At 44.6% G+C, this 144,179-nt stretch overlaps 2 long non-coding RNA genes across 2 annotated transcripts; one reads left to right on the top strand and one right to left on the bottom strand.

Annotated features, from left to right (window-relative positions):
• Positions 1 to 72,099: 72,099 nt before the first annotated feature.
• LOC138750194 (uncharacterized) lies at positions 72,100 to 84,360 on the bottom strand. Its single transcript, XR_011349144.1, has 3 exons — positions 82,526 to 84,360; positions 81,940 to 82,240; positions 72,100 to 72,217 (listed from the first exon to the last, which is right to left on the bottom strand). It is a non-coding gene; the product is annotated as an uncharacterized lncRNA (long non-coding RNA).
• Positions 84,078 to 137,255, top strand: LOC138750195 (uncharacterized). The gene is made up of 3 exons (XR_011349145.1): positions 84,078 to 84,348; positions 111,030 to 111,150; positions 136,876 to 137,255. It is a non-coding gene; the product is annotated as an uncharacterized lncRNA (long non-coding RNA).
• Positions 137,256 to 144,179: the final 6,924 nt, after the last annotated feature.

Below are 144,179 nucleotides of genomic sequence, written 5' to 3'. Positions count from 1 at the left end.
CTTTTATACCAAGTATCACATAAATGTCATAATACTGGCACATTATTATAATGCAAAAGACGAGGAGTCCATCTAAATATACATTGATGTATAATAGAATGAGAAATCTGTGCTAATAACACTTTAGCGCAGTGTGGAGGTTGATTAACATCAAACATCATATTAATAAATTTTAACTGATAATTAACTAATAATTTAATGAATAATTCTGAAAATTAGGCCATTGTTGTCCCTAATGCATATTGCCATGTTAAGTTTTGCAACAATACTCTAGCCAATGAACCTTTCTATAAAAATATTCTGATTGCTCCATAACTCTTTAAAAAAATATGTTTTGACTCAAACATGGAATTGATTGAAAAGATATTAAATTCAAGAAAAAATATTCATTTTTAATACAATTCACATGTGCCATTCTTGTCAAAGGAAGATCTTTCCATTTAATTAAATCAGCTTGAATTTTATCAATAGAGATATATAGTTCAACTTACATAAATGTTGATAATCTGCATCAACCATTACCCCTAAATATTTAATTTTCTTAGTCCATCTAAGCTGTGTAATCTGTTTACAAGCAGGATAATCTTCCTCTGTAATTGGTAATATGTTCCTCTTATCCCGATTATAACCAGACATTTCTCCATATTGTACCAAACAGGTTTGTAGATGTCATAACGATTACTGAGGATTTGTTAAATATATTGGTACAAAGGAACCTTATATTCTCTTCCTTTATTTTAATCCCACTAATTTTATCATTTGTCTTATAGCTTGGGCTAGCGGTTCTATCACCAATGGTGACAAAGGACAACCTTGCCTTGTGGAGCATGTTAAATTAAACGTATCTGAAATTTGTCCATTTGTCACCATCCTCACCAAAGGATTTTTATACAAGGCTTTAACTCAACCAGGTAAAAAAGGTCCAAGCTTAAATCTTCAAGTATTTTAAATAAAAAGTTCCTTTCAACTCGATCAAAGGCTTTTTCCGCATCTAATGCCACTATCACTGATTGATTCAAACAATGTCTTGACACATTAATTAACGTCAACAGTCTAACAATATTTTCAGAAGAAAATCTATTCTTAATGAAACCTGCTTGATCAACATGTATTAAACGTGATAAATACTTTGCAAGTCTATTGGCCAATACCTTAGCTACTATCTTATAATCTACATTTTATAAAGCTATTGGTCGATATGAGGCAACTTTCAATGGGGCTCTTTCTTTTTTGCAATAACTATGTCGAGCTCTAGAAAAGAATTCTGGAAATTATTTTGCTCTTCTGTAGCTTGTTTAAGAACATCCATCAAAACAGGAGACAAGACTTGAATAAATTCTTTATAAAACCCTCCTGTACACCCATCTTCTCCACGTGATATTCAATATCGCTTCTTCAATTTCTAAATCACTGAAAGGAACTTCCAATTCTGTCCTATCGTTATCGTCCAAAACCGATAACTCCAAACTACCTAAAAAAGACTCAACACGTTCCTCATCCTGACTTACTTCAAAAGAATATAAATTCTGGTAAAATGAGTGAAATTCATCATTCATTTCCTGAGGTTCAAAAGTGAGTCCTGTATTATTTCTTATCACATTTATTGTCCTTGATGCCTGTTCAGTCTTTAATTGCTGAGCGAAAACCTTATGCGCTCTTTCTCCTTACTCATAGTAACGCTATTTGGATCATTATATTAATTTTTCATATTAATATGTTTGCATTATATTATAACAGTTTCAACTGAATCAAAAAAGTATTTTTATCCACATTTGAATTTCGTTGGAATTCCTTTTCTAACATTGTTATATCCTTCTCCAAATGTTGGCTCTCTGCCAAATGCTATATCTTAATTCTTGCAGAATAATTGATTATCAGACCTTTTAAATAAGCTTTTAAAGCATCCCACAAAACAAATTTACTTTGTACTAAATATGTATTAATTTGAAAATGAGACTGAATATGGTCTTTGATATAACTTAGAAAGTTTAGTTACTTCAATAACATCCCATTAAATCTTCACCGATAAGAGTCTCAACATTATGCAAACCAGAACATGTGCACAATCCTTTATCCAGAACCCTTTTGGGGGGAGGGGGGGTCACTGTGTTCTGAATTTCAGATTTTTCTTGATTTTGGAAAGCCAGACTTAAGCCCACCCGAATCGTGCTGCTGTATCCACCCACACCCCCTTCCAGTCATGCTGCCGTTTTTCCTCCACCTTTGCCGTCTCTCTCCCCACTTGCTGGTGTTTGGAGCTTTCTGGATTTTAGATGTCCGGATAAAGGATTGTGTACTTCTACTTAACAATGAAGAATGATCAGACAATTCCTACTCTTATACTCTGCATGTATAAATCTACCCTGTAATTGTGCTGATGTTAAGCAAAAGTCGATTCTCAAAAAAGGATCATGTCTGGGTGAATAAAAAGAAAATTCTTTTTCTGTCAAAATTAACTTCCTCCAGATTTCCACCAAATTCAAATCTTTCATTGAGTCTAACATACATTTTGCTATTTTGGTTCTTTGTACAGTTTTTGGAAATTTATCCAACACTCAATTAAAATCCCCACCAACCAAAATATTTTCATGAGCTTGACCCAGATTCAAAGAAGTTTCAGAAATAACATCTTCATCATCTTCATTGGGTGGATAAACATTCATCAAAGTCCATGCTTCAGCAAAAATTTTACAATTCACCAACAGCTCTCGACCCGATGTGGCAGAGAATGATTCCAACTGTAACGGTAACTTCTGATGAACCAAAGTAGCAACTCACCTCGAGCTTTCGAATTAAATGAAGATGCAAAAACATGTCCGACCCAATCTCTTTTCAATTTCATATGTTCTTTCTCAGACAAACGAGTTTCTTGCAAAAAGGCAACATCAACCGAAATTTTCTTTATATATGCCAATATTCCCTTCCTTTTCATCACATTATTAAGTCATTTAACATTAAAGGTCACAAAGTTTAAATGAGCCATAACTTAATTTCCTCCTGAGATTGGCACTTCACACAGCAATTACAATTAGATATAAATTAAAAAAAACCCAACCCCCCCCTTTCAAACAATAAGAAACCCCTGTAAAAAATGTAAAAACCTAAGAGCCCAAGAGTCAGACCCCCCTCTGTGGACCAGGTGCAGTCAATTCCACGAGTGGCAGATGGCTTTAGAAGTAGCAGAGTCAACCATCACCCCTCCAACCGAACATTAAAATCCATCAGTCATCCCATTGATAACAGCCACATTGAGCTTGAGCTTCATCTTCAACATCACTCACCGATTCTGATTCCAACTTCTTTTTCCCATTCCCTTCCCAATCTTATCCTCAGGCATTTTCCCCATCGATTCCTTCAAATCTGGGAAGGAATTTGCAAAAGATAATGCACCATATGGACTCACAAAACATTGAGACTGATCTCGCCCATAAATCACCTTAAATATCATCAGATACCAAAAAGTAAATTTATACCCTTTCTTCCACAGCACTGCTTTGACCAGATTAAACTCTTTCCATCACTTAATGATCTCCTGACTTAAATCAGCTTAAAATAAAACCCTATTGCCTTGATACATCGTAGGGCTTTGATCAAGGCAACTTTCTGAACTGCAAGCCACAATATAATTTCTCTATCCTGATATCACAAAATCTTAAAAGAACCGCTCTTGACATTTGACCCAGTAAAGGTTTTCTCCTTCACGACCTATGAGCCCGATCTCAAAAGACTCGACTCCCAACATCTCTGGAACCCATTTCCAAAAATAATTTTACAGGATCTGAACCTTCAATATCTTCCGGCAGACCTCGCACCCCTCCTGGCCCGCCGCCAGGCCAAAGAACTTGACATCTTGCGTCTGTGGAAGCGCAGAGGATGTGGATGTTTCTTCCAGCTTCTCCCGAGTTCCACATTGAGGATTCGGATCCATGTCTAACTTGTCCTGAGGTTCCTTCTGGAAGGTCGGCCTTGCTTCTTCTGCACTTTTAACAGGTTGAAAACCTAGATTTTTTCTAAGTTGCTGGTAATAAAATGGTATTGTATGTACTTACCAGTACAGGCATGGGATGGCCCACCCTCCTGATGACATCCTCTCCTAGACTCCTCCCTGAACTCCTCCCCTTTGACCCGGCCATAAAGGTCGAGACATCTCTTCCATCCCTTCACTTCCCTCACTTGGACCCGGGCCTGCAGTCTTGTGTGTAATAAAGCCTATCGTTCCCCTCATTCTTTGTCTCTGTGATTATTGGGGCAACTGGCAGTGCCCAACACTGCTTTTTTCCTTTCTTCATTTCCAGAATCCTACTGTAGTAAATTACTGTTCAAAACATTGATAAAAATCAAAAAAGTCACTACAGTTCGAGTATTGAACAGTTCAGTCAGGGAGAGGTGTCTTCTCACGTCATTTTCCGATGCCATTCTTCCACGACAATCCCCGCTCCCCTCAGCTGACTCCTTGAACACCATCAAATCCGTGGACTCTAGGCAGCCCTGCTGCTGTCTTCCCTCCCGTGACCACCTTCTGGTTGTCCTGATCTAGTAATTTTAGGCCCCATTTCTAAGAGAGGATGTGATGCCCAGAGGTTGTTTGCAAAAATGATCCTGGGTATGAGAGGAATAATGTTTGATGAGCATTTGATGGTTCTGGGCCTGTACTCACCTGAGTTTAGAAGGATGAGTCAGGACCTCATTGAAATCTGATGACTAGTGAAAGGGCTGGAGAGAGAGAGGATTTTGCCAGTCGTGCGAGAGTTTAGGACCAGTGGGCAAAACCACAGAATAAAAGGATGTCTGCTTAAAACAGAGATGGAGAAACATTTTCATCTCGAGCAGTGATTTTCAAACTCCTCCTCTACACCCCCACCCCCTTGATCATATTCCACTTAATCCTTGTGCCAGAAGAGCTCTGTTAGTAAGGGATTACTTAAGGTGGAATGTGATTGGAAATAAAAAGTTTGAAAACCACTGTTTTAATCGTACGTCATTGACTTGTTCTGTGCGTGGTTTCATAACTCCAGAGGAAATGGGCCAATTACAATTTTTTTCAAGTAACATTTTTCCTTCACAATTGGGTCGACTGCAGTCTTTCTCAGCCTTTTTTCCCATTCATATTCCACTTTAAGCAAGCTCTTACTCATTTTTCGAGACTCCAAGGAATAAAATCCCAGCCTGTTCAACCTTTCCCTGTAGCTCAACTCCTGGTAAATCTTCTCTGCACTCTTTCAATCTTACTAATACCCTTCCTGTAGCTAGGCGACCAGAACTGCACACAATACTCCAAATTTGGCCTCACCAACATCTTATCAAACCTCACCATAACTTCCCAACTCCTATTTTCAATCCGTTAATTAATGAAGACCAAGATGACAAAAGCTGTCTTTAGAACCCTTTCGTCCTGTGACACCACTTTCATGGAATTATGTAACTGTGTTTTATCTCTTGCTGCCGATTTGTATAACTTGGCTGTTCAATTTCATAATGTTGGCTTCTAGACTATTTTATTGTGCCCCTTGATCTAGACAGTTCTGGCAGAGCAAATCAATTTTGTTTTCTTTTGTGAGCTCAAAATTTGTCACATTGATCCAAAAACAAGTATTTTCACCATTCCTTCATTTCAGATTCTCTGCAGCTGTCGTATTGAACCTCACAGTGACAGCATCATGTTTGTCTTGTTTATCCTTTACCCCTCCATCCAGACGGATGTGCTGATCAACGAGTCGACTCCACTCATCCAGCACCACTGCCATTTCTGCTGCTCGGGCTTTTCATCCCACGTATTCAATTTGTTATTTCCCCTCTTCTTTTTCTCAGCAAAGAGAATCAGGTTTATTTGATCATCTTTCTGAATCCCAGTGAAAGGTTATCGACCTGAAGGTTTTAACTCCGATTATTTTTTCCAGTAGATGATCTGCTGAGTATTCCCAGCATTGAGTTTTTATTTTACTGCCTTGGTGTATTACTGAGTGCTTTGAATGGGAGAAGAAATATGGGTTGGGTTAAGTGGATATGTCAAGATCATGGAATGGGTTTAGAAAAATAGACGTAAAAGGGGAGGGCTCATGGAAATAGTTAATTCATCTTTTCGATTTTTGGAGTCTCCTGCCGGGAAGCTTGGGATACTCACGGGACTTAATTCAAATCCACTGGCAGCAAACTCTTAATGATGTCCCACCTTGTCCCGTGGAGCCCAGCACATATAACCATATGACAGTTTACAGCACGTAAACAGGCCATATCGGCCCTTCAAGTATATGCCAGTTCACATGAACAACTGCACTAGTTTTCCCCTCCAATACTCTGGCCATATCCCTCCAACCCCCTCATATCCATGTACACATCCAACCTCTTAAATGACAGAAAAGACCCTGCCGCAATTATCTCTTCTGGAAGATCATTCCATTCTGCCACCACTCTCTGAGTGAAGAAGCATCCTCTCACATTCCTCCTAAAATTTGCCCCTTACTTTGAAATCAGGCCCTCTTGTTCCAACCACCACTGCCCTCAGGGGAAAGAGTCTACTCACATCCAGTCTATCTATTCCTTTCATAATTTTGAATACCTCTATCATAACCCCCTTCATCCGTCTACGTTCCAATGAATAAAGTCGCTGTCTCCTTAATCTTTCTCTGTACTCTAGATGTTGTAAGCCACGTAACATTTTTGTAAATCTTTTCTGCACCCTCTCCACCTTATCTATTTCATTCCTATATTTGAAGAACAGAACTGAAAACAATTCTCCAAACCTGGCCTCACCAATGCCTTAAACAGTTGCAGCATCACTTTCCAGCTATACTCTAGTCTATGCTATGATTTATGAAGGCCAACAGACCATATCTCAGGTTAAGACCCACTGTCTTAACGTCCCTCATATGCAAGATTTTGCCTCCCATCTGCACAATTTCTGGGCTTTCTCCAAGGTTGATCTTGTCATGAGAAACCATCAGATCCCATCCATAAGGAAGATATTCCTAAAATGGTGATTATTATCCCTTCTGGGCTTTTTGAATGTCTTTGGATGCCTCTTGAGTTGCAGAATGCTGTTCAAACTTGCCAGCGGGTTATAGACATTTTGGGCAGAGATTTAGAGTTCCCTTACATCTACTTGGATAACATCTGGTAAAAACAATGGCATCACGAATATTCTGTCCAGACCGACTGTATATCATATTCAGTGTTACATTGATATTCCTGAATTAGCCTGTGTCCAGGCAATGGACCCCGATATTCAGGCAAACAGTACGGCCATTACTAACCTGGACATACAGCAGGGGGCAGCACAACTGGGTGGCCAACCTTACTTTGTGACATGTTTTTGGGCTACATTAGACCAATGTTTCCTGCATTTTGGAGGAAACACCTCATTGACCAGATACTCAGCTTATCTCATCTGTCTATCAGAACATCTGTCATGCACATGTCAAATAAATATGTATAGCATGGACTGAGAAAAGGCATCATGCAATGGATTTGTACGACTATCTCCTGCCTCACTGCCAAAATTCAGTGCCACACTAAGGCACCTCTTCAACATTTACAGACAGTATGCAGGCAGTTGGAACATGTGCATGTGGACCTGCTTGGACCATTGCCAGAATCTCACAACATGAGATACATTCTAACAGTTGTAGAACATTTCACGTGCTGGCCAGAGGCCGTCCCGTTGCCATCCAGTGACACTGACAAAAGGGCCAGAGCAATCATCGTCATCTGGATGGCCAGATTTGGTTTTCCCACGTTAACTCAGTCCATGGAACACAATTCACCCACGTTCCCACCGGCAACTGAAGTCCACTTTTAAGGCCCGACTCACTGGTCCCAATTAGGTTGATGAGTTGCCATGCATTCTTTTGGGAATGCGCACAGCTTCAAAGCAAGATATATCTGCATTGTCCGCAGAGATGGTTTATGGTCTGGTCCTTACAGTTTCATGGGACATTCATTTTTCAACCAACTCTGATCTGAACATCCTTCAGCAGCTCGACATGGTATCGTGATCAGCAAAGCTCTTCCTACCAATTGGCTTGGATCCCCTTAACAGAATGTGCCCCACCACTCCTGGACGCTGATTTTATATTTGTGCGCAGACAGGACCCAGAGGTGCTGTTACAATGACTGTATGAGGGCTTTTTCTGCGTGGTGAAGAAGGATAGGTTTGAGTATACTTTGGACATTAGGGAACATTCACAGCTGTTTAGTTTGGACAGACACAACCCTGCCCATGTGGATCCCGCTTCACCCATTCAGTGCCACCAGCCCAGACAATGAGGGTGTCCACCTAAGGTGCATGCAGCTGGTGTTTTACTTTCTGGCGACGGTTCTGGGGGGGTGTAGCAGCTGTGTAGCGGGCTGAGAGGGCAAGGTTCTTTGGCGGGCACATGAAATCATAAGGCAGACAGCTGGGAACTCATCCATTTAATTGACCGCATGCACGTGGTGCTGCGTGCCGAGAAAGGGCACGTTGATCTGTGATTTCCCCTGCCGCAAGGTACGGGACACTCACAGGACTTAATTTAAACCTGTGGTCCCGTGGATCTGCAGCAAACTCTTAAATGATGTCGCACCTTGACCCATGGAGCCCGGGACACGCTGTAAATAGAAGAAACCTGTAAAGAATTAATAAAGCAGTCTTGTGTTGACTAACCTGGTATGTGTGTGTGTGTGTGTGTGTGTGTGTGTGTGTGTGTGTGTGTTGCTTTAGTAGCTCTATTGAAGTAGCTGCTACATATATAAATATTTGGGAGATTCTCGCACTTACAGGATACTTTTCAACCATCTCACAGCCTGTGGGAAGAAGCTATACCCCAGCTTATAAGTCCTGATTTTGATGATTGACGTGGTTAAAGATGCTGTTCACTAGTTCAAAATGATCTTTGCACTATTCCTTGAGTCCGATTTGAACAACACTCCTAGTGAATGTCATCTACAGAAAAAGGGAGACCCCAGTGATCCTCACCACTCTGCATTATTGCTGTCTGATGCTTTACAGCAACTAGATCATCCAATGGTGCAGCCAGACAGGAGACTCAACAGCGCTCCTGTAAAATCTCAGGATGAGAGCCATTGGCCTTGACCTCCTCAGCCTCCTTGGGAAGTGTAGACACTTCCTGACCGATAAGGAGGTGTGATTGTTTTGTGTATTAATACATGTGCTGTATCGATGGGAATTTTATGTGATTGTATTGTCTATTCTTGCTCTTTAACAATATTTACTGGATAGAAGTAGTCATTGTACTTTAGGATGTACAATCATGTACAGATTGTCCTTAAATAGCCATTTGGCCCAGATGTCTATTCAGTCCAAGAATACTTTCGATCTCTGGAATATTTTGAACAATAACACCATTCATTCTTAAACAAACATTGTTTTTAATTTTCTTTAAACAAAAAAAAACAGGATCAAACTTTAACTTATCACTATTAACAGCCTTCCATTACCGCCTTCTAATTTTAAGCGCAGGTGCATTTAATGTGCATAAAATTCTTTGACACAACTCCAAGTTCACCAGTGTCTATCAATTCTTATACTGTGCACAGAATTCAACATTTATGAATTTTTACCAAGCTCTGGTGCTTAAAAGTAAATATTTACCCTCCAGGAAGGTTCTTCTTGGTTTCAGAGAGGGATTTCCTGCTCATTGGACACACATAAACTGATTCCCTCTGATCAGCCACTTTGGTGTCTTGCCAAAGAAACTTGACCAATCAGGATATTCCAAATGATAACCTCTTCTGCAGGGCACCATTGATCTCCTTTTGTTTCCCTTATTTCAGGTAAAACATAATTTCTCGCCAGCCATTTCCTCTTGTATGGACAACAAAGTTTTTCAACAGGCTGAACTGAGAACTCACAACCCATCTTCAAAACAAGATGCCAGCTTGCCATCTCTATCTCTCTCTCTCTTTCTCTCTCTCTCATTCTTTTTAGAAAAAGCCTATTTGGTCTCTCCTCTCTGCTTGCAAAACCTTCTTAGAACAGCAAACTGGTACCAGCCAGATGACTGCACTGGACCCAAACTTCTGAGTCCATTCATCTGTTGCTTTAAAAACAATAATCCATTTACACCTGCTTTTGAAATTCTTTAGTAAAACAGTCTCCTTGTTTTGTCTTTGCAAAGGCTCTTGGTGCCAGAATGACTCACTCTCAGCAAAGCTCTTGCATTTTAAATAAGAGCTGTTTTGTGCAGTGTATGTGTTTGCTTGTGACCTAAACGACTCCTCCAATCCATCTCTTTCAAAAACATCTCTATATACAATGTAAAATATATAATCTGTCACAGGAGAGATGCAGCAGAGGAGTTGTGATAAAATCAATGGTGTCCTTCCAAAAAAAAAGTGGGAAGATGTATAATCTGGTGAGTGGAGTTTGTAATAGTTTGAAACTTGAACCTCTATCTCTATTTCAGGAGACAATTTACTGTCATGTAATTAAAAAGTGCCAGAAAAGTGAAAATTGCTTTTTTCCTGCTATAAGGCAGACAGACTCACCTCTGGCAGAAATTGCCTGAAAAGCCTCTTGCAGTCAGAGAAAGACTGAGTGCTTTTCCCCCCCCCCACCACCTCAAACCCTGGGCCAAGTCACTGAGGGTCTGTGGATTCTCTTTCAATGCTCACAGACCATCCAAGTCATTGGCAATGTGAGCTCCAGTTTTGAACCTCTGACATAATTAGGAACCATTTAGCACTCACTCGTATCCCAGGACTGATACCTGACACCCTTTTAGCCAGTTTAGACCCAGTCTCTAGCATTCCACAGCCTGGTGTGAATTCCTTGACTGCTATGTCCAGAAGCCCGCAGCCTGCGTGGGTTCCTCTCTTGAAGTCACCAACAGGAGACTTCTTAGTTACAAATTAACTAAGAGGAGAATCTCACATGTCTAGAGGGATGGAAAGGGCATTATTACAAATTGAAGCCTTATATTTGAATATTCAGGTGCCAAATTTGCAAATGCATAGAATATATATTTCTCAAGCTATTTGTAATCTTTTTCCAAAGGAATACAACCTTGAATATTTGCATGTCATCTTGGAATCCCTAAAAATATATGTATATCTTATTTCCAAGTAAGTGCAATACATGTCCTCATCACCGCTAACGTTAATTTAACAAATTTCAATTGATATATTAATAGATTTAATTTGGGCCTTGTTCCTTCAATATTTCCTAATAAAAATAAGGTCAGATTCTGCGGAAAAACATCTCCTATAACTTGTTCCATTAATATTGTAATTCTCCCCAAAATGATCTTGCATTAGGACAAAAATAAGTTTAATGCAAGAAAGTTGCGACATCTTCTCCACACCTAAAACATTGATCTGATAATTCTGATTTTATTCTATTCAATTTCACTGGTGAAAGAAGTAACTGAAGAAGAAAAACTAGTCGTGAATTCCTTCCTCACTGCTGCAGTGTGGAACTCTGGTCAATAGATCCAAAATGCTGTGTTGAAGTGAATTAATACAATTCCCCTGGATCACGTGATCTCTATTGCCAAATCAGCTTCCTGAGGAGCTTTTCAAATCCAACAGCCTGAGTCACCTGACTCCAGGTGCAGCTTTCAGATAAATTCCTTGCTGACAACTGCTACATGACTGATGTAAAAACAATTATACTGAACTTATTTATATCTTGCATTGAGATCCTTATATGGATATATATATTTGCCAATCAATTACAATATTCAGATCCATTTCCCACCTTTGTCTCAACTTATGAACTTCTCATTTAAAAGTTCCTACTTGTAATAAAGAGGACATCATCAAATAATTTTTTTTTAACACTTCCTCTTATAAGGAGTTCTATTTCAGTACAACATGGTTGGTCCTAACTTATCCTTCAAATATGCTCTTAGTTGGAAATAGCAAAAGAAATTGCGATAAGTTATATGATATTTATTTCTCAGTTGGTCAAATGACATTAATTGACCTCTTTCATAACAATCTTCAACATCTATAATCCCCTTACAAAACCAACTATCCAGAAATTGATGATCCTTTGAAAAAGATACGAGGAATTTGAATCAAAGCAATTCTGGGTGATATACATCCACTTGTCCGTGAACTACTCTTTGCAGATGATGCCGCTTTAATTGCCCATTCAGAGCCAGCTCTTCAGCACTTGACGTCCTGTTTTGTGGAAACTGCCAAAATGTTTGGCCTGGAAGTCAGCCTGAAGAAAACTGAGGTCCTCCATCAGCCAGCACCCCACCATGACTACCAGCCCCACCCCCACATCTCCATCGGGCACACAAAACTCAAAACGGTCAACCAGTTTACCTATCTCGGCTGCACCATTTCATCGAATGCAAGGATCAACAACGAGATAGACAACAGACTCACCAAGGCAAATAGCGCCTTTAGAAGACTACACAAAAGAGTCTGGAAAAACAACCAACTGAAAAACTTCACAAAGATTAGCGTATACAGAGCCGTTGTCATACCCACACTCCTGTTCGGCTCCGAATCATGGGTCCTCTAGCGGCATCACCTATGGCTCCTAGAACGCTTCTACCAGCGTTGTCTCCGCTCCATCCTTAACATTCATTGGAGCGACTTCATCCCTAACATCGAGGAACTCGAGATGGCAGAGGCCGACAGCATCGAATCCACGCTGTTGATGATCCAACTGCGCTGGGTAGGTCACGTCTCCAGAATGGAGGACCATCGCCTTCCAAAGATCGTGTTATATGGCGAGCTCTCCACTGGCCACCATGACAGAGGTGCACCAAAGAAGAGGTACAAGGACTGCCTAAAGAAATCTCTTGGTGCCTGCCACATTGACCACTGCCAGTGGGCTGATATCGCCGCAAAATGTGCATCTTGGCGCCTCACAGTTTGGCGGGCAGCAACCTCCTTTGAAGAAGACCGCAGAGCCCACCTTACTGACAAAACACAAAGGAGGAAAAACCCAACACCCAACCCCAACGAACCAATTTTCCCCTGCAACCGCTGCAACCATGTCTGCCTGTCCCGCATCGGACTTGTCAGCCACAAACGAGCCTGCAGCTGACGTGGACATTTACCCCTCCATAAATCTTTGTCCGCGAAGCCAAGCCAAAGAAAGAAAGACATCCACTTACACCAATTTCATAATTTATTTTATTCCATATATTAATCAAATGTTTCAAAAATTGTGTATCTTTATCACCAACCATTAATTTTGATTCCCACTTGTACATAAATTCTTCTGCTTTTCCCTCTCCTATTTTATTTGATTCTATTTTAACCCTTTCAAAAAAAGAAGCAAGAAATCTCATTTGAGCTGCTCCATAACAATTTTTAAAATGAGGAAGCTGCAGTCCTCTCAATGCGGAATTTGCATTGGGTTATTTGTAACATGGAATTCAATCGGAAATGGGTTCACGTGACATAAAACCACGATGCAGAATGTTTTCTAAGAATGGAATACAAGAGGAGGGTTCACTAGGTCTCCAGCAGGATATAGATCACAAGATATAGGAGCAGAAGTAGGCCTGTTGAGTCTGTTCCACCATTCTTCCACTCACCCCCACTGCCCAGCACTCTCCCCGTTACCCTTAATTCCTTGATGTATCAAATATCTGTTAATCTCTGGGTTTCACGACCCACTGACAAAATCAATTTTTCCACATTTGTTTTAAATTGACACCCTTTTATCCTGAAATTATGCTCTCCTGTCCTAGAATCCCCAACCATGGGAAACATCTTTGCCATATGTACTCTGTCCAAGCCTTCCAGCATTTGAAATGCCTCTGAGGTCCCCCTTACCTTTCTGTACTCCAACTAGTAGTCAAAGAGTCGACAATTCACTAACCCTTTCATTCCTGATATCATTCCAGTAAATCATCTCTGACCTTCTCCAACACCAGCACATCTTTTCTCAAATATGGCACCCAAAACTCTAATTCTGATTGAATGGAAAGGGAATTCTCCAATGACACAAACACAACGGTTACATGATATTATGTCTTGTTGATATTTACCACTCGGGAAGGTTCTTGTTGGTTTTCAGATAGAGGTGTGTTGTTCAGGGAAGCATTAGTGTTTTGGTGACTCAACGTACCAGCATCTGAAGTCTGTTATCTCTTCAGAAAAGCTTGATAGCTTACCCCACTTCTAATTCTAAGTGCACGTGTGTGTAATGTGTGTGTAAGTTCAGAAAGGTTTTTTGGTTCACAGTCCAATCTCACTTCTCATTCCTCCAAGTTCACTAGTTGCAGGCCATTCTTATACTGTGCACAGAATTCAACATATATAAAGTTCACCAGATTTGGTGCTAGAAAGGTAAATAATTACTGTTCAGGATGGTTCTTGTTGGTTTTCAGAGAGTGGTGTATTGTTCATGGAAGTATTAGGGTGTGTTTGACTCGACATACCAGCATCTGAAGTCTGTTATCTCTTCAGGAAAGCTCTGATAGCTTTAGCATGGAGCAGAGCTGAGCCACAACTTTGCAGGTATTTAAGGGAGTGTGTGGGCAGGGTTTGTTCTGGACCAACAATCTCACAAAATTACTCTGCTTGAAATCAAGATTCAAACCATATTGAGGAATACAACAGGAATTGTTCAACAAGAGCCTTGTGTTCCCTGAGGAGTTTTCTTTCAATAGTGGAAATTATTTTTTTTTAAAGGCCCATTAATCTTCCTGATACAGATCTTTGTATTTAACTTTCAGGTTGCTATCTGTTGTTAACTTGGAGGCCTTTAATGGGGTGTCTGGGTGGAATCTGCTTTAACCAAGCAGTTCGCTGGCAATTTTCCAGCTGTAGAATGCAGTGCAGTTGCTTGAAAGTTTAGCAAGTGGGATTATGATGTGAAACTGCAAGTCACAGCGTCATTTTTGTTTTTGAAAATGCCAATGTGTAAATTTTAACTGGTCTCCTTGGTTTGTTTAAATTTACAGAGGAGACGTTGGGTCAAGCTGAGAAGACAGAGTTGGATGCCCATTTGGCAAATCGGCTGGGCAAAGGAAAAAGCACAAAATGAGGTACTTAAAAAATAATGAAGGAGACTGAAGTGCCGTTGAACCAAACCCAGGTAAAGAATTTAATTTTGTGCAGCGTACTTAAGAGGCTAAACAATTTGGGCTTTTAGTGGTGACCTATTTAAATGAACAAATCTGATTAGAATTGAAGTTTATGGAATGTTTGGAAGTTGCCACAAAAAAATGGAGCATATAAATTAGATGTTGTAATTAAGATAAATGAACAATACAATGAGCCTGGTGTCACAGTATCTGCCTCGCTCTACCGTACATCACCGTTAAACCTTCTCCCCAATATGAACCTTATGTCAAAATATCTGACTCTGTTAATCGTACATCAATGTTAAACCTTCTCACGAATGTGAATCCTGTCTCAAAGTTTCTGCCTCAGTCTATCGTACATCAACGTTAAACCTTCTCCCCACTGTGAACCTGGTGTCACGGTATATATCTCAATTTACACTATATCACCGTTAAACCTTTTCCCCAACGTGAACCTGGTGTCACAGTATCTGCCTCAGTATACCGTACATCACCGTTAAACCTTCTCACTACTGTGAACTTGGTGTCACAGTATTGGTCTCAGTCTACAGTACATCACTGATAAACCTCCTACCCACTGTGCACCCGGTGTCACGGTATCCATCTCAATTTACCGTACATCACTGTTAAACGTTCTCCCCAATGTGAACATGGTGTCACAGTATCTAACACAGTTTATAGTAAATCACTGTTAAACCTTCTTACTACTGTGGAATCCATCTCACATTTTCTGCCTCAGTCTACCGTTCATAAACATTAAACCTTTTCCTCCTGTGAACCTAGTTAAAGTATCTGCCTCAGTTTAACGCACATCACCATTAAGCCTTCTTACTGCCCTGAACTCAGTGTCACAGAATATGCCAAAGTCTACTGTACTTTACCGTTAAAACATCTCCCCACTCTGAACCTGGTGTCGCAGTATATCACACAGTTTATCGTACATGACTGTTAAACCTTGTTAATGTTGTGAACCCATTGTCTCAGTATCTCTTATCAGTCGACCATACATTATCGTTAAATCTTTACACATCTGTGAATGGGTGTCACTGTATCTGACACAGTTTATCGGACATTACTTTTCAATTTTCTCATTGCTGTGAACCCAGTGTCACAGTAACTGTCTCAGTCTACCGTACATCATCGTTGATCATTCTCCAACTGTAAACCTGGTGGCACAGTATCTGCCTCAGTCTTCCGTATATCACCATTAAACCTCCTCCCCACTGTGAACCTGGTGTCACTGTATCTGCCTCAGTCTACCATACATCCCCGTTAAACATTATCCACATTGTGCACCTGGTATCACTTTATCTACCTCAACATACCGTACATCATCATTAAACCTTATTCTCATGTGAGCCTGGTGTCACAGTATCTGCCGCAGTCTACAGTACATCACCGTTAAACATGATCCCCACTTTATTCCTGGTGTTAAATTATCTACCTCAACATACCGTACATCACTGTTAAACCTTCTCCCTCTGTGATCCTGGTGCCACAGTATCTTACACAGTTCATAGTATATCACTGTTAAAACTTCTCACAAATGTGAATCCTACTATAAAATAATACTCCCCTTCTAAGTCTCGCTGTATTCGCATCCCACCTATTTTAAAAATTCCAATAAAAAGAGAAAAATCAATCCCAAAACAAACTAATCAAAAGTAGTAGCCCCCTAAATATCTGGGTGTGGTAAAGTCCACAAGTGGCAGGTGACTAAAGGACTCAGTGTCACCCACCCCCAGTCAGACTTTCACAAAGTACTGAAACAAACACATTCAACCCAATGATTCCAGTCCCACTGATTGTTCCAGATCTTCAATATCGAGAAGACTTTGCGTCAATTCAACTTTTTTCCCATTCTTTGCATATTTTTCAATCTTTCCATTTCCATTCCCATTGACCCTTCCCTTCGGTGACAATGGTGACGATCGCCCATTTCCTCGTACATCTGGCAATGAATTAGCAAATATTAAAGCATCTTGGTCATTTTCAAAAAACTGAGATTGAAAATTCCTGTAAAAATCTTTCAATACTGCCGCATAACGAAAAGCAAATTTATATCCTTTTCGCCACAATACTTCTTAGGCTGAATTAAATTCTCGGTCTCTTCTGATAATTTCTTGACTCAGATCTGCATTAAAAAAACCCTATTATTTTGAACCATCAGTGGATCCTGATTTTGCCGTGTTTTCTGCACCACCAATCGGAGGATCATCTCTCTGTCTTGATATTTAAAACAGCGAATCAAAACTGCTCGTGGTAATTGGCCTGGAAACGGTTTCTTCCTTAAAGCTCTGTTCACTCGATCTAATTCCAGTCCATCTGGAACGAATTACCTGCCCTAAACTTCTGGGATCCATTTCTTCAAAACCTTCACCGGATCCAAACCTTCCATATCTTCCGGAAGACCTACTATCTTAACATTATTTCTACGACTTTGGTTTTCTAATGAGTCAAACTTCTTCAATAATTCCTTCTTCTGAATCCCCCAATCTACAAAAGGATCTTCCACTATTTCCATTTTATCTCTATTATGCTCCACTTGACTCTTGCATTCAAGAAAGCCTCCTCAATCTTTTTAAAATGATCTTGCACAGTATCCACTGATCGTGTCCATCTCATAACATCACTCTTAACTACATTAATATCTTGCTTCATAAAAGTTATTTCTTCACACACAGTGTTCATTTTAGTTTTCATTTCTGAAAATCCTTGAGTCATATGATGAGTCATCTGCATTGATATATTTGCCATATCTTCCATGAGCTGAGCAATCCCTTCCAGAATTGGAAACACAGAATCCAGTCCAGGATCCATCACCTCCCGTTGAAGCCGACCGTCTTTTGCCTCAGTCCCCAGTTCTTCAAACTCAAATGAAGTTGAGCTCTCTTCTTACTCCAAAGCAGTAGGTCCTCTTCCAGTGCGGCTGCGGGTCTGGACACCCGACAACAGTATGCCTACCTCGTCAGCTGGCCATCACTCGGGCTCCCCCATAGCCCACACCTTCTCCAAAGGTTCGTGGACCCTCGGCGCATGGCGCATGCCTGGTAGGGCCACCCACCGCACAGGTGCGTCTTCCGACGCTACACTGCACACCCCCGGACCACCAGGCAATGCTGCAGGTACGCAGCTGGCCCGCCCTCGCGCCCGAGTTAACAAGCGTATGAGTTGAAACCGGCCGAACACATCGCTGAGCCTGCACCATCTTGTGATTGCACAAGATGGTGCCGGTGTAATACTAAGCCGGGCAGGAGTCTTCTGAGGCTTGGGGACTCCAGTCAATGACTCCGTTGCTTCACCTTGAACTTGGCCTCGATTCTTCAACACTTTTGTAAGGTAATTTCTTCTGTAACTGAGTTTTCGATTTTTTCATATTTGCAGCCATTTCGATCCTCCACTATTCCAAAGTCTATAATCACTTTTACAACTTTTAAAATTGAGCATTTAATAGTCTAACTGGGGAAGGGTGGAACCACACGTCTACCCTCTGTGCCATCTGACACAGTTTATAGTAAATCACTGTTAAACCTTCACATTACTCTGAATCCCGTCTCTTAGTTTCTGCCTCAGTCTACCTTTAATCAACATTAAATATTCTCCCCCTGTTAACTTGGTGTTAAAGTATCAGCCTAAGTTTACCACACATCACCATTAAACCTTCCCCCCAGTGTGAGACTGTTTTTACAGTATCTGCCATAGTTTATCGTAAATCACTATTATACCTTCTCACTACTGTGAACTTGGTGTTACAGAGTCTGCCAAAGACTACCAGACATCATCAGTAAACTTTCTCCCCAATGTGAGCCTGGTGTTATTGTATCTGCCACAATTGATTGTACATCACCGTTAAACATTCTCCCCCATGTGAACCTGGTGTCACTATGTTCACCAAAGGTTATCGTACATCTCTGTTAAACATTTTCCCCGCTATGAACCCAGTGTCACAGTAACTGCCTCAGTTTCCCATACATCACCAATAAAGCTTTTTTTTCCTACTCTGAGCCCAGTATCAACATATCTACGTAGTCTCCCGTACATCACCATTAACCTCCTCCCCATTGTGTACCAGATTTCACAGTATCTGCCACAGTTTATTGTACATCATTTTAAAACCTTCTCACTACTGTAAACCAGGAGTCATATAATCTGCCTTATTCTACCGCACATCTCTGTTAACCCTTCTCAATACTATGAACACGGTGTCACAGTATCTGCCAAAGTCGACTATACATCACCGTTAAACATTCTCCCCACGTTGACCCATTTTTCACTGTTTTTCTCACCATTTATCGTACATCACAGTTCAACTTTCTCCCCACTGTAAACTTGGAGTCACAGTATATTCCTTCTCTGATATACCTTCTCCTCATTGTGAAAGCGGTGTCACCGTATCTGCGTCAGTCTTCCGTACATCACCATAAACTTCTCCCCAATGTGAACTTGGTGTCACTTTATCTGACACAGTTAATATGACATCACCATAAAACCTTGTTCCAACTGTGTACCTGGTATCACGGTATCTACCACAGCTTATCATGCATTACTGTTAAACCTTCTCACTACTGTGAACTTGATGTCACAGTATCTGCCAAACTCTACCGTATATCACTGTTAAATAATCTCCCCATTGTGAACCTCGTGTCACAGTATCTGACACAGTTTATTGTACATTACTGTTAAACCTGCCGGATAAGCTCCAGATAGTGAAAGAGGAGTTCTCGCATCTGCAGGAACTGGGGCCTCGCCGCTCCATCTGGTCCACAGCCTCCGGTGGCTGGCGCCCCTGCAGAGATTAGCGATGGCTTAATGACACGACAGTATCTGACCGTTACCCCATTCCTCTCATTTAGGATTTTACAGCCAATCTGCATGGCGCAAGGTTATTCTCCAAGGTTAATCTGGTGTGCGTGTGTCATCAAATCCCATTGTAGCCTGAGGACATCCCCAAAACGGCTATCATCATCCCCTTCGGCTTGTTCGAATTTCTACGCATGCCTTTCGAGCTCAAAAACATCACCCAGACTTTCCAGCACCTCATGAATATGGTGCGCAGGGATTTGAATTTCATGTTCATTTATCTGGATGACATTCTTGTCGCTAGCAGAGACTGGGCACAAATCAAGTCTCACCTGCACTGGCCGAATTTGGCCTAACAATCAACCTGGCCAAATGCCAGTTCCGGAAAGAGTCCATGCAGTTTCTGGCCCACATCATCATGGCCGAAGGAGCTACACCAGCTGCTATAAAGGTCACTGCAATCAGAGATTTTCCATGCCCGGACAACCTCAAGGGGCTACAAGAGTTCGCAGGTATGGTCAACTTCTATAACCGATTCATTCCAGGAGCTGCACACATCATGCAGCCACTCTTCGCCAAGGACAAGATACTCGCCTGGACTCCAGGGCATTCAAAGCCACGAAGGTTGCCCTCGTGAAGGCTACCCTGCTCCTCCACCCACGTACCGACCTTCCTATGGTGCTCTCCATCGATGCCTCTGCCATTGCCATTGGTGCTGTCTTGGAGCAGCAGGTTAATGGACAGTGGAAACCACTGGAATTCTTTAGCCAACTTCTTCATCTGCCAGACCGCAAGTATAATGCTTTCAACTGTGAGTTGCTGGGCATGTACCTTGCTGTGCCTCATTTTCGCTATTTCTTGGAGGGGAGGCCTTTCACAATTTATACTGACCACAAACCCCTCACTCAGGCTCTCGCTATAGCTGGAGATCCCTGGTCGGCCCACTTACACCGTCACCTGTCCTTTGTATCGGAGTTCACCATCCACATTCAGCACAAGGCAGGGAAAGACAATGTGGTCACTGAAGCATTCTCCCAACCGGCCATTTGCTCGCTGATACCCAGCCTAGACTACGACCAGCTTGGCCCGGATCAGAAGTCCGATGAGGAGATGCAGGCCTTCAGGACAGCCATCATGGGCCTACAGTTCCAGATCCTCCCGAATCCTCTCAGTGATGAGCACCCTGCGACCACTGGTTCCACAGCAGTGGCGCAGGCAAGTCTTCACCAGATCCATGACATTTTCCACCCTTCCATCAGGTCCAAGGTTAATATGGTGGCAGAACACTTCGTCTTGCACGGGCTTCGAAAGCAGATTGTGGATTGGGCCAGAACCTGCACCCTTTGCCAGATTTCCAAGATACACAGCCACACCAGAATGCCCATGCAGGATTTTGAACACGTCCGAGAATGTTTCAGCCACATACATGTGGACATTGCCAGCCCCTTACCCGTTTCCTAAAGTAACTGCTACCTTTTCACAGTAGTAGACTGCACCACTCATTGGCCTGAGGTGATCCCAATGCCAGATGCCTCCACGGACTCCTGCTCCCAAGCACTTTTGACCGGTTGGGTTACCTGGTTCGGTGTCCCGGCCCACCTCACCAGCGAATATGGCACGCAGTTCACCTCTGCACTCTGGGCACAGCTCATCAATAGACTGGGAAATGAACTGCATCACACAACGGCCTATCACCAACTTGCGAATGGACTGGTCGAACGATTGCATTGCCACCTTAAGTCGGCACTTATGGCCTGCCTCACCGGCCGCAACTCGGTGGATGAGCTGCCTTGGGTACTCCTGGGAATCCGCTTGACACCCAAAGAAGACCTGAAGATATCATCTGCTGATCTGGTCTACGGTAAACCACTAGCCCTCCCTGGTGAGTTATCAATGCATCTCACAACCTGCAACGGTCACCTCACGGTTTACTTCTCTGCCTCCAGGCCCAGTTGGACTCCTTCACACTCCCACCACTGCCCAGACATGGCACACAAGCCTTTACATCCTCATTGAGCTGTATTTCGCAGAGTATGTTTTTATCAGATGAGGCCCTTCCACAGCACTCCTTCAAAGACCATATGAAGGGCCGTACAGAGTCATCCAGCATTCGGGATCAACCTTCACACCAGACGTCAGTGGTAAGAGGGAACTGTTTACTGTGGACAGATTAAACACAGCACACCTCGACCCCAACGAGCCAGTGGTCGCGGCTCAACCCAAGAAGCGATGCCGCCCGGCAAAAAAGGCCATTGGTGCCGGTTCTGGGGGGGCTGTGTGGCGGCAAGCCAAGAGGCAGGCGATCCAGCCCCTCATGTCACGCACGTGGCGGGGCAGCCAGCCAAAATGGCGCTGTCGGGGTTTTCTCCCTGACCTCGGCATCAGACTCAGAAGCCCGCAACCTGCGTCCTAAGTGACCCCCCAGCGACGTCAGGGCCCCCGGTGTGCTTCTCAGCCAGGTCCGGGCTGGGAGCATAAGACCAGCCAGGCAGACCTGAATAAAGGAGTTTTTGCTCACTGAACTCAACCCGTCTGGTTGTGAGGTCATTCAGTAACAGAGTAGCCGCCGCTACAGTAGTATCTTAGTTTATTTTCCTTTCTTTTCTTTTTTATATGTTATCAACATATATTTGTAAACACTGTAACATTGTGATTTGATATTAATTGTTATAATATTTGATTAAAAGGAGGCTGGTCCAAAAAAGGCATAAAAAAGATTTTAATATGGAGACAGGAATAAAAGAAAAACAGAGGGTACTGGTGTGAGGGAGGGAAGGGTAATATTGTCCTGGGGTAGGTTCAGATGGGTCAGCTGAAGGGACTCGACCAATCGATCCATAATTTGTCCAGCATCTTGCTGCCATGTAGTGCTGAACCAGGGTGTTGCCTGATGGGGACACGGTGCTCTGAGCTCTGCACAGATAGATTGTGCTTTTCTCAAAAACACACTTCCTCAGGTAAAGCAGAGGAAGTGGAAAAGCCCTAGTGTGAAGGGGTAGGGAGGGGGGTGATGGGAAGAGTTGGGACCCTCCAAAATCATTATGATCAGGCCTCGGAGACAGCATCTCTATCACTCGTATTTCTCTTCCCAGGAGAAGGAGCGATCTCAGAGACAAGACACGAGTCCAGAAGAACCTCGCATCCCAGCTGAACAGAGGACGGACAACATCATGATGGCTTGAATCTCTCCCCTTCTTCTCCCTCTGGCCCTGCCAACCCCATTCCCTGCATCTTCCATGTCTCTTCACCCACTTGCCCCCCTTCTCCCCTACCCCTCCTCCATCCCAACCCCCTCCTGCTTACCTTCCCCTTCCCTCACACCTATGCCCTAACCCCAGCCCTCCTCCCTTCACCTCCCCTTCCCCCTCCCCCTTTCCCCTTCCTACCCTAACCTAGGGGAAGGAGTGGTAGGGGAAGGGGGTAGGAGAAAGGGGGTAATGGAAGTGGGTTGAGTAAGGGGTAGGCTTGGGGGTGTGGGTATGAGATAGAGGTAAGGGGTATGGTTTGGGGAAGGAGATAGGTGTAGGGGATAGGGGTAGGGTTTAGGCTTGGGTTGGGTGAGAGTCAGGGTTAGGGCCGGGATAGAGGTAACATCATGGTTAGGGTTAGGAGACATGGGCTAGGATTAGGTCTCGGTTTAGGGTTAGGTTTAGAGTTCGGGGAAGTGGGTTTGTATTAGGTTTAGGGGAAGGGGGTAGGAGTAGGAGGTAGAGGAGGGGTGAGGGTTTGGGTTAGAGGAAGGTGGGTAGTATTAGGGTTGGGGTTAGGGGATGGGGTAGGGGTAGAGTTAGGGGATGTGGAGTAGTGATGGGGGTATCGGTAGTGTTAAGGTTAGGGTTTGTTAGGGGTTAGAGTTAGGAGTAGGGGTATGGGAAGGGGGAGGGGAACCGGGAGGCGAGCGGGGGAAGGAAATGGGGAGGGGAATGGGCAGGGGAATGGGGAGGGGAATGTAATGGAAGATTTAAACTGTGTTTTTTTTACTTTTGCAACCTTTGCTTCTGCAAGGCTGATAACCTGCTTGTGTTTTAGAATCAGCAGACTTAAGCTAAATTCCACCAAGGGGCCAGAGATGCAGTTATCTGACAAAAGGACATCTGTGTACCAAGAACATTTAATCTTCCTCCTTGTTTTGGAACAGACTGTCAGAGGCCTAGCCTTGATGCAAAATAACCATTGTATTCAAAGTGATAAGCTGAAAATTATGTTATTTGTTAGAAGCCTAACATGCTAGCTTGCTCGCTTATCTTTCTTACTGCGCTGGGAATAGATGCTTGGGTAAGCAGTTTTTGGGTAATATAAGCCATGGTCCCGCTGCTGAAGTTTGAGACTCTCCGAGAGGTGGCAACATCTTTCAGCAAGAAGAACTTCTAGGGTCCAGCTAACGTCCCAGTCGAGGGAGGTCGAGAAGCTGCTACCGGCGCCCGACAACCTAAGTGTGCAGTCATTGCCTTGCTTCGGCAGTTGGGACCAGTCCAGGCGTTGATAAGTATAATTGGGAAGGGCTTGCATAATTTAGTTTGAAATCAGCTTTTGAATTTGTAATAAACATTTGTTTAAACTGAACTACTCTCGGTGTGGGTGTCTATTTTCTTTTGGTAGCTCGAACACTGTGACCAATCTAAAATGAACAAAGTGAGAGGTACAAGTTTACCCAGGACAGGGAACAGGGTGGAGGAAAGGGGAGGTGAATGGAAGAAGGTATCTCTACCCCCTCCCTTCCTCACCCCTTCCCCTACATTATCCCTGCTTCTCCTCTCCTCCTTCTAGCAGAAGTGGGGCCTCATTCCGGCCAGAACCTCCCTGTAGTTTCAGAGCCTCGGTTTCAGGAAGTGCCTTCGATGCTCGCTGCTGGACAGACATCTTGTCTCTTGATTCATTCTGTACCATTATTATTAAATTAAAAAATGGTTGGGTTTTTGTAAGCTTGAACTCAAAAGGTGGTCCAGATAGACAACACAGAAACAAGCCCTTCAGCCCCTCTCTCCTGCTGGCTGAGCTGTTGTAATCAGTCCATATTCCTCTCCCCCTTTTCATTCTTTGCTCCCAGCCAGCTCATGTTGCCTTGTCAATCTCATGGCCTGTGGGAAGAAGCTGCCTGGCTGTCCTGCTTTTATTCCTCCATATCTCCTTCCTGATGGCAGGGGGACAAAGAGGCTATGTGCTCGATATCTATTTACAAATCCCATCCCTGCAAACAATCAGGGGTCCCTTGCCTTGAGGTGGCACCCATGTTGCCTCTCCCTCAGCACTCTCTCCTCAGAACATGACTGCACCCTCCTTCCCCTCCTCTGCCAAGTCTCAGTATCCCGCTGACAATTCCAGTCAGCTGCCATGTCTATACCCTGCCCCACCTAAACCGATGGATCGATCAGCACCTTCTCCCCTCAAGAGTTCGAGGAATCCACTCTCTCGCAATGTCCTGCTAATGAATGTCCTGCATTCTCCTTCCCCCTTGGTTTCCTCCTGTTATCAGGCACCTGGATGGACCCCACCCTGTTGAAACTACCCGTGTTCTCACTGATTTCTCTGCACCTCTGCCCTCCATCCAAAGGTCTTGGTTGTCTTGTGGGGCTGGTGGAGAACAAAGCACCAACTCAAGGAGATGGGGAGCAGTACAGAGACCCCCAGCTCCAGGAGATAGGGAGAACCACAGAGATGCCCAACTCTGTCAATTGAATAAATTCTGATCATCAGTTGCAAGGTGCAAGGAACTCTCGGTACTGCTGCACGTGGGGCAGGTGTGGCCCATCCCCATACCACCACCCTGGCAATTCCTAAAACAGATTTCCTATTCATGTGGGGGTCCAAAATGGATAGAGTCTAGAGAAGGACCATGTACATGTTCAATCAATGGGGGCAAGGGTATAACTAGCTTGGCCATCATTGTGTGTGGCTGTGTGTGGAACCAAAGTGCAAGGGCACCAAATGGCGCTATGTGCTGAGGTTCAGGTATTGCAAAAGAGTGGTCTGGCCCTGGTGCCGTTCAATGACCAGGTCAGCAGGACTTTTCCCCATCACCTTCCTAGGAATGTTTTCATAAACAAACACTTTTGACCACAAGGCTATCAGCCAGTGGTCAGCAGAGAATTGCTGACACAGAGACTCCAGGACTTGATGGGATACTGCGGGGTGGTCCACGGAGCAGAGCATCCAGAGACAGACATCCAGAACTGCTGGAAGACCAGAAACTCAGTAAAAGATGCTCTTCGGTCTGCCTGAAACCCAGATGAGAGTAGCAAACACTAGAAGGCATCTGGCAAAAGCAAACGGAGGAAGGATTAGGGCAATATCAGAGGTATTTCTTTTTACACAGAGTTGTGGGTGCCAGGAATGCCTTGCCAGGAGTGAAGGCCAAAACTTTAGGGGCATTTAAGGGGCTCTTATTCACATTGAGGGGCTGAGACCAAGGAATATATTCTCCAACAGCAGAGGGTGGCAGTAACCACAAGATATCAAGGTGGTGGCAAGGAAGCTAAACAGAGACCACCTAAGGCAACTGTTGGCCCGGCTGCAGGACTTTGGACTTACTATAAACCTTACTTAGTGCCAGTTCAGGCTGGATACGTTTGATTTCCTGGGGCATCAAATCAACAGGCACGGAACTAAGCCCCTGCTTGAAAAGGTAGAGGCTGTTCAGTGCTTACCCAAACACACCATAATGAAGGGGCTGCAAGAATTCACCAGTACAATTAATTTTATAACCAATTCATACCAGTAGTGGCCCACATCATGCGGAGAAAGTTAAAGACATTACCTGGGACAATGAGGATTTGGAGGTGTTCCAGAGGGCCAAGGATGCACTGGCCAACACAACCCTTGTGGTACACACCAGGCCAGAGGCACCCACCACACTCACAGTAGATGCTTCCAGCACAGCAGTAGGGACAGCACTGGAACAATTCATTGAAGGGCAATGGCAGCCCCTGGCCTTCTTGAGCAGACACCTCTGGCCACCCGAACTCAACTACAGCACCTTTGGCTGAGATCAATCGGTGCTGTACCTGGCAGACTGAGGCAGGTAACCTGACCACAGCTTCACAGTGGGGAGAATGTTTCACGGAGATGTACGAAAAACTGTCACAAACACTGTGACACTGGGTTAACAGCAGTGAGAAGGTTTAACACTAATGTACGATAAACTGTGTAAGATATTGTGAAACCAGGTCCACAGTCGGGAGAAGGTTTAATGATAATGAGATAGATACTGAGACAATGGGTTCACAGCAGTGAAAAGGTTTAACAGTGATGTATCGTTGACTGAGATAGATACTGTGAAACTGGGTAAACAGTGGGGAAGGATTTAGCGGTGATATATGGTAGACTGAGGTAAATATTGTGACACCGGGTTCACAGTTGGGAGAAGGTTTATCAGTGATGTAAGATAAACTGGGGCAGATACTGTGACACCAGGTTCACATTGGGGAGAATGTTCAACAGTAATGTACGATAAACTGTGTCAGATACTGTGACACCAGGTTCACATTGAGGAGAATGTTTAACAGTAATGTACGATAAACTGTGTCAGATATTGTGACACCAGGTTCACATTGAGGAGAATGTTTAACAGTAATGTACGATAAACTGTGTCAGATATTGTGACACCAGGTTCACATTGAGGAGAATGTTTAACAGTAATGTACGATAAACTGTGTCAGATACTGTGACACCAGGTTCACATTGAGGAGAATGTTTAACAGTAATGTTCGATAAACTGTGTCATATACTGTGACACCAGGTTCACATTGGGGAGAATGTTCAACAGTAATGTTCGATAAACTGTATCAGATACTGTGACACCAGGTTCACAATGGGAATAAGGTTTAACGGTGATGTAAAATAAAATGTGGCAGATACTGTGACACCAGGATCACAGTGGGGAGAATGTTTAACAGTAATGTACGATAAACTGTGTCAGATACTGTGACACCAGGTTCACAATTTGAATAAGATTTAACAGTAATGTAAAATAAACTGTGGCAGATACTGTGACACCAGGTTCACAGTGGGGAGAATGTTTAACAGTAATGTTCGATAAACTGTGTCATATACTGTGACACCAGGTACACATTGGGGAGAATGTTCAACAGTAATGTTCGATAAACTGTAGCAGATACTGTGACACCAGGTTCACAATTTGAATAAGATTTAACGGTGATGTAAAATAAACTGTGGCAGATACTGTGACACCAGGTTCACAATGGGAATAAGGTTTATCGCTGATATAAAATAAAATGTGGCAGGCAAAGTGACACCAGATTCACAGTGGAGAGAGGTTTAATACTGATGTATGGACGACTGAGATCCTTACTGTGACATTGGCTTCACAGCAGTGAGAAGGTTTAACAGTAATGTACGATAAACTGTGTCAGGTACTGTGACACCAGGTTCACAGTGGGGAGAATGTTTAATGAGATGTACGATAAAGGGAGGCAGATACTGTGACACCAGGCTCATTGTATTGTTCATTTATCTAATTTATATGCTCCATTTTTTTGTGGCAACTTCCAAACATTCCATAAACTTCTATTCTAATCAGATTTTGTTCATTTAAATAGGTCACCATTAAAAGCCCAAATCATTTGGTCTCTTAAGTACACTGCACAAAATTAAATTTTTTACCTGGGTTTGGTTCAACGTCACTTCAGTCTGCTTCATTATTTTTTCAGCCCCTCGTTTTGTGCTTTCTGCTTTGCCCAGCCGATTCCCCTAATGAGCATCCAACTCTGTCTTCTCAGCTTGACCCAACGACTCCTCTGTAAACTTAAGCAAACCAAGGAGACCAAAGTTAAAATTTTCACATCTGCATTTTCAAAAACAAAAATGACGCTGTGACTTGCAGTTTCACATCATAATCCCACTTGCTAAACTTGCAAGCAACTGCAACACATCCTACAGCTGGAAAATTGCAAGTCAACTGCTTGGTTAAAGCAGGTTCCACCCAGTCACCCCATTAAAGGCCTCCAAGCTAACAACAGATAGCAACCTGAAAGTTAAATACAAAGATCTGTATCAGGAATATTATCGGGCTTTTTTAAAAAAAAATCATTTCCACTATTGAAAGAAAACACCTCAGGGAACACCAGGCTCTTGTTGAACAATTCCTGTTGTATTCCTCAAAATGGTTTGAATCTTGATTTCAAGCAGAGTCATTTGGTGAGATTGTGGGTCCAGAACAAACTCTGCCCACACACTCCCTTAACTACCTGCAAAGTCCTGGTTCAGGTCTGCTCCATGCTAAAGCTATCAGAACTTTTTTGAAGAGATAATGGAATTCAGATGCTGGTGCATTGAGTCAAAAACACCGTAATACTTCCCTGAACAACACACCTCTCTCCGAAAACCAAGAAGAACCTTCCTGAGTGGTAATCATTTACCTTTCGAGCACCAAAGCCTGGTGAACTTAATATACGTTCAATTCTGTGCACAGTATAAAATGGCCTGCAACAAGTGGACTTGGAGGAATGAGAAGTGAGATTGGACTGTGAACCAAAGAACTTTTCTGAACTTAAACACACGTGCACTTAGAATTAGAAGTGGGGTAAGTTAAGTAAATTAAGTTAAGTAGTAAAACAATGATAAGTTAAAATGTAAATCCGTGTTCATGTTTAAAAATAATTAAAATCAATTTTTGTTTCAGTAATCATTTGTTTTGGTGAATATCTATTGCTGGTTAGTTTTGGGATCCTCTGGTCTCGTAACACAGCACCAAGCTTCCGGTTATGATAATAGTCCAAAAAAGGGACCCGGCATCTTTTGCAAATTATTAATTGACTCTTCAATAATTTTTTGTAAATATCAACAAAACATAATATCATTTAACTGTTGTGTTTCTGTCGTTGGAGAATTCCCTTTCCATTCAATCAGAATTAGAATTTTGGCTGCCGTATTTGAGAAAAGATGTGTTGGTGTTGGAGAAGGTCAGAGATGATTTACTGGAATGATATCAGGAATGAAAGGGTTAGTGTATGAGGAGCAATTGTCGACTCTTCGACTGTACTAGTTGGAGTACAGAAGGATAAGGGGGACCTCAGAGGCATTTCAAATGCTGGAAGGCCTGGACAATTAAAAACAACATTTGTTAAAGTATCGCTTTGTCTTGGTGATTTCCTATTGCTGCTAGGTTTTGGGGTCCTCTGGGCCTGTAAAAGTCCCAAGATGAGGTCTTCTACTCCAGGACACCCAAAATGTCTTATTTCTTCAATAAATGCAGTTTCCCCCATACTGACTTTGATAAAATCTGCACCCGTATCTCCAATTCTCTTTCTGCCCTTACCCCACCTCCTCTCCAGCCGAACAAGGACAGAATCCCTCAGGTTTCTCACTTACCACCCATCAGCTGCCACATCTGACACGTTAACCTTGAACACTTCCAACTTCAGCACCATCCTCTAACCTGCTCCACTCAGATCCTCTTTTCACAGGGGCACATCTTTCTGTGACTCCCTCGACGGCACTTTCCTCTCCACCCACCACCACCTGATGCACTTCCCATTGAAACCGCAGAAATTGCCAAACTTGTCCCTTCCTATCCTCTCACCTCCATCCAAGGCCACAATCAGACCTTCCAGTTGAGGCAGTGTTTCACATGCACCCCATCCAACTTAATCTCCTACATTTGGTTGACTCAGTTGACCTCGATATCAGCAAGACCAAATACAGACTGGGTGGCCATTTTGCTGAACACATGCACTCTGTGGATCTAAACTTGAGCCTCATGTGACCTACCATATCAATTCTCGAACCCTTCCAGCAACATGTCTGTTGGCCCCATCCTTCGCCAGGGTGAGGGTAAAATATCGTAAAGAAAACACATTATATTCCTCCTGGGCAGCCTTAAACTCTATAGCATGAACACGAAAGTTTCTAATTTTAAGCAGCGACTCACCTCTGACTGATTTCACTGTTTCCATCTCTTGATCCACTGCCCATTTGAATATAATCACTCCTTTAAGGTAGAAGAGTCGACATGGTGTTTTCCTCATATAGCTTGCCATTGAACAACTGGCAAAATTAAGCGGCAGTTATTGCAGAATGAATGGGGTTATTGATTAAAATCTGCCTGTGATTGAAAGTATTCTTGGACTGAATAGACATCTGGGACAAATGGCTATTTAAAGATAATCTGTACATGATTGTACATCCTAAAGTACAATGACTACTTCTATCCACTAAAGATTGTTAAAGAGCAAGAATAGACAATACAATCACGTAAAATTCCCATCCATACAGCACACATATTAATACACAAAACAATCACACCTCCTTATTTGTCAGGAAGTGCCTACACTTCCCAAGGAGACTGAGGAAGTCTAGGCCAACAGCTCTCATCTTGAGATTTTACAGGAGCACAGTTGAGTCTCCTGTCTGGCTGCATCATTGGATGGTCCAGTAGCTGTAAAGCATCAGACAGGAATGATGCAAAGTGTTCTGAGGATTACTGGGGTATCCTTTTCTTCTAACGATGACATTAGTGGGAGTGTTGTTCAAATAGGGCTCACGGAATTGTGCAAAGACCATGACCATGCAGTGCACAGCATCTTTAACCATGTCCATCATCAAAATCAGGACTGCCAGGCTGGGGAATAGCTTATTCCCACAGGGTGTGAGACGGATGAGAAGTATCTTGTAAGTGGGATAATCATCCAAAATATTTATATATGTAGCAGCTACTTTGATAGAGCTACTAAAGGAACACACATACACCAGATTAGTCAACACAAGACTGCTTTATACAGACTTTACAGGCTTGTTTTATTTACAGCTTGTCCTGGGCTCCATGGGTCAAGGTGGGACATCATTATGAGTTTGCTGCCGATCCACGGGACCCTGTGAATGTTCTGCGCCTTCCGGCAGGAGAATCCACAGATCAGCATTCCATTCTTTGGCACGCAGCACCACGCGAGGTTTGTCAATTAAATGGATGTGTACCCAGCTCTCTGCCTTATGATTTCACGCACCCGCCAAAGAACCTTGCCCACTCGGCCCACTAGTAGACAGCTGCTACACCAACCCCCCATCCCCACCCAGAACCGTCGCCAGAAACTAAACCACCAGCTGCATGCACCTTAGGTGGACCCCCTCGCCGTCTGGGCTGGGGGCACTGAAGAGGTGAAGCAGGCTTGAGTCTGTCAACACTAAACAGCTGTGGATGCCCACCAATGTCCAAAGTATAAAGAACCCATCTATCTTCACCACGTGGAAAGGGCCCTCATACGGTCATTGTAACGGGACTCCTGGGATAAAAACAAAATCAGTATCCAGGAGTGGTGGGGGAAACATTCTGTTTAGGGGATCCAAGCCAGTGGTTAGGAAAAGGTTTGCTGATCGCGACACCATGTCGAAGCTACTGAAGGATGTTTGTGAAAGTCCAATGAAACTGTAAGGACCGTTCCATAAACCATCTCTTCGGACAATGCAGACCTATCTTCCTTTTGGAGCCATGCGCACTCCCAATAGAACCCAGGGCAACTCATCAACCTAATTGAGACCGGTGAGTTCGGCCTTAAGTGCGGACTTCAGTTGCCGGTGGAAACATTCCACAAAGCCGTTGGACCGTGGGTGAATTGTGTTCCGCGGTCTGAAGAAATGTGGGTCGGGAAACCAAATCTAGCCATCCAATTGACGATGAATGCTCTGGCCTTTGTCTCAGTGTCACTGGATGTCAAAGGGACGGCCACTGGCCAGCGTGCGAAACGTTCTACGACTGTTAGAATGTTTCTCATGTTGTGAGATACTGGCAATGGTCCAAGCAGGTGCACATGCACGTGTTCCAACCGCCTGCGTACCGCCGGGAAAGGTTGAAGAGGTGCCTTAGTGTGCCGCTGAATTTTGGCAGTCTGGCAGGAGATACATGTGCAGACCCATTGTGTGACACCTTTTTTCAGACCGTGCCATACATATTTATTTGACATGAGCTTGAAAGATGTTCTGATGGATGGATGAGACAAGCTGTGTATCTGGTCAAAAAGACGTTGACTCAAAGATGGTGGAATCACTGGTCGAGTGTAGCCCAAAGACATGTCACAAAGTAAGGTTGGCCACCCAGCTGTGTCGCCCCCTGCTGTATGTCCAGGTTAGTAATGGCCGTACTGTATTCCTGAACATCGGGGTCCATTGCCTGGACACTGGCTAATTCCAGAATATCAATGTCACCCTGAATATGATATACAGTCAATCTGGACAGAATATTCGGGATCCCATTGTTTTTACCAGAAATATAGAGCACATCCGTGGTAAATTCTGAAATATATGATAGTGACCCTGCTGTTTTGCCGACCATGGATCCATTATTTTGCTGAAGGCAAAAACGAGTGTCTGGTGGTCTGTGAACAGAGTGAAATGCCGACGCTCCAAAACTAATCAGAAGTGCCATGTGGCTTGATATAATGCACGATATTTCATCTCCAATGGCCAAAGATGTCAGGAAAAGAACACGAGGAGTTGGCAATGGCCATCGACGTACTACTCAAGAACCACACCCAGGGCCGTACTCGAGGCATCAGGACTAAATGTCAATGAAGTGTTGGAGTTAGGATGGGGGAAGCATTGCTGCATTGACTAAAGCATCTTTGGCATTGCAAACTCAACCTCTGCCTCTGTTGTCCAGGGATCATCCCTGTGCTTTGTAGTGAGGATTGGAAACCATGGTCGAAGAATGTCAGCAGCTGCTGGAATGAATCGGTGACAGAAGTTTTTCATGCCCAAGAATTTCTGCAGGCCCTGAACCGTGGTAGGTGTTGGAAAAGCACAGACTGCCTCTACCTTGATGGTTAAGGGAAAGACACCATTGACCATGATCTTGTGTCCCAGGAAGTCGATGGTGGACTTGCCAAATTGACATTTGCTATGGTTGATTGGAATTCCTGCAGCCATTGGAACAGACAGCCTAAATGCAGTTGGTTATATTCTGTTCAGTTTGACTGGATTTGAGGACGTCATCCAAGTAGATGGAAGTGAACTCTGCCCAAAGCATCTATAAGATGTTGGAAAGTTTGAGCGGCATTCTTCAGCCCAAATGGTATCTTTAAGAAATTCAAAAAGCCTGAAAGGGGTAACAATGTCATCCTTATAGACCAGGATCTGACGGTATCCCTTGACAAGATCAACTTTGGAGAAAACATGGAAAATGTGCAGATGGGCAGCGAAATCTTGCATATGAGGGAGAGGGTAATGGGACACACCCTGGCCTGTTTTGGAGGTGTTGAAATTAGGAGATAATGATGGGAAATTCATTGAGCAGGACAGCATACGCATCTTTGTGCGGGGTATGCATCCCGAGGTAGGAAATTCTCCCTTTGCTGCATACCAGTGGGTATGGTTTCAAAGTGGTGGAACGACCAATTTCCTCCACTTCACGTCTACTGGCAAATCATAGGACCTTCAAAAATTTGCACCCAAAATGACCTGTGCAACGGAAGACAATACGCAATTCCAACGGAATGTCACACCTCCTTTCCAAATCGTGACCTGTCCTTTGCTAAAGCAGGGAATTGTAGCCCCATTTGCTGCTTGAAGAGCCAGGTGTTGTTATTTATGTTTTTTTTTCAAAATAGGTTGGTTGGATATTTGCACTTACTAGCGTCGTCTTGAAGATACAATAGGCCAGTCAGTACTTGTGCCAGATGCTGAGGCCCCGACTGGCAGCCGGCCTTTTCATTTCCTGCCTTTTTTCTCTAATAGGTAAATGGCTTTTTATGGGCTTTTTTCCCCATTGGAGATGGTAAAAACACCATTCTTGGTGCCCATCAGTAGGTTGATCCTTCTTTGACGGAATTGCAGATATAGGAGGCTTGTAGGACACAGTAGATGGATCTACTGATCAAAGAGGCTGTTTGTGAGCAGACACTTGCGTTGGAGAATGATCGAGCCTGTCAGCCTCCCATGCTACATCATGGGGATGGCAGAAATCCATGTTAACGATTGGTATTGCGACACGACCTGGGAGTTTGGACAGGAATAGAGTCTCAAAAAGTAAACAATCAGAATGACCATCTGCTAATACGAGCATCTCATTCATTAGATCAGATGGATCCCTGTCACTCAGGCCCTCCATATTTAAAAGCTCATGTCTAGTCAATTCCAGGAGAAATAGGCAGAACCTGGTTTAACTGCAGCCGTGGTGGCGGCATCTGCTGTCGTTGTGTCCATGATCACTGGAGATTCAAGCTTCGGCTGAATCTTGCATTCGGGGGGTCACCATTTCTGGCGGCAACTTTGGTACAGCTACTAAAGTCATATACATACCCACGTTAGTCAACACAAGACTGCTTTATTCAAACTTTACAGACTTCTTTTATATACCGCATTACTTGTCAGGGAAGATATTACAGCGGTGCTCAGGGAAGAGACTGGAGGTCTCATCGAGGGAGGCAGTGTGGGTAAAACTAAAAAATAAGAAGGGTGAAGTTACTATTATAGGGGTATATTATGGGCCGCCAAATGGGAAGGGAGAACTTGAAGAGCAAATGTGCAAGGAATTAGCTGGAATGTGCAGTAGGAATAGGGTGGTGTTGGTTGGGGATTTCAATTCTCATAACATCAATTGGGAAACACAGTCAGTGGGAGGGCAGGATGGCTTAGAGTTCATACAAAGTGTTCAGGACTGCTTTTTGCAGCAGTATGTGGAGATGCCCATAAGAGGGGGGGCAATGTTCGATCTGTGGTTGGGGAATGAAATGGGGCAGGTGGCTGAGTGAGTGTTGGGGAGAACTTCAGATCTTGTGATCATGGGTCCATTAGCTTTTGTTTAATTATAGAAGGGGATAGGTCAGGTTCAAAGTCGAAGGTCTTCGAGTGGGGGAAGGCCGTATTTGAAGAAATGAGATGAGATTTGCAGAGAATTGTGTGGGCTGATTTTTTTGCCAGAAAGGATGTAGAGGAAAATTGGAGGGTATTAAAAGGTGAGATTTTGAGAGTACAGGATCATTATGTTCCAGTCTGGCCGAAAGGCAAGACCAAAAGTTCAAGGGTTTTCTTCGAGATAGTATGTACAAATATCTGGATAGTCAGGGATTGATCAGTAGCACCCAGCATGGGTTTGTGAAAGGAAATTCACGTTTGACAAACCTTGAGTTTTTTGAAGAGGTGACAAGAAAAATGGATAAAGGTAGGGCGGTTGACGTGATCTCTTTGGATCTTAGTTAGGCTTTTGATAAAGTTCCGCACGCAAGGTTAGTTAGAAAGGTTCAGTCACTAGGGATTAATACAGAGATAGTGAGATGGGTTGAGAGGTGGCTGTAAGATACACAGCAGAGAGTCAGGATGGAAGCCTGTGATGAGAGGTGTGCCTCAGGGATCGGTGCTGGGTCTCGTTGTTTATCATTTATATTCATGATTTGGATGAGGGGATGGTTAATTGGGTAAGCAAATATGCAGATGATACAAAAATAGGGGGAAAAATGGATAGTGAGGAAGGTTTTCTTGGATTACAGGATTTGGTTTGTTTGGAAAAGTGGACTGAAAGATGGCAGATGAAATTTAATGTTGACAAGTGTGAGCTGCTGCATTCCGGAAAAAAATAACCAAAATAAGACATATGCAGTTTAGGGGAGGGCGTTGAGGAATGCAGAGGAACAGAGGGATCTTGGAGTTATGGTACAGAGTTCATTGAAGGTGGATTCCCAGGTAGACAGGGTGGTTAAGAAGGCATATGGCAAACTGGCCTTCATCCATGTGTACATGGATATGAGAGGGTTGGAGGGATATGGATGGAGAGTGGTGGGGGGGAACTAGTGAGTTGTTCAAGTGAACCAGCGCGAACTCAAAGGGCCGATATGGCCTGTTTCCATGCTGTAAACTGTTAAATGGTTAAATGTGCCTGGTTCCATGAGACATGGTGAGACATCATTAAGAGTTTGCTATCGATCCATGGGACCAGCAGGTTTAAATTAAGCCCTGTGAATGTCCTGTACCTACCTGCAGGCAACTCCACAGATCAACATGCCATTCCTCGGCATGCAGCACCATGTGCATGTGATCCATTAAGTGGGTGAGTACCCAGCTGTCTGTTTTATGGTTTTGCACGACGTCGGAGAACCGTGTCAGCGACGGTTCACAATGTGGGCTGTGCGCCCTCTTGGCCCACTACATTTATTTATTTAGATTATTCATGTGGTCATTACGTGCTGCATATTGTGTGTTTTTGTGCAGACACCATGGTAGTTTTGTCGGGTTGCAGATGTACGACCAAGTGCATCACTCCATAGATTCACAGAACATTACAGCACCGATACAGGCCCTTTAGCTTTTCTAGTCTGTGCCAAACTCTTATTCTGCCTCGTCCCACTGACAAGCATCCAGTTCATCGCCCTCCATCCCCCTTGTATCCCAAATTCTTCAATGCTAACATTGAGCTCACATTTCCTGATGAAGCTGGCAGCTTGTTCCACTCTCCCACCACCTTGCGTAGAGAAGTTCCCACTCCTGTTTCCCCTAAACTTTTCCCCATTCATCCTTTGCCCATGTATTAACGATTTCTCCAAGAGGTGGAGTCTCAAGAAAACAACCTCTACCCTCAAGGACCCTCACCACCCAGGCCAGGCATTCTTCACCCTGCTATCACTAGGGAAACAGGTCCAGGAGCCTCAAGATGAACGCCCAATTGTACAAACGCAGCTTCTCTCCTTCTGCCATCAGATTTCTGAATGGACAAGGAACCACAGATACTCCCTCACTTACTCTTCATTTTGCACAAATGGATTTCTTTTTTTAAAATGTAATTTAGAACAATATTTGCCCCTATATTGCTGCCACAAAACTACAAATATTGTGACATATTCATCACAATAAATTTTTAATTCTGAACACTGCGCGTACATCAGATAACAATCATAGCTCAAAAAACAATTTCAAAAGATGAATTAACTATTTCCATGCACCCTTCCCTTTTATGTCTATTTTTCTCAACCCACTCCATGATCGAGACATCTCCACTTAACCCAACCCACATTTCTTCTCCTATTCAAAGCACTCAGTAATACACCAAGGCAATAAAATAAAAACTCGATGCTGAGAATACTCAGCAGATCATCTACTGGAAAAAATAATCGGAGTTAAAACCTTCAGGTCGATAACCTTTCACTGGGATTCAGAAAGATGTTCAAATAAACCTGATTCTCTTTGCTGAGAAAAAGAAGAGGGGAAATAACAAATTGAATACGTGGGATGAAAAGCCCGAGCAGCAGAAATGGCAGTGGTGCTGGATGAGTGGAGTCGACTCGTTGATCAGCACATCTGTCTGGATGGAGGGGTAAAGGATAAACAAGACAAACATGATGTCGTCACTGTGAGGTTCAATACGACAGCTGCAGAGAATCTGAAATGAAGGAATGGTGAAAATACTTGTTTTTGGATCAATGTGACAAAATTTGACCTGACAAAAGAAAACAAAATTGTTTTGTTCTGCCAGAATTCTCTAGATCAAGGGGCACAATAAAATAGTTCAGAAGCCAACATTACGAAATTGAACAGTGAAGTTAAAGAAATCGGCAGCAAGGGATAAAGCAGAGTTACATAATTCCCTGAAAATGGTAATAAATATGAAGGAAAGTTTGATAATAAATAGTCTCCTTTGCAGTTGGGGTACAATGTGTTTCTTGAGATCAGAGGAATCCTGGAGCCAGGACCAAGAGATCTTATGAAACCCAAGGATTTGATTGAGTTGTTGGGCTAGTTGGATGTGGAAGGGCTGAAGGGTCTCCTGATCCTTCCACTGCCTCTGTTTTCTGTATTGCGATGCTGATTGGGTGCGCCTGTGTGTTTGCTCGCTCGCTGATTGGTTGCTTCAGTTGCGCAAGCCAATGGGTTGATTCGGTGTGTCCGCTATTGGATTGGACGCTGAAGTCAGGTTGGATTGATGGGCGGATTCATGGGCTGATTGGCTCTTGCTGTGAGGAGGCGGGATGTTGGCGGCGGCGTCGTCTGCTCGGAAGGAAGACAGGGTTCTAAAGACATCTTTTGTCATCTTGGCCTTTATTAATTAACATACTGAAAATAGGAGTTGGGAAGTTATGGTGAGGTTGTATAAGATGTTGGTGAGGCCACATTTGGAGTATTGTGTGCGGTTCTGGTCGCCTAGCTACAGGAAGGGTATTAGTAAGATTGAAAGAGTGCAGAGAAGATTTACTAAGACGCTGCCAGATCTTCAGGAGTTGAGCTACAGGGAAAGGTTGAACAGGTTGGGACTTTATTCCTTGGGGTGTCAAAAAATGAGTAAGAAATTGCTTAAAGTGGAATATGAATGGGAAAAAGGCTGAGAAAGACTGCAGTGGACACAATTGTGAAGGAAATATTTTGCTTGAGAAAAATTGTCATTGGCCCATTTCCTCGGGAGTTATGAAACCATGCACAGAACAAGTCAATGAGGTACGATTAAAAAAGTGGTTTTCAAACTTTCTTTCCACTCACATCCCACTTTAAGTAATCCTCTACTAACAGAGCACTTCTGGCATAGGGATTAAGTAAAATATGAGCTGGGGAGGGTGGGGGGGGAGTTTGAAAATCACTTCTCTCGATGAAAAGGTTTCTCCATCTCCGTATTAAGCAGACATCCTTTTATTATGAGGTTGTGCCCACTGGTCCTAAACTCTCCCACTCCTGGCAAAATCCTCTCTATCCAGCCCTTTCACTATTCATAAGATTTCAATGAGGTCCTGCCTCATCCTTCCAAACTCAGGCAAGTCCAGGCCCAGAGCCATCAAATGCTCCTCAAACATTATTCCTCTAATCCACAGGATCCTTCTTGTAAACCACCTCTGGGCCATCACATCCTCTCTTAGAAATGGGGCCTAAAATTGCTAACAACACTTACAAGATCAGGACAACCAGAAGGTGGTCACGGGAGGGGAAGCCAGCTGCAGGACTGCCTAGAGTCCCTGGATTGGATCGTGTTCAAGAACTCACCTGAGAAACTGAATCACTGTACCAGGACCATAGCGAAATTTATCAAAACAGCTGTGGACGAGGGTGTCCCCACCAAATTGTTCAGGGGATTTTCTCAACCAGAAATCCTGGATGAACAACAATATCCAGAAATTGCTGAGAGCCAAATCACAGTTTGGAGATACAGATACACAAGGAGCCAATACGAACCATGGAAACCCATCTCGCAGATGGTGGAGATTCACACGAGAATGGAAACAACAAAGGATACCCGTCAGCTGTGACAGGGGCCTAAATGACATAAAGTGCTGCATAAACAAATCTGGTGCAGTGGGAGGCGGCAAAGCCTCACTCCACATGAACTCAATGCCTTCTACACCTGATATGACCACTAGTACAGGGAAGAACAACTGCACACCCCCCCCCCCCCACCTACATCTCTTGATGATCCGCTGCTATCAGTAACCAAAGATGACAACATGGGCTGCCTTCAGGAGAGTGAATCAAAGGAAAGGATCAAGCCTGGATGGAGAACCCAGACGAGGAATGATAACGTGTGTTAACCAACTGGCCATGGATATCTTCAACATCTCACTCAGACAGGGTGTGGCACCCACCTGTTTCAAATAGGCATCAAACATACCAGTTCCAAAGAATGGGGTAACCTGCCTAAATGATGATTGACGAGTGACACTCACATCCAGTGATGAGGTGGATTGAGGGGCTGGTGTTGAAGTACATCAGCTCCTGTCCAAGGGGCGACATGGATCGATTCCAATTTGGTTAATGCAGTACCAGACCTATGGCAGATGCCATCTTCACTGGCTCTGCCAAAACCCTGAAACACCCAGACGACAAAGGTGCATCCATCAGAATGCTCTTTATTGACTAGAGTCTGGCATTCCAAACCATCCTCCCATCAAAGATGATGAGCAAATTCCAAAGTCCTGGGACTCCATAACATACTGTGCAATTGGATCCAGAATTTCTTCATCTCCAGGCCCCAATTAGTGTGGATTGGCAAGAACAACTCTTCCAAAATCTCCATTAGCTCCCAAACACCAGAGGGTTGCATATTTCACCCCTGCTCGACTCGCTTTACATCTACAGCTCCATGGCTTGGTATGACGACACCATCTACAAATTCACTGACGATAGCACAGTCATGAGCTGCATGAGGAGGGCAACGAGTCAGCATTCAGGAGGGAGATTGAAAGCAGGGTTCAATCATGGACCAACAACAACTTCGCACTCAATGCCACCAAAACCAAGGAGATGATTGTCGACTGTAGGAAGAAAAAAAGATGGACACTGCCTGAATTGGAATGGTTTTGGTTTTGATACACACACACACACACACACACACACACACACACACACACACACACACACACACACATATATATATATTTGTGCAGAGTGGAGTTAGAGTGAAGTAAAAAGTGTTGTTATTAATCTTTACCAATTAAAATTATTGTTTGAAGATGCCATTGTCCTGTGAATTATCATGGACCATTTTGTGCGAATATTAATCTTTAAAGTTACAATAGTTTATATATATTATCAAGTTATTTTGTGGGTTGGATTCAGGGTCACACACACAATCCTTTGAGATGCCAGAAGGCAAGCCATGTACGCAGATGAAACGTCTGCTCATTCAGCATCTGAAACCGAAAGAGGAAAACCTTCATGATGGTCCTTGAGATACTGGAGTGTTTGCTTTATTAAAAACGGAAGAATTTGTGTCATCAGGAAAGACTGCTGATCAAATCGAGAGACCATCTGTTGATTATCTGTGTTCTTAAAATTGAAACTAAGTCAATAGAGTGCTGAGAGATGGCAACTGTTCGAATAAGCGAGTTCTTGATTCAAGGCTGGAGTCCATTGGCTCATGATTCATACTTTTGAAGAGGCTGAATGGACTTCAAAGGCAGAAATGACGGCACGTGTCATGGGATGAGCCATTCTGGAGAAACATTACAAATGAGAGGCAGAAGATGTTGTCCATGCTGTGGGGAAGAGAGGATTGAAGGTACAGTCATCAGAGAAGGTACAGATACATCGTCTTCTCCTTTCACCAGGAGTAACAAGTGGATTTTGAAGGAGGAAGACCATTTCTAACCATCTCTTTCAGATCAAGAGAGCAGCCTCGTTGAGACCGTGGAAATGGTCACTTTTGATGAATTAAGCCAAAGTAATCTTGCATTTGCAACATAACCATTTTTAAATGGAGACTTAGTTCAGCCCTTGACTGAGTTGATGAAATCTTGGTGGAAGAAAATAGCCACTCCACTGTCTCTTTGAAAAGACAACAGATTCATCATGTGGAACAGATTCTGAAACCTCCCTGCAAGAGAGGAAAATAAACTCTCGCAGAGTAAGTTTCAGAGCAATGATTTTTCATCCAAGAAATTCAGACGAGTTTGAAAGAGGACCGATGACGAGGTTTTGAAATCCTTCAGTTGCTTTTGCCACAATTTAAAGAAATCGACATGGTGTCAAACGACTCAAATCCAGATACAACCCTTCACAAATTGAGCTCTTCCAGCTCCATTGGGTTCAACCAGCGAAAGATGAGGGGGTAAAGCCACAGGGTTAGAGAGAGTCAGCAGGTCAAACAGACATAGAGCAAAGAGAAAGAGACATCAAACACATTATGGGTTTCTCCCTTCATCAAGGAAAGATGAGGAAGAGAAGGTCAGAAATGGGACCATTAAATTGTGGGGGTGGAGGGCAGGTGGAAGCCAACACACACAGAGAGGGGACTTGGGTACCTGGGGAAAACAGGCGGTTCCCTCCCCCTGCCCTTCTCCCCCCGCCCTTCTCCCCCCGCCCTTCTCCCCCCGCCCTTCTCCCCCCGCCCTTCTCCCCCCGCCCTTCTCCCCCCGCCCTTCTCCCCCCGCCCTTCTCCCCTCGCCCTTTTTCCCCAGCCCTTCTCCCCCCGCCCTTCTCCCCCCGCCCTTCTCCCCCGCCCTTCTCCCCCCGCCCTTCTCCCCCCGCCCTTCTCCCCCCGCCCTTCTCCCCCCGCCCTTCTCCCCGCCCTTCTCCCCCGCCCTTCTCCCCCTGCCCTTCTCCCCCTGCCCTCCCCCTCCTTGCCCAGCCTCCCCCTCGCCCTCCAACACCCACTTCACCCTCCCCCTTACCCCTGCCTGGCCCCGCCCCTCCCCTCCTTGACCTGCCCCGCCCCCTCCGCTCCCGCCCCTCCCATCCCCCTCCCTCTCCCTCATCCCCCTCCCCTACCCGACCCCTGCACCGACGCCTCAGCTCCACCCAAACACCCCGCCGGTACCGGCCACTCCCGGGTGGGGCCCGGCAGGCTGCGGGTCGCCCGCTTTCCCTGGACCGTGTGGCTGAGGAAGGTCCAGGCGCCGCCGCCAACTTCATCCCATTCGCGCCCGCGGCGACGCGACGGACCCCGATCAGACGCCGCCGCCGCCAACGTCCCGCCTCCTCACAGCAAGAGCCAATCAGCCCGCGAACCCGCCCATCAATCCAACCTGACTTCAGCGTCCAATCCAATAGCGGCCTCACCGAATCAACCCATTGGCTCGCGCAACTGAAGCAACCAATCAGCAAGCGAGCGAACACACAGGAGAACCCAATCAGCATCGCAAGACAGAAAACAAAGGCAGTGGAAGGAGCAGGAGACCTTTCGGCCCTTCCACTTACAACTACCCCAACAACTCAATCAAATCCTTGGGAAACACAGGATCACTTTGTCTTGGCTCCAGGATTCCTCTGATCTCAAGAAATACATTGTACCCCAACTGCAAGGGAGACTATTTATTATCAAACTTTCCTTTATATTTATTACCGCTTCCAATTTAATGGAGGACACAAGTGGTAGTGTCAGCCAGCTGGACTGCCTCGGGGAACCTCATGGAGCAGGCAATCATGGTGAGACGGTAACTCATCCCGTGGGAGGCCGGTAGTGACCCTACAATGTCATTGTAGATATGGCTGAACCTATGTGGTGCTGGCTCGAATGTCTGGCATGGTGCCTTCACGTATGTCTGTATTTTGGTCATCTGGCAGAGTGTGCAGGCCTTGGCCCACTGACAACCTGTTTCTGGAGGCTCAGCAAGACCAACCGATTGACCACCATTTTGACAGTACTGATGGCCGGGTGCGTCAGATTGTGCACCTCATCATAAAACTGCCATCTCAATGCTGTCGGCACGATGAGGTGGGGTTTGCCATTGGAATGTCGCAGAGGAGCGTCTACTTACCAGGATCGATGTTAACATCCTCCAGCCTGAGCCTGGACATTGCAGTCTTGCTTGCAAGGATCTCAGGGTCATCCTGCTGTCCCCTGCCGAGGGCTAAGTAGTCTATTCACTGGGACAGGGCCTGGATAGACTTGATTGCGGGGATGGGGCAGTGCGTCACCCACGATGTGTTGAATGTCTGTAGTGAACTCAGACTCATATGAGAGGAGTCGCTGCTGCTTGGCCGACCACAGGTCTAACACTTTATGGAAGGCAAATATTAATGGCTTCTGGTCAATGAAGACACTGAATTGTCTACCTTCCAAAATTACCTTAAGTGCCTGACTGCCAGGTACAGCACCAATTGTTCTCAGTCAAAGACGCTGTATTTGAGTTCAGGTGGCCAGAGGTGTCTGCTAAAGAAGGACAGGGGCTGCCATTCCCCTTTGATGAATTGCTCCAGTGCACCCCCTACTGCTGTGCTGGAAGCATCTACTGTGAGAGTGGTGGGTGTCTCTGGCCTGGTGTGTACCACAAGGGTTGTGTTGGCCAGTGCGTCCTTGGCCTTCTGGACGCCTCCAAATCCTATTGTCCCAGGTAATGTCTTCACCTTTCTCCGCATGATGAGGGCCACGGGGGGCGTGGCAAGATGGCGTAAGGATCAGACGTGCCTTCCAGTCCTCTCCTGACTCTATCTTAATGTTTTGTCTAGAAATGCCCGTTAAAATTCTTTAAAAGTTTAGATAACTTCAGTGCTGTTAATTTAACTTATGATGGTAAAATTGGTGGAAAAGAGCAAAAAAAAACGACAACAGATTATCAAAAAACTACATTTTCCAAAAGTTCAAGTTTTGGAGCCTACCTACAGGAAAGACATCGAGACTCAGCCTGAAATGGATCCCAGGAGAAAGGTACAGCTTTCGGATGTAGAGTTCAATATTACATCGGTAGAGCCCCCTAAAGAGGGCGCCAAACAGCCTTTAGAACAAAGAGTTACTCAGGTTCGCACATGTGCAGTTATATCTGACGGCAATGTTATGAATGAACCACTTGTAGTAACATCAGTTGAAGTACCGGCTGGGGAAAGGCATTTGTCAACTGTAGCGGTGGCACTGCAAACTGCACCTTTTGAGATAAAAGAACCTATACAACTTGATGGATGGGGAAAACCCCGGCCAGCGTCCTCCAGTCATTGCTGGAGAGGCTGTGGCTGGGGTTCCACACGCAGCTATACTACAAGGAAGGCAACCAGAATGAAGGAAGCAAAAGAAGACCCTTTGGTTATGCAGAAGAAGCAGGAATCTGTTGAACCAGAATCTCTTCCAATTGAAAAGATTCTTGTGAATCTTGAATCTAAATTATCTTATACAATGCAGGGATTATCCAAGATTATGACTGAACTTGGTACTAGGTTTAATACTCTGTGGTGAAAATACATTCTCAACAGATGGCTGAGTTTGGAGCTTTTAAGCTTGAAGTGAGAGATAAATTTAATTCGTGTGAAGAAGATATATACGAAATACGAGATCATGTTTCAGATGTGACCAAAATGGTCAAAGACTTACAAACTCAAAATAAAGATTTGGTGAAAAAGATTGATTATTTGGAAAACCAATCCAGACGGAACAATATAAAGATTATTGGTTTGCCGGAAGGAATGGAGGGACCAGACCCAAGAAAATTTTTTACTGAATGGATTCCGCAGGTGCTGGGTCAAGAACATTTCCCGGAAGATATAATACTGGAATGTGCTCACAGAGCCTTGCGTAGAAGACCTATTTCAGGTCAAAGTCCAAGACCTGTTTTGGTTCGTTGGTTGAATTATTACGACAGAGAAATAATTTTACGAGTGGCTATTAGAAATGCACAACAGAGAAAATCACCCTTGATGATTCAAAATAATCGAGTTTTCTTCTATGCAGATTTGAGTCAAAAAGTTATGTTCCAATGACGGGAATTCAATTCTGCTAAAGAGTTGTTGTGGAAGAAAGGTTATAAGGCAACCTTTAGATATCCAGCTGTTTTGAACGTTTTTCAAGGTGGTTGCCAACCAAAGTTCTTTGATTCTCCAAAGGAAGCTATAGCATTTGCTCAAGTGCTGCCAATTACTCGGTTTCAACAGAGACGTAGTCGCCGCGATCTCTAAGGAGACAAGAGATGGAAGAAAAGAGTCGTGCTCCAAGAAGGAATGGTTGTAATGGTGACTCGGCAGTTGGAGCTGATTAAAAGAAGAGTTGTTCTTTTTTTTTATTTTTTTTAAAAAAATGAATATTAAATAATGATGATGTTAGTTTAAGATGAAGTGAGAGTTGGGGGAGAGAACTGGATGGGCACTATTTCCTGAAAGTCATCTGCTACGTGTGAGTTATCTCACACCCATTTTTTTTGGGAGTTACCGCATTGCGTGGTTTAGACGGGAGGGGGTATTTTTAACCTCCTACCTGTTTTTTTTTTCTTTTTTTGTATTATTAGATTAAAGAGTTAAGGGTTTTCTTTTGTGTTGAAAAAAAAAGCATAAGAAAGTATTTGATTGTTTAAAAAACTAAAAATTCATGTGGTTTTTTTTGTAAAGTTTATTCAGTAGATCAGGAATTTTTGAAATTTAAATGTGAATGGGATGGATAAATTTTTTTTAAATATTTTTTCTTTAACTTTAAGGTGAAAGGAGTGGTAATTCCGGTGTATATTATTTTGCTATTTTAGTTATAGAACGAAGGGAATAATGGTGAAAGTTATAAATTGAATTGTACAATTCTTAATGAGGCTTGAATTTTGTTTGTGGCTTATGCTCTATTTGTTGAAGATATAGATTTCGTTGTAGATGTATTTTTATTATTTGGATATCTGAATTTTAACGTAATGATTGGGGATATTTAAATGTGGTATTGGAGCTTTTATTGGGTAATTATTCAAGGTTAAAAGGGAAAAATGGTGGAAGAGTACCAAATTTGAATTCTACAATGTTTAATGAGTTTGGAATTTTGTTTTAAGATGGCAGTTTATGTGACTAATATGATGTTAGATGTGAAGTTAGTTGATATTTGGTGAAGGTTTATCTCTATAGAGAAAGTTTTATTTTTCATCTTTTTTTTTCTCATGCTACAATTTTTTTTAAAGAATTGATTATTGTTTAAGAATTTTTGATAGACAATGTTACTAATTTTACTAATTTTTTATATTAAGTTTGTTAATTATATGTTTCATCTTAACTCTGTTAAATATATGCATTTAAGTTTGATTTAAATATGTTTTTTAAGTCTGATATCTTAGTATTAATTACTTTTCTTTTTGTTAGTATTTTAATCGGTTATGTTTTTGTTTTTTTTTGTAAGTGGGTTTTTTTCTCACATATATTATTAACTTTATTAATTCTTCACTCTCTATATTGGGGGGAAGGGGGGGTTGGAATTATTGGGGAGGGTATACTTTATTTAGATTACTGATACTGTATTGTAATTTTATTATTTTGTTCTTAATTTTTTAAATGTAATTCTATATGTTATTCATGTTATAAATACTTAAATAAAGTTTAAAAACAAAAAAATGATGTCGGCCACTACCGGTATGAATCGGTGATAAAAATTAATCGTACCAGTGAATTCTTGCAGCCCCTTCATTATGTGGGGTTTGAGGAAGCACTTAACAAACTCTACCTTTTCAAGCAGGGTTTAGTTCCGTGCCTGTTGATTTGACCCCCAAGGAAGTCGAACGTTTCCAACCTGAACTAGCACTTAGCAAGGTTTATATAGTAAGTCCAAATTCCCGCAGCCAGGCGCACAGTCACATTAGACGGTCTCTGTTTAGCTTCATTGCCACCACTTTGACATCTTGTGGTTACTGCCACCCTCTGCTGTTGGAGAATATCCTCCTTGGTCTCAGCCCCTCAATGTAACTAAGAACCCCTAAAATGCCCCTAATGTTTTGGCCTTCATCACTACTCCTGGCAAGGCATTCTTGACACCCACAACTCTGGGTAAAAGAAAATACCCCTGATATCTCCCCTAAATCTTCCTCCATTTGCTTCAGACAGATGTCTTCTAGTGTTTGCTACTCCCATCTGGGTTTCAGGCAAACTGAAGGGCATCTTTCACCGAGTTTCTGGTTTTCCAGCAGTTCTGGATGTCTGTCTCTGGATGCTCTGCTCCGTGGACCACCCCGCAGTATCCCATCAAGTCCTAGAGTCTCTGTGTCAGACATTCTCTGCTGACCACTGCCTGATGGCTTTGTGGTCAAATGTGTTTGTCTATGAAACCGTTCCCAGGAAGGTAAAGGGGCAAAGTCTTGCTGACTGGAACATTGTGCAGCACCAGGGCCAGGCCAATCTTTCGCAACACCTGAGCCAGGTAGAACCTCAGCACATAGCAGCATTTGGTGCCCTTGCACTTTGGTTGCAAGCACAGCCACACACAATTATGGCCATGCTGGTTACACCCTTGTCCCCATTGATAGACGATGTACACGGTCCTTCTCCAGACTCTATCCATTTTGGACCCCCACATGAATAGGAAATTTGTTTTGGGAATTGACAGGGTGGTGGTGTGGGGATGGGCCACACCTGGCCCACGTGCAGCAGGACCGAAAGTTCCTTGCACATTGCACTTGATAATCAGGTTTTACCCGAATGACAGAGATGGGTATCTCTGTGGTTCTCCCTGTCTCCTGGACCTGGGGGTCTTTGTACTGCTCCCCATCTCCTTAAGTTGGTGCTTTGTTCTCCACCACCCCCACAAGAAATCCAAGACCCCTGGATGGAGGGCAGAGGCGCAGAGAGATCAGTGAGAACACGGGTAGTTTCAACAGGGTGGGGTCCATCCAGCCGCCTGATAACAGGAGGAACCAAATGGGAAGGAGGATGCAGGGCATTCGATAGCAGGACATTGCAAGAGAGTGGATTCCTCAAACTCTTGAGGGGAGAAGGTGCTGGTCGATCCATCGGTTTAGGTGGGGCAGGGTATAGACATGGCAGTTGACTGGAATTGTCAGCGGGTTACTGAGACCTGGGAAAGGAGGGGAAGGAGGGTGCAGTAGTGTTCTAAGAGTGCTGAGGGAGAGGGAACATGGGTGCCACCTCAAGGCAAGGGTCCCCTCATTGTTTGCTGGTATGGGCTCTGTAAATAGACTCATAGATATCCAGCACAGAGCATCTTTGTCCCCCTGCCATCAGGAAGGAGATATGGAGGAATAAAAGCAGAGCAGCCAGGGAGGGAAATAGCTTCTTCCCACAGGCCGTGCGATTGACAAGGCAACATGAGCTGGATGGGAGCGAAGAATGAAAAGGGTGAGAGGAATATGGACTGATTACAACAGCTCAGCTAGCAGGAGAGAGGGGCTGAAGGGCCTGTTTCTGTTTTGTCTATCTGGACCAGCTTTTGAGTTCAAGCTTTAAAAAACCCAATCATTTTTAAATTTAATATCAACGGTACAGAATGAATCAAGAGACAAGTTGTCTGTCCAGCAGCAAGAGTCGAAGGCACTTCCTGAAACGGAGGCTCTGAAACCACAGGGAGGTTCTGGACGGAAAGAGGCCCAGCTTCTTCTGGAAGGAGGAGAGGAGAGGCAGGGGAAATGCGGGGGAAGGGAAGGGGAGGGGAGGGGCTAGGGATGCCGTCCACCGTTCACCTCCCCTTTCCTCTACCCCGTTCCCCTCCCCTTTCCACTGCCCGTTCCCCTCCCACATCCCCTCCACCTTCCAGTCCCCAGTTCCCGTCCCCCGCTCGCCTCCCCCATTCCCCTCCCCCTTCCCTTCCTCCTACTCCTAACCCTAACCCCTAACAAAATCCTAAACCTAACCTTAACACTACCGATACCCCCTACCACCACTCCACGTCCCCTAACTCTACCCCCACCCCGTCCACTAAACCTAACTTTATTCCTACGCCTATGCCGCCCCCTAACCCCAACCCTAATGCTACCCACCATCCCCTAACCCCAAACCTCACTCCTCCTCTACCCCCCTGCTCCTACCCCCTTCCCCTATACCTAACACAAGCCCACTTCCCCGAACTATAGACCTAACCATAAACCAAGATATAGCCCTACCCCATGTCTCCTAACACTAACCCTAACTCTACCCAACTTCCCCAACCCTAAACTAAACCCTATCCCTATCCCTTACAACCTACCCCCTTCCCCTAACACTACCTCCTACCCCTTCCCCATACCCGCACCCCCTACAACTACCCCCTTCCCCTAACCATACCTCCTACCCCTTCCCCATACCCACACCCCCTACAACTACCCCCTACCCTATCCCTTACAACCTACCCCCTTCCCCTAACCCTACCTCCTACCCCTTCCCCATACCCGCACCCCCTACCACTATCCCTACCCTATCCCTAACAACCTACCCACTTCCCCTAACCCTACCTCCTACCCCTTCCCCATCCCCGCACCCCCTACCACTACCCCCTACCCTACCCCTTACCACAACCCCTACCCTTACCCCCTTCCACTACCCCCTTTCTCCTACCCCCTTCACCTCCCCCTCCTTCCCCTAGGTTAGGGGTAGGAAGGGGAAAGGGAAGGGGGAGGGGAAGGGGAGGAGGAGAAAGGGAGGGGAAGGGGGAGGGTTAGGGGAGGGGATGGGGAAGGGGAAGGGGAGGGGGAAAGGGGAAGGGCAGGGCGGAGGGGAAGGGGGAGGTGAAGAGTGGAGGGCTGGGGTTAGGGCATAGGTGTGAGGGCAGGAGAAGGGGAAGGTGAGCAGGAGGGGGTTGGGATGGAGGAGGGATAGAGGAGAAGAGGGGAAGTGGGTGAAGGGACATGGAAGAGGCAGGGAATGGGGTTGGCAGGGCCAGAGGGATACGACGGGGAGGGGTCCTCTGTTCAGCTGGGATGCGAGGTTCTCTGGACTCGTGTCTTGTCTCTGAGATCACTCCTTCTCCTGGGAAGAGAAATACGAGTGATAGAGATACTGTCTCTGAGGCCTGATCACAATGACTTTGGAGGGTCCCAACTCTTCCCCCATCATCCCCCCTACCCCTGAACACTGGAGCCTTTCCCCTTCCTCTGCTTTACCTGAGGAAGTCTGTTTTGGCGAAAACCACGATCTCTCTCTGCAGAGCTCAGAGCAACGTGTGTCCATCAGGCAACACCCTGGTTCTCCATGATATGGCAGCAAGATGTTAGACAATCATGGATGGATCAGTCGAGACCATTCAGCTGATCCATCTGAACCTACCCCACAACAATGTTACCCTCCCCTCCCTCACACCAGTACTCTCCATTTTTCTTGAATTCCTGTCCATATTAAAATCCTTTTCATGCCTTTTTTGGACCATCCTCCGCTACTACCCCGACAATGCATTCCAGCCACCCACTACATTCTGTGTGAATAAAATGTACCCCTCACGTCTTGCCTAAATTTCCCTCAGCTCACCTTATTTAGATGTCCTCTGGTATTCTCGCCCCAGGAATGCACACAATATTCCAAGTGTGGTCTGACGAGAATTTTATACATCTGCAACGATACCTCTTGGTTTTTGAACTCAATCCCCTGACTCCTGAAGGCCAGCACACAATACACCATCTTAAACTCCCTCTCAATTTGCACAGCAACCTTGAGTGATATATGGAGCAGGATCTAAATATTTCTCTGTCCTGCACACTGTTCATAATCCTGCCATTAACCAAGTGCTCTGCCCACACATTCTTGTAATCCGCATTCAATGAAGATATTGGTCAATATGAAGCTACTTTTAATGGGTCTCCAACCTTCTTTGGAATAACAGTTATTCGTGCCCTTGAAAATGACTCTGGAAATAAACCTGGACCAGTTGCTTATTTAAGAACATCTGATTCACAGGATTGAACTCCATCTGTCACTTCTCTGCAAACTGGATGACCTATGACAACCTTCTACACTGTCTACAACATCTCTACCTCTGTGTCATCCCCTGACGTACCCACCCTTCCACTCCCATCATCATTCATAAAAATCACAAAGAGCAGGCGTCCCAGAGCAGATCCCTTTGGAGCGCCACTAGTCATTGTTCCATCTACTACTACCCTCTGTTTTCTGTAGACAAGCCATTTCTGAATCCACACAGCCAAGGGTCCATGGATCCCATGCCTCCAGACATTCTGAATGAGGCCTCCGTGGGGACCTTGTCAAGCACCTTACTAAAATCCTCGTGCAGCACATACAGACTTTGACCTTCATCTATTTCCGTTGACACCTCCTCGGAAAACTCAATTTGACTCGTGAAGCAGGACCTGCTCCTCACAAAACTATCCATGAGTTTCCCCAGCATGTCTGGGCATTGCCCTCGGCCCCAGCATCTGCAGACTTCCTGGCCAGTCCCTCCCTTACCCCTTCCCAGAGCTTCCGCATCCATTAGAACATCAAGCATTGCTGCCCAGTACAGGCCCTTTGGCCCATAAAGGCTGTACTGACCTTTGTAAATGTTCTCCACAACCTTTACCTGTACCACACCCATAGGAACATAGGAAGTGGGAACAGGAGTAGGACAAAAATGGCCTATCGAGCCTGCTCCGCCATTCAATATGATCATGGCTGATCTAATTTATGACCAAACTCGACCTACCCTGCCTTCTCGCCATATCCCCAAATTCCTCTATCATGTAAAAATTCTGTTCCCTTACATCCACATGCTCGTCTCAGAGACTTTAATATGTACCTATTCTACCAACCGCTACCACTTTCTCCGGTGACGCATTCAAAGCTCTCACAACTCTCTGCATAAAAAAAATCTCCCCTCACCTGAAGCGGATGCTCTCTGAGAATTGCACCTGACACTTTAGGAAAGGTTTCTGGCTGTTCATTCCATCTAAGCCCCCCACAATCTTATTTAGAATAAGTTATTAAGCTGTGGAAGGGGCAAGTTGGGAGAGGGAGGAGGGGAGAGAGCTGGTGGGGGAGGGGTGAGAGCTGATTGGGAGGGGACAAGGCCGTGTTGGGGAGAGGGATCAGCACCCCGTTGAGGTGGTGAACGGACAGACATGGGTGGATCTACCTGCCGAAATAAAGGAGCAATAAGAAGGCCATCTCGGGATCTACCAGCATCTTCTGGGGCTTGATGTCTCAATGGAAAACCCCCTGAGGATGGAAGTAGGCCATGCTCTGCTACAGCTGGTACATGAACATCTGGCAACACAACGATATAACATGACCAGCTCTGCCTCCACACTGGCCGGGTCTATATCCTGAGGGTAAGGGGAGGTGGGTGAAGGGCTCCTCCCTGCCAATCAACATCCATCCTCATCATCCTCTCCGCCCCTCTCCCCTCACTACCCTTTCTCTCCTCACCAATACCCATTGAGACCCTCATGCACCCTTCATCGATATCCAGTCCCCAGCGAGACTCAGCCAGTAAACTCCTTCATATCCTCCAACCCCACCATCCAAGCTTGCCCCAGTGGACAATTTGACCACCCAGACCCACAACCACCTTGATGTAGATCATGGGAATGGGCTGCTTGGCCTTGTTGAAGTGCTGGGCCATGCAGTGAACCGTCTCGGGAACATAGACCAGACCCAGATTCAAATAAACCTCCTCTTTCTCTTGGACACAATACAAACATGTTAGCTGGATTTACCCTCCAACACCCAGTGCCTCTCCCAACTGGAGTGCCAGCCCCTCCTGATCTCAGTAGACCTGATGCCCCCACTGCTCAACACAACATGGCATGAATCCAAGGGCTCAGCGAGCAGAGCGTCAACAGGCCGTAGTGGACCCGTCCGCTGCCCCATCATTCGGCTTCTGGTGAGGCTGCACAAAATGTGCAGCTCTGACCGCCCTCCCTCGTGAGGCAAGGATTCACCGGGAGAGAAAAACCATTGACGTTTCGAGATGAGAAATGTTTGCAGCCGGGTGTTGTCTGGGGTCGAACTTGTGGAGGCTGAGTTGTTGGGACGATTCAGAGCAGGCGTTGATTTGGAAGGGCACCAAAAGGTTCTGGGGAAGTGAGTTATGGGGCAAAATACATTCGTGAAATGAATTGGGGAAACAGACTGGAGGGGCTGAGTGGCCGAATTTGGCGACCTTGTCTTGTGGTCATGGCTGCTGCTGTCTGGAGTTGAAATGGGAAGAGGTCATGAGTTAATGGGTGAGGAGCAGGGCAGCCAGTGTCAAGGAGTCGGCACTGGTCAGAGGGGCAGGATGGAGGCAACAGAGAGGCTGCAGCGAGACAGATCAATTGAAGGAATGGGGAAGGTAGCAGCAAATGATATGCATCAGAGTGGGGGTGGGGTGGGTGCAGGTGGATCTTACCTTGACTACAGAGGAGTAGAAGTTGAGAAGAGGGACGATGACGGTGTGATCCAACTTTCGCACGATCTGCAGTTTGCGGTTCTATGGCGAGAGAGGAACATCAGCAAGGCTGGGCGATGATTCGGAGCCCTGAGGGGCGACTTGTCCAAGTTGAGGGGGGAGGCGGGGAGGAGATTCGTCAAGAGGTCAGAGGTGGTGAACTCCAAGGGAGGCCGAAATGGGGGACTCGTCGAGAGTCGGTGGGGGGGACTTTTTGTGTTGCTGGAGCGGGGACTCGTCAGGGGGTTCAATGAAGTATCACTTCCGTTTTTATGATTGTTTTCCCAGCTTCTACTAAACAATGAATTTGCAGAAAATCTTTGATATTTGCCAGGTGTGTGTGTGTGTGTGTGTGTGTGTGTGTGTGTGTGTGTGTGTGTGTGTGTGTGTGTGTGTGTGTGTGTGTGTGTGTGTGTGTGTGTGTGTGTGTGTGTGTGTGTGTGTGGGGTGGGGGGTTGTGTGTGGGGAGGGGGGCTGCTGTTGTGGGTTTGTGTGACTTTCTGTTTCCAAACCCCATGGCTGCTTTGGTCTCTGTCAGATGCTCCTCTTTCCACCCACCCTTCAAAAATGTGTTTAGGGTGTTTGTCAATTGGGTGTAATTGTGTGAAACGGGCTCATGTGTCGCAAGGGCCTGTGAACGTGGTGTAGGCCTAAAGTTAAATATCAGGGTGTTCCATTTCCACACAACTGCTCCTCCCCCTCACCTTGAATCTCTTGTCCTGCAAGATCTTCTTGATGGCAATCAGCTCTCCGGAGTCCACCAGCCTTGCCTGGTACACCACACCGAAAGATCCATTGTCGATGATTTTATCATCTGTGCAGGACACCACCTTGGGGACGTTGGGTCCATGACACAGAGTGGCCATCTCTGTTGTGACCTTATTGCCATGTCCTCTGGGGCAGAAGCAGCAGCATTTACACACCCAGAGGGTACACAACAGGTCATTTATCCCAACCCAGCCTTGCTGTCCTAGTTAGTCTCTCCCCCTCCCTCTAACTCCCTTCCAAGGGTCACCTAAATGTCAGAATTGATCCTCTGGTGGTTTGTTCCAGCCTCTCAGTAGAAATATTGCCACCCCAGGTTCCTCTTTGATCACTCTCCTCAGACTGAGGCCAGTTCCGCAGCCGTTCACTTTGTCTACGACCCTCCCTCCATGGGAGGATCGGGTCATCCTTGACCTTCAGCACGTCCCGGGGAGATGAACCACTCTGAACCCTACCACGGGTTTAGCAGAAGCCCTCCACATTCCCAGAAGCTCAGCAACACCGTGATCTTCCATGATGCAAGCGAGACCTCATCGCATGAGGGAGCAGGTGGGGCGGAGGTAGACCCATGCTTCATCGCTCAACTCTGCTGGGTCCACCGCAGCAGAAACACTTTCTAGCACCTTGATCCAGGTCCACTGGGAGAAAGAATCCTATCCCGGTTGGGGGGGTGTGGGGGTGTATGCAAGGGTGGAAGGGATCTTGTAACCACGGGGAGGAGGAGCGGTCCTGTCTCTCAGTGGACAGATCCCATTCCAGGTGGAGGGGGAGCTCTGTCCCATTTCTGTTGAAAGGTCTGCCTTCCATCCCCCTCGCAACTTCTCTTCTCTCTCAGACACCTCACACTCTCCCCTGCCCCGATTCCTCTACCACACTCTCATCCCCCACCCAACACCACCCCCATGGTTTCCCCAGTCCTTTCCGTCCCCTCGCACCCCATCCCCCCAGCTCAACCCTATGTCCCCTATCTCTGATCCAATCTCCCTTGACATTAGCCTGTGGTGCTACCCCGTTCCTTTGTTCTCCCCTCCACTCCTACAGACCCCATCCCTGTATCCCCTCACATGCCATTGTTCTCCCCTCCCCACTCCCCTCCAGCTGCCTCATAAAGTGCCCTGCACTCAGGGTGGGGAGAGGGGAAATTAAATGCAGCCTCCATTCTCTCTGCCCACACTGGGTGAAGGATGGTGCCAGAGGAGGTTCTGTCCCAGTCGGGGAGCCTGTAACAGGCTCTTTATCTCACCCATGGGCGCAGGGTGCTTCCAAACATAACCCTGTTGATCAGAGGGTCCCTGGGATGAGACAGCGTCCTACTCCGACACGTGGGCCAGAATCCCTTTCCAGGAGAGGCATCTTTCTCTTGTTGCTGTGCCATGGCACAACTCAGCTATGGCTGCCCCATGCAGTGACATCATCACCCCCTCTGTGTCATCATCTCCCCCCTCTGTGATACCTCCCCTCTCTGTAACACCACTAGTATAATGGGCAGGGACATCCAACCATTTAAATCCTCCTCAATTTCCCCAAGCAAGAGGAGAATAATTCAGCTGGTCTAAATTACTCGTTGTTATCTATTCTAACTCCTAGATATTTGATCCCATTTTGCTGCCACATTTGTTGACTATTTTCTTGACATTGGCTCTAATCCCCCTTCCTAAGTGACATGATTTTGCACATATCCCAAAAGAACTTATACCCAGAGATCTCCCCATAGTCCTCCAGGGTGGAGCACAACTTGGGCAATGAGTGTGTCGGGTCTGTCAGATATATCAGAACAACTTCTGCAAATAAATTGATTTCATGCTCTTCCTGGCCTGTTCTGAAACCTTTAATGCCTGAATCCTGGCAAATGGCCTCGGCTAATCGCTCCATGGCCAGTACAAACTCACTCACTGGGGGTGTGGGGGGTGGGGAGTCAGACCTTGATCGGCATGCCTGTTGGCTACCTCTGTCCCTCTCATCTCGACATCAGTGGCTCAGGTTGGGGAAGTCTGTGCTGGCTCCTGCAGTGCACAGCAGCGCTGCTGGACCACCTTTATCTCCTTATTTTCCTGGGCCCTCTCCAAATCTTTCCTTTCTATGACCTCACATTTCTTTCTCAGGAGAAACACTGGCAGCCAAAAGGCACCCTCTGATTCCCCTTAGATTTTGGGAACCCCGACTTCTTGAAGTGGGACAACACGTGGTGACATATTTTCTCAAAATGTGGATCCAGGAGCTTGGACCAGTCTACCAGTTTGCCGTGGTCTGCCAGCATGCTTGCCAAGCTCACCAATCCTGCACTCTCGTCAGTCCACCCGCAGATCTTGTTCTCCCTGCCTGCACTATAGTTCCTGTCCTGATTCCAAAGCATCTCCACTGCAGCTGTGTTCAGTCAGAACTCGAAGGACCCTGCTCACTGCACCAATTATTATATGTGTGAAACTGATTCGAGGGGTACCAAGGGTGGCGAATTTGAACACAGTTGTCTTTTATTGACACATGTAGTGAAGTCGCACGAGGAGTAAAAGACACACACAGACACAAACTCGCCGGATTAATCGATACACTTGCAACCATTCATGGATAGAAGACTTGACAATCAACTTGTCACATACGATGCCTTGAACAGGTCATTCATTCACTCATTGATCTTGGATGCCTGTGGGTGGTAGGGGATATGCAGGTGGCCCAAATACTTGGCATCACCACCCATTGCTGGTCGGACGTTACCCGATAGGGTATTCCTCATATGGAGCACACTTAAAATGTGCTTTATCGGCCCGCTGGCAGGACATCCGAGTATGTGCTGACCATCGTGAGAACATATCACTTTTTATTTTGGCAGGGGAGAGGCCTGATATGGTCAATTTATCAGACTTGGGCGGCTCCCGAACTCCAGCGAATGTGGCCCTTGGTTTTAATTGCTGACAAATAGGGCATTTGGCCATCACAGTTCTTGCAACATCATGAGACCCCCAGATCCTCTGTCCATCATAGTGCCCATATGCCCACATTTATGATGCACCAATGCTGCCAAGGCTTCAGGGTCACTCTGCTTGGGGAAAATAGTGGCAGAGCATATTTGAGCAGCTCAGTCCACAGTGGCATTGCGTCAGCTTCAGCGGTTTTCCTGGAGGTGTGTCCATCCACGTGGTGGACCCTGACTATTCTTTTGTTGTTCCACCTCTCAGAAGATCTGCCAGTGCTGTTGTCCTCAGAGCAGGCAGCCATGGATCTGCCTCCCTGTCTCCTGCCGCCGACCCATCCACACTGACGTTCTGTTTGGCACAGCCCAGAAATCCTGTGGCACTGATCGGAAAATAGGCTCCTGGGCCCGCCTGGTTGTCTCTTTTCGTATCAGTGCCACAGCTGCCAGCTTGGACATTTGGCTCTCCCTTCCACCACACCCTCTTCTGTCAGTACTTTATCTGTGGTGGGCTGGAGCGCTCCCACCTTACACCGCTGTTTTCTGCACCTCCACCAGCCCGAGCCGTCAGTAAACCAAGCTTTTTCCTGCTGTCCAGCATCAAGGGTGATGAACGGTTTGCCCCAGGCCATGGTGCCAAGCTCTTCTCGGGGGTCATTCAGGTGGGAGGCTGTCACTTTCGGGCAGGACATGATCTGTTCTTGCAAGTGGCTCAGCCCTTCGGGCCCGGCCTCTGTGTGGTCTGCCATGTACCACTTCTTCGGTCCGCTGTGAGTGGCATCCGCAGATTTAACCCATCACATGTTGGGGAGGTGTGGCTGGAGTGTGACTGTCTCTGCTGTCATCTGGTTCTCTGTGGTGAGCAGGCGAGCATCTGACACTCAGATGGGGAGTCGCGTGAGGCAGCTTCCAGGAGGGAATTGAACCAGAAGCTGTGTGGGACTCAGCAACCTTGCCTCTTTCGCTCGAGGCTCCACTAGGCCATTTTCTTCAAGGGAAAGACAAGTAATTCAAAGGGTGTTCCAGTTTTGAGGGGTTGGGGGGTGCTTGTGTTCAGTGGCAGTGGTGTTCAACAGTGTGTTTTGCCATTTAAGAAGCCATTTGTTGTTCAGGTCATCAATGAAGCGGAGATTTTTTTTTCTGGGCAACATTGTACAGTAGATGGAGGGGCTGGGTGAGATGGGGAATATGTTGGCACCAGTAACCCAAAAGACCCACAAAACTTTGTGCCTCAACTTGTTGGTGGGCACCGCAATGAGGATTTTGCATTGAGCAACCATTGATATTTCTCTGCTGCCTGGATGCTCAGGAAAAGGACTGTTGGACTAGGACCCTGGACCTTTTCCAGGTGGTGCCTCCCTGGTGCCAGTGTCTGGGGTGTTGCTGCTGGTGTCCAAGACATCCTAAAGTGGGCCAGAGGGTGTTGTACATGGAGATACCAATGACATAGGGAGGAAGAGGGACGAGTTCCTGAAAAGTGGGTCCAGGGCGATGGTGAGAGCTGAAAAGAAATAGCACGAAGGGAGTCATGTTGGGATGACTGTCTGGGCCATGCGACAGTGAGAGCAGGAACAGAATGAGGTGGAGGATGAAGGCGTGGCTGATGTCGGAAGTCGATGAGCCTTGTTTCATGAGATACATTCTCCAATCCAGGAAAGCTCCTCTGTACCCGTTCAAATTTAACCTGAGGAAACTGTGTTCATGGTGGAAATCTCTGCAAACACACAACCGGTGTCCTGATGAGCAAGAACATCATGGAGGAGTAATGGATGTCATCAGCGGTGATCTCTTGGAGGTGGAACTGTTCCTTGGCCTGTTTGAACCCCACGTGTGGCTGCGACATCCAGAACGTTGACAGCTTCAACCAAACCATCTGAAGAGCCACCTGGACCGTGATCTTCATGTCCAACTGAAGGGCTGGGTCCTGCTGAGGTCACCACTGTAGCAGGCGTGCTCCCGCGAAGTCTGGAAAGAATGACATGCACCCAAGTAGTGGAAGTGGAAGATAAGTTGCTTGAACATGCAGCTCCAGCCTTGGGTCGGAAGGCGATCCTCCTGTTGCTCATTGTTTCCCACCATGTGGGTCATCCCCTGGGATGAAGGGCATTGGCCCCAACGAGGTCTGCGCTGTCAGTGTGTTTGTCGGCTCTCTAGTGTAGTGGCTCATGTCTCGGTTAACAGGCCACTCCAACTCGATATGTCAGAAGAATATGGAGCCCATATTTACCAAGGGTGGGTGTGCATATTTACATGAAACCCTGACACTCCCTTTCACCTGAAGGCCTCTGTTAATTCAATGAAACTTTAAAGTAACAGACACTTCTGTTGAGGCGAGAAGGGGAGGGGTTAGGATATTGGGAATGGGGGTGGGGGGTGGTTTGTTTATTCTTTCTTTTATAGATGCCACACATTAGATGAGCATTATTATTAATTGTGTGAATTTGTTGTGGTTTTAAGTTTATAAATATATTTTAAAATGATTGGCAGGACCACGAGTGGCAGATAGGATCATGGGGACTCTCTCCCCCCAACCCACCCACCCAAAATATCAACCGGGTTCATTGTCGTTGTCAACGTCGTCGAGGATCCATTCCACCTGCCCACAGCATTTGGCTGCTCTTCTCATTAGGAAAGAGGTCGAGGAATTTCGGAGCCAGTAGCACCAGGCCCAGAAACAGATTCTTCCTGCGAGCAGTGAGAATGGAGAATGATGGATGACCGGCTCAGACAAAGACTCCATGACTCTGCGATTGATTCAACAGAATTTATTTCTTTTTTGGGAGGGACTGCACGTGTATCATTTGTCTCTCTGTGCGTAGGTCCCGTTGTGTGTTTGCAGAGGTTTCCACCATGAATACAGTTTCCTTGGGTTAAATTTGAATGGGTACAGAGGAGCTTTCCTGTATTGGAGAATGTATCTCATGAAACAAAGTTGACTGAGTTCGGGCTTTTCTCTTTTTCACCCCAAAATTAACTTTATTCTAAAATTATTGACCAAGAGGACAACTGTTCCATGTCTTTTCTCATCCTCGTGTTGCATGCCTATATTCCCTTCACTGCTCATGTTCTCTGTTTAACATCATTCAAGCACTTTGACACCTTGTGGTTACTCCCTGCACTCTGTGGTTGAAGGGGTTCCCCTTAGTCTCCGCCCCTCAAGACCCGGAGGATTAGAGTCCTTCCCCACAGCGCCCTCGTGTTGGCTGCGCCAAGCCTCAGTGCATCTCTCAGCAACCTGGAATAGGCTGGTGGGCAGCGTTCCCTCACCCACATCTCCATGTGGTAAAAGACCAGCAGGTTAACGTCGAACAGTTATGCCCTTCGGACCTCGATGTTGTGCTGACCTATCAATTCCAAGCAAAATAAAAACTAGACCCTTCCTCCTTCATAACCCTCCATTCTTGCAATGGAGGGAGTGCAGAGGCAATTCACCAGGCTGATACCTGGAATGGCAGGAATGACTTATGAGGAAAGATTGCACAAATTGGGATTGTACTCGCTGGAGTTTAGAAGATTGAGAGGGGATCTCATAGAGACATATAAAATTCTGGCAGGACTGGACAGAATGGATGCAGATGGGATGTTTCCAATGGTGGGAAAATCCAGAACCCGGGGCCATGGTTTGAGGACAAGAGGCAAACCATTTAGGACCGAGATGAGGAGGAATTTCTTTACCCAGAGGGTGGTGAATCTGTGGAATTCATTGCCACAGAGGGCAGTAGAGGCAGGTTCATTAAATATATTTAAGAGGGAATTAGATCTATTTCTTCAGTATAAGGGTATTAAAGGTTACAGAGAGAAGGCGGGGACGGGGTACTGAACTTTAAAATCAGCCATGAACTCGTTGAATGGCAGAGCAGGCTCAAAGGGTCGAATGACCTACTCCTGTTCCTATTTTCTATGTTTCCTTCATTCATGTGTCCAAGAAGCCCTTAAATGCCGCTAATATTTCAGCCTGCACCACCATTCCTGGCAAGGCAGTCCTGGCACCCACAACTCTGTGTAAAAACAAGTACCCCTGATATTGCCCCTAAACATTCCTCCCTTTGCTTTGGGCTTCTAGTGTTTGCTTCTCTTATCTGGGTTTCAGGCAGACCAAAGGGCATCTTTCACTGAGATTCTGGTCTTCCAGCAGTTCTGGATGTCTGTCTCTGGATGCTCTGCTCAGGGGATCACCCCACAGTATCTCATCAAGTCCTAGTCTCTGTGTCAGCAGGAATTCCATGCTGACCACTGCCTGATGGCCCTGTGGTCAATAGTGTTTGTCTATGCAACCATTCCCATGAAAGTGATGGGGCAAAGTCCTGCTGACTAGGACATTGTGTGGCATCAGGACCAGACCAATCTTTCGCAACACCTGAGCCAGGTAGAACCTCAGCAAATAGTGGCTTTTCATGCCCTTGCACGTTGTTTCCAAGCACAGCCACACACAATAGCCATGCTGGTTAGGGTTATGCCCCCATTGATTGACGACGTACATGGTCCTCCAGACTCTATCCATTTTGGACCCCCACATGAATAGGAAATGTGTTTTGGGAATTGACAGGGTGGAGGTGTGGGGATGGGCCACACCTGCCTCACGTGCAGCAGTACCAAGAGCTCCTTGCACCTGATGACCAGGTTCTACCGGATTGAGAGAGTTGGGCATCTCTGTGGTTCTCCCTGTCTCCTGGAACTGGGGGTCTCCTTACTGCTCCCCATCTCCTTGAGTTGGTACTTTGTTCTCCACCATCACCACAAGACAACCAAGACCCCTGGATGGAGGGCAGACGTGCAGAGAGATCAGTGAGAATACGGGTAGTTTCAACAGGGTGGGGTCCATCCTGATGCCTGATAACAGGAGGAAACCAACGGGGAAGGAGGATGCAGGGCATTCGATAGCAGGTGGGGCAGGGTGTAGACATGGCAGCTGACTGGAATTGTCAGGGGGATACTGAGACCTGGGAGAGGAGGGGAAGGAGGGTGCAGTTGTGTTCTAACGAGAGAGTGCTGAGGGAGAGGCAACATGGGTGGAACCTCAAGGCAGGGGACCACTCAATTTTTTGCAGGGATGGGCTCTGTAAATAGAATCACAGGTATCCAGCAAAGAGCATCTTTGTTCCCCTGCCATCAGGAAAGAGATATAGAGGAATAAAAGCAGAGAAGCCAGGGAGGGAAATAGCTTCTTCCCACAGGCCATGAGATTGACAAGGCAACATGAGCTGGATGGGAGCTAAGAATGAAAAGGTGGAGAGGAATATGGACTGATTACAACAGCACAGCCAGCAGGAGAGTGGGGCTGAAGGGCCTGTTTCTGTGTTGTCTATCTGGACCAGCCTTTTGAGTTCAGCTTTAAAAGACCAAACCATTTTTAAATTTAATATCAACGGTATAGAATGAATCAAGAGACAAGATGTATGTCCAGCGGCAAGCGTCGAAGGCACTTCCTGAAACGGAGGCTCTGAAACCACAGGGAGGTTCTAGCCGGAATGAGGCCTGGCTTCCTCTGGAAGGAGGAGAGGAGGCAGGGATAATGTGGGGGAAGGGGTGGGGAGGGGAGGGGGTAGGGATGCCTGCCTCCGTTCACCTCCCATTTCCTCTACACTGTACCCCTCCTAATTCCCCTGCCCATTCCCCTCCCCCATCACCTCCCCATTTCCCGTGCCCCGCTCGCCTCCCCCGCTCCCCTCCCCAACCTAACCCTAACAAACCCTAACCTTAACGTTAACACTACCGATACCCTTAAACACTACACCACGTCCCCAACCCTAACTCTTATTTCCACCCTGTCCCCTAAACCTATACCTACGCTGTCCCCTAAACCCAGCCCTAATCCTACCCACCTTCCCCAAACCCCAACTCACACCCCACCTCTACCTCCTACTCCTACCCCCTTCCCCTAAACCTAAAACAAGCCCACTTCCCCAAACTCTAAACCTAACCCTAAACCTCGACCTAACCCGAGCCCACATCTCCTAACTCTAAACCTAACTGTACCTCTACCCGTCCCTGACCCTTATCTTAGTTCTACCCACCTTCCCCAACCTTAAACTAAACCCTACCCCTATCCTCTATACCTACCCCCTTCCCCTAACCCTACCCCATACCCGCACCCCATACCACTACCCCATTACCTACCCCTACCCTCTCACTACCCACTTTCTCCTACCCCCATCCCCTATCCCTCCTTCCCCTAAGTTAGGGGTAGGAAGGGAAGGGGATGGGAAGGGGAGGAGGGGAAGGGGAGGAGGGGAAGGGTAGGAGGTGAAGGGGAGGAGGCGAAGGGGAGGGGGAAAGGAGAGGGGAAGGGGAGGTGCAGGGAGGAGGGCTGAGTTTAGGGCATAGGTGTGAGGGTAGGTGAAGGGGAAGGTGAGTGGGAGGGGGTTGGAATGGAGGAGAGGTAGGGGAGAAATGGGGGCTGGGGGGGAAGTGGGTGAAAGGATATGGAAGAGGTGGGGAATGGAGTTGGCAGTGTCAGAGGGAGAAGGGGAGGGGTTCAGGCCATCATGATGTTGTCCGTCCTCTGTTCAGCTGGGATGTAATGTTCTTCTGGACTCGTGTCTTGTCTCTGAGATCGCTCCTTCTCCTGGGAAGAGAAATACGAGTGATAGAGATGCCGTCTCCGAGGCCTGATCACGATGACTTTGGAGGGCCCCAACTCTTCCCCCATCACCCCCCTCCCTACCCCTGCACACTAGGGCCTTTCTCTTCCTCTGCTTCACCTAAGGAAGTGTGTTATGGAGAAAACCACAATCTATATCTGCAGAGCTCAGAGTACCGTGTCTCCATCAGGCAACACCCTGGTTCACCATGACATGGCAGCAAGATGCTGGACAAATCATGGATGGATCAGTTGAGTCCCTTCAGCTGACCCATCTGAACCTACCCCACAACAATATTACTCTTCCCTCCCTCTCACCAGTACCTTCTGTTTTTCTTTTATTCCTGTCCCTATATTAAAATCTTTTTTGTGCCTTTTTTGGATGAGCCTCCAGTACCACCCCTGGCATTGTATTCCAGCCACCCACTACATTCTGTGTGAATAAAATATCCCCCTCACATCTTGTCTAAAGTTCCCTCATCTCACCTTATTTAGACGTCCTCTGGTATTCTCGCCCCAGGAATGCACAAATATTCCAAGTGTGGTCTGACTAGAATTTTATACATCTGCAACATTACATCTCAGTTCTTGAACTCAATTCCCTGACTCCTGAAGGCCAGCACACAATACACCATCTTAAACTCCCTCTCAATTTGCACAGCAACCTTGAGCGATTTATGGCGCAGGATCTAAATATATCTCAGTCCTGCACACTGTTCATAATCCTGCCATTAACCAAGTGCTCTGCCCTCACGTTCTTGTAATCCGCATTCAATAAAGATATTGGTCTATTTGAAGCTAAGTTTAATGGGTCTCCAACCTTCTTTGGAATAACTTTTATTCATGCCCTTGAAAATGACTATGGAAATAAACCTGTACCAGTTGCTTGTTTAAGTACATCTGTATTTACAGGATTCAACTCTATCTGTCACTTCTCTGCAAACTGGATGACCTATGACAACCTTCTACACTGTCTACAACATCTCTACCTCTGTGTCATCCCCTGACGTACCCACCCTTCCACTCCCATCATCATTCATAAAAATCACAAAGAGCAGGGGTCCCAGAGCAGATCCCTTTGGAGCGCCACTAGTCATTGTTCCATCTACTACTACCCTCTGTTTTCTGCAGACAAGCCAATTCTGAATCCACACAGCCAAGGCTCCATGGATCCCATGCCTCCTGACGTTCTAAATGAGGCCACTGTGACGACCTTGTCAAGCACCTTACTAAAATCCACGTGCAGCACATACAGACCTTGACCTTGATCTATTTCCTTTGACACCTTCTCGAAATACTCAATTTGACTCGTGATGCAGGATCTGCTCCTCACAAAACTATTCATTAGTTTCCCCAGCATGTTTGTGCATTGCCCTCGGACCCAGCATCTGCAGACTTCCTGGCCAGTCCCTCCCTTACCCCTTCCCAGAGCTTCCGCATCCATTACAACATTAAGCATTGCTGCCCAGTATTGCCCAGTACAGACCTTTGTTAACGTTCTCCACAACCAACTAACCCTTACCCGTACCACACCCATAACTATGGGTGGATTAAATATCCAATTAACTTCTTTCTGAATTAATGCATCATGAATTTGATGTTGATTCCAATTTTGAATAACTTTTCATAATTCTCGTTCAGCTCCTTTCAATTTAGATCCATTATCAGAACATAATTCTTTTACTTGACCACGTCTAGGAATAAAACACCAAAGAACATTAATAAAAGAGTCTGTATCAAGCAATGACGCTGCTTCAATATGAATTGCTCTCATAGTCAAACAAGTGAAAATAACTCCATATCGTTTTTCAACACTTCGTCCTCACTTTACTTGCAAAGGACCAAAATAATCAATGTCCACGGATGTAAATGGGAATTCATCAGGTGAAACTCTGTCCTGTGGTAAATCTGCCATTTGTTGTTGTCCAGGTTTTCATTCTCTCTGTTAGTCACAAAGAGATGAAACCTCATGATTTCATTATTAATATATTTAAGCACTGATGATCTATCAGTCCAAAACACAGGATCTGCTAACTCCATCTGTAATTCTCTTCTTAACATAGCGTCCATTTTGCTCACCACAGTAGCAACAGTCAATTCCATTCAAGGTCTTGTGACTGACTTTAATGGAGCCACTCTGGCTTTTCCCTTTACAAATCCACCATCTACTCGCACCTGGTTATTTCACAGGACTCAGTAACTGACAGGATCAAAACCATCTTCACTTACATCAGAAAAATGGTGTAACTGAGCAAATGTGGCCACTCCAAAGTCTGTTGACGTCAAAACTTCCAAGTATTTGAAGACGCTCAATCTAATTTTTCCAATCTTGTGTAATGGATTCTGGATTAGTTTCATCCCATCCAAATTTTCTTCTGCACAAAACTGGTATTTGGCCAGGCTGATCATTAGGCTGAATTCGGCCAGTCGGGAGAAGAAGGTGTGCAGGTGAGACTTGTGTTGTGCCCAGTCTCTGCTGGCGACAAGAATGTCATCCAGATAAATGAACACGAAATTCAAATCCCTGCGCACCGTATTCATGAGGTGCTGGAAGGTCTGGGCGGTGTTCTTGAGCCTGAAAGGCATGCATAAAAATTCGAACAAGCCAAAGGGGGTGATGATGGCCGTTTTGGGGATGTCCTCGGGGTGCAATGGGATTTGATGATACACGCACACCAGATCGACCTTGGAGAATACTCTCACACCATGCAGATTGGCCATAAAGTCCTGAATGTGAGGGATGGGGTAACGGTCAGGTACTGTCGTGTCATTAAGCCATCGATAATCTATGCAGGGTCGCCAGCCATCGGAGGCTTTTGGGAAAAGGTGGAGCAGCGAGGCCCAAGGACTGTCGGAGCGACGAATGATCCCCAGTTCCTGCATATGCGAGAACTCCTCTTTCGCTATCTGGAGCTTATCTGGCGGGTTCAACAGTAATGTACGATAAACTGTATCAGACACTGTTACACCAGGTTCACAGTTGGGAGAATATTTAACGGTGATATACAGTAGACTTTGGTAGATACTGTGACACCAAGTTTTCAGTAGTGAGAAGGTTTAACAGTGATGTACAATAAACTGTGGAATATACTGTGATTCCAAGTTTACAGCGGGGAGAAGGCTGAACTGTGATGTACGATAAATGGTGGCAAAAACAGTGAAAAATGGGTCAACGTGGGGAGAATGTTTAACGGTGATGTACAGTTGACTTTGGCAGATACTATGACACTGTGGTCACAGTCCTGAGAAGGTTAAACAGAGATGTATGGTAGAATAAGGCAGATTCTGTGACTCCAGGTTTACAGTGGTGAGAAGGTTTAAAAATGATGTACAATAAACTGTGGCAGATACTGTGAAACCTGTTTCACAGTGGGGAGGAGGTTAATGGTGATGTACAGGAGACTACGTAGATACATTGATATTGGGCTCAGAGTGGGAAAAAAAAGCTTTATTGGCGATGTATGGGAAACTGAGACAGTTACTGTACACCGGGTTCATAGTGGGGAAAATGTTTAACAGAGTTGTACGATAACCTTTGGCGAATAAAGTGACACCAGCTTCATATTGGGGAGAATTTTTAATGATGATGTACACTAAACAGTGGCAGATACAGTAACACCAGGCTCACATTGAGGAGAAGGTTTACTGGTGATGTACGGGAGACTGGCAGGCTCTGTAACACCGAGTTCACAGTAGTGAGAAGGTATAATAGTGATGTACGATAAACTGTGGCAGATACAGTAAAACTGGACTCACAATGGGGAGAAGGTTTAATGGTGATGTGTGGTAAACTTAGGCTGATACTTTAACACCAAGTTAACAGGGGGAGAAGGTTTAACGTTGATGAACGCTAGATTGAGGCATAAGCTAAGAGACAGCATTCACAGTAATGTGAAGGTTTAACAGTGATTTACTATAAACTGTGTCAGATACTATGACAAGATGGCGCAGAGGGTAGACGTGTGGTTCCACCCATCCCCAGTTAGACTATTAAATGCTCGATTTTAAAAGTTGTAAAAGTGATTAAAAATACTGTTTATAGGCTTTGGAATTGTGGAGGATCAAAATAGCTACAAATAAGAAAAAATCGAAAACTCAGTTCCAGAAGAAATTACCTTACAAAAGAGTTGAAGAATTGAGGCCGAATTCAAGTTGAAGCAACGGAGTTGTCGACTGGAGTCCCCAAGCCTCAGACGACTCCTGCCCGGCTAAGTATTTCGTCGGCGCCAGCTTAGCGATGAGTTCAGCGGTTTCGACTTGTGCACTCGTGAACACAGGCGTGAGGGTGAGCCAGCTGAATGAGGACAGGCACGTGAGCCTGCAGCATTGCCTGGTGGTCAGGAGAGGTACAGTGTAACATCAGAAGACGCACCTGTGCAGTCGGTAGCCCTACCGGGCATGCACAGTGTGTCGAGGGTCCACAAACCTTTGGAGAAGGTGTGGGATGTGGGGGAGCCTGGGCGACGGTGAACTGACGAGGTCGGCACACTGTGCCAGGTGTCCAGACCTGCAGCAGCTCCAGAAGAGGACCTATTGCTATGGAGGAAGAAGATGCTCAACTTCATTAGAATTTGAAGAACTGGGGACTGTGGCAAAAGAAGGTCAGCCTCAAATGGAGGTGATGGATCCTGGACTGGATTCTGTGTTTCCAATTCTGGAAGGGATTGCTCAGCTCATGGAAGATATGTCAAATATATCAATGCAAATGACTCATCAGATGACTCAAGGATTTTCAGAAATGAAAACTAAAATGAACACTGTGTGTGAAGAAATAACTTTTATGAAGCAAGATATTAATGTAGTTAAGAGTGATGTTACGAGATGGACACGATCAGTGGATACTGTGCAAAATCATTTTAAAAAGATTGAGGAGGCTTTCTTGAATGCAAGAGTCAAGTGGAGCGTAATAGAGAAAAAATGGAAATAGTGGAAGATCCTTTTGTAGATTGGGGGATTCAGAAGAAGGAATTATTGAAGAAGTTTGACTCATTAGAAAACCAAAGTCGTAGAAATAATGTTAAGATAGTAGGTTTTCCAGAAGATATGGAAGGTTCGGATCCAGTGAAGGTTTTGAAGAAATGGATCCCAGAAGTGTAGGGCAGCTAATTTGTTCCAGATGGACTGGAATTAGATCGAGCGAACAGAGAGTTAAGGAAGAAACCGTTTCCAGGCCAATTACCACGAGCAGTTTAGATTCGCTGTTTTAAATATCAAGACAGAGAGATGATCCTCCGATTGGTGTTGCAGAAAACACGGCAAAATCAGGCTCCAATAATGGTTCAAAATAATAGGGTTTTTTTAATGCAGATCTGAGTCAAGAAATTATCAGAAGAGATTGAGAATTTAATTCAGCCTCAGAAGAATTGTGGCGAAAGGGATAAAAATTTGCTTTTCGTTATGCGGCAGTATTGAAAGATTTTTATGGGAATTTTCAATCTCTGTTTTTTGATGATGACCATGATCCTTTAATATTTGCTAATTCATTGTCAGATGTTCGAGGAAATGGGTGATCGTCACCATTGTCACCGAAGAGAAGGGTCAATGGGAATGAAAATGGAAAGATTGGAAAATATGGAAAGAATGGGAAAAAAGTTGAATTGATGCAAAGTCTTCTCGATATTGAAGATCCTGAACAATCAGTGGGACTGGAATCACTGGGTTGAATGTTTTTGTTTCAGGACTTTGTGAAAGTCTGACTGGGGGTGGGTGACACTGAGTCCTTTAGTCACCTGCCACTTGTGGACTTTACCATACCCAGATTTTTAGGGGGCTACTACTTTTGAGTAACTTGTTTTGGGATTGATTTTTCTCTTTTTTTTGGAATTTTTAAAATAGGTGGGATTTGAATACAGCGAGACTTAGAAGGGGTGCATTATTTTATAGTAGGATTCACAATTGTGAGAAGGTTTTACAGTGATATACTATGAACTGTGTCAGATACTGTGACACCAGGTTCACATGAGAATAAGGTTTAATGGTGAAGTACGGTATGTTGAGGTAGATAAAGTGATACCAGGTGCACAATGGGGATAATGTTTAACGGTGATGTATGGTAGACTGAGGCAGATACAGTGACACCAGGTTCACATTGGGGAGAAGGTTTAATGGTGATATACGGGAGACTGAGGCAGATACTCTGCCACCAGGTTCACAGCTGGAGAATGATCAACAATGATGTATGGTAGACTGAGACAGTTACTGTGACTCTGGGTTCACAGAAGTGAGAAAGTTGAAAAGTAATGTCCGATAAACTGTGTCAGATACTGTGATACCAGGTTCACATGGGGAGAAGGTTTAACGGTGATCTACGGTATGTTGAAGTAGATAATGTGACACCAGGTGCATAGTGGGGATAAAGTTCAACGATGATGTAAGGTAGACTGAGACAGTTACTGTGACGCTGGGTTCACAGCAGTGAAAAGGTTTAACAGTAATCTACGATAAACTGTGTCAGATACAGTGACACCCATTCACAGATGTGTAAAGGTTTAACGATGATGTATGGTAGACTGATAAGAGATAATGAGACAATGGGTTCACAACATTAACAAGGTTCAACAGTCATGTACGATAAACTGTGTGAGATACTGCGACACCAGGTTCAGAGTGGGGAGATGTTTTAACGGTAAAGTACAGTAGACTTTGGCATATACTGTGACACTGAGTTCAGGGCAGTAAGAAGGCTTAATGGTCATGTACATTAAACTGAGGGAGATACTTTAACACCAGGTTCACAGGAGGAAAAGGTTTAATGTTTATGAACGGTAGACTGAGGCAGAAAATGTGAGATGGATTCCACAGGAGTAAGAAGGTTTAACAGTGATTGACTTAAAACTGTGTCAGATACTGTGACATCATGTTCACATTGGGGAGAATGTTTAACAGTGATGTACGGTAAATTGAGATGGATACCGTGACACCGGGTGCACAGTGGGGAAGAGGTTTATCAGTGATATACGATAGACTGAGATCAATACTGTGACACCAAGTTCACAATAGTGAGAAGGTTTAACGGTGATGTACGGTAGACTGAGGCAGATACTGTGACACCAGGTTTACGGGGAGAATGTTTAATGGTGATATACTGTAAATAGAGATATATACCGTGACACCAGGTTCACAGTGGGGAGAAGGTTTAACGGTGATGAACGGTAGACTAAGGCAGATTCTATTACACCAGGTTCACAGGGGGTGGGGGGGGGGAGAAGGTTTAACGGTGATATACTGTAAATTCAGATATATACCGTGACACCAGGTTCACAGTGGGGAGAAGGTTTAACGGTGATGGACGGTAGACTGAGGCAGATTCTATTACACCAGGTTCACAGGGGGGAGAAAGTTTAACAGTGATGTACGATAGACTGAGGCAGAAACTTTGAGACAGGATTCACATTCGTGAGAAGGTTTAACATTGATGTACGATTAACAGTGTCAGATACTTTGACATCAGGTTCATATTGGGGAGAAGGTTTAACGGTGATGTACAGTAGAGAGAGGCAGATACTGTTATACCAGGCTCATTGATTTGTTCATTTATCGTAATTATAAACATTAACTTCCAAACATTCCATAAACTTCAATTCTAATCAGATTTTGTTCATTTAAATAGGTCACCACTAAAAGCCCAAATCGTTTGGTCTCTTAAGTAGACTGCACAAAATGAAATTCTTTACCTGGGTTTGGTTCAACGGCACTTCAGTCTGCTTCATTATTTTTTCAGCCCCTCGTTTTGTGTTTAATGCTTTGCCCACCCGATTCGCCAAATGGGCATCCAACTCTGTCTTCTCAGCTTGACCCAACGTCTCCTCTGTAAACTTAAGCAAACCAAGGAGACCAAAGTTAAAATTTTCACATTGGCATTTTCAAACACAAAAATGACGCTGTGAGTTGCAATTTCACATCAAAATCCCACTTGCTAAACTTGCAAGCAACTGAATTGCATCGAACAGCTGGAAAATTGCAAGAGAACTGCTTGGTTAAAGCAAAAATTCCACCCAGTCACCCCATTAAAGGCCTCCAAGTTAACAACAGATAGCAACCTGAAAGTTAAATACAAAGATCTGTATCAGGAATATTAACAGGCTTTTAAAAAAAAATAATTTCCACTATTGAAAGAAAACTCCTCAGGGAACACCAGGCTCTTGTTGAACAATTCCTGTTGTATTCCTCAAAATGGTTTGAATCTTGATTTCAAGCAGAGTCATTTGGTGAGATTGTTGGTCCAGAACAAACCCTGCCCACACACTCCCTTAAATACCTGCAAAGTCGTGGCTCAGCTCTGCTCCATGCTAAAGCTCTCAAGCTTTTCTGAAGAGATAACAGACTTCAGATGCTGGTACGTTGAATCACAAAAACATTAATTCTTCCCTGAACAACAAACCTCTATCTGAAAACCAACAAGAACCTTCCCGAGTGGTAAATATCAACAAGACATAATATCATGTAACCGTACATGTCTTTGACTGTACTAGTTGGAGTACAGAAGGATAAGGGGGACCTCAGAGGCATTTAAAATGCTGGAAGGCCTGGACAGAGTACATATGGCAAAGATGTTTCCATTGGTAGGGGATTCTAGGACAGGAGAGCATAATTTCTGGATAAAAGGGTGTCAATTTAAAATAAATGTGGAAAAATTGATTTTGTCAATGGGTCGTGAAACCCATGTGAGGTCATTGGATGTATTTAAGGCAGAGATTAACAGGTATTTAATATGTCAAAGAATTAAGGGTAACGGGGAGAGAGCTGGGCAGTGGGGCTGAGTGGAAGAATGGTGGAACAGACTCAACGGGCCTACTTCTGCTCCTATATCTTGTGATCTATATCCTGCTGGAGACCTAGACAACCCTCCTCTTGCATTCCATTCTTAGAAAACAGTCTGCATCGTGGTTTTATGTCACATGAACCCATTTCCGATTGAATCCCATGTTACAAATAACCCAATGGAAATTCTGCATTGAGAGGACTGCAGCTTCCTCATTTTAAAAATTGTAATGGAGCAGCTCAAATGAGATTTCTTGCTTCTTTATTTGAAAGGGTTAAAATAGAATCAAATAAAATAGGAGAGGGAAAAGCAGAAGAATTTATGTACAACTGGGAATCAAAATTAATGGTTGGTGATAAAGATACACAATTGTTGAAACATTTGATTAATATATGGAATAAAATAAATGATGTAATTGGTGTAAGTGGATGTACATCACCCAGAATTGCTTTGATTCAAAATCCTCATTTCTTTTTCAAAGGATCATCAATTTCTGGATAGCGGGTTTCGTAAGGGAATTATAAATGTTGAAGATTGTTATGAAAGGGGTCAATTAATGTCATTTGAGCAACTGAGAAATAAATATCGTATACTCATCGCAAGTTTTTTTGCTATTTCCAACTTAGAGCATATTTGAAGGATAAGTTAGGACCAACCATGTTGTACTGAAATAGAAATTCTTTATAAGAGGAATTGTTAAAAAAAAATATTTGATGATGTCATCTTTATTACAAGTAGGAACTTTTAAATGAGGAGTTCATAAGTTGAGACAAAGGTGGGAAATGGATCTGAATAATTTAATTGATTGGCAAATATGGGGACATCCGTATAAGGATCTCAATGCAAGACATAAATTAGTTCAGTATAATTGTTTTTACATCAGTCATGACAGCAGATGTCAGCAAGGATTTTATCTGAAAGCTGCACCTCGAGTCAGGTGATTCAGGCTATTGGATTTGAAAAGCTCCTCAGGAAGCTGATTTCCAATAGAGATCACATGATCCAGGGGAGTTGCATTAATTCACTTCAACTCAGCAGTCTGGAACTATTGACCAGAGTTCCACACTGCAGCAGTGAGGAAGGAATTCACAACTAGTTTTTTTTCCACAGTTACTTCTTTCACCAGTGAAATTGAATAGAATAAAATCAGAATTATCAGATCAATGTTTTAGGTGTGGTGAAGATGTTGCAACTTTCTTGCATTCAACTTATCTTTGTCCTAATGCAAGATCTTTTTGGGGAGAATTACAATATTAATGGAACAAGTTATAGGAGATATTTTTCCGCAGAATCTGACCTTATTTTTATTCGGAAATATTGAAGGAACAAGGTTCATCAGTGATGTACGATATACTGTGGCAGATACTGTAACACTGGGTTCACAGCAATGAGAAAGGTTAACAGTGATGTACAATAAACAACAGCAGATGCTGTGGCATCAAGTCAACAATGGGGAAAAGGTTTAATGGTGATGTACGATATAATATGGCAAATACAGTGTCACTGGATTAACAGTTGAGAGATAGATCAACGGTGATGTACGGTAGACTGAGCCAGATACTGTGACACCAGTTACACAGTGGGGAGAAAGTTTAACAGTGATATACAGTAGACAGAGGCAGGTACTGTGACACCGAGTTCACAGTAGTGAGAAGGTTTAAGAGTGATGTACAATAAACTGTGGCAGATACTGTGACAACAGGTTCACAGTGGGGAAGAAGTTTAACGATGATTCACGTCACACTGTTGCATATTCAGTGACACTGTGTTCACAGTGTGGAGAACGTTTAATGGTGATGTACGGTAGACTGGGACAGAAACTGTGACACTGGGTTCAGAGCAGTTAAAAGGTTTAACAGTGATGTATATACAGGATCACAGTGAGGTGTAGGTATAATGGGGATAGAAACATAGAAACATAGAAGATAGGAGTAGGTCATTCGACCCTTCGAGCCTGCTCCGCCATTCAACGAGATCATGGCTGATCTTAAAGTTCTGTACCCCGTCCCCGCTTTCTCTCCGTAACCTTTAATACCCTTATACTGAAGAAATATATCTAATTCCCTCTTAAATATATTTAATGAACCTGCCTCTACTGCCCTCTGTGGCAATGAATTCTACAGATTCACCACCATCTGGGTAAAGAAATTCCTCCTCATCTCGGTCCTAAATGGTTTGCCTATTATCCTCAAACCATGGCCCCGGGTTCTGGATTTTCCCATCCTTGGAAACATCCCATCTGCATCCATTCTGTCCGGTCCTGCCAGAATTTTATATGTCTCTATGAGATCCCCTCTCAATCTTCTAAACTCCAGCAAGTACAATCTCAATTTGCTCAATCTTTCCTCATAAGTCTTTCCTGCCATTCCAGGAATCAGCCTGGTGAATCGCCTCTGCACTCCCTCCATTGCAAGAACATCCTTCCTTAGATAAGGTGACCAAAACTGCACACATTACTCCAGGTGGGGTATCACCAAGGCCCTGTACAGCTGCAGTAAGGTATCCTTGTTCCTGTACTCAAACCCTCTTTATATGAAGGCCACATACCATTTGCCTTTTTAACCGCCTGCTGTACCTGCATGCTCGCCTTCAGAGACTGGTGTACAAGTACCCCTAGGTCTCTCTGCACTTCCCCATCTCTTAATCTATTGCCATTCAAATAGTAATCTGTCCTCCGGTTTGTATTACCAAAGTGGATAACCTCACATTTATCCACATTATAGTGCATTTGCCATGTATCTGCCCAGTCCCTCAATTTATCCAAATCACACTGGAGCTTCCTGACCCCCTCTTCCGTGCACACAACCCCTCCTAGCTTAGTGTCATCTGCAAATTTGGAGATATTAAAACCAATCCCCTCATCCAGATCATTAATATAAATTGTGAACAGCTGGGGTCCCAGTACAGATCCCTGTGGCACCCCACTGGTCACCGCCTGCCACTCAGGAAACAAGCCATTTATCCCAACTCTCTGTCTTCTACCTGCCAGCCAGTTCTCAATCCACATCAATACTTTGCCCCCAATCCCATGAGCCTTGATTTTGGAAGCCAGTCGTTTATGCGGGACCTTATTGAAGGCCTTTTGGAAGTCCAGGTACACCACATCCACTGGCTCTCCCCCATCTATTTTACCTGTCACCATCTCAAAGAATTCCAATAGATTTGTCAAACACAATTTACCTTTTGTAAATCCATGTTGACTCTGTCCGATCCCTTCTCTGCTAGTCATATGCTCCGCTATTACCTCCTTCATAATGGATTCCATAATTTTGCTCACTACTGAAGTAAGGCTCTACGGCCTATAATTCCCTGCTTTTTCTCTACCCCCCTTTTTAAATAGTGGGGTAACATTAGCTACCCTCCAATCCATGGGCACTGATCCTGAGTCTATTGAGTTCTGGAAAATAATTCTTAAAGCATCTGCTATCTGAATGGCCACTTCCTTAAGTACCCTAGGATGTAGATTTTCAGGCCCTTGGGATTTATCTGCCTTCAATCCCATAAATTTCTCAAGACCATGTCCTTAGAGATACTGATTTCTTTCAGTTCCTCCCTTGCATTAGTCTCTATGTTTCCCAACATCCTTGGGAGATTATTTGTATCCTCTCTTTTGAAAACAGAATGATTTCTAGAATTGATTATTTTTTAATTTCAGCACATTTGCAGGATAGGGTTACATCTGTGGATTATAAGGCAAGACTGGTTTCGGACCATTCATTATTATTATTAGAATATCAGAGTTGACAGGATGTTCAGAGAGCTCCAAGATGGAGATTCAATACTATGTTACTGCAAAAAACGGAATTTATTAGTTATTTAAAACAACAAATTGAGGTTTTTATTAGTAATAATACTAATTCTGTTTCTAGTCAATTTGTTTTATTGGATGCAATGAAAGCTTTTTTACGAGGTCAAATTATTAGTTATGCTTCTAAAGTAAAGAAAGAGAGAATTAAAGAGATTGAAGATTTAGAGAAAAAGATAACTGTTACTGAAAAAGAATTTCAAAAAAAATGCTACTGAAACGCAAAAGAATCAGTTAACTAATTTAAAATTTAAATATAATGAATTACAAACTTATCGGTTTGAATGTTTAATGAACCGAACTAAACATAAATTTTATGAATGGGGTGAGAAATCTTATAAAGTTTTGTCATGGCAGTTAAAAAAGGAACAATTATGTAGAATTATACCAGTAATTAGAAAGAAATCGGGTATTAATTTTAGTCAAAAGGAAATTAATGAGGAATTTTGTAATTTTTATTAAAAATTATGTACTTCAGAATGTAAAGATGTAACTGAGGATGCTATAGATTCTTTTTTGAAAAATATTAAATTGCCACAATTGAATCAAGAAGACAGACAGGAGTTAGATAAATCCTTTACAGAAAAGGAAATAGAAACGGCCATAAGAGATATGCCAAATGGAAAGGCACCTGGTGAAGATGGGTTTTCTATAGAGTTTTATAAATCTTTTTATGCTGATATATTTCCTATATATAAGGATGTTTTACAACAAATTTATGACACTTTTCGATTACCCAAGTCTTGTTCCAATGCAATAATTACAGTTATACCAAAAAAAGATAAAGTTCCTTTACAGGTTTCTTCTTAGTTTTGCCAGGGTGGGGTCCATACAGGAGCCTGATAACAGCAGGGAACCCGTGGAAGGGGATGGAGGGCATTCGATTGTGCACCAGCAGGACACTGCTGAGGGTACGGATTCCCTCGGGCTCTCGAGGGTAGAAGGCGCTGGTTATTCCAATGGTTTAGGTGAGGCAGGGTCCAAATTAGAGCTGGCGCAGGTCATCAAGGGTCGACATAACAGGTGCCTGGAACTGTCATGAGGATACTAAGGGCTGGTAGAGGTAGGTAAGGAGGGGGTAGTTGTGTTCCGACGAGGGATTGCTGAGTGAGAGGCCACATGGATGGGACTTTGAGACAAGGGGCCTCTGACTGTCCAGGGATGGGGCCTGTAATTAGACCCGCAGACATCCAGCACACAGCATCTTTGACCCACTACCATCAGGAAGGAGATATGGAGGAACAAAATCAGGCTGACAGGCAGGGAAATAATTTCTTCCCACAGGCCGTGAGATTGACAAAGCAATGCGAGTTGAATGGGTCCGTGGAATGAAAAGGTTGAGAGGGATATGGACTGTTTGCAAGCAGCTTGGCCATCAGAAAAGATGGGCTAAAAGGACTGTTTCGGAGTTGTCTATCTGGACCAGTCTTTTGAATTGAATATTTAAAAAATTCATGACAGGCTGGACTATCATTTTAGATGGTGATTTTAGATTGACACATGCAGCCCGGAAACAGGCCTTTTCAGCCTATGAGCCACAACCACTCAATTACACCAATGACCTACAACCCCCGGTACATTTTAAATGGTGGAAGGACCAGGAGCAACTGGTGGAAATGCACGCAGACACAGGAAGAATGTAGAACTCCCCAGAGACAGTGTCAAATTTGAACCCGGCTTGCTGCCCCCTTAACAGCGTTGTTCTAACCGCGACGCTAACCTTGCCACACTCAATGATTCCCAGGATTCTTCCTCCTACTTTCCATGAGCTGTGATTGCTACCAAATCCAGGGCCCTTGTTTCCCTGAGGCTCTGACCCCTCCCCAGTGACTCTGTCCCCAATGCCTCTCATTGGCCGGATGATCATCACTCTCTTTCCTGGCTCTCACCCAAACTTTTTCACCCCAATTCCACCACCTACAACTCCCTTGTCATGTTCCACCCATTTACCCATAGGACCAAGTGTAACGAGGTGGGGGCAGGTCCAGGCTGTAGTCACATAGCTTGTCGAAGGACAAGTGAGAGCAGGAGTCCTGAGGCAAGAGGTGGAGAGCAGTGTGTACTGTGGCAGCCAGCTGTACAGGGGCACAGTCTCCAGGGTGTGGGGAGAGAGAGAGGACTCGCTCAGATGGGACAGATGTCCCAGTGCAAAGGTTTAGGGAACTCCCCAGCTCGGTGAAGGACTGGGATGCTGCCACTGGCAAGGAGATTGGACCTCTGCCCTCTCCATATCTCCACCGTCTTGGGGTCCTAGGAGTAGCACAGGTTCTAAGGCCTGTCGGTGGGGGAAGGGGAGGTGCAGGAACTGGGGTGAGGCAGTTCTGATGCGTGATCGATTTGAGATGGGCCAAGTGAGAGTATCGGTTCAGTGGGAGGACAGACATGATGGGGAATGGGCCTTTGGGACAGGCCCAGGGGAGGGCTGGGGCTTCAGGATGAGTCTTGTGGGGAGGCGGGGGCTTTGGGGACCAGCCAGTGAAGGACAATGGCTTTGGGAATGGACCTGGCGGGGGTCAGGGGCTTTGGGGAGGGAAAAGTGGGGAATAGGGTTTGTGGGAGGACCTGTTGGACAAAAGAATTAGTGACAGACCGAGTTGGGAATGGTATTGTGGACGGACTCAGAGGGAGATTGGATTTTGTTTGGACCCGGTGGTGATGCGATTGGTAACGGATCCAATGGGGGATGGTATTGGGGACTGATCCGGCGGTGGACGGTATTGGGGTTGGACCCAGTGGGGGAAGAGATTAGGGATGGATGCAGCGGGGGAATGGATTGGGGATGGACTTGTCGGGTGACGGGATTTTGGATGGACCCAGCGAGGACAGGATTGGGGATGGACCCGGCAGGGAACGGTATTTGGGACAGATCCGGCAGGGGACGGTATTGGGGTTGGACCCAGTGCAGACATGATTGTGGATGGTCCCGGCGAGGGATAATATTGAGGATCGACCTGGTGGAGAGTTTTGGAGATGGACCCGGTGGGGAATGGACCCGGCAGGGGACTGCATTGACTCCGTCTTCAATGCCTGACACAATCTTTACCGGATGATCACAGCCGGCTGATCACCGCTCTCTTTCCCAGGTTTCACCCAAACTTTCTTACCCCAATTCCATGACCTACAACCCCCTCGTCATGTCCCACCCACTTACCCACAGGGCCAAGGGTAATGAGGAGGGGGAAGCTCCTGGCTGTAGTCACACAGCTCATTGAAGGACAAGTGGGAGCAGGAGTCCTGGGACAAGAGTTGAAGGGCAGTGTGTACTGTAGCAGCCAACTGAATTGGGCCACATTCTCCAGGGTGGGGGGAGAGAGAGGCCTGGCTCAGATGGGTCAATTGACCCAGTGCCAAGGGTCAGGGGATTCCCCAATTTGGTGAAGGTATGGAATGCTGCCACCAGGAAGGAGATGGATCACTGCCCTCCCCACATCTCCACTGTCTGGGTGTCCCAGGAGCAGCTCTGATTCCAAGGCCTGTGGGTGGGGAAGGGGGAGGTTCAAGAACTGGGGTGGGGTAGTTGTGATGGGTGATCGATTGGAGAGGGTCCCAGTGAGGGAACCGGTCTGGTGGGAGGACAGACCTGATGGCGATGGGCCTTTGGTTGCAGATCAATTGGGGTGGGGGTGCGGGGACGGGCTGGGCATGTTGAGGAACAGTGGCTTGTTTAAGGTCTTGGTGGGAGACAGGAGCTCTGGGGACAGTCCAAGCAATGGGCGGAGCATTGGGGACAGGCCCAGTGGGGGACAGAGGCTTTGGGGACGGGACTGGTGGGGGATAGGGACTTTATTGACAGGATCGGGGGTGAACAGGGTTTTGGGGACGATCTCAGCAGGGGAGGGGTTTGGGGATGGGCCTGGTGGGAGATGGGGGCTTTGGGGATGGGCCTGGTGGGTGACAGGGGACAGTATTGAGGATGGACCCAGAGGACGGAGACCACCCCTGGATCTCCAGTTCACCATCGGGTCACTCATCTTGGCCCACGAACCTGCTTTGATCTGCGGGAACCTGAATTCGATGCAGTTGAGGTTCATCTCCCAGATATGCTCCTCGGCTGAGAAACCACCTTCACCTCTGGCTCGGGGTGGGGGCAGCAGGAGGGTGACAAGGGGAGGGGATACAGTGTATGCCTACCAGGTCAGGGACATAGGATGAGCCCAAGAACTGGGGTGGTGGTGAAGGCTGAAACCTTCGGGGCATTTAAGAGTCTCTGAGTCACATGGATGAAAGAAGAATGGAGGGTTATGAGGGAGGAAGGGGTTAGTTATTTTTATTTTGGTTGGAATACATCGGTCGGCACAACATCGAGGGCCGAAATGCTTGTACTGTGCTCTCGTGTTCTACGTTAAACCTGTCAGTCTTTCAGCAAGCGGAGATGTTGGGGAGGGAACGCTGCCAACTGGCACATTCCAGGCTGCAGGAGTACATGCTGAGGGATGGATGGAGGCTTGGCACAGCCAAAACGAAGGCACTATGGGGATGGATCATAACCCTCTCATTACCGGGGCATTGAGAGGCTGAGACCAAGGGGAACTCCTCCAACAGCAGAGGGGAGCTGTAACCACACGGTATCAAAGTGGTGGCAATGAAGGTAAACAGAGACGTATGCAGCAATATGTAGTGAAGGGAATATCTGGATACAACAGGAGGAGGAGAAAAGACTTGGAACAGCCTTCCTCTTTGGAAATAATTTGTGAATAAAGTCAATTTCGCTGAGTGGTGGGGGGTGGGTGGTGGTAGTGGGATGAGAAAAGCCCTACTCAGTCAACTTTACTTCATGAGATACTTTCTCCGATCCAGGAAATCTCTTCTGCACCCACTCCAAAGTACAACCTCAAATTTATTACCCTTGGATAGCACAAGTACGACCTGATAAAACAGAGTTCTTGGGGTAAACACACGCAAACACACAACCAAGCCCTCACACAACAGACAAATAATACATGTGGAGCATGTCCAGAAAAATAACTCACTATTGTTGAATATATAGCAGAGTGGAGGAGTATTTGTATGAGCAGCTCATCAATTGTTCCACGTTCTCCCTGTTTGGAGGAAGCAGCTGTTCCTGGGCCTCGTGGTACCGGCTCTAAAATTCCTGGATCTCTTTCCCAACAGGAATAGCTGGATGATGCTGTTGGCCGGGTGAAGGGGTCCTCGATGATTTTGTCAATGATCGTAGTGGATCACATTGATATTTGGGGTGGTGGGGGGGTGGGCGGCAGGAGGGTGTCCCCAGTGTTGCTCTAGGCCTCTTTAGGTCCAGTGGAATGTCTTCTGATCATTTAAAAAAAATATTTGTAAATCCACAAAGAATTCACACAATTAATAATAATACAAATCAAATATAAATACATGTTAAAAGAAAGAATAAAGAAATCCCCCCCCCCCCATAAACCACCCCATCCCCCCTCTATCCCCGTGCCAAAAGAAAAAAAGAAGAAAAATGAGGACAAGGGACCCCCCAAACAGGAGCGCCGATTACTTTAATGTTCCTTTTCATAAACTGAGGCCTTAAGGAGAAAGGGAATGTCAGAGTTTCATTTAAATATTCACACCCACCCTTTGTAAATATGGGCTCCATATTCTTCCACAATATATGGTTGTTGCGGCTCACTAACCGGGATGCAAACCAGTACACAAGATGGCTGACGAACGCAGTGACTGAGCAGATCCCACGAGAACCAACAACCTTCGTCCCAGGTGACATCCTGCACGGCGGGAAGCAATGAGCATTGGTGGGAACACCCACCAATCCGAGGCTGGCTCTGCCGTCTCAAAAGACCTGTCCTCAGCAGTGGGAGAGTATATAAGCAGAGCTGCCAGTTCAACAAACCAGTCTTTGACTTCGACTTCTTGGGTGTGTATCGTTCATTCCACACTTCACGGTAAGTGTGCTGGATATTGTTGCGAAGCAAGAGACTTTAACCATCGACCACCTCAAGCCAGCAAATTGGTCTCCACTCAGCCCCCATGACGCAGATATAGGCGATCAAAAGCAGCGAACAGCGCTCCAATCACTGGTTCTGGGGAGGTGGGGGATCATGCTAACTGGGATCCCCCCTGTGCACAAGATGACTGACGAACCTGATGACCACGCAGAGTCAACAGGGACCAACAACTTTCGACCCAGGGGACAACCCGCACAACAGTAATCAACAAGGACAGGAATACTGACTAATTGGAGGCCGGCGCTGATATGACATAATTCCAGTCGACAGCAGCAGGGAGAGAATAGAAGTAGAGCTGCCAGTGTAATAAAGGAGTCTTTAACTTTGATTTCTTGAGTGTGTGTCCTTCTTTCCACCCTTCACAGTAGCGCGCACACTCCAATTTCACATCGAATGGTCTTGCTCATCTTACATCGGGAGTCATGTGTCCAGTTTCCTTATCTGAAGAATGAGAAGTGCACAAAAATTATCAGATTTGTTTCTGGGATGTTTTAACCGGGTGATAGGAGGAACGTTTGAATATGGATCTCTTTCTCATTGGAAAAAAAGAAGATGGCCTTACAACATTATGAGGGGACACAGCAGCACGGATCGAGAGAGGATAATGCAAAGGAGCTGAACACCAAGTGTCACAATTTCCCAATAACTGATCAGCTGCTTGGACTTTAAGAAATGTCTTTAATGAAAATGTAATATCCTTGGAATTCTCTACCCTGTTGAAGGTTCATTTAAAATTGGGATCCATGGACATGTGATGAGTTTACTGTCATACACATTCGTAGAGGGATCAGATGCATCGAACTGAGATGCAGATACTTTGAAAAAAGTAACAGACATTAAATTGGAAGCGGTAATTAATTTGAAGGAAAGATTGAGAATAAATAGTCTCCCTTGTATTTCTTCAGATCAGAGGAATCCTGGAGCCAGGACAAAGTGATCTTATGAAATCTAAGGTTTTGATTGTTGTTGGGGTAGTTGTAAATGGATGGGCTGAAGGGGCTCCTGCTCCTTCGACTGCCTGTTTTCTGTCTTGCGAAGCTGATTGGGTGCACCTGTGTGTTCGCTCGCTCACTGATTGGTTGCTTCAGTTGCGCCAGCCAATGGGATGATTCGGAGGGGCTGCTATCTGATTGGACGCTGAAGTCGGGTTGGATTGATGGGCAGGTTCGCGGGTTGATTGGCTCGTGCAGTGGGGAGGCGGGACGTTGGCGGCGTCGTCGTCTGCTCGGGATCCATCGCGTCTCCGCGGGCGCTAAAGAGAAGTTGGCGACGGCGCCGGGATCATCCTCAGCCGCGCGGTCCAGGGAAAACGGGCAACCAGCAGCCCGCTGGGCCCCACCTGGGAGTGGCCGGTACCGGCCAGGTGTTTGAGTGGAGCCGAGGCGTCGGTGCGAGGCCTGATGGCGCCGACAGGGCGAGGCCGGAGTCCGCGAGGTAACTTGCAGAGGGAGGGGGCGGGGGCAGGAGCTTGGCAAGTCTGGTTGGCGCATGCGTGGTGAGTTCGCGCATGTGCGGCTGATTTGCATGTGCCGACGGGGCAACTCAGCGAACCGTTTGCGCAAGCGCATGCGCACAGAAATTAAGATGGTTGCCCCCAGCAGATGGACCCCGAAGCGTTGAGTCGATCCGCACATTTTGGGTCTTTCGTGTCCTGTGTCTCTGTTCTCGTTTGTCAAATCATTTGATTTTAAAAATAGGCTCTAAGACTTCAGGGCTCCTCGCACTGGGTCAAAACCCCGACTTGCGACCATTGTGGAATCTGATGATCATTTGGACTCCACTACGGTCGCAGGTCGGGGAGGACTTGTCGGGGGCATTGGGTCGCTAAGGAAGGGATGAAAAACCAATCTATTTTTCTTTGCTTCCCAATGCTCATAGAATGTGTCTGATTCCATCCGTTTTTCCTGTTGTAGCATCACATTCTTCATCAAGTTAGATGTTATTTTTTTTAAGTTGTGTCACTTGAACAATAATGCTCCAACCCTTATGATCCTGACGTACCATGTGTCTAAAATGTAATGTTTCTCAGTTACTTGTCCGAATGCCTTGAAAAATATAGGGACTTTGGTGTTAATAATACAGAGTCAAGATTTCACCAATCCTTTTGAATTTATGATCTCTGGGATTTCTGGTCATGTTTTCTGTTTAGTTTGGTGTATCTTGCAGACCTGTTTGGTTGCAGCAATAAGAAGTTATCGATTTGTAGCGTCCGCTGCAGCAGTGCTACCAAATAAAGAGACGTCCACACAAGGTGAGTGTAAAACAAAGACTGGGTTTACTGTTTTAAATTCCCTACGTCTGCTCGCTGGCCCGGCCACTTCTGGTGACGTACCCCTGACTTCCAGCAGTGACGTTGTTGCATCATTCTCTGGCCAGCTGGCAGCTACGCAGAAGTGAAGGGCTCCTAAGCCCATACATGGTGCTGGGCATGGGGTCCTTCTCGGTAGTGAAGGGGAGTGCGTGCCATCTTGGACTGTCCAAGTGTTGCAGTGATTTGGCTTTTTTTCCTCGCCCCGTCACTTGGTACACTACAATCTCAATGTTTTAAAGGGGGAAATTCTTTCAATGTTTCATTCACCTTTATTACAGAATTCTTCCTTGATTATCTGTGTAACATTGAATGTTAGGGTTTTCATGAACAGGGATCATGATTTTACTCATAAGTTGGTGAGCAAATTGATGGGACATTTTTTACTAATGCCCCATGGGAATCAAAATAAAAATGAAGTTATATAATTAGGAAGGTTTGTTGACTCTTTTTTTTAAGCAGGATGTCAGAATGATTTTCATCTTGCTTGCTTAATTAAAATGTGATTTGTCAGTTCTTAATGGCAACTGCCATATTGGCATTGCAAGGAGAGATGGGAAATGGGTCAGGTCCTTGTTGGTCCCAGTAATGCAACGTAGAAAGATGTCATGGGACTGAATGTGGTTTAGGGAGGGAGAGGGCATTAATTTTTAGGAAATGTATGTGGCCAGCCACCTATCAATATTTTCCTGAAATAGAAACTCCTGCTGGTAGAAGCCATTTCCTACTTTGAACAGGCCCAATGTCATTATCCACGAAGATATTGTTACGAGTCCAAAGGTTCCCAAAACCGAGAAGCAATATTCATTCATCAAGAAAATTGGTTTTTAAAACAGAAGATATTTTTAATCAAATTTAATCATGAAAATAGAATCAAACTTTAACTTAACTCTATATTTAACAAACCCAAATTAACCCCCTTCTAATTGTAAGTGCACAGGTTTGTAATGTGTTTAAATTTAAGAAAAGTTCTTTGGTTCACAGTTCAATCTCACTTCTCCTGCTTCCAAGTTTTCTGGATGCAGGCAATTCTGCTGTGCACAGAATGGAATGTGTATAAATTTCACCAGGATTTGGTGCTCGAAAGGTAAATGTTTACCACTCAGAATGGTTATTGTAGGGTTTTTAGAGAGAGATTTGTTGTTCCAGGATTTCCACAACTGAAGAACCACCATTAGTCACCTCAGTGTCTCACTGATGAACCTTGCCCCGTGAGGGTTTTCCAGATGGTAACTTCTTTCTCAAAGCTACTACAGAGTTCTATTTCTCTTATTCGAAACAACAGGAGTTCTTTCTTCTGCTCAAGCTATTGTTAGATAAACAAAACCTAGGTATAACTTTCCTGTAAGCACCCTGCAGATATGCACTTGTAGTCATCGTGGCTCCATTTACAAACAATGGTCATTCATTTTATGACATCAGTTTGATTAACACCTACTTGTGAATGTGAATAACATTCTCCAGAGATCTTCAATATTTCTTCAGTCTTTCAAATAAGATGGTTTAAAATGTATGTGTGTGTATGTATGTAACCTACTCTAAATCTTACTAAAATCCCAAATATTACCAAATTCTCCAAATATATTTATCTATTACAATATCACGAAATGAGCATTTAAGAGACTCTGAGACAGGCATACAAGGGTGAAAGAAAAACAGGGTTGTAGCGAACGCATAGCGCGGTATTACGAACCACCACCATCAGTTCACAGACTTACCTGACACATCACGGGCTAACAATGCTGGGCCCAAAAGTACAGTCAATGGACAAGATGAAGCCCCTGCTGAAAGGCACGGGGCGCTATTGGCTCGTAGCTTTAACCAGCTGGTCCTGTGGACCAGAAAGTTTTCACTAATATTCTCATTGACAGGCAGGGAATAAAAGGTCTGTGTATGTCTGCAATAAACCAGCCTTGAGTTGACTACCTTTGTGTGTGTTTGCCTTTATTGAGTAGCATCTACTGCAGTAGCTGCTACAGGGTATTATTTTTTTCTTAGAAATATCAAGATCAACACATTGTAGGCCAAAGGGCTTGTACCGTGCTGTAATATCCTGTTATTTCTGTTATTGCTTGACTTTGAATATCTCTTGTAAGCTCTGTGAAACTTCAATAATGTAGCAAATGTGCACAGCAACATTGCAGTCAGGAGTTTGTATCTCCTGGTTGACTTGAGCTTTTCTCTTTTTTACACAATGCTTTATAGTTCTGGTCAGTAAGAAAAGAAATATTGTGCATGTTGAATATGTCATTATGTCTGCAAGTAACACTGGAAAAGAGTCAGTAACACCAAGGTAAATAGCACCCTGAAGTGGCTGGTGCAATTTTCTGATGGGCACAAGTTATCATTCAGTGGCTACAGTGATGTGAAAATGTGGGTAAATTATTTTGTATATGATTTATACATGGAAAAATTAGCTGTTGTTTCTTCCAATTTCAGGTAGGTGTAGTTGCAAAGTGGGTAAGGATAGAAAATAGTTGGGGATCAACAACTGGGGCTTGCATTTGATTGTGTGAAAGTAGAAATGGAAACTCAGAATAAGGCTAATCTGATTTAGCAAGCCATTGGCTCTTATATTTCCACCAGAAGTGAATTTCGAATTGAATTTTGAGTCATCTACACTGGTTAACTTCAAAGTCTTTTGATTGTAAGACTAAATTAAGAGCCCTTTTGCCTCTGGCTGTACTGAAAGATTGTTTTGTTTATGACATAAATCTTTCTGAGAGGGAGAATAGACTGAAGCTGCTTTCCTCGTCATTGGTGATGAATCTTGCAGTAAGATCTTTCAAATAATTACAGACTCCTAATTCCTCCCCATCCTCGGGCATTTTCTCCTGCAATCTACATCAGTTAACACCATCCAGGGATTCTCATGCAGGGTAAAGTTTCGAAGTCTCCTACTCCAACCATGTCCGTGCCCTCTGTGGCAAGAAACCCAATGCAGAGTAAATGACAGATTGGCTGAGCACCTCCACTTTGATCACAATGGCCATCTTGGCTCATGGTCACAAGCTGTTTTAAGTTCCATTCCATTCCCACACTGACCTTTGTCTTCTGCCTCCTCCATTGTCTGGGTGAGGTCAAATCCAGAGGATCCATCTCTTATTGCATTTGTGACTCGATGGTATGAATATGGAATTTTCCAAGTTCATGTAACCTGCCCACACCCCACCCCCCAAGTTTTTCTCTCTGACCTGTTGATCCACCCAGTTCCCCTCATATTATCCCTTCCAAACCAGATGACTTATAAATGTGGGCAGAAAAATGGCAGATGGAGTTTAATCTGGACAAGTGTCTTGCACTTTGAGAGGACTTGTAGTTGTGTTGCAATGAGGGATCTTGGGGTGCAAGCGCGAGCTCCTTGAAAATGGCAATTTCGATAGTTTTCTCTGGAGCTTTGGAGGCTGAGGGATGACCTGGTTGAAATTTATCCAATTATTGTAGTCCTGGAGAAGGTCAATGTCTTCTCCCCCCACCCCCATAGGAAATGTAAAAATACTATGATACTTATATTGAACATGAGAGGGGAAAAGGAGAGAAGTGAGGCAGGTTTTTGCACAGTGCGGTGGGGGTCTGGCCCACGCTGCCAGGATAGTGGTGAAATCGCCACGATTTAAGAGGCATTTGTTTGGGCACATGAACAAGAGGGAATAGGTGATGTGTATGGACCATGTGCTGACAGATGGGATTAATTTAATGAGTATCATGGTCACCCCAGACATTGTTCACCAAATGGCCTATTCCTGGGCTGCTCTATGGGTGATGATTCATCTCTTTTCAAGGATTGTTGCCGATGGGCAGTAAACTTTTCACAGAGGTCTATCTCCAATGAATGTATTTAGAACATTTCCATGAGGTAATTCCCTGTAGAAACACCAGTTTATCATTCAAGCAGTGTAGCCATAGCAATAATGAAAAATTTGAAGGCCATCGTTACTGAATCCACTTTAATCAGCCTTCACCTTGTACAATGTTCAGTTGAGACAAGAAAATCAAAATGCAACTTTTAACCTCTAGGAAAGATGAGTAATCTTCTGTACCACAGAATTATTGCTGAAAAAATATTTGGAAAATTTTGTGAATTCAACTTGCAAAGAGGGGATGAAGAGGAGCCACAACGAGATTTTAAAAAATTAAATCCAGAACATTTATTAGAAGATGTTTACCACAATAAACATGTTCAGGTTCAGTAATGATCAATTTTAGAATGGCATGTGGCCGTAATAAAAGGAATTCAGGATAGATATATTGCCAGGAAATATAAATTAATGATTTGGATTGTGGTTTAAATGGTTTTGTGGCGAAATTTGCGGAGGTCACCAAGATAGGGGACAAAGTAGGAAGTGTAGAAACTGTAAAGTTGCAAAAGGATATTGACAGATAAGGAAACTGGGTAAAATTATGGCAGATGAGATTTAACATTGAGAAATGCTTAGTTGTACATTTTGGCAGTGGAAATAAACAGGAAGCATACAATTTGGATGGGATGAAAATTCAGACCTTGGATGTGCAAAGGGACTTGGGTGTCCTTGTGCAAGGAAACCTAAAAGTTAATGACCAGGTGAAATTGGTAGTGAAGAATTCAGTGGAGTACAGGAAATTAAAGAAGTAATTTCATGGAGGCATTTTGTATATTGAAAGGTTTAGATAGGGTGGATGCGGGTAAGATGGTTCCCTTGGTGGGTGAATCGAGGACAAGAAAATTAGAGGTTATCCATATAAAACAGAGATTAGGAAGAACTTCTTTAGCCAGAGGGTCGTGGATCTGTGGAACCGCTGCCGCATACAGCAGTGGAAGCCAGATCACTGGGCATATTTAAACAAGAAATAGACAAGTATCTCATTAGTAAGGGCATTAAGGGATATGGGAAAAGTCCGGAAATTGGAAGGAGTGCAGAGTGGTTTCGTGTTGGTTTATGGAGCAGACTAGACGGGACTTGTGGCCTGGTTCTGTCCTTTGTCTTGAGATCTTGTTCTCATTTGAGAGAGTTTATTGAACGCAACTGAGAAAAATGGAAAAAATCTTGGCAGTTGTTAGAGTAGGTTATTAGTTTGACATCTCTATGTAAAACTCCAAAACTATCTGTCACTTTGGAGTGGTGCCTGTCCCTCCAACCCATGAGGAACATAGACTTTCTAATATGTCATGTGTTCTTTCAGTGACAAATGATTCTCTTATTCAAACATGGCCAGAGGTCACTCGCATTTCATTTCAGCTTCACAATCGTTTTGGGTGGGTTTTCAGTTGTAAATGTGGCAAATTCCTTTTCTTGTCACATTTTTCAGTGATGTATTTGGAAAAAAATGCTGTTGTGTGGACTGCAGCTCTTGAATGCAAGTGAGCTGCATTTGTTGTCCTTCCAATGCCATCTGCTGCTTGACAAGCCTTCAACCTGGCTCCTGCCCTTTCCAAGCCTTGCTCAAGTGTTTTCCTCACCTCGTGACCCCATCATAATGGTGTGCAGACATGCAATAAGCCACCATTTAAAGGCAGGGTCCATAAGACGCAGGCTTGTAAAACCCCCGGATTATCTTAAAATCGCAAAATTGGAATGGCAAGAATTGGGCATAGCCCACAGATCTGATGGCTGCTGGGCTTCAAGGTTGTAAATGGTTCTGAAAAAAACTAGGGATTGGCGGCCTTGCAGAGATAATTGTGCCCTGAACAATTCCACCATGCCTGACTGATACAATATTTCAAATTTACAAGACTTCTCAGCCAACCTCCACGGCAAATATGCATTTGTCAAAATAGATCTAGTACATGCTTACTATTAGATTCCATTTGAGTCTTCGGATGTCACGAAGACAGCAGTGATGCTCCCGTTCGGCATGTTTGAGTTTCTGAGAATACCATTCGGTCTATGGAATGCAGCTCAGACATTCCAGTGGTTCATGGACCACGAACTCACTGGCCTTGGATTTTTTAGTACTTAAGTTCATCCAGGAGATTCTGGTTGTAAGTGTGGATGAAGAGAAGCACAAGAGCCACCTTATCTCATTGTTTCCGAGGCTTGAGGAATGTGGCATCGTGATCAATCCCAGGAAAGTGTTTCTGGTGCTTCTGATCTTGTATTTTTGGGACCTAGAGTTATGCAACATGGTATTTTGCCTGTTGAATGGAAAGTGCATGGAATTTGATAATTTCCTCCCCGCGTTAGGAACGTTTGGCCAGTTGTGATGGTTTTTAGGTACGAGGAATTTTATTGTTATTCCCTGGTGAATACCGCAGCATCTCTATTACCTCTTGCTGAACGACTCAAAGGATATGATGTCTGCTTCAAAAAGACATTAACTTTGGGAGATGATGCTGTGTGAGCTTTCCATGATGTGAACACTGTTCTTACAAATGCTACTAAGCTTGTACATCAAATGCCCAAGGCCTTGCTCTCTTACCACAGATGCATCTTTCAGTGATGTGGGGACCAGTGTTCGAACAACGAGTCTGTGGGCAATTAGAACCTCTGGCATTTTTTTTTTAAGCCAAGCGGTCACCGGCTCATGCAAAGTATAGTACAATTGGGCAAGAACTCTTAGCTATCTATCTCGCAGTGAAACATTTCAGCATTTAAAAAAAATATTTATAGTTTTGTATACAGTTCAATATAATAATAGAATCATATCCAAATGATACATACAATTATCAAAATAGAATAAAAAATAAATGTTGTACTGTACATAAAAGTGAGAAGAGAAAAAAGTATAAAAGAAAAAAATACAGATCTAGGTGCAAAGCTCCTGTGATAACTATTCCTTCCCAAAAGGAAAGGCAGGATATTAATAAAATATTAGAATTAGACCAACATGATAAGGTTCAACCATTAAGATTAATGAAAAGTGGTGGTGGGGTGGAGAAGTGAATACATTAGATATAGAAACCTATTTTTAAATATGGTTTCCATATTTTGAATTATGTAACATACCCAGTTCTAATATTATTAGTCACTTTTGCTAAGGGAATACAATTTTGCATTTCCCCACGATCAATTTTAAAATGGGATTCAGATTTCCATGGAATTGTTATACATCTCCAGGCCATTTCCAATGCAATTTATAAAAATAATTAATGTTTTTTTTTTTAAGAACTTGAATTCGGCTTCCAAATCATATACATTTCCCAAAAGTAAAAGCTCAGGTGTTAATGATAAACATTATTATAATTTGTTCCAAAAACTTGGTCACATCTTTCCAAAATGATGTCATCTTGAGACATCTCCAGAGACAATGTATAAATGTACCAATTTCTGTGCCACATCTAAAACATGAATTTGAAAAATTAGGAATAAATTAATTGATGTTGCATTAAATATAATTGATGAATAAATTTGTAATTAACTAATCTATTGAAAACATTAATTACTGTCCCAACAAATGTCAGACAAGCAAAAAGGGTCAATTTCAGTTCCCAAATCCAATTCCCATCTTTCTTTTGATTTATTCAAGTCTGGGTTTGGAGATTCCTCTTGAAATAGAAGATACAATTTTGAAATAAATTTCTTTGTAATTCTCTCATGAATCCCAATTTCCAATTCGATATTTCAGCTTTTTATTGGAAGGTCAATCTTTGACCATTTGTACAGACCACCAGCCTCTTCTGCATACTGCAAGTAGAAGCACACATCTCTACTTGCCCAGAGAGATTCAGCACTTGGACTTCATCCTACAATTTTCATCAGACACACAGCACATCTGAGGATGCTGTGGCTGGTGCCCTATTCAGGCTCGACATTACATACAACTACTGCCATCGATTTCAGTGCCATGGCTCATGCACGGCACATTGATCCCGATTTCATCCGGTGAAAACAGATCAACTCTGGTCTCCATCTTCAAGTTGTGACGCTGGATGAATCGGGTGAAAAGTTGGTCTGTGATGTTTTTCCCCCAACAGGAAGGACTTGGCCGTTTGTGTGGTGGCTATGAGGCAGGAGATTTTCTCTTCACAATCTATCTCTTCCTGGTAGAAGAACATCAATCAAACTGGTTAAGGAACATTTTACCTGGCTTTATGTTAAACAGAATGTTGGAATATCGGCAAGGACTCGCTTGCTGGTTCAATGGCCTAAAGTCTCCAGGCACATGAAATTCAAGCTGGGGGATTTTGTTGTTTTGGATTCCCATTTCCAGCACGTGCACCTTGTGGCTTGCAAGGTCCACTTCCGCCATCTCGGCAATGTACAAATCTGCTCACGTGTGAGGACTGGACTACCAGGTGGCAGGATGAAATTCCTAACATTGGCATCTCTGCGGAGACAAATGCCTGTGCTTTTGTGGATTCCATCTTTTGGTGTTCTGGGCACTATTACAACAGATCGAAGGTCTCAGTTCGAGTCGGTATAGGTCCGAGCTCTCACTGATCCTCTTGGCACAACCTGAATTACCGCTGAGCATTTCAGGCGAACAGCTTCTTTGAGCGTTTCCATTGACAATCGAAAGCAGGTGGTGATGCATCTCCATGGAGCGAACATTTGGCCATGGTTCTCCTTTGCATGCCTACTGCTGTTAGGGCAGATCTTGGATGTTTAGTGGTAGAGCTTGTCTATGGCTGTATGCTGACCTTGCCAGATGAGTTTGTGAATCTGAGTCCAGGCACAGTGCTCCATGAACAGGTTAGTTATCTTGATTGTCTTCAAGAAAATGACGTGGCAGAAAATGATTCCAACTGAAACGGTACCTTCTTATGAACCAAAGTAGCAACACCTCGAGCTTTTGAATTAAATGAAGATGAAAAACATGTCCGACCCAATCTCTTTTCAATGTCATATGTTCTTTCTCAGACAAATGAGTTTGTTGCAAAAAAGCAAGATCAACCTTCATTTTCTTTAATATTTCCTTCCTTTCAATCGGATTATTAAGTTGTTTAACATTAAAGATCACAAAATTTAAATGAGCCATAACTTAATTTCCTCCTGAGATTGACACTTCTCACAGCAATTACAACTATATATATAAAAAAATCCCAACATCCCCCCCCCACCTTTGAAACAATAAGAAAACACTATAAAAACAAGAGTACAAGAGTCAGACCCCCCCTCTGTGAACCAGGTGCAGTTAATTCCACAAGTGGCAGATGACTTTAGAAGTAGCAGAGACGACCATCACCCCCCAACCGATTATTAAAACCCATCAGTCATCCCAGTGATAACACCCACATTGAGCTTGAGCTTGATCTTCAACATCAATCACCGATTCTGATTCCAATTCTTTTCCCCGTTCCCTTCCCAATCTTAACCTCAGGCATTTTCCCCATCGATTCCTTCAAATCAGGGAAGGAATTCACAAAAGTTAATACACCATAAGGACTCTCAAAACATTGAGACTGATCTGGCCCATAAATCACCTTAAATACCGAAAGTAAACTTATACCCTTTCTTCCACAGCACTGCTTTGACCAGATTAAACTCTTTCCATCACTTAATAATCTCCTGACTTAAATCAGCATAAAATAAAACCCTATTTCCTTGATACATCGTAGGGCTTTGATCAAGGCGAGCTTTCTGAACCACAAGCCGCAAATTCATTTCTCTATCCTGATATTGCAAACATCTTAAAAGAACCGCTCTTGGCATTTGACCTGGAAAAGGTTTTCTCCTTAAAGCCCTCTGAGCCCGATCTAAAAAAATTCAACTCCCAATATCTCTGGAATCCATTTCCAAAAATAATTTTACAGGATATGAACCTTCAATATCTTCCGGCAGACCAACTCTCTTAATGTTATTACGACAAATTTGATTTTCCAACGAATCAATGTTTATAACAAATCTCTCTTCTGGACATCCCAGCCTTGAAATAAATCCTCAATATGATCCATTCTCTCCGCATAATGGTCCTCACAGTCAATAAAAACTTCTATTCTCTTAAATTGAACTTGTTCAGTGTCTACTGCTGTTAAGCTCTTATTAATATCAACTTGAATAAATGTAATTTCTTCACACATACCAGCCATTTATTTCCTCCATAACAGCAAATTGATCATTTAAAGTTTCAAAACCTTAGTTCACAGAAGACATCATCTTTTCATTTGGTTGGATCAGTTCTATAGGCATGAGGTTGACTTCCATCCCTGTTACAGGTGCCTTGAAGTCTGGAGAAGGTGTCTGTGGTGAAACAACAGCTTTCATTGGAGAAGGAGATGTTCTTCAAGCCTTAGGCCTCCCTTCATTGAGTCCAACTGCAGCAAGTAGTAATTCTTGCTCTTCTTCTTCTTGAACCTCTAAGTTGTCCTCCTCCACCTCTTCTCTTCCACATCATACCTGGCAGCCGGACTGTAGATCGGATCCAGAATTTCCTGAAAGTGAGAACATCTCCAGATGCTCCGCTGCATACAGGCAGTCCCCTTCCCAGAAACGTGCTCGCATTCGGGCACTCACCCCCCCCCCCCCCCACACTCTCCTTCGTCAAGCCCGGCTGGTGTCGAATTCCATGCTTGCACTCCTTCTGGCCCGGCCAAAGATCTCGGCACTATCTTGCATCTCCAGATTTGCAGAAAATGCAGACGTTTATTCCAGCTGGTCCTGACTGACATGTTGAGGCTTCAGATCCATGTCTAACTGATCCCGAGGTTCCTTCTGGGAGGTTGGCCTTGCTTCTTCTGCACTTTTCACAGGTTGAAAAACTAGGTTTTTTCTAAGTTGCTTGTTTTGATATGGTGTTGTATGTACTGACCAGTACAGGCATGGGCTGATCCCCCCCCCACCCCCTGATGTCATCCTCTCCTGGACTCCTCCCCTGTGACCCAGGCCATGAAGGTCGAGCCACATCTTCCATCCCTTCACTTCCCTCACTTGGACCCAGGTGCCTGCACTGTTGTGTTTAATAAAGCCTATCGTTCCCCTCAGTCTTTGTCTCCGTGATTATTGGGCCTTTGTCTCTGTGATTTTTGGGCCACCTGGTCGTGCCCAACACTGTTTTTTCCCTTTCTTCATTTCCAGAATCCTACTGTAGTAAATTACTGTTCAAAACATTGATAAAGTCAAAGAAGTCACTACAGTTCGAGTATTGAACAGTTCAGTCAGGGAAAGATGTCTTCTCATGTCTTTTTCCTACGCCATCTTGCCACAACCACCCTCCCTCCCCCCTCTCAGTTGACTCCTTGAACACCATCCAATCCACGGACTCTAGGCAGCCCTGCAGCTGTCTTCCCTCACGTGACCACCTTCTGGTTGTCCTGATCTCGTAAGTGTTGTGAGCAATTTTAGGCCCCATTTCTAAGAGAGGATGTGATGGCCCAGAGGTGGTTTACAAGAATGATCCTGGGGATGAGCGGAATAATGTTTGAGGAGCATTTGAAGGCTCTGGGCCTGTACTCACTTGAGTTTAGAATGATGACCTCATTGAAATCTGATGAATAGTGAAAGGACTGGATAGAGAGGATGTTGCCAGTAGTGGAAGAGTTTAGGACCAGTGGGCACAACCTCATAATAAAAGGATGTCTGCTTAAAACGGAGATGGAGAAACCTTTTCATCCAGAGCAGTGATTTTCAAACTCCTCCTCAACACCCCACTCCCACCCCCCGGATCATATTCTACTTAATCCCTGTGCCAGAAGTGCTCTGTTAGTAAGGGATTACTTGAGGTGGAATGTGATTGGAAAGAAAAAGTTTGAAAACCTCTGTTTTAATTGTACGTCATTGATATGTTCTGTGCGTGGTTTCAAAACTCCAGAGGAAATGGACCATTGACAGTTTTTCTCAGGCAAAATATTTCCTTCACATTTGGGTCGACTGCAGTCTTTCTCAGCCTTTTTTCCCATTCATATGCCACTTTAAGCAATCTCTTACTCTTTTTCGACTCTCCAAGGAATAAAGTCCCAACCTGTTCAACCTTTCCCTGCAGCTCAACTCCTGAAGACCTGGCAGTGTCTAAGTAAATCTTCTCTGCACTCTTTCAATCTTACTAATACCCTTCCTGTAGCTAGGTGACCAGAACTGCACACAATACTCCAAATTTGGCCTGACCAACATCTTATTCAACCTCACCATAACTTCCCAACTCCTATTTTCTTTTTGTTAATTAATGAAGGCCAAGATGACAAAAGCTGTCTTTAGAACCTTGTCTTCCTGTGACACCACTTTCATGGAATTATGTAACTGTGTTTTATCTCTTGGTGCCGATTTCTATAACTTGGCTGTTCAATTTCATAATGTTGGCTTCTGGACTATTTTATTGTGCCCCTTGATCTAGAGAGTTCTGGCAGAGCAAAGCAATTTTGTTTTCTTTTGTCAGGTCAAATTTTGATCCAAAATTGATCCAAAAACAAGTATTGATCCAAAAACAAGTATTTTCACCATACCTTCATTTCAGATTCTCTGCAGCTGTCGTATTGAACCTCACAGTGACGGCATCATGTTTGTCTTGTTTATCCTTTACCCCTCCATCCAGACAGATGTGCTGATCAACGAGTCGACTCCACTCATCCAGCACCACTGCCATTTCTGCTGCTCGGGCTTTTCATCCCACGTAGTCAGTTTGTTATTTCTCCTCTTCTTTTTCTTAGCAAAGAGAATCAGGTTTGTTAGATCATCTTTCTGAATCCCAGTGAAAGGTTATCGACCTGAAGGTTTTAACTCCGATTATTTTTCCAGTAGATGACCTGCTGAGTATTTCCAGCATTGAGTTTTTATTTTATTGCCTTGATGTATTACTGAGTGCTTTGAATGGGAGAAGAAATGTGGGTTGGGTTAAGTTGAGATGTCTCGATCATGGAGTGAATTTAGAAAAATAGACGTAAAAGTGGAGGGTGCATGGAAATTGTTAATTCATCTTTTGAAATTGTTTTCTGATGTACGCGCAGTGTTCAGAATTAAAAATTTATTTTGATGAACATGTCTCAAAATTTGTCATATTGTGGCAACAAAGCAGGTGCAAATATTGTTCTAAATTACATTTTTAAAAAAGAAATCAATTTGTGCAAAATGAAGAGTAAGTGAGAGTGACTGTGGTTCCTTGTCCATTTGGAAATCTGATGGCAGAGGGGGAGAAGCTGTGTTTGTACCATTGGGTGTTATCTTCAGGCTCCTGGATCTGTTTCCCTGGTGATAGCAGTGTGAAAAAGGCCTGGCCGAGGTGGTGAGGGTCCTTGAGGATAGAGGTTGTTTTCTTGAGACTCCGCCTCTTCGAGAAGTCCTTGATGCATGGGCCAGAAAGCGCGGGATACTCACATGGCTTAATTTAAACCTGCTGGCAGCAAACTCTTAATGATGTCCCACCTTTTCCCGTGGAGCCTGGCACACTATACACATATGACAGTTTACAGCACGGTAGCAGGCCATATCGGCCCTTCGAGTCCGTGCCAGTTCACATGAACAACTCCACTAGTTTCCCCCCTCCCACACTCCGCCCATATCCCTCCAACCCCCTCATAGACATGTACACATCCATCCTTCTCTTAAGTGACAGAATGGACACTGCTGCAATTATCTCTTCTGGAAGATCATTCCATTTTGCCACCACTCTCTGAGTGAAGAAGCATTCTCCAACATTTCTCCTAAAGCTTTACCCCTTACCCTTAACTCATGCCCTCTTGTTCCAACCTCCCCTGCCCTCAGGGGAAAGACTCTACTCATATCTAGTCTATCTATTCCCTTCAAAATGTTAAATACCTCTATCATAACCCCCTTCAACTGTCTACATTCTAATGAATAAAGTCGCAATCTCCTTAATCTTTCTCTGTGCTCTTGATGTTGTAAGTCAGGCAACATTTTTGTAAATCTTCTCTGCACCCTCTCCACCTTATCTATATCCTTCCAATAAATGGAGATCAGAACTAAACACAATTCTCCAAACCTGGCCTCACCAATGCCTTAAACAGCTATACTCTAGTCGATGCTATGATTTATGAAGGCCAGCATGCCATATGCCTTCTTAACTACCCTGTCAACATGGGAATTCACCTTCAAGGAACTCAGTACCATAACTCCAAGATCCCTGTTCCTCTTCATTCCTCGACGCCCTCCCCTTAACTGCATAGGTCATATTTTGATTATTTTTTCCGGAATGCAGCACCTCACACTTGTCAAAATTAAATTCCATCTGGCATCTTTCAGTCGACTATTCCAAACAAACCAAGTCCTGTAATCCAAGAAAACCTTCCTCACTATTTTCGTATCTTCTGCATATTTTCTCACCCAGTTAACCACCCCCTCATCCAAATCATGAATATAAATGATAAACAACAGGGGACTCAGCACCGATCCCTGAGGCACCCCGCTAGTCACAGGCTTGTATCCTGACAAGACAATTGTCCACCATGACTCTCTGCTGTCTGTTTCACAGCCACCTCTGTACCCATCTCACTATCTATTAATCCGTAGTGACTTAACCTTCCTAACTAACTTTACATGCGGAACATTATCAAAAGCCTTACTAAAATTCAAATAGATCTTGTCACCTGATCTACTTTTCTCATCACCTCTTCAAAAAATTCAACAAGATTCATCGAACATGATTTTCCCTTCACAAACCCATGCTGGGTGCCCGTGATCCATCCCTGCCTATCCAGATATTTGTACATACTATCTCGAAGAGTACCCTCCATAACTTTTGCCACCACCAAACTCAAACTTATTTGCTGATAATTACTTGGCCTACACCTTGTGCTCTTTTTAAAACAGCGGAACTACATTTGCAACTCTCCAATCCCACAACACCACACCTTATTCCTGTGATCTTTGTAAAATCACCGTCAGAGCCCCGGATATTTGCTCCCTGACCTCCTTTAATGTCCTGAGAAAAGTACCATCAGGACCAGGAGACTTATCCACCTCCATTGACCCTGGAAGATCCAAAACCCTCTCTTTAATAATCCTTATCCTTTCCATAACTAAAGCATTCATCTCATTTATCTCACGTAGTCCAGTGTCCCTTTCCCTCGTGAATACAGAAGAGAAAAAAATTGTTCAATATCTCCCCCATCTCATACAGCTCCTCACATACACATCGTCCACCGTTACCATTTTCCAGTGGACCTACTCTATCCTTCAACCTCCTTTTACTGTTCATGTATCTGTAAAAACCCTCAGAATTCACATTCACCTTATTAGCTATTGACACCTCATACCATCTTTTTGCCTTTCTATTTCCCTCTTGAGGTTCTTTCTGCAATCTAAGTAAGGATCAATCTTTTGCTTCTTGTATTTAGCATGGGCCTCCCCCTTATCATGAACCGTTCCTAATATTTCTAGAAAACCACGGCTTCCTTGAATTTTGAGTCTTGCCTTTCGGCCGATCTGTGACATAAAGATGCCTTACTCTCAAAATCTCACTTTTAAATACCCTCCAATTTTATTCTAGATCATTTTCGGCTAAAGAATCAGCCCACACAACTCTCTGCAAATCTCTTCTCATTTCTTCAAATCTGGCCTTCCCCCACTCGAAGATCTTCAACTTTGAACTCGACCTATCCCCTTCCATAATTAAGTTAATCTAAAGGACCCATGATCACTGGATCTGAAGTTCTCCCGAACGCTCACCTCTGCCACCTGCCCCATTTCATTCCCTTCCCACAGATCGAACACTGACCTCATCTCCTGGGCATCTCCACATACTGCTGCAAAAAGCAGTCCTGAACACGTTATCTAAAGTCTAAACCATCCTGACCTCTCACTGACTCTGTTTCCCAATCGATGTTAGGACTTCACTTGCCTCCTTTCTGGACCCATCAACCTTGCGTATGACTTAATCAGGCTGAAACCTAGTTTTGTGTTGTGGCATAATGGCAGAGGACATGACATTCTGGTACATAGTAGGTGCATTGGATGCTGCTACAGCATCTCAAGTAAGAGAATTTGTTGCCAATCCCCTGGCGGAAAACCAGTACACCAGGTTTAGCCAATTTCTCCTGGACACACTGGAATTGATTAGACATGAGCGCAGCTTGCGGCTTTTAAATATGGAGGGCTCGGGTGAGAGGAATCTATCTGATCTAATGAATGAGATGGTTGCATTAGCAGATGGTCATTCTCATTGTATACTTTTTGAGACTCTATTCCTGTCCAAACTCCCAGGTCATGTCGCAATACCAATCATTAACATGGATTTCCATGTAGCGCGGGAGGCTGATAGACTCCATCATACTCCAATGCAAGAGTCTGCTCACGTCCAGACTGTTTTTGCAGCAGATCTATATCCCGTGTCCTATGAGCCTCCTGTATCTGCAGTTCAGTCAAAGAAGGATGAACACACTGACGGGCGGCAAGAATGCTGTTTTTACCATCGCCAATGGGGATAAAGGCCCATAAATGTGTCCTGCATGTACCTATTACAGAAAAAAGGTAGGAAATGAAAAACCCGGCTCCCATTAATGGCCTCGGCATCTGGCACAAGTACGGGCCCATTGTGTCTTCAAGACGACACTGGTAAGCACAAGTTTCTTGTAGACACGAGTGCTGAGGTCCGTTTGCTCCCACCCAACCTATTTTGAAATAAGAACCACGTAAATAACAACACCTGGCTCTTCAAACAGCAAATGGGATGAAAATTCCCTGCTTTGGCACATGACGAGTCACAATTTGGATAGGAGGTGTGACATTCCATTGGAATTGTGTATTGGCTTCCATTACACGGCCCATTATGGGTGCAGATTTTTTAAGGTCCCATGACTTTCTAGTGGACGTGAGGTGGAGGAAATTGGTTCATGTTACCACTTTTCAAACATACCCACTGGTCTGCAGCAAAGGGAGTGTTTCCCATCTCGGGGTCCAGACCCTGCACAAAGATGCACATGCTGCTCTCCTCAATGAATTTCCCTGTACTCTCTCCCCAAATTCCAATCCCTCCTAAATGGCCCAGGGTGTGTCCCATTACAGAGACACTTCAGGCCTGCCGAGTTACACCAGGACTCGCCCTCTTCCACCTGATAAACTGCGCAGGCTTTTTGAATTTCATAGGATGCCACTTGGGTTGAAGAATGCCGTTCAAACCTGCCAGCAGCTGATAGGCACTTTGGGCAGAGATTTAGAGTTCCCTGACATCTACTTGGATAATGTCCTCATAGCCAGTCAGGATATCACCAACTGCATTTACTCCGTCTGTTCCAAGGGCTGGGGGAATTTGGTCTTCCCATCAACCCTAGCATATGTCAATTTGGCAAATCCACCATCAGCTTCCTGGGACACAAGATCACAGCCAATGGTGTCTTTCCCTTATCCAGCAAGGTAAAGGCAGTCCCTGCTTTTCCAACACCTACCACGGATCAGGGCCTGCAGAAATTCTTGGGCAGGAGAAACTTCCATCACCGGTTCATTCCAGCAGCTGCTGACATTCTTTGCCCACGGTTTCCGATCCTCACCACAAAGCACAGGGACATTCCCTGGACAACAGAGGTTGAATTTGTGATGCTCAAGATGCTTTAGTCAATGCAGCAACGCTCCCCCATCCTAACCCCGACATTTCCTTGACATTTAGTTCTGATGCCTCGAGTACGGCCCTGGGTGTGGTTGTTGAGCAGTACGTCGATGGCCATTGCCAACCCCTCGCATTCTTTAGCCGACATCTATAGCCATTGGAGATGAAATACAATGCATTGTATCAAGCGACACGGCACTTCCGATTTGTTTTGGAGGGTCAGTATTTCACTGTGTTCACAGACCACCAGCCACTCATTTTTGCCTTCATCAAAATAACGGATCCATGGTCGGCAAGACAGCAGGGTCACTGTCATACAATTCAGAATTTACCATGGATGTGCACTATATTTCTGGTAAAAACAATGGCGTCACGAATATGCTGATCAGACTGACTGTAAATCATATTCAGGGTGACGTTGATATTCCGGAATTAGCCAGTGTCCAGGCAATGGACCCCGATGTTCAGGCATAGAGTACGGCCATGACTAACCTGGACATACAGCAGGTGGCAGCACAACTGGGCTGCCAACCTTACTTTGTGACATGTCTTTGGGCTACACTAGACCAGTGATTCCGCCATCTTGGAGGCAATGCCTTTTTGACCAGATACACAGCTTGTCTCATCCGTCCATCAGAACATCTGTCAAGCTCATGTCAAATAAATATTTATGGCATGGTCTGAAAAAAGGCATTGCGCAATGTGTCTGCACATGTACCTCCTGCCAGACTGTCAAAATTCAGTGCCACACTAAGGCACCTCTTCAACCTTTCCTGGCGGTACACAGGTTGTTGTAACACGTGCAAGTGAACCTGCTCGGGCCATTGCCAGTATCTCAAAACATGAGATAGATTCTAACAGTCATAGAACGTTTCACGCGCTGGTCAGAGGCCATCCCATTGCCATCCAGTGTCACTGAGACAAGGGCCAGAACATTCATCATCAATTGGATGTCGAGATTTGGTTTCCCGACCCACAATTACATCAGTCCGCAGAACACAATTTACCCACAGTACCTTGTGGAACATTTCCACCGGCAACTGAAGGCCCAATTCACCGGTCTAAATTAGGTCGATGAGTTGCCATGGGTCCCATTGGGAGTGCTCCCGGCTCCAAAGGAAGACATGTCTGCATTGTCCAAAGAGTTGGTTTATGGTACTGTCCTTACAGTTTCTTGGGACATTCATTTCACAACCAACTCTGATCTGAACGTTCTTCAGCAGCTTCGACGTGGTGTCGCGATCACCTTTTCCTACCCACTGGAATGGAACCTCTAAACAGAATGTGCCCCCATCACTCCTGGACACTGATTTTGTTTTTGTGTGCAGACAGGTCCCACGAATGCCGTTACGACCGTATGAGGGCCATTGTCGTGTGGTGAAGAAGGATGGGGTTGTGCATTGGGGGACATTGTAGCTGTTTCATGTGGACAGACTCAAGCCTGCCCATGTGGATCCCACTTCACCCATTCAGTGCCCCCTGCGCAGACGGCGAGGGCGTCCACCTAAGGTGCATGCAACAGGTGCTTTAGTTTCTGGTAACGGTTCTTGGGGGGCGGGTAGTAGCTGTATAATGGGCTGAGTGGGAACTGTTCTTTGGCGGGCATGTGAAATAATAAGACAAACAGGCGTCCATTTAATTGACCATCCTCGCATGGTGCTGCGTGCCGAGGAACGACACGTTGATCTGTGGATTCTCCTGACAGAAGGCGCGGGACACTCACAGGTCTTAATATAAACCTGCGGTCCCGTGGATCGGCAGCAAACACATAATGATGTCCCATGGAGCCCGGGACATGCTGTAAATAAAATAAGCCTGTAAAGTCTGAATAAAGCAATCTTGTGTTGACTAACCTGGTGTGTGTGTGTGTGTGTGTGTGTGTGTGTGTGTGTGTGTGTGTGTGTGTGTGTGTGTGTGTGTGTGTGTGTGTGTGTGTGTGTGTGTGTGTGTGTGTGTGTGTGTGTGTGTGTGTGTGTGTGTCTTGCTTTAGTAGCTCTATGGAAGTAGCTGCTACATATATAAATATTTTGGATGATTATTGCACTTACAGCATACTTTTCATCCATCTCACAGCCTGTGGGAAGAAACAATTACCCAGCATGGCGGTCCTGATTTTGATGAAGGACCTGGTACAAGATGCTGTGCATTGGATGGAAATGGTCTTTTTACAATTCCTTGAACCCTATTTGAACAACACTCCCAGTAAATGTCACATACAGGAGAAAGGGAGACCCCAGTGATACTCACAACTCTTTGCATCATTCCTGTCTGATGCTTGCCAGCTACTAGACCATCGAATGATGCAGCCAGACAGGAGACTCAACTGCACTCCTGTAAAATCTCAGGAATAGAGCTGTTGGCCTTGACCTCCTCAGCCTCCTTTGGAAGTGTAGGCACTTCCTGACCAATAAGGAGGTGTGCTGTATGGATGGGAATTTTATGTGATTATATTGTCTATTCTTGCTCTTTAACAATCTTTAGTGGATAGAAGTAGTCATTGTACTTTAGGATGTACAATCATGTACAGATTGTCCTTAAATAGCCATTTGGCCCAGATGTCTATTCAGTCCAAGAATACTTTCGATCACAGGCAGATTTTGAACAATAACACCATTCATTTTGCAACAACTGCCACTTAATTTTGCCAGTTGTTCAATGGTATGGGGAAAACACCACTGTCAACTCTTCTACCTTAAAGGAGTAATTATATTCAAATGGGCAGTAGATCAATAGATGGAAACAGTGAAATCAGACAGAGGTGAGTGGCTGCTTAAAATTAGAAACATTTGTGTTCATGCTATAGAGTTTAAGGCTGCCCAGGAGGAATATAATGTGTTTTCTTTAAGATTGTTTGCCCTCACCCTGGCGAAGGATGGTGCCAACAGATATGTTGCTGGAAGGGTTCGAGAATTGATATGGTAGGTCACAGGAAGCTCAAGTTTAGATCCACAGAGCGCATGTGTTTAGCAAAATGGCCACCCAGTCTGTATTGGTCTTGCTGATAATGAGGTCAGCTGAGTCTACCAAATGTAGTAGATTAGGTTGGATGGGGTGCATGTGAAACACTGCCTCACCTGGAAGGTCTGATTGTAGCCTTGGATAGAGGTGCCAGGAGATGTAGGGACAAGTTTGGCAATATCTGCAGTTCCAGTGGGGCTACATGAGGTGGTGATGGGTGGAGAGGGAAGTGCCATCGATGGAGTCACAGAAAGACGTGTCCCTGTGAAAAGAGGATATGAGTGGAGCGGGTTAGATGTAACAGGTTAGAGGATGGTGCTGAAGTTGGAAGTATTCAAGGATAATATGTCAGATGTGGCAGCTGATGGGTGGTAAGTGAGAAACCTGAGGGATTCTGTCCTTGTTCTGCCAGTGAGGAGGTGGGGGAAGGGCAGAAAAAGAATTGGAGATAAGGGTGTAGGCTTTATCAAAGACAGTATGGGGGAATCTGCATTTATTGAAGAAATAAGACATTTTGGGTATCCTGGAGTAGAAGACCTCATCCTGGGACTGTTACAGGCCCTGAGGACCCCAAACCTTAGCAGCAATAGTAAATCATCAAGACAAATGGTTATTTAAACAAACGTTGTTTTTAAATTTCTTTAACCAAAAAAATAGATTCAAACTTTAACTTATCACTATTAACTTAACAGCCTTACATTGCCCCATTCCAATTCTAAGCACAGGTTTATTTAATATGTATAAAGTTCTTTGACACAACTCCAAGTTCACCGGTGTCTATCAATTCTTATACTGTGCACAGATTCAACATTTATGAATTTTCACCAAGCTCTGGTGCTTAAAAGTAAATGTTTACCCTCCAGGAAGGTGCTTGTTGGTTTCAGAGAGGGATTTATTGCTCATTGGACACACAAAATCTCATTCCCTCTGATCATTCACTTTGGAGTCTTGCCAAAGAAACTAGCCCCATCAGGGTTTTCCAAATGATAACCTCTTCTGCATGTCACCATTGAGTTCCTTTTTTTTCCCTTATTTCAGGTGAAACACCATTTCTAGCCAGCCATCTCCTCTTGTATGGGCCACAAGGTTTTTCAACAGGCTGAACTGAGAACTCACAACCCGTCTTCAAAATGGGGTTTCAACAAGATGTCAGCTTGCCATCTCTCCCTCTCTCTTTTAGAAAAAAAGCCTATTTGGCCTCTCCTCTCTGCTTGCAAAACCACATGACCTTCTTAGAACAGCAAACTGGAACCAGCCAGATGACTGCACCTGACCCAAACTTCTGAGTCCATTCATCTGTTGCTTTAAAAACAATAATCCATTTTTACCTAATTTTGAAATTATAGCAAAGCAGTCTCCTTGTTTTGTCTTTGCAAAGGCTCTCGGTGCCTGCATGACTCACTCTCAGCAAAGCTCTTGCAATTTAAATAAGAGCTGTTTTGTGAAGTGTTTGTGTTTGTTTGTGACCTCCATGACTCCTACAATCCATCTCTTTCAAAAACATATCTATATACAATGTAAAATATATAATCTGTCACAGGACAGATGCAGCAGAGGAGTTGTGATAAAATCAATGGTGTCCTTGCAAAAAAAAATGGGAAGAGGTATAATCCAGGTAGCTCTGGTGAGTGGAGTTTGTAATAGTTTGAAAGTTGAACCTCTCTATTTCAGGAGACAATTTACTGTCATGTAATTTAAAAGTGTCATATCACACAAAATTGTTTTTTTCCTGCTTTAAGGCAGACATTCGCCATTGGTAGGAATTGCCTGAAATGCCTCTTGCAGTGAGAGAAAGAAGCAAAAGAGAGTCGTGCTCTCTCTCTCCCAACCCCATCATCCCAAACCCTGGGCCAAGTCACTGAGGGTCTGTGGATTCTCTTTCAATGGTCACAGACCATCCAATTCATTGGCAATGTGAGCTCCAGTTTTGAACCTCTGACACAATTAGGAACCATTTAGCACCCATTTATCCCAAGTCTGATACCTGATACCCTTTTAGCCAGTTTTGAACCTGTCTCTAGCAATCCACAGCCTAGTGTGAGTTCCTTGACTGCTTTCTCCAGAAGCCCACAGCCTGCGTGGGTTTCTCTCCTCAAATTACCAACAGCCTATCAGATATGTGGGTCCTACAGATGCAGGACCCCTCACTGTTCTGCTTTCATGGTTACTGACCCGTGGAATGAATCCTCTGCTTCTCAGATGTTGATGGTGTGTGGTCTTCCTGTTTTCTGGTCCCCTGTGTTAGTCCTCCGCTTCACCAGAGTTCGTGGTGGCAAGGAAATCTAACACACCTAATTAAAAAATTTACAAATTAGAGGAGAATCTCGCATGTCTTGAGGGATGGAAAGGGCATTTTTACAAATTGAAGCCTAATATTTGAAAATTCAGGCGCCAAATTTGCAAAAGCAGAGAGTATATATTTCTCAAGCTTTAAGTAATTTTTTCTAAAGGAATACAACTTTGAATTTTTGCATGTCATCTTGGCATCCCTAAAATTATATCTGATATCCAATAAGTGCAATACATTTCCTCATCACCACTAACATTAATTAAACAAATTTCAATTGATACTTTAATAGTTTTAATTTGGGCCTTGTTCCTTCAATATTTCCTAATAAAATTAAGGTTGGATTTTATGGAAAAACAGCTCCTATAACTTGTTCCAAAAAAATTGTAATTCTCCCCAAAAAGATCTTGCATTAAGACAAACCTAAGTTGTATGCAAGAAAGTTGCTACATCTTCACCACACCTCAAACATTGATCTGATAATTCTGATTTTATTCTATTCAATTTCTCTGGTGTAAGAAGTAACTGCAGAAGAAAAACCAGTTGTGAATTCCTTCCTCACTGCTGCTGCAGTGGGGAACTCTGGTCAATCGATCCAAAATACTGAGTTGAAGTGAATTAATACAACTCCCCTGGATCACGTGATCTCTATTCCCAAATCAGCTACCTGTTGAGCTTTTTAAATCCAACTGCCTGAGTCACCTGACTCCAGATGCAGCTTTCAGATACAATCCTTTCTGACATATGCTACATTACGGATGTAAAGAGAATTATACTGAACTAATTTATATCTTACATTGAAATCCTTATATGGACCTGCCCTTATTTGCCAATCAATTAAAATATTCAGATCCATTTCCCACCTTTGTCTCGACTTCTGAACTCCTCGTTTAAAAGTTCCTACTTGTAATAAAGAGGACATCATCGAAGTAAATTTTTTAACAGTTCCTCTTGATAAGGAATTACTATTTCAGTACTACATTGATCCTAACTTATCCTTCAAATATGCTCTTAGTTGGAAATAGCAAAAAAGATTGCGATGAGTTATACGATATTTATTTCTCAGTTGCTCAAATGACATTAATTGACCCCTTTTATAACAATCTTCAACATTTATCATTCCCTTACGAAACCAGCTGTCCAGAAATTGATGATCCTTGGAAAAAGATACGAAGATTTTGAATCAAAGCCATTCTGGGTGATGTACATCCACTTACACCAATTTCATCATTTATTTTATTCCATATATTAATCATATGTTTCAACAATGGTGTATTTTTATCACCAAACTTTAATTTTGAATCCCACGTATAGAAATTCATCTGCTTTCTCTCTCCTATTTTATTTGATGGCAATTTGTCCCTTTCAAAAAAAGAAGCAAGCAATCTTATTTGAGCTGCTTGATAACAATTTTTAAAATGAGGAAGCTGTAGTCCTCTCAATGCAGAATTTGCATTGGATCACTTGTAACATGGGATTCAATAGGAAATGGGTTCACATGACATAAGCTCATGATGCAGACTGTTTTCTGATAATGGAATACAAGAGGAGGGTTGTCTTGGTCTTCCACAGGATATAGATCACAAGATACAGGGGCAGGTAGGCCCATTGACTCTGTTCAACCATTCTTCCACTCATCCCCACTGCCCAGCTCTCTCCCCTTAACCCTTGATTCCTTGACTAATCAAATGTCTGTCAATCTCTGCATTAAATACACCCAATGACCTCAGTTCCACAGATTGACGACCCACTGAGAAAATAAATTTTTCCACATCTGTTTTAAATTGACACCCTTTTATCCTGAAATTATGTCCCTTGTTCTAGAATCTCCTACCATGGGAAATATCTTTGCCATATGTACTATGTCCAGGCCTTCCAGCATTTGAAATACCGCTGAGGTCCCCCTTATCCTTCTGTACTCCAACTAGTACAGTCGAAGAATCGACAATTGTTCCTCATACACGAACCCTTTCATTCCTGATATCATTCCAGTAAATGATCTCTGACCTTCTACAACACCAGCACATCTTTTCTGAAATACGGCATCCAAAACTGTAATTCTGATTGAATGGAAAGGGAATTCTCCAATGACACAAACACAACAGTGGAATGATATTATGTCTTGTTAATATTTACAATAATTATTGAAGAGTCAATTAATAATTTTCAAAAGATGCCGGGTCCCTTTTTTGGACTATTATCATAACCTGAAGCTTGGTGCTGTGTTACGAGACCAGAGGATCCCAAAACACAGCAGCAATAGACATTCACCAAGACAAATGGTGACTTAAACAAAAGCTGATTTTAATTCTCTTTAAACATGAACACGGATTTGCACTTTAACTTATCACTATTTTACTACTTTAACTTAATTTACTTAACTTACCCCCCTTCTAATTCTAAGTGCATGTGTGTTTAATGTGTGTGTAAGTTCAGAAAAGTTCTTTGGTTCACAGTCCAATCTCACTTCTCATTCCTCCAAGTTCACTGGTTGCAGGCCATTCTTATACTGTGTACAGAATTTAACATATATATATATATATATATATATATATATAGATATATTTATATATAAAAATATATGTATAAAGTTCACCAGGCTTTGGTGCTTGAAAGGTAAATGAGCACTGCTCAGGGAGGTTCTTTTTGTTTTTCAGAGAGAGGTGTGTTGTTCAGTGAAGCATTAGGGTGTTTTTGACTCAATATACCAGGATCTGAAGTCCGTTATCTCTTCAGAAAAGTTCAGATAGCTTTAGCATGGAGCAAAGCTGAGCCAGGACTTTGCAAGTATTTAAGGGAGTGTACGGGCAGGCTTTGTTCTGGACCAAAAATCTCACCAAATGACTCTGCTTGAAATCAAGATTCAAACCATTTTGAGGAATACAACAGGAATTGTTCAACAAGAGCCTGGTGTTCCCTGAGGAGTTTTCTTTCAATAGTGGAAATGATTTTTTTTTAAACCCTGTTAATATTCCTGATACAGATCTTTGTATTTAACTTTCAGGTTGCTATCTGTTGTTAACTTTAATGGGGTGACTGGATGGCATCTTTGCTTTAACCAAGCAGTTCTCTTGAAATTTCCAGCTGTAGGATGCGGTGCAGTTGCTTGCAAGTTTAGCAAGTGGGATTATGATGTGAAACTGCAAGTCACAGTGTCATTTTGGTGTTTGAAAATGCAAATGTGAAAATTTTAACTTGTGTCTCCTTGGTTTGTTTAAGTTTACAGAGAAGACAGATTTGGATGCTCATTTGGCGAATCGGCTGGGCAAAGCAGAAAGCACAAAATGAGGGACTGAAAAAATAATGAAACAGACTGAAGTGCCGTTGAACCCAAACCCAGGTAAAGAATTTAATTTTGTGCAGTGTACTTTAGATACCAAACAATTTGGGATTTTAGTGGTGACCTATTTAAATGAACAAAATCTGATTAGAATAGAAGTTTATGGAATGTTTGGGAGTTGCCACAAAAAAAAATGGAGATATAAATTAGATGTTGTTATTAAGATAAATGAACAATACAATGAGCTTGGTGTCACAGTATATGCCTCTCTCTACCGTACATCACCGTTAAACCTTCTCCCCAATATGAACCTGATGTCAAAGTATCTGACACAGTTCATCGTACATCACTGTTAAACCTTCTCACGAATGTGAATCCTGTCTCATAGTTTCTGCCTCAGTCTATAGTACATCAGTGTTAGACCTTCTCCCCACTGTGAACCTGGAGTAATAGTATTTGCTTCAATCTACCGTCCAGCACCGTTTAATTCTCCCCACTGTAAACCTAGTGTCACAGTATCTACCTCAGTCTCCCATACATCACCCTTAAATCTCCTCCCTACTCTGAACCCAGGGTAAATGTATCTGCAATAGTGTAATGTGGATCACTTTTAAACATTCTTCCCCCTGTGAACTTGGTTTCACAATATCTGCCACATTTTATTGTACATCACTTTTAAACATTCCCTGTACTGTAAACCCAGGGTCACAGTACCTGCCTCAGTCTACTGTACATCACCATTAAACTTTCTACGCACTGTGAACCTGGTGTAACAGCACGTGCCAGAGTTTATTGTACATCACTGTTAAACATTCTCACTAATGTGAACTCAGTGTCACAGTATCTTCCACAGTTTAGCGTACACCACTGATAAACTTTCTCCCCTTTGTGAATCCAATGTCACAGTATCCGCCTCAGTCTTCGTACATCACCGTTAAATATTCTCCCCACTGTGATCCTGGTGTTACAGTACCTGCCACAGTTTATTGTACATTCTTTGGCTTGGCTTCGTGGATGAAGATTTATGGAGGGGTATGTCCACATCAGATGCTCGTTTGTGACTGACAAGTCCGAAGCAGGACAGTCAGACACGGTTGCAGCGGTTGCAAGGGAAAATTGGTTGGTTGGGGTTGGGTGTTGGGTTTTTCCTCCTTTGTCTTTTGTCAGTGAAGTGGGCTCTGCGGTCTTCTTCAACGGAGGTTGCTGCCCGCCGAACTGTGAGGCGCCAAGATGCACGGTTTGAGGCGATATCAGCCCACTGGCAGTGGTCAATGTGGCAGGCACCAAGAGATTTCTTTAGGCAGTCCTTGTACCTCTTCTTTAGTGCACCTCTGTCTCAGTGGCCAGTGGAGAGCTCGCCATATAATACGACCTTGGGAAGGCGATGGACCTCCATTCTGGAGACGTGACCTATCCAGCGCAGTTGGATCTTCAGCAGCGTGGATTCAATGCTTTCGGATTCTGCCACCTCGAGTGCTTCGATGTTGGTGATGAAGTCACTCCAATGAATGTTGAGGATGGAGCGGAGACAATGATTATGGAAGCGTTCTAGGATCCGTAGGTGATGCCGGTAGAGGACCCATGATTTGGAGCCGAACAGGAGTGTGAGTATGACAACGGCACTGTACATGCTGATCTTTGTGGGGTTTTTCAGGTGGTTGTTTTTCCATACTCTTTTGTGTAGTCTTTCAAAGGCGCTATTTGCCTTGGCGATTCTGTTGTCTATCTCGTTGTTGATCCTTGCATCGGATGAAATGGTGCAGCCGAGATAAGTAAACTTGTTGACTGTTTTGAGTTCTGTGTACCTGATGGAGATGTGGGGAGGGGTGGGGGCTGGTAGTCATGGTGGGGAGCTGGGTGATGGAGGACCTCAGTTTTCTTCAGGCTGACTTTCAGGACAAACATTTTGTCAGTTTCCGCAAAACAGGACGTCATGCGCTGGAGACCTGGCTCTGAAAGGGCAACTAAAGCAGCATCGTCTGCAAACAGTAGTTTATGGAGAAGTTGCTCTTGTGTCTTGTTGTGAGCTTGCAGGTGCCTCAGATTGAAGAGACTGCCATCCGTGCGGTACCGGATGTAATCAGCGTCTTCGTTGTTGAGGTCTTTCATGGCTTGTTTCAGCATCATGTTGAAGAAGATAGTAAAGAGGGTTGGTGCAAGGACGCAGCCTTGCTTCACGCCGATGTCAACGGAGAAGGGTTCGGAGAGCTCATTGCTGTATCTGACCCGACCTTGTTGGTTTTTGTGCAGTTGGATAACCATGTTGAGGAACTTAGGGGGGCATCCGAGGCGCTCTAGTATTTGCCAAAGCCCTTACCTACTCATGGTGTCGAATGCTTTGATGAGGTCAATGAAGGTGATGTAGATTCCTTTGTTTTGTTCTCTGCACTTTTCTTGGAGCTGTCTGAGGGCAAAGACCATGTCAGTCGTTCCTCTGTTTGTGCGAAAGCCACACTGTGATTCTGGGAGGACATTTTTGGCGAGACTGGGTATTATTCTATTAAGGAGAATCCTAGCGAAGATTTTGCCTGCAATGGAGAGCAGCGTGATTCCCCTGTAGTTTGAGCAGTCTGATTTCTCACCTTTGTTTTTGTACAGGGTGATGATGATGGCATCACGAAGGTCCTGGGGAAGCTTTCCTTGATCCCAGCCGAGCTTGAAAAACTCATGCAGTTTGGCATGCAGGGTTTTGCCGCCAGCCTTCCAGACCTCTGGGGGGATTCCGTCCATACCTGCACCTTTGCCACTTTTCAGTTTTTCAATTGCCTTACATGTCTCTTCCCGGGTAGGGACGTCATCCAGCTCTAGCCTTAAGGGCTGTTGAGGGAGCTGGAGCAGGGCAGATTCTTGGACTGAGTGGTTGGCACTGAAAAGAGATTGGAAATGTTCTGACCATCGGTTGAGGATGGAGATCTTGTCACTGAGGAGGACTTTGCCGTCTGAACTGCACAGTGGGCTTTGGGGTGAGGGGCCATACACAGCTTTAGAGCCTCATAAAAACCCCTGACGTTGCCAATGTCAGCGCTAAGCTGGGTTCGTTTCGCGAGGCTAGTCCACCACTCATTTTGGATCTCCTGGAGTTTGCGCTGAAGATGGCTGCATGCGAGACAGAAGGCTCATTTTTTCTCTGGCCAGGATGGCTTTGCAAGGTGAGTCTGTTGGGCAGCTCGCTTCTTTGCCAGCAGCTCCAGGATTTCCTGGTTGTTTTCGTCAAACCAGTCCTTGTTTTTCCTGGAGGAGAAGCCCAGTACCTCTTCAGTGGATTGCAGTATGGCCGTTTTCAGCTGATCCCAGAGGGTTTCAGGGGACGTGTCCGTGAGGCAGTTTGCACCCTCTAGCTTTGCTTGGAGGTTTGCCTGGAAGTTTCCTCTCACCTCGTCTGACTTCAGGTTTCCAACATTGAACCTCTTTCTGGGGGCTCTACTCTTCCTGAACTTTGGCTTGAAGCGAAGGTTGAGCTTGCAGCGGACAAGCCGGTGGTCAGTGTGACATTCCGTGCTGAGCATGACCCTGGTGTGGAGCACATCTTGTTTATCTCTTTCTCGCACCAGGACGTAGTCCAGGAGGTGCCAGTGTTTGGATCGGGGATGCATCCAGGTAGACTTCAGGCTGTCCCTCTGCTGGAAAAGGGTGTTTGTAATGACAAGCCACTGTTCTGCGCAGAGCTCCAACAGGAGGCGCTCGTTGTCATTGCACTTGACGACACTATGCTTGCCAAGGATTCCTGGCCAGGTTTCTGAGTCTTTGCCGATTCGAGCGTTGAAGTCGCCAAGGATGACAACCTTGTCGGCTGTCGGGGTGTGTTGGATGAGGTTGCGCAGATCAGTGTAGAACTTGTCCTTTTCTACTGGCTCCGCCTGGAGGGTTGGGGCATAGACCCCGATGAGGGTGATGCGTCACTTGTTTTGAAGGGGGAGTCGCATGGACCTGATCCAGTCAGAGTGGCCTGTCGGGAGGTTTTTGAGTTTGGAGGCAATGGAGTTCTTGACCATGAAGCCTACACCAGATAGGCGTCATTCAGCCATAGGCTTGCCTGACCAGTAGAGCGTGTAGCCCGTGCCGCGTTCTTGGAGGCTGCCTGCATCTGCAAGGCGGACTTCGCAAAGAGCGGCTATGTCAATGCCAAGTCTGAGGAGTTCTTGAGCGATGAGGGCAGACTGACATTCAGGTCGGTGGCTGTCAGCCTTGTCTAGCATGGTTCTGATGTTCCAGCATGCTAGCTTGAGCTTGTGTGCATCTTTTGAGGGGGAGGATGTGGACATGTCCTCGGGACTGCGCAAAAGAGCTTTTAGGTGGAGTGCAGTGTGCGCAATACTGGCCCCACCCTTTACACCCATGGTTCGATGGCGGCGCCCGTGCGGCCGTCCGTGCAGGTAAAGCAGTTTGTATGGCCTTAAAACCTTCCCTGTGCCGGGAAGGAGGCGACGGCCCCGGTCCGGGCGAAGAGTAGGAGGCGGCGGCCCCAGTCCGGGCACAGGGAAGGTGGCGGCCCCAGTCTGGGAAGAGGGGAGGAGGAGGCGGCGGCCCTGGCCTCGGCAGAGGGAAAGCTGGCAGAGGCCCCGGTTCAGGCAGAGGGAAAGAGGCGGCAACCTTGGTCAGGGCAGAGGAAAGGCGGCGGCCGCAGTCCGGGCTGAGGGAAGGCGGCGGCCCTGGTCCAGGAAAAGGGGAGGAGGAGGCGACGGCCCCGGCCCCAGCAGAGAGGAAACAGGCGGAGGCCCCGGTCTGGGTGCAGTGAAAGGCGGCGGCCCAGGTCCGGGCAGAGGGAAGGTGGCGGCCCCAGTCCAGGCAGATGGGAGGTGGAGGCGGTGGCCTCGGCAGAGAAGCAGGCGGAGGCCCCGGTCCGGGCAAAGAGAAGGAGGTGGCCCTGGTCCGGGTAGAGGGGAGGAGGAGGCGACGGCCCCGGCCTCGGCAGAGAGGAAACAGGCGGAGGCCCCGGTCCGGGTGCAGTGAAAAGCGGCGGCCCTGGTCCAGGCGCAGGGAAAGGCGCCGGCCCCGGTCCGGGTAGAGGGAAGGCAGCGGCCCCGGTCCAGGCAGAGGGGAGGTGGAGGCGGTGGCCTCGGCCTCGGCAGAGAGAAGCAGGCAGAGGCCCCGGTCCGGGTGCAGTGAAAAGCGGCGGCCCTGGTCCAGGCGCAGGGAAAGGCGCCGGCCCCGGTCCGGGTAGAGGGAAGGCAGCGGCCCCGGTCCAGGCAGAGGGGAGGTGGAGGCGGTGGCCTCGGCCTCGGCAGAGAGAAGCAGGCAGAGGCCCCGGTCCGGGTGCAGTGAAAAGCGGCGGCCCTGGTCCAGGCGCAGGGAAAGGCGCCGGCCCCGGTCCGGGTAGAGGGAAGGCAGCGGCCCCGGTCCAGGCAGAGGGGAGGTGGAGGCGGTGGCCTCGGCCTCGGCAGAGAGAAGCAGGCGGAGGCCCCGGTCCGGTCAAAGAGAAGGAGGTGGCCCCGGTCCGGGTAGAGGGGAGGAGGAGGCGGTGGCCCCGGCCTCGGCAGAGAGAAGCAGGCGAGGCCCCAGTCCGGGCAGAGAGAAGGAGGCGGCAGCCCCGGCCCTGCCATCTTGCTCATTTAATTCCTGGAACACGAAGCAGAGCCAATATAGATTGGAAGCATAGAGCAATCAGGCTGAGCCCAGGGCGCTCCACCCCATGACTGAGGATAGCGGCCGTGGATCTCCAGGTATGGTTCAGCCTAAGAGGGGAGGCAGGCCTCTCCAGCCCGGTCAAGCAACCTGCATAGGAGAAGGATACTCCGATATAAAACCTACGACCCAAGGATTGTACATTAATGTTAAACCTTCTCAGTGCTGTGTGCCCAGTGTCACAGTATCTTCCACAGTTTATTGTACATTACTGTTAAAACTTCTCACTGTTGTGAAGCCATTATCTTAGTATCTGCCTCAGTCTACCATACATCATTGTTAAACCTTCTCCCCCTTTAAACCACTAAACCTGGTGTCACAGTATCAAACAGCTTATCGTATATTACTGTTCAAATATCACAATATCTGACACAGTTTATCGTTCATCACTGTTAAACCTTATCCCCACTGTGAACCGTGTATAAGTGTATATGCCAGAGTTTATTTTGTATCACTGATAAACCTTCTCCCCATTTTAAACTGGTTTCACAGTATCTGCCACAGTTTATCGTACATCACTGTTAAACCTTTTCTTTGCACTGAACCCGGTGTCACAGTATTTGTCTCAGGACATAACGTTAAACCCTCTCCCCACTGTGAACCCGATGTAACTCTTTCAGCCTCAGTCCCCACTTTGATCCTGGTGTCACAGTATATGCCAAAGTTTTATGTTCATCACTGTTTAACCTTTGTATTGCTCTGAACCCGGTGTCACAGTTTCTGTCTCACTCTACCGTAAATCACTGATAAACCTTCTCCCCACTGTGAACACGGTGTAACAGTATCTGCCTCAGTCTGCCGTACATCACCATTTAACCATCTCCCCACCATGAACCTGAGTGTATCGTATCTGACACAGTTTTTCGTCAATTACTATTAAACCTTTCATTACTGTGAACCCAGGGTCACATTACCTGTCTCAGTCTACCGTATATCACCATTAAACCTTCTCTCCACTGTGTACCTGTTTTCACAGTACTTCAATACCGTCTCACTACTGCAACCCGATGTCACACTTGTCTCAATACTGAACCGATGTCACACTATTCAACTGTCACATCAAAATAAACTTCTACCCTCTACGAACCCGGTGTTACAGTACATGTCACAGTTTATTGTATATCACTGTTAAACCTTCACACTACTGTGAATCCTGTCTCACAGTATCTGCCTCAGTCTCCTGTGTATCACCGTTAAACCTCCTTCCCACTGTGAACCTGTTGTCACAGTATCTTCCCCTATTTATCTTCTTTCTTCTTTGGCTTGGCTTCGCGGACGAAGATTTATGGAGGGGGTAAAAAGTCCACGTCAGCTGCAGGCTCGTTTGTGGCTGACCAGTCCGATGCGGGACAGGCAGACACGATTGCAGCGGTTGCAAGGGAAAATTGGTTGGTTGGGGTTGGGTGTTGGTTTTTCTCCTTGCCTTTGTCAGGCTTGGCTCTGCGGTCTTCTCAAGAGGCTTCTGCTCAAAGAGCTGCTGCCCCCAACTGGGCGCCAAGATGCGCACGGTTTGAGGCGTTATCAGCCCACTGGGGTCAATGTGGCAGGCACCAAGAGATTTCTTTAGGCAGTCCTTGTACCTTTTCTTTGGTGCACCTCTGTCACGGTGGCCAGTGGAGAGCTCGCCATATAATACGATCTTGGGAAGGCGATGGTCCTCCATTCTGGAGACGTGACCCATCCAGCGCAGCTGGATCTTCAGCAGCGTGGACTCGATGCTGTTGACCTCTGCCATCTCGAGTACCTCGACGTTAGGGGTGTGAGCGCTCCAATGGATGTTGAGGATGGAGCGGAGACAACGCTGGTGGAAGCGTTCTAGGAGCCGTAGGTGGTGCCGGTAGAGGACCCATGATTCGGAGCCGAACAGGAGTGTGGGTATGACAACGGCTCTGTATACGCTTATCTTTGTGAGGTTTTTCAGTTGGTTGTTTTTCCAGACTCTTTTGTGTAGTCTTCCAAAGGCGCTATTTGCCTTGGCGAGTCTGTTGTCTATCTCATTGTCGATCCTTGCATCTGATGAAATGGTGCAGCCGAGATAGGTAAACTGGTTGACCGTTTTGAGTTTTGTGTGCCCAATGGAGATGTGGGGGGGCTGGTAGTCATGGTGGGGAGCTGGCTGATGGACCTCAGTTTTCTTCAGGCTGACTTCCAGGCCAAACATTTTGGCAGTTTCCGCAAAGCAGGACGTCAAGCGCTGAAGAGCTGGCTCTGAATGGGCAACTAAAGCGGCATTATCTGCAAAGAGTAGTTCACGGACAAGTTTCTCTTGTGTCTTGGTGTGAGCTTGCAGGCGCCTTAGATTGAAGAGACTGCCATCCGTGCGGTACCGGATGTAAACAGCGTCTTCATTGTTGGGGTCTTTCATGGCTTGGTTCAGCATCATGCTGAAGAAGATTGAAAAGAGGGTTGGTGCGAGAACACAGCCTTGCTTCACGCCATTGTTAATGGAGAAGGGTTCAGAGAGCTCATTGCTGTGTCTGACCCGACCTTGTTGGTTTTCGTGCAGTTGGATAATCATGTTGAGGAACTTTGGGGGACATCCGATGCGCTCTAGTATTTGCCAAAGCCCTTTCCTGCTCACGGTGTCGAAGGCTTTGGTGAGGTCAACAAAGGTGATGTAGAGTCCTTTGTTTTGTTCTCTGCACTTTTCTTGGAGCTGTCTGAGGGCAAAGACCATGTCAGTGGTTCCTCTGTTTGCGCGAAAGCCGCACTGTGATTCTGGGAGAATATTCTCGGCGACACTAGGTATTATTCTATTTAGTAGAATCCTAGCGAAGATTTTGCCTGCAATGGAGAGCAACGTGATTCCCCTGTAGTTTGAGCAGTCTGATTTCTCGCCTTTGTTTTTGTACAGGGTGATGATGGTGGCATCACGAAGATCCTGAGGCAGTTTACCTTGGTCCCAACAAAGCTTGATAAACTCATGCAGTTTGGCATGCAGAGTTTTGCCGCCAGCCTTCCAGACTTCTGGGGGGATTCCATCCATACCTGCTGCTTTGCCACTTTTCAGTTGTTCGATTGCCTTATATGTCTCATCCAGGGTGGGAACCTCATCCAGCTCTAGCCTTAGGGGCTGTTGAGGGAGCTGGAGCAGGGCGGAATCTTGGACTGAGCGGTTGGTACTGAAAAGAGATTGGAAGTGTTCTGACCATCGGTTGAGGATGGAGATCTTGTCGCTGAGGAGGACTTTGCCGTCTGAGCTGCGCAACGGGCTTTGGACTTGGGGTGAGGGGCCGTACACAGCCTTTAGAGCCTCGTAGAAACCCCTGAAGTTGCCAATGTCCGCGCTGAGCTGTGTTCGTTTGGCGAGGCTAGTCCACCACTCATTTTGGATCTCCCGGAGTTTGCGCTGAAGATGGCTGCATGCGCGACGGAAGGCTTGTTTTTTCTCTGGACAGGATGATCTTACATCACTGATAAACCTTCTCCCAAACACGGTGTCACAATATCTACCTCAGTCTACTGTATATCACTGCTAAATCCTCACCCCTCTGTTTACCCGGTTTCACAGTGTCTGCCTCATTCTACCATTCATCACCGTGAAACCTTCTCCCGACTGTGAACCCGGTCAAATAATATCTGCCTCAATCTCCCGAAATTCACCATTAAAATTTCTCCCCACTGTTAACTCCGTGTCTCCGTTTCTGCAACAATGTATCGTGTGTCACCTTAAATCTCCTCCGCACTGTGAACCTGGTGTCACAGTACCTGCCACAGTTCATTGAACCTCACTGTTAAACCGTCTCACTAATGTGTACCCGGTCTCACAGTATCCGTCTCAGTCTACCATACATCACGGTTAAACCTTCTCACTACTGTCAAACCGGTGTCACTGGTTCTGCAACAGTGTATCCTGTATCACCGTTAAACCTTCTGCCCACTTTGAACCTGGTGTCACAGTATATGCCAGTTTCGCGTACTTCACTGATAAACCTCCCCACTATGAACCCGGTGTCGTACATCACCGTTGACCCTTCTCCCCACTCTAAACTTGGTGTCACAGTATCTGGCAAAGATTGCCGTACATCACCATTAAACATGCTCCCCACTCTGAACCTCGTGTCACAGTATCAGACTCAGTCTGCAGTCCATCTTCCCATTTTGTACCTCGTGTCACAGTCACTGCCGCACGGAGACCATAGCCTCTGACAAATTGTGTGGACTCATCTGATTGATCCTCAGGGAACCCATTGTGCTCTCCTCGGTCTCCTCAAGATCTCCATCATGGTGGTGTTCCTCCTCTGGATCCAAGGTTCAAGGTAGCTGCTCCCTCTGGGTGCACATGACATTCCTTCCTGGCTGACCTGAGGAAGAACCAGAGCTATCCTGCCGCCTATTTACATGACAATGTGTCTTGGTGGTCGCCCATGGGCTCCTGCAGACCCGAGCATAATGGCTTTGTTTTCTACTTTTCGAGCAGTCCGCGTCTATTGCTGGGCAGCGTCCTAGGGGTGGGGGTTTTGGCCACAGAACTGGCATCTATAGGTCACATCTAGCTGAGCTGCCATTGCTGCAGCCGTTGTCATCTCCATATTCTCGGCCCGATCTTGGCGGGGTGTCAGCGAATCTAGCAGAGTTGGAATGATGTGCTTGGCGTTGTGGTTGGGAAGGTATTCCCCAAGGTTGTTTCTAGCCATCTCCCATTGCCTTTGCCACCCTAAAAGTCTCTTCCAGGGACACCGTGCTTTGTTCTAATAGCCGCTGGCGGATTTTGTTTGACCGGACCCCTGCCACCAGAGTGTCCCTCATCAGGTCCTGTGCTATTTGCTGTGCTATTCTAGCACAGAAGTTGTATGCCCGTGCTGGGGCTCTTACTGAGAGCATGAAATCCCGGAAGGACTCCCCTGGTTGCTGTCTTCTGGTTAGGAGACAGTGTCTCGTGTGAACTTCACCTCCCCCTTGGAGATAGTGGGACTGGAGCATGTCCATAGCCTCCCTGTATGAGGCGCAGTTCTGGACTAATGTGTACAGGAGGTCTCCCAGCTGGGCCACCAGCTGCATGAAAAGGTCTTCTGGGTGGGCAGTGGGCATCAGCACGTGACTGTGATTCAGGAAACAATGTCTGCAGTGACTGAAATGCGTGCGTATGCAAGGGTCTCAGGGGTCTAGTTCCAGGCTTTCCGGCCATAGCATCCAGTGCTGCCGTTGATTCATTTCTAAGTGCCCCGATTGTGCTGGGGCTGGGGACTGTCGCTTCCACTGATGGATGTGGGACTCCCTGGTGACTGGCGTTACCTGGTAGATGTCCACTGAGGGTCTGGCGTCCTCACTCTCATCCCTGTGTCTGAGCCAAACTCCACCAGGTTTGGGGGAGGGGGGCTCGCACACATCTGAACCATGAAAGGCTTGACCTCCTCCTCGATCTCCTCGTCGTGCTTGGGTGTAATCACCCAAATTTTATGTGAGTGGAAAAAATTGTGGCAGGATGCATCAAAGGAAAACACAGGCACAATAGTGTTTGGGGCCACACAGCTTTATTTCACTCACATAAAGATGTAGTTGGCTGCTTGCTGTGTTTACAGTGGTCCCGGGGGTCGTGAGATAGAGGGAGGGGGAGAGAGAGAGAGAGAGAGAGAGATGGATGTCATTAGGCCGGGTGCCGAGTCTCTGCGCCACCTAGTGGCCGAGTTAGGTACTGCAGCATATCATCAGACAGGTCACCACACTATTCCTTTTGTGTTTCCCTTATTTCAAGTGTAACATTATACAGCCAGACATCTCCTCTTGTGTGGACCACAAGGGCTTTGACCAGGCTGAAGTCAGGACTCCAAACCCATCTTCCAAATGGGGTTTTCCACAAGCTGCCACCTTGTCCTGTTCCAGTCCCAGCTACTGCAGAACTGGAGAACTCAAATCTCTCTCTGTCTCTGTCTCTGTCTCTGTCTTTCTCTCTCTCTCTCTCTCTCCCTCTCTCTCTCTCTCTCTCTCTCTCTCGCTCTCTCACTCTCTCTCTCTCTCTCTCTCTCTCTCTCTCTCACTCACACAGAGAAAACCACATGATCCTCTGGGAACAGCCAACTGCACTCAGACTGCGGCACCAGAGCTAATCCTCTGAGTTTGTTCATCTGCTGCTTTCCAAAACAAGAATCCATCACTCCACAGCAGGTCGAATTAACCCGTACTTGTGAAATCCTTATAGCCATTCTTCAAAGTTTTTGCAAAGGCACCCGAAGCCTGGACTGTCTGCCTTGAGGAGAGCTCTGGCATTTTAAATGAGATCTGTTTTGAAGTGTTTGTATGTGACCTCCACTAAAAAACCTGCCACAATTTATCTCATTTTAAAACATATCTATAACCAATATAAAATATAGCATAATCTCTCACAGTATAAACTTTTTGCAGATAGCACATGATTTGAACCCTGGGCCCAATCGCTGGCGATGAAAAGAGTTGTGATAACTGCTAAGCCAACCATGGCACCCAAAGAATATCTAGATCCATCGCCCTCTGGGTTGTGGGCCCAGCACGCTTCCGCTGCACTGTTCTGCTTACATGGACACAGAATTCTGAGCGATGTAGATGGAACAAATGCAAGCAGGCTTTTTATCCACTGAGTTAAGGTGAGATAAGAACCAGAGGGCATGGGTCAAGAATGAAAGGTGAAATGTTGAAAGGGAACATTTGGGGGGAACTTCTTCACACAGAGAGTGGTGGGAGAATGGAACCAACTGCCAGCTGAAGTGGTGAATGCCGGCTTGATTTTAATAGTTAATAAAACTTTGGGCTTGTACCTTGATGAGAGGGCTATGTTCTAGGTGCAGGTCAGTTTGATCTGTATAAAATAATAGTTCAGCACAGACTAAAAGGGCCAAAAGGCCTGTTGTTCTGCTGGAGTTTTCTATGGAAGAGATTGTGCAGTCACTGATATCAGAGACTCGTGGAATTGTAATCCACAGAGACCAACCCTTCAGACCAGCTCGACCCTGAAACCCAAGTTGTCTTCTTCAACTGGTTCCATTCACCTGCATTTAGCCCGTATCCGTCTGAATCTGTACCTGGGTAAATGTCCTTAAAACATTACAATAGTCCCCGGCTTTACCACTTCCTCTGGCAGCTCGTTCCACTTGCCCCGCCGCCCTCTGGGTGAAAATTATGCCCCTCAGGTCCTTTTTAAATCTTTCCCCTCTCAATTTAAATCTATGTCCTCTGATGTTACATGTTGGGGAAAAAGGTGAATTAACATAAGATTTCAAGATCTCTGAGGTCCCCCTCATCCTCCTACACTCGAAGGAGAACAGTCCCAGTCTATCCAACCTCTCCTTTAATTCAAAGCCCCAGTGTCAGGAACATTCAGATTTCAGAATTATTGTCCGAGTACATACATGACATTACATACAACCCTCAGATCATTTTTGTTGTGGGTCAGGCAGAATTACCACTTATTGGTCGTGCAAACACAACTGGACTCAATGTTCTCATGTAAAGAACTAAAGGTTGCAAAGAAAGTTTTGGTATTCTTGGCCTTCATAAATCAAAGTATTGATAGAGGAGTTGGGAAGTTATGATGAGGTTGTATAATATGTTGGCGAGGTCAAATCTGGAGTACTGTGTGCAGTTCTGGGTCGTCTAACTACAGGAAGGATATCAGTAAGATTGAAAGAGGGCAGAGAAGATTTACTAGGACGTTGCCAGGTCTTCAGGAGTTGAGTTATAGGGAAAGATTAAACAGGTTAGGACTTTATTGCTTGTAGCGTCGAATAACGAGGAGAGATTTGATCGAGGTTTACAAAATTCTGGGGAATAGACAGTAAATGAGAGTCGGCTCTTTCCACAGATTAGGAGAAGACATGGCTTTAGGGTGAAAGGAGAAAGGAATTTGGGGAACATTAGGGAGAACTCAGAAAATGGTGGGAGTGTGGAATGAACTGCCATCTGTCATGGTGAATGCCTGCTCACTCTTGAATAAATTGAATAGATTCACAGATGGGAGAGATCTGGAGGGTTATGGACTGGGTGCAGGTCAATGGGACTAGCAGAATAATATTTTGGAACAGACTAGAGGGGCTGAACAGCCTGTTTTCTGAGCTGCAGTGTTCTATGTTTCTAACTGTAAGCAAATAATAAATGTAAACAAACTGCAATCCAGAGAGAATAAAAGAAAAACTCAATAAAGTGCACAATTAAGAATTCTTAAATGAGTCCCTGATTGAGTTTGTCGTTGAGGAGTCTGATAGTGGAGGGGGAGCAGCTGTTCCTGAACCTGGTGGTGTGGGGCTTGTGGCATCAATACCTCTTTCCTGATGGTAGCAGCGATTAAAGAGCGTGTGCTGGGTGGTGCGGATTCTTGATGATTACTGCTGTTCTGCGAATTAGGACAGATTAAAGCAAATCTCGTGCCATATTACAACAAAGGAATCTTGAATCTGAAATGGGACAGGAGAACTGTTTAATGAACAGAGGGATTGAGTGAGAGCAGCCACAAGTGTAAATGAAAGGACAGAGTGAAGAGTGACGTGGGCAGAGTTTGTGTTGTGTCCCCTGGTTAGGCTGTGAAGGGTTTGTATTTTCTCCCCATGACCTGTGTGACTTTTTGCCAGGTGCTCTGGTTTCCTCCCACCCTTCGAAACATACAGGGTTGGCAGGTTAATTGGGTGTGATTGGAGTCAAGTGTGTCATGGGACACCAGACTGTAACGTTCATATTAATACATTACATTTCTCTATGCTTGGCACATGTCCTTTCTATTTTCTAAGCCTCTCTCAAGTCACCCCCCAGCCTCTGTCATTCCAGGGCGAACAGTTCCTCTCGACCCAGCCTCTCTGTTGGCACAGCCCCAGTCCAGTCTAGAAATGATTTCCATTGACTGAAATGCAGCAGGAACTTCACAGCCTAAAGGGTAACAAAATCTCTCTGAAAATCAAAACAGAACTCCAGAATCTGGTAACTGCATGCATTAAATCTTATGGTCTAACCCTATCAAAGATATTCCCCAACTTCTACCCATCTCACTCCCAGATAAAGCATCCATGAAAGAGCTGACATGCCAGAAGCGCAGCCAGTTTCAGCTGCGGAAGAAAGGGACCCTAAGCATAAGTGCGTAAGGCCAAATCTTACCCTTCCAGTGCTTCATGTGAACAACGGCCATCGCCAACTTGGACTGTGTCACCTCTGGTCCCATTTCTAGTCGTGGAAAATAGCATAGTGGGGGCTCGAGCACGACGGATAGGGTTAACGTCAACTCCAACGGCGACTGCGTGCAAACCATGGGGATAGCCATTTTGGAAGTTGACGACACACATACAATAGCAACTGAGACAGACAACAAACTTACACTGGCATCCGTCATTCGAGATCAGAGTAGTGTACAACAATAAGCAAAGTCCACCAGACACAAATGGAGCATGTATCTCTACTCTATTAATTAGACCTTGTTTTGGAACAATGCAGAATCCAGATCCGAATTTATTCTCATGAACATTTCACGCAATTTATTGTTCCACAGCAGTATCATAGGTGCAAATATTGCTATAAATTACATTTTCAAAAGAAGAGAATACGAGGTCGTGTCTATGGTTCGTTGAACATTCGGAAATCTGATCACAATGTAAAGGGACAGAAGCAGGTCATTAGGCCCATCGAGTCTGTTCCATGACTCTACACTCAGCTGAACACCTGATTTCCAGCCTTTTCCCCAGGTCCCTTGATACCCTTACTAATGAGATACTTATCTATTTCCTACTTAAATTCTCCTCGTGATCTGGCCTCCACTGCCTTGTGCGGCTGTGAGTTCCACAGATCCACGACCCTCTGACGAAAGAAGTTCTTCCTCCTCTATGAATAATTTCTAATTTTAAGACGATGACCCTTGTCCTCAATTCACCTATCAAGGGAAACATCTAATCTGCATTCTCTCTGTCAAAATCTTTCAATATTCAAAAGATCTCTATGAGATTCACCTATACTCCAACGTATACAACCCTTGTGGTGCCAAATGTTCCTCATACGCCAGCCCCTGCATTCCAGGAATCATCCTAGTAAATCTCTGCACCATCTCCAACAACATCACATCCTTTCTGAGAAAGAATCTCATTAACACTTCTCTGTCTTCTGGTATTTGACCCTCTCACCCCAGGAAAATGTTGCCGCCTGTCCACCCTACCAATGCCCTCATAATCTTGTAGGACTCTATTGTCACCACTTATCCTTCTTCACTCCAAAGGGAAAAGCCCTAGCTCTGTTAAGCTTGCCTCATTTTTCAGTTCAGGCAACCTCCTATAAATCTTCTCTGCACCCTAATAACCTGAATATGCCTGAGATTGCCTGATCTTGGAAGCAAAGCAGGCTCAGGACTGGTCAGGACTTGGAGGGGAGACTGCCTAGGGACACCCGGTGCTGTAGGATTCTGAGGGGCACTGGAGAAATGGGCAACACTCTGTCCGCCTTCCGGTAGAAAAAAGTTAAAGAATTTCATGTATGTTACATTCTAAATGTAGTGTTACATGATGATAGTGAAACATTTACATTTACCCTCTCCAAAGCTTCCAGTAATAAGGAAACCAGAACTGAACACAATATTCTAATTGTGGTCTAACCAGTTTTCTCGAGCTGTAACGTGACCTCTCAACTCTTGAGCTCAATCTCCAACTAATGAAGGCCAGAATACCATAAGCCTTCTGAACGATCCTATCAACCTGCAAGGGCAACCTTGAGAGATCTGGAATTGAGGGAACCACTCAGAAGTGGATGAAGTTGCATCCTGTAAAAATATGTATCAGGAGTCGGCAAGGCAGCCAGAAGGAACCAGAGGCTTTGAAATGATGCAGGCTCGCAATACTGTTGCCTTCTTCATAGATGTTATCAGTTTATTGCCTTGTTACACAGAATAAAACACTTTGAATATGCCAGCCACTGAGGTGACAACTGACAAACCTCTTCAAGAGTCAACTCTCCCTCATGCAGCATCTCTGTTTTGAGTAGAAGGCTGTTCTCACAAAAATAGCCATCACAGTCGGCACTTTGTTGCCCTTAGAATGCCTGGCACTGCTCCCAGCATGCACGGTGCTGCTCCCAGCATGCTCCAACCATGGCCAACCCCACGCCTGACAGCACTGGCACAGTGAGGGTCACAAGGCCATGTCTCAAGGTTGCAGGTGGTCGTAGTTCACAAACCTTCTGCCTGACACCACCTCCCCCCACCCCAAGCTTCAAGAACAGTGTTAATTAAATAGCTATCGGGCTCTTGTGAGCAGAGGGGAAGAAGCTGTCCTGTTCTGTTGGGTGTTCATCAGGCTTCTGTTCCTCCATCCCGATGGTAGCAGTGAGAAGATGGCATGGCCCAGGTGGTGGGGATCCTTGAGGATAGTGGCTGGTTTCTTGAGACACCGCCTCTTGTAAATGTCCTCGATGGAGTGGGGACTAATGCCCATGGTGGCACTGGCTGAGTTCACAACATTCTGTTGCCTTTTCTTGTCTTGTGTATTGGCAGCTCAGGTGATGCAAACGGTAGAAATTGGCAAGTCTTTGGTGACATCTCAAATCTCCTCAGACTCCTCACTCTGTTGCTCAGGCAGAGTTAACTCTTGGGGAGGGGGTCACCTGTTTTTCTTTAATTTTTATAATTAGACAAACAGCACTGTAACAGGCCACCAATTCGGTCCTACAAGTCCTTACACCCCATTGACCTACACCCCAGTATGTTTTTGAAGGGGACGTGTTATTCAGATGTCATGTGTTGTTCAGGGGTCACCCGTTGTTCCGAGGTCACCTGTTGGTCAGGGAGAGGTGATCTGTTCATCAGGGGTAACCTGTTATTCAGAGAGTGGTTGCCAGTTGGTCAGGTTGTCACCTGCTGGACAATGGTCATGAATTGGTTAGGGACAGGTCATCTGTTGGTCAAGTGGACATCTAGGTCAGGACAGGGCATGTGTTGGTCAAGGAGTAGTTAGTTACCTGTTGGTCAAGGGTTACCTGCTGGTCAGGAAGAGGTGACCTGCAGGTCAGGGGTCACCTTTTGGCTAGGTAGAATTCTGTTTGGTGAAAAGTCACGTGTTAGTCAGGAAGGATTCATCTATTGATCAGGAAGGAATCACCTGTGGGTCAGGGCCACCTGTGGGTCAGCAAGATGTCTTCTATGAATCAGGAGTCACCTGTTGGTTATGGGCCACTTGTGGGTCAGGGCAGGCTCAAAGGTGGATCCGGCATCACCTGTTGGCAGGTTATAGTCACCTGTTGGACAGGGGCCCCGTTTGGGTGAGGGAAAGGTTTTCTCTTGGTTATGCAGTGGATCACTTGGTCAGGGGTTATCTGTTGGTCAAGGGTCACATATTGGTCAGGGAGAAGTCACCTGTTGGTCAAAAGTCACAATGACCATTTTTGGAGGACCTTAATGATTGCTCTGTTCAATTCTTAGTGCATGCCTCAACCCCTCCAAACCAGATCCCCAGTACCTTCAGGTAGTCCATTGTGACTGTAAAAGGGATGGGGGATAGGTTGGGCCAGTTAACCCTGGCGACCAACGTGGACTCAAATGGCCTGCATATGGTGGTCACCTATTGGTCAGAGAGAGATCTCCTGTTGGGCATGTGACAGAATATATAGAAATATTTTTGGGAGATAAATTGGGAAACATAGAGCAGGTTATGTACATACACACACTTTAAAGCAGATCTTATTTGAAATACTGAAGAATTTATATCCACAGTGACTTTGCAGAAGTTGTAAAGAACAGCACTGGAGATTTCACAAGTTGGTGTTTACTGAATTGACGTTAAGGTTGAATAGACTATTGTCTTTAAAGCAACAGCAAGAGACATACTGTCTCTTGATTCCTTTTGCAAGGCCTTTGAAGAGTGCACAAAAAAGTCATTAAAGGGTTCTTGCTTACCTAAAAACAACAGATGAACCGGCAGACGGACTTTGATGGTTTGCTGGAGAAGGTCAGTTGTTTTTATACATGAGAGAGGGACCACATATTGACCATGGGTTACCAATGGGTCAAGTGTCAACTGTTGGTCAGTGGTCAGATGTTGATGAGGGAGAAATGAACTGTTGGTCAGGGAGAGGTCTCCTGTTTGTTAAGGGTCACCTGTTGGTCAGAGATCAGCTGTTGTTCAAGGTCAGCTTTTGGTCAGGGGTCATCTTGTTCAGGAATCAACTGTTAGTCAGGTGTCACCTGTTAGCCTGGGGTGATCCATTGGTCAGAGAGAGTCACTTGTTGGTTAGGAAGGAGTCTACATTGGTCAGGAAGGAGTCTACATGTTAGTCAGGGAGACATCACCTGTTGGTCAGGGTCATATGTTGGTCAAGCAGTGGTCACTTGTTGGTCAAGTCACCTGTTAGTCAGGGGGTCATTTGTTGGTCAGGAAGGTGTTACCTGTGGTCGAGGGGTCTCCTGTGGGTCAGGGAGAGGTCTTCTTTTGGTCAGGAGGTCATCTATTAGTCATGGGTCACCTGTAGGTCAGGGAGATATCTCCTGCTGTTCAGAGGTCACCTGTTGGTTAGGGACAGGTAATTTTTGATCAGAGAGTGGTCACCTATTGGACAGGGGTCACACGTAGGTCAGGGTCGATTCACCTGTTGGTCCGAGAGAGATCACCTGTTGGTCAGGGAGTAATTAACCTCACTTTGATGTGACTGTGAGGATAGAGAACTGCAGATTCCATCCATCATCTGTCCCACCCCCTCTATCCCCATCTACCATCATCCATTATAGGAAGGATGTGGAAGCTATGGAGAGGGTGCAGAACAGAGTTCCCAGGAATTTGCCTGGATAGGAAAGTAAGTCTTAACCAGAGCTGACACTTTTCTCTTTGGAGTGAAGATGGATGAAAGGAGACTTAATAGAGGTCTACAAGATTCTAGGAGGCAGAGCTAGGATGAATAATATTCCTCTCGCCCTTTCTGCCCCAAGATTCCAACTGTGCAGCCCCCACATATGCTGATGTCCTCAGCCACTAGGTTTGGCCACTGATTTCACTATCAGCTCTCTACAGTGTCTATCCCTTGTCTCTTGGGATCAGATATCACTGGCAAACTGTGTTGAGAAATGGCAACGTTGTCACTTGTACAAATCTAGCGTGTTCAGCCAGTGGAGACACAGTGCTCTCCCACATGGTACTGCTGCCTAGTCCTGCTACCAACTCCTCCGAGCTGTCTTTAAACAGTTTGTTAAAGGATGGCAGAATATAGTTTTCATGGGAAGACTCTTGGCAGGGTAGAGGATGAGAGGGATCTTGACGTCCGAGTCCATAGGAGACTCAAGCAGCTGTGCAGGTTGATTTTGTGATTAAGAAGCTGATCAGTGTATTGGCCTTGATTAATCGTGGAATTGGATTTAGGAGCCACGACGTAATGTTGCAGTGATATAGGGCCATGGTCAGACCCCAGTTGGAGTAGAGTGCTCAATTCTGGTCACCTCACTACTGGAAGGATGTGGAAACCATAGAAAGTGTGCAGAGGAGATTTCCAAGGATGTTCCCTGATTTAGAGAGCATGCCTAATGAAAGCAGGTGAGTCAATTCGGGCTTTTCACCTTGGACTGACAGAGGATGAGAGGACATGATGGAGGTGTTTAAGATGATGAGAGGCATTGATGATGTGAATAGTGAGAAGGTTTTTCCCAAGATGGGAATTATCGCAACAAGAGGACCCGGGTTTGGAAATCTACTTACTGATCTGAGGTCGTCTAAAAGGTAACGCTGACACTAAAAAGAAGCTAAGGAATTATTCTGGACAGATTTCAATTCCAAATCTACCCAGAGTGGACGATCAAATTTATCCAAGTCATAAACCCAAAAAATCATACAGTGAATATTAAGTGCCCGATAGCAAAATCTCAAATTCCATAAGGCCAGACCTCCCTCCTTCTTAGGTTTCTGGAAGTGAAGCTGATTCAGTCTGATGCCCTCACCATTCGAAATATAATAGTGTGGTAAACCGCTGTCGTGCTGTGATTGGGTGCTGCTGACAGGAAATGCCTCCCGAGACCGATCCTACCCATAATTCTTTGTTTGCCTTGATCAGTCAATGAGGTTGACGGCTGTTCCAGTCTATAGTTAATAAAAGCCCATCAGTTTCATTAGTCATCAAAGATTAATTCTTCAAATCAATATCATCAAATTAAGATTTCGGAATAAAAATTGGGACAGCTGAAATAGGTATATGACAAAGTAATGTTATCATTTCAACAGCATTAATACGGCCAACCAAAGACAAAGTCAACAGGGTCCATCGAGTAAAAGATTGCTTCACAAAAGTGAATAAAGGAGCAAATTTTAATTTAAACAAATCTTTAAATTTCCTGGTGATTTTAACACCTAAGTATGTACTATACTCTTTAACAATCTTAAATGGTATATTGTCATAAATAGGATCATGTGAGTTGATTGGGAATAATTCAGTTTGATGAAAATGTAGTTTATATCCAGAAAACCCTCCCAAAATGTGATAGAAAAGCGAGCATCGCAGGGATAGAACGAGCAGGATCTCAAATAGAGACTAGAAGATCATCTGCATCTAGAGAGACGATGTCCTTTATCTCTTCCTTGAATCTCATTTGAATTACGGAGTGCAATTGCAAGGGGTTCTAACACCAGATTAAAAAGTGAAGTGTGAGGAGACGGCCTTGTCTAGTACATCGAAACAATGTGAGTGGCGAAGATTTGAGATCATTCGTAATAACTACTGCAGTTGGTTTAAAATAAAGTAACTTAATCCAGGAATTCAGTCCAAAACCAAAATTGAACCTTTCCAAAATTTCAAACAAGTATCTCCATTCAACTCTATCAAAAGTAAGGTGGACGAGCTGAAGGTGGGATAGACACTTGGCAATATGATGTGGTGGATATTAGTGAGATGTGTTTGTATGAGGGATGTGATTGGCACTTATATATTCCAGGATTTTGCTGCTTTAGATGTGAGAGAATTGGAGGGGTAGGGGGGGGAGGGTTAAGGGGGTGTGTGGCATTACTTGTCAGGGAAAATATTACAGCAGTGGTGAGGCGTGATAGATTGAAGGGCTCGTCGAGGGAGGCGGTGTGGGTGGAATGAAAACATAGAAAAAGTGAGGTTACAATTATAGGGGTGTATTATAGACCACCTAGTGGGGAGTGAGAACTAGAGGAGCAAATGTGGGAGGAAATAGCTGAGGTGTGCAATAAGCACAGAGTTGTGTTAGTTGGGGATTTTAATTTTCCTAATATAGATTGGGAGACGCCGTCAGTGAAAGGCCTGGGTGGCTTAGAATTTGTCAAATGTGTGCAGGATAGCTTGATGCAGCAATATGTTGAGGTATCCACGAGAGAGGGGGGAGTGTTGGACCTACTGTTGGGGAGCACTTTGGATCCAGTGATCATGGTACCATTAGTTTCCGCATAATTATGGAAAGGGATAGGTCTGGTCCGATGATGAAGGTCCTTGAGTGGGGGAAAGCCAGATTTGATGAAATGAGAAGGGATTTGGAGGGTGTGGTTTGGGCTGATTTGTTTTTTTTTGTGAAGGAGGTGGAGGAGAATTTAAAAGTGAGATTTTGAAGGTGTAGAATCTTTATGTTCCTGTAAGGATAGAAGACAGGGCCAGATGTTCAAGAGAGCTGTGGTTTTCAAGAGAGATTAGGAAGTTGGTTCAAGTCAAGAGGGAGGCTTACATTAAATACGGGAAGCAAGGGATGGACGAGATGCTTGAAAGATACAGAGATTGTAGAAAGAAGCTTAAGAAGGAAATTAGGAACGCGAAAAGAAGTTACAAGGTGGGAAAAGCAAATAGAGTGAAAGTAAATCCGAAGGGTTTATGCTATGTGAATAGCAAAAGGAGAGTGAAGGATAGAATTGGTCCACTGGAGAATCGGAGCATGTAAGGAGCCAAATGAGATTAGAGAGATATTGAATGAGTTCTTCTCATCGGTATTCACTAGGGAAAGGGCTATGGAATTGTGTAGGATAAGTGAGGCAAAAGTGGTAGTTATGGAAAACATAGGGATCAGCAAAGAGGGGGTGTTCGAACCTCTGAGGTATATAAAGCTGGATAGGTCTCCAGATCCCGATGGAATTTTCCCCAGGACCTTAAGGGAAGTCAGGGAGGAAATAGCAAAGGCTCTGACAGTGATTTTTCCACAGTCACTGGAGGAGGGTGTGGTGCCGTGGGATTGGCGTGTTGCAAATGTGGTTCCTCTGTTTAAAAAGGGCTTAAGGTGTAGGCCCAGCAATTATTGGCCAGTAATTTTGACATCGGTGGTGGGTAAACTAATGGAAAGTATTTTTAGGGATAATATGTATAAGTATCGAGAGGGGCAGGGATTGATCAGCGCCATCCAACATGGGTTTGTGATGGGAAGTCATGTTTGACAAATCTTGTTGAATTTTTTGAGGAAGTGAATAGAAAAGTTGATGAAGGTAGAGCAGTAGACGTGGTCTGTTTAGATTTCAGTAAGGCTTTCGATAAGGTTCCACATGGTGAGGTAGGTTCAGTCACTAGGGATAGATGTTGAGGTAGTCAGATGGGCACCAGAGAGTCATGGTGGACAACTGTCTGTGAGGATGGAAGTCAGTGACCAGCGGTGTGCCTCAGGGATCGGTTTTGGGTCCTTTATTGTTCATCATTTACATGAATGATTTGGATGATGGTGTGGTAAATTGGGTAGTAAATATGTGGATGATACAAAAGTGGGGGTGTTGTGGATAGTGAGGAGGGTTTTTGTGGACTGCAGAAGGATTTGGACGGCTTAGAAGAGAGGGCTGAATGGTGGCAGATGGAGTTTAATGTAGAGAAGAGAGATGTACTTCATTTTGGGAAAAATACACAAAATGAAGTGAAGGGGAGGGGGTGTTGATGAATGCAGAAGAACCAAGAGATCTTGGAATAACGGTTCAGCGTTCTTTGAGGGTGGCGACTCATGTAGATAGGCTGGTGAAGAAGGCTTTTGGTATGGTGGCCTTATAAATCGTAGCATAGAATATAGGAGGTGGGAGGAAATGTTGAGGCCAGGTTTGGAATATTGTGTGCAGTTCTTGTCTCCAAATTATAGGAAGGATATCAATAAGGTAGAGAGGGTGCAGAGAAGATTTACTAAAATGTTTCCTGGATTGCAGTATGTAGAATACGGAGAAAGTTTGAGTAGACTGGGTCTTTATTCATTGGAATGCAAAAGGTTGAGAGGCGATTTGATAGAGGTATATAAATTTATGAAGGAAATAGATAGAGTAGATGTGTATAGTCTCTTCTTTTTTTAATTTTTTTAAAATTTTTCACACCATAAACCACATTGACCAAGATACATACATTTTCCTTTTCAAATATATACAGTACCATTTTCTCCCCCCTCCCTCCTCCCATCCCTCCCTCCCTACCTCCACCCCCATCCATTTAAAGTACAAAATCTAAGATACATTATACCATTCAAACAATGTTGTCATTCAATAAAAATAAACAAGAAATTCCACTGAGTCAATTCTTTTCATTTCCTTCTCCTTTCGTTAATGTAGGTAGTGAATGTCCCCAGTAGGTTTTCTCTATTGTGTTTCATGTAAGGCTCGCATATTTGTTCAAATATTTCAATATTATTTCTTAAAATATATGTTATTTTTTTCTAATGGAATACATTTATTCATTTCTATATACCATTTTTTTTTTGAAATTATCTTCCAATTTCCAGGTTGACATAATACATTTTTTTGCTACGGCTAGAGCTATCATAACAAGTCTTTTTTGTGCACCATCCAAATCAATTCCAAATTCTTTCTTCTTTATGTTACTTAGGAGGAAGATCTCTGGATTTTTTGGTATATTGTTTTCTGTAATTTTATTTAATATATGGTTTAGATCTTCCCAAAATTTTTCTACTTTCTCACATGCCCAGATTGCATGAATTGTTGTTCCCATTTCTCTTTTACATCGAAAACATCTGTCAGATACTGTTGGGTCCCATTTATTTAACTTTTGAGGTGTAATGTATAGCCTGTGTATCCAGTTATATTGTATCATACGTAACCTCGTATTTATTGTATTTCTCATCGTTCCAGAACATAACTTCTCCCATGTTTCCTTTTTTATTTTTATATATAAACCTTGTTCCCATTTTTGTTTAGTTTTACCATTTATTTCTTCATTCTACTGTTCTTGCAGTTTAATATACATATTTGTTATAAATCTTTTGATTATCATTGTATCTGTAATCACATATTCAAAGTTACTTCCCTCTGGTAACCTCAGACTGCTTCCTAATTTGTACTTCAAGTAGGATCTCAATTGGTAATATGCCAGCACTGTATCTTGAGTTATATTGTATTTATCTTTCATTTGTTCAAAGGATAATAATCTATTTCCTGAAAAACAATTTTCTATTCTTTTGATCCCTTTTTTCTCCCATTCTCTAAAGGAAAGGTTATCTATTGTAAAAGGGAGTAACTTATTTTGCGTCAATATTAGTTTTGGTAATTGGTAATTTGTTTTATTTCTTTCTACATGAATCTTTTTTCCAAATATTGAGTAGATGATGTAATACTGGAGAACTCCTACGTTGTACCAATTTTTCATCCCATTTATATAATATGTGTTCAGGTATCTTTTCCCCTATTTTATCTACTTCTAATCTAGTCCAATCTGGCTTTTCCCTTGTTTGATAAAAATCTGATAGGTATCTTAATTGTGCGGCTCTATAATAATATTTAAAGTTTGGCAGTTGTAAGCCTTCTTGTTTATACCATTCTGTTAATTTATCTAGTGCTATCCTCGGTTTCCCACCTTTCCATAAAAATTTCCTTATTATGTTCTTTAATTCCTTGAAGAATTTCTCTGTCAAGTGTATTGGCAATGCCTGAAATAGGTATAATATCCTTGGGAAAATGTTCATTTTAATACAGTTTATCCTTCCTATTAGTGTTAATGGTAAATCTTTCCAATGCTCTAAATCGTCTTGTAATTTTTTCATTAGTGGATAATAATTGAGTTTATATAGATGGTTGAGAATTTTATTTATTTGTGTACCTAGGTATCATATTGCTTGCATTTGCCATCTGAATGGTGATTCCTTCTTAAATTTTGAGAAATCCGCATTATTCATTGGCATTGCTTCACTTTTATTTACGTTAATTTTGTAACCTTCAATTTCTTTTATAATTCTGGTTCTGTTAAGTATACTATAATATCATTCGCAAATAAACTGATTTTATATTCCTTGTCTTTTATTTTTATCCCTTTTATTTTATTTTCTGTTCTTATCAATTCTGCTAGTGGTTCTACATCCTGGTGCGAGAAAGTGACAAACAAGATGTGCTCCACACCAGGGTCATGCCTAGCGCGGAATGCCACACTGACCACCGGCTGGTTCGCTGCAAGCTCAACCTTCACTTCAAGCCAAAGCCCAGGAACAATAAAGCCCCCAGAAAGAGGTTCAATGTTGGAAAACTGCAGTCAGACGAAGCGAGAGGAAACTTCCAGGCAAACCTCAAAGCATAGCTCGACGTTGCAACCCGCCTCACGGACCCGTCCCCTGAAACACTCTGGGATCAGTTGAAGACTACCATACTGCAATCCACTGAAGAGGTACTGGGCTTCTCCTCCAGGAAAAACAAGGACTGGTTTGACGAAAACAGCCAGGAAATCCAGGAGCTGCTGGCAAAGAAGCGAGCTGCCCACCAGGCTCACCTTACAAAGCCGTCCTGTCCAGAGAAGAAACAAGCCTTCCGTCGCGCATGCAGCCATCTTCAGCGCAAACTCCGGGAGATCCAAAATGAGTGGTGGACTAGCCTCGCCAAACGAACACAGCTCAGCGCGGACATTGGCGACTTCAGGGGTTTCTACGAGGCTCTAAAGGCTGTATACGGCCCCTCACCCCAAGTCCAAAGCCCGCTTCGCAGCTCAGACGGCAAAGTCCTCCTCAGCGACAAGATCTCCATCCTCAACCGATGGTCAGAACACTTCCAATCTCTTTTCAGTACCAACCGCTCAGTCCAAGATTCCGCCCTGCTCCAGCTCCCTCAACAGCCCCTAAGGCTAGAGCTGGATGAGGTTCCCACCCTGGATGAGACATATAAGGCAATCGAACAACTGAAAAGTGGCAAAGCAGCAGGTATGGATGGAATCCCCCCAGAAGTCTGGAAGGCTGGCGGCAAAACTCTGCATGCCAAACTGCATGAGTTTTTCAAGCTTTGTTGGGACCAAGGTAAACTGCCTCAGGATCTTCGAGATGCCACCATCATCACCCTGTACAAAAACAAAGGCGAGAAATCAGACTGCTCAAACTACAGGGGAATCACGTTGCTCTCCATTGCAGGCAAAATCTTCGCTAGGATTCTACTAAATAGAATAATACCTAGTGTCGCTGAGAATATTCTCCCAGAATCACAGTGCGGCTTTCGCGCAAACAGAGGAACCACTGACATGGTCTTTGCCCTCAGACAGCTCCAAGAAAAGTGCAGAGAACAAAACAAAGGACTCTACATCACCTTTGTTGACCTCACCAAAGCCTTCGACACCGTGAGCAGGAAAGGGCTTTGGCAAATACTAGAGCGCATCGGATGTCCCCCAAAGTTCCTCAACATGATTATCCAACTGCACGAAAACCAACAAGGTCGGGTCAGATACAGCAATGAGCTCTCTGAACCCTTCTCCATTAACAATGGCGTGAAGCAAGGCTGTGTTCTCGCACCAACCCTCTTTTCAATCTTCTTCAGCATGATGCTGAACCAAGCCATGAAAGACCCCAACAATGAAGACGCTGTTTACATCCGGTATCGCACGGATGGCAGTCTCTTCAATCTGAGGCGCCTGCAAGCTCACACCAAGACACAAGAGAAACTTGTCCGTGAACTACTCTTTGCAGATGATGCCGCTTTAGTTGCCCATTCAGAGCCAGCTCTTCAGCGCTTGACGTCCTGCTTTGCGGAAACTGCCAAAATGTTTGGCCTGGAAGTCAGCCTGAAGAAAACTGAGGTCCTCCATCAGCCAGCTCCCCACCATGACTACCAGCCCCCCCACATCTCCATCGGGCACACAAAACTCAAAACGGTCAACCAGTTTACCTATCTCGGCTGCACCATTTCATCAGATGCAAGGATCGACAATGAGATAGACAACAGACTCGCCAAGGCAAATAGCGCCTTTGGAAGACTACACAAAAGAGTCTGGAAAAACAACCAACTGAAAAACCTCACAAAGATAAGCGTATACAGAGCCGTTGTCATACCCACACTCCTGTTCGGCTCCGAATCATGGGTCCTCTACCGGCACCACCTACGGCTCCTAGAACGCTTCCACCAGCGTTGTCTCCGCTCCATCCTCAACATCCATTGGAGCGCTCACACCCCTAACGTCGAGGTACTCGAGATGGCAGAGGTCGACAGCATCGAGTCCACGCTGCTGAAGATCCAGCTGCGCTGGATGGGTCACGTCTCCAGAATGGAGGACCATCGCCTTCCCAAGATCGTATTATATGGCGAGCTCTCCACTGGCCACCGTGACAGAGGTGCACCAAAGAAAAGGTACAAGGACTGCCTAAAGAAATCTCTTGGTGCCTGCCACATTGACCACCGCCAGTGGGCTGATAACGCCTCAAACCGTGCATCTTGGCGCCTCACAGTTTGGCGGGCAGCAGCCTCCTTTGAAGAAGACCGCAGAGCCCACCTCACTGACAAAAGGCAAAGGAGGAAAAACCCAACACCCAACCCCAACCAACCAATTTTCCCTTGCAACCGCTGCAATCGTGTCTGCCTGTCCCGCATCGGACTGGTCAGCCACAAACGAGCCTGCAGCTGACGTGGACTTTTTACCCCCTCCATAAATCTTCGTCCGCGAAGCCAAGCCAAAGAAAAAAGTGGTTCTATAGCTAATGCGAACAATAAGGGTGTTTGTGGGCATCCCTGCCGTGTTGACCTGCTTAAGTTAAATTGCTTTGATATATATCCATTTACTGTCACTTTCGCCAATGGCCCCTTATATAATGCTTTAATCCAATTAATATACTTCTCTTTTAAACTGAATTTTTGCAATACTTTAAGTAAATAATTCCATTCTACTCTGTCAAAGGCCTTCTCTGCGTCTAAAGCAACTGCTACTGTTGGCGCTTTACTCCCTTCTACTGCATGAATTAAGTTAATAAATTTACAAATATTGTCTGTTGTGCGTCTTTTTTTAATAAATCCAGTTTGGTCTAGATTTACCATTTTAGGTACATACTCTGCCAATCTGTTTCCTAATAGTTTAGCTATTATCTTATAATCTGTGTTAAGTAATGATATTGGTCTATATGACACTGGTGCGAGTGGATCTTTCCCTTGCTTTAGTATTACTGTAATTATTGCTGTTTTACATGAATCTGGTAAGCTTTGTGTTTTATCAATCTGGTTGATTACTTCCAGGAGGGGAGGAATTAATAAATCTTTAAATGTTTTATAGAATTCTATTGGGAATCCATCCTCTCCTGGTGTTTTATTATTTGGTAATTTTTTTATTATCTCTTGTATTTCTACTATTTCAAATGGTTCTGTTAATTTATTTTGTTCCTCTATTTGTAATTTTGGTAGTTCAATTTTAGTTAAAAATTCATCTATTTTCCCTTCTTTCCCTTCATTTTCAGTTTGGTATAATTGTTCATAGAATTCTCTAAAGTTTTCATTGATCTCCGTTGGATTATATGTGATTTGTTTGTCTTTTTTCCTTGATGCCAATACCATTTTCTTAGCTTGTTCTGTCTTAAGCTGTCATGCTAGAATTTTGTGCGTTTTTTCCCCTAGTTCATAATATTTCTGTTTTGTCTTCATTATGTTCTTCTCCACCTTATACGTTTGTAGTGTTTCATATTTTATTTTTTTTATCTGCCACTTATCTTCTTTTAGTTGTATCTTCCTTCATTGCTAATTCTTTTTCTATATTTACTATTTCCCTTTCCAACTGCTCTGTTTACTGATTATAGTCCTTCTTCATCTTGGTTACATAACTTATTATTTGCCTTCTGATGAATGCTTTCATTGCATCCCATAGTATAAACTTATCTTTCACTGATTTCGTATTTATTTCAAAATACATTTTAATTTGTCTTTCAATGAATTCTCTAAAATCCTGCATTTTAAGTAGCATGGGGTTTAATCTCCCTCTGTACATTCTTGGAGGGATGTCCTCTAACTCTATTGTCAATATCAAGGGTGAATGGTCCGATAATATTCTAGCTTTATATTCTGTTTTTCTTACTCTATCTTGCATACGAGCTGATAACAAAAATAGGTCTATTCTTGAGTATGTTTTATGTCTAGCCGAGTAACATGAATATTCCTTTTCATTTGGGTGTTGTTTCCTCCATATATCCAAAAGTTGCATTTCTTCCATCGATTTAATTATGAATTTGGTTACTTTGTTCTTTCTGTTAATTTTTTTCCCAGTTTTGTCCATGTTTGAATCCAAATTCAGGTTGAAATCCCCTCCTATTAATATGTTCCCTTGCATATCTGCTATCTTCAAAAAATATCTTGCATAAACTTTTGATCTTCTTCGTTAGGTGAATATACATTGAGTAGATTCCAAAACTCCGAATATATCTGACATTTTATCATTACATATCTCCCTGCTGGATCTATTATTTCCTCTTCTATTTTAATTGGCACATTTTTACTAATTAATATAGCTACTCCTCTTGCGTTTGAATTATATGACGCTGCTGTTACATGTCCTACCCAATCTCTCTTTAATTTCTTGTGCTCCAATTCAGTTAAATGTGTTTCTTGCAGAAATGCAATATCAATTTTTTCTTTTTTCAGTAAATTTAGCAGTTTCTTCCTTTTAATTTGGTTATGTATTCCATTAATATTTAAAGTCATATAGTTCAGCGTTGCCATTTTATACTTTGTTTATCTTCCCTTTCCGTTTCTCCATCATCACCTTTCCTTCTTATCCATTTCTGCTTTCTTGTTTTGAACACTTTATAAGACAACATTTCTAAAACATCAAACATTTTCATTATTCTCCTATTTAAAACTTCTTTAACCCCATTCTCCCCTCCCCCTCCTGAGTTGTCCTTTATCCCTTGTCGGACAACCACATCTCCCCTCTCCATTTGGATTTGCGAATTCACTCGCAAACGTCAGCTGATTTTGCAGTGACCGTAATTCCTCCCCACCCAGCCCCCCCCAGAAAAGATTTCAATTTTCATATGTAACAAAGGTCACTCTTTTAATTCCCTCCTTATTCCCTCTATTCCATTTCCCTCCCTTATTAATTCTTGTCTATACTCTATATATTTTCTTCTAAATACGGATACATTCATGTATGCATACTATATATATACACACATATACCCCTTTACACACATACATATAGATCGTGGTCATTTTTACTCTTATTACATGTCTTCATCTCTCTGCTTGTTTTGTAGTTGTTCTGCAAATTTCCTTGCTTCCTCTGGATCCGAGAATAGTCTGTTTTGTTGCCCTGGAATAACTATTTTAAGTACCGCTGGGTATTTTAACATAAATTTATATCCTTTTTTCCATAAGATCGTTTTTGCTGTATTGAACTCCATCCTCTTCTTCAGGAGTTCAAAACTTATGTCTGGATAGAAAAAAAAATTTTGACCTTTATATTCCAGTGGCTTTTTGTCTTCTGTTACTTTCTTCATTGCTTTCTCCAATATATTTTCTCTTGTTGTATATCTTAAGAATTTTACTAAAATGGATCTTGGTTTTTGCTGCGGTTGTGGTTTCGGGGCTAGTGTTCTATGTGCCCTCTCTATTTCCATTTCTTCCTGTAATTCTGGTCGTCCTAGGACCCTGGGGATCCAATCTTTTATAAATTCTCTCATATTCTTGCCTTTTTCATCTTCCTTAAGGCCCACTATCTTTATATTATTTCTTCTAATATAGTTTTCCATTATATCTATCTTCTGAGCTAACAGCTCCTGTGCTTCTTTAGCTTTTTTATTAGATTCTTCTAATTTCTCTTCTAATTCTTTTACTTCCATGTCTACAAATGTTTCACATTTTTCCATATTTTCCACTCTTTTTGCCAATTCTGATATGGCCACTTCCATTTTATTTATTCTTTCTTCTGCGTTTTTATTCTTCTTTTTATCTCATCAAATTCTTGTAATTGTCATTCTTTCACTGATTCCATATATTCTTTAAAAAAAGGTTCATCCATTGTCTTGCTTTTCTCTTCTTCTTCCACTTCTTTCTCTTCTTCTTCTTCTTCCTCTGGATTGACCATCTGTTGTTTCCTTGTTTTCTTTTTACCCTCTTCTTTCTTGTTGTCGTTATTGTCTGTGTTCTGCACCTGTTGCTGTGTTGCAGGTGTCTCTCTCAGCTGTGGAGATCGACTCCGCAGCTGTTCCCCCCTCCCGTCAGTGTGTTTTTTTTCATGCGCATTGCGCATGCGCGACTCCTCGCGCATGCGGGGTTGCGCACTTTTACTCGGCTCTGCAAGCCATTTTTGTAGTCCCGAGCACGGGACCTCCACTGACCTGAGGGAGCGGGCTTCTCTCTCCGCGACGGGCCTCCTCGGACAGGTAAGGCCTTCACCTTCTTCTTCCGACATTCTTTCTTCCTCTTCTTCCCGTTGTTTTCGACTTTTCTCTCTTCGCTGCCATTTTCTTCTCACCTTTATTTTTACTTTATTGTAAATTTTAATCTTGTACCTTTGTGTTTTGTGTGTTTTTTTTAAACTTTTCCGGAGAGGGCTGGAATTCCCTGACCGGCCACTACTCCATCACGTGACTCCTCCACCATTTAAGATTGTTAAAGAGCATTTTATTTATTTAGGTGTTAAAATCACCAGAAATTTTAAAGATTTGGTTAAATTAAATTTTGCTCCTTTATTTGTTTTTGTGAAGCAATCTTTTACTAGATGGGCCCTGTTGACTGTCTTTGGTTGGCCGTATTAATGCTGTTAAAATGATAACATTACTTTGTCATATACCTATTTCAGATAGTCTCTTCTCCTTGAGGGTAAGAGAGATTGGAACGAGGGGTCATAAGTTAAGGGTTAGATGGCAAAATGTTAGAAGTAACACAAGAAGAAGCTTCTTCACTCAGAGAGTGTTGGCTGAGTGGGATGACCTTTCGGAAGAGGTCGTTACAGTAGGGTCAATTTTGTCATTTAACAGGAGGTTGGATGAGTACATGGATGTGAGGGTTTTTGGCAGTGAGCAGGTAGGTGGAACTAGTGGAGTTCACTTAAATCAGTGCGGCCTAGAATGGCCCATGTGGCCTGTTTTCATCCTGTAATTGTTATATGGTTATAAAAGGCTGAGGAACAGTTCCTTCCCACAGGCGGTGAGAATGGTGAATGACCAAAGGATCTGCTCACACTAACATCCAAGGCTCTAATTTGGACAAAATAGTATTTCCTTCAGAGAAAAATACTTCTCCTGCATATGTATTGTTTGTTTTTATGTGTGATATGTCTGGTTTTGTGTCGGAATGTTTGCACCGAGGACCAGAGAATGCTGTTTCGTCGGCTTGAGCTTGTACAGTCAGATGCCAAAAAACTGGACTTGACTTAATCCTGGCGAACTACGGCATGGAACAGGTCCATCCATCTAATTTGTTCCC

This window comes from Narcine bancroftii, unplaced genomic scaffold (assembly GCF_036971445.1).
Source record: "Narcine bancroftii isolate sNarBan1 unplaced genomic scaffold, sNarBan1.hap1 Scaffold_105, whole genome shotgun sequence".
Classification (NCBI taxonomy): domain Eukaryota; kingdom Metazoa; phylum Chordata; class Chondrichthyes; order Torpediniformes; family Narcinidae; genus Narcine; species Narcine bancroftii.
Note: the sequence above shows the minus strand (reverse complement) of the source record. Positions and strands in the feature narration are given on the sequence as shown.